General features: G+C 41.6%; 3 protein-coding genes and 1 pseudogene across 4 annotated transcripts; all 4 read left to right on the top strand.

Moving 5' to 3' along the window:
* Positions 1 to 36,841: 36,841 nt before the first annotated feature.
* On the top strand, positions 36,842 to 46,635 carry LOC131827936 (uncharacterized). The gene is made up of 4 exons (XM_059168872.1): positions 36,842 to 37,419; positions 37,545 to 37,590; positions 46,321 to 46,369; positions 46,595 to 46,635. The coding sequence occupies exons 1-4, from the start codon at positions 36,842 to 36,844 to the stop codon at positions 46,633 to 46,635; spliced, it is 714 nt and encodes a 237-aa protein (XP_059024855.1).
* Positions 46,636 to 50,817: 4,182 nt separating this feature from the next.
* LOC131827110 (glutamate-rich protein 2-like) lies at positions 50,818 to 75,772 on the top strand. Of its 2 annotated transcripts, XM_059167065.1 has the most exons (6): positions 50,818 to 50,955; positions 53,871 to 53,977; positions 54,502 to 54,689; positions 68,543 to 68,600; positions 74,837 to 74,908; positions 75,576 to 75,772. In XM_059167065.1, exons 2-6 carry the CDS (start codon positions 53,902 to 53,904, stop codon positions 75,695 to 75,697), a joined length of 516 nt encoding a protein of 171 aa, XP_059023048.1. In that variant the 5' UTR covers positions 50,818 to 50,955; positions 53,871 to 53,901; the 3' UTR covers positions 75,698 to 75,772. The 2 variants fall into 2 exon arrangements, with proteins under 2 accessions (XP_059023048.1, XP_059023049.1); XM_059167066.1 differs by lacking the exons at positions 50,818 to 50,955; positions 53,871 to 53,977 and adding an exon at positions 51,510 to 51,608.
* A 4,587-nt stretch (positions 75,773 to 80,359) lies between these two features.
* LOC131827935 (tigger transposable element-derived protein 1-like) lies at positions 80,360 to 90,637 on the top strand (annotated as a pseudogene).
* GAD1 (glutamate decarboxylase 1) lies at positions 89,900 to 130,061 on the top strand. Its single transcript, XM_059167064.1, has 17 exons — positions 89,900 to 90,184; positions 91,623 to 91,767; positions 95,047 to 95,109; positions 100,731 to 100,889; positions 102,220 to 102,462; positions 107,612 to 107,702; positions 114,874 to 114,986; positions 116,187 to 116,302; positions 116,387 to 116,466; positions 116,690 to 116,744; positions 118,028 to 118,144; positions 119,249 to 119,313; positions 122,944 to 123,022; positions 124,148 to 124,297; positions 126,599 to 126,706; positions 127,769 to 127,858; positions 128,629 to 130,061. Exons 2-17 carry the CDS (start codon positions 91,686 to 91,688, stop codon positions 128,800 to 128,802), a joined length of 1,785 nt encoding a protein of 594 aa, XP_059023047.1. The 5' UTR covers positions 89,900 to 90,184; positions 91,623 to 91,685; the 3' UTR covers positions 128,803 to 130,061.
* Positions 130,062 to 131,401: the final 1,340 nt, after the last annotated feature.

Genomic DNA, 131,401 nt, shown 5'->3' with positions numbered 1-131,401 from the left:
CACCCTGATTTGCACTGTTTCTCTTCTAATACTGCGGAGTTTTAAGAAATCCTTTTAAAGTTGCACCTTTAGTGTTTCCCATTTATTTGGGTTCTGCCATGAGAGTTTCACAGAATGTTATGATAGCAGCCGCAATGACTTTGACTTCATGTAAATGTCTAGTAAGCTGTTCAGGGCTCTAAAATTATAAACCACTTTTACTTGCCTTAGCTCTTCACATTAAATATTGATAAGTTGAAGTTAATTGAAGATGTCTCACTGGGAAATAATCTTGTGCTGTGGAATCAAATTCAGCCCTCAAGCTTTGTTTTTCTAGTAGATGGAATGATGGTTTGTTAATATCCCAAATTGAGGGCTACTCAAAACAAGTAATATCAATATCCTATCAGAAAACATTACCTACCTCTGGTTGCATGATAGAGGGGAACTTTAGAAGAGTAGGAAACCAAGAGAAGCTGTGAAATATGGATATATATTGGCATAGTTTGACACACCAGGAAAAAAAAATAAGGAAAAAATCTAGATAGAAATATGCATGATGGCAATGAAATCTATGTTTAGATTAATATACCAAATGGACACCGTAGTGGTAACCTAATTGATGTGGTATCCAATATACATAAACAATACATTTTTCTCTAGTGATGTTCAGACTCAACACATTTTTTTTTTTTTTTAAAGATTTTTTTTATTTATTTATTTTACAGAGAGAAATCACAAGTAGATGGAGAGGCAGGCAGAGAGGGAGAGAGAGGAGGAAGCAGGCTCCCTGCTGAGCAGAGAGCCCGATGCGGGACTCGATCCCAGGACCCTGAGATCATGACCTGAGCCGAAGGCAGCGGCTTAACCCACTGAGCCACCCAGGCGCCCCAGACTCAACACATTTTTGCATAAAGACCTTTGTGTCAATTGCTCCTCCCTTGATTGTTTTGAAAGAACCTACAGAGTTTCAAATTAGTTTACAGACATTGTAAAATGGCTTACATAATGTTCCTTACTATAACAAATTAGTCATACTGTTCAACAAAGATGTAATCAAACAGCTTATGGGCCATCACAACTTTTTCAATAGTTTCAATTTTACTATTACAGTTTACTACCAATTGTAGATTTGCATGTGATGATTGATACAGTGTATATTTCCATGCTGACATTTCGATGACTTCCCTTCCTATATACTTTCCTTCCAAGCCTTTAGTGATTATACTGAAGCATAATCCCCACTGGGGTATTTGACACTTAATTCTTAATTTAGTCCATGCATGTGAGCTGCAGTAGTTTCTGCACAACACATAATAAACTATATTAACTAATATATTTTGGTTGTGTACCTAATACAAGAATTCAAGTCAGGGTAAATAAATCAGGTTCCTAGTTTGATATATGGAAAATCTGCAGCTTTCTCTTTTCAAAAGTTGTTTCAGTGTTGTGAAGATTCAGGCTGCCTATTTATGAAGTGGAAGGGTTGTTGTTGTTTACCTCAAAACTATTCATCTAATTTTTTCATTACTTGTCAAAATTCTAACATCAAAAAATATACTAAAATCACCAAAGTCTAAAGCAGTAGCAGCTATATGTTACCTGACTTTTTAATAAAAAGTTAAACCATTTGGTCACACGGGCGCTCTCTAATGATTTTGTGTGTAGCGTATTCTGAGACACAGATGGGAAACATCTGGCCCTCAGCTTAATTTTATCCAATTCACAAGGCAAATATCAAAGCTGAATCCTTATTTATGCTTATGGTGGGGAAAATGTGTCCTAATTTAAAAAGTATTTGGTGGCAATTTCCTAAAGTCTGCATAAGGTACCATGAATGCTTATTTCTCTTATTTCTGCATTTGCAGTTTTATTCTTACATTCTGTATTCTGTTTTCTTTTTCCATTCTGTATGCCTCTTGACTTGTGGAGGTCATGTGTCTTCTATATATCCATGTTCATCTCTAGCATGGAAATTCAGTTTGTGTCATGTGTCTCTCTTCCTTTGCTCAAATGTACCCCCATTATCTGACTCTGCTCCCTATAATGCAGAACTTGACAGTATTCCAAACTGTAGTTCTTTCAAATCTGTTGTATTTTTAATAGACATTTACATGCCTTGGCCTAAATTTTACATGTAAGTGAATTAAATTTATAATTCTATTTGTAGATTCATGTTTTATTTATGTAGTACCTGTGTGATGTTTACCATGGCTTTGTGAACATCAGTGGGAAAAATATTTTCACCGCAATTGAAAGTGAAATTGTAAAATATGATGGTGGGTTATGGTTTGAAGTAATCCCAGGTTGAATAGATTTTAATTAGTAAAAAGCATACAAAAGAAATAGATTACCTAAATCTGTAAACATAGCCCTTGATTTATTGAGCTAAAATTTTAATGATCAGGATGTGAACTAAGACCTGTAAGCATTTAGCTATTTATATATTTATATTACTTACTGAGGTTATTATATTTGAGGGAGACTACTTTTTCTTTTGAAGCCTTTATTCTTTTGTGATCCTTGATAAAGTCCATATCATTTCGTGCTAGTACTGCAGTAACTACTGAGAGCGTCACTGTGGTAACAGGTTTTGTGCTGAGCCTGGGCTTGGAGTAGAAAGCCGTTAAGTTTTCTAAGGAGAAAGTCCTCTCTTCATCAGTCAGGATTCAGGCTTGTCAGTGGCAAGCCTGTGTGCCCTGAGCAGCTAGCAGCTGGAAGCAGTGGGGCTGTAGTTCCCTTCCCTTGCTTCGGAAGCAGGGAGAGCTAGAAATAGGGAACAGGGAAGCAGCCCTGGGGAATGACAGACAAGTGGACTACCTTTTTTAACAGGCTTTATTTCTAAAGGGGTTGAAATAGGGCAATTGCATAGAAGCTGAATGTTGCTTTATTTATTATTATTTTTTTTAAACCAAAGGTGAGTATAAGTAGGCTATAGGGAAGACGAGAGCCTTGACTGTGGACTTGGATGATCTTTATGGTCACTTCCAAAGCTGGAAAGCTTCAACTCTAAAATCTGTAAGTCTGAAAATTCAAATACATTTGATTATGGCTACAACGCAACAATAGTATGAATATTTCTGGCATCCTGACATCTGATTTCAGAAATCGAGTTTTTGAAGATGTAGTTTATTCTTAAATAGCTAAATATTAAAGGGAAGCAAAGGAGGTGATTTAGGGTAAATCAACTTCTATGTAAGTAATGTCAGAAGTCAGTCCCATGACCTTAGTGTTGGCTTTGTTTTGTTTTGTTTTGTTTTGAAGATATTATTTATTTGAGAGAGAGCATGAATGAGGGGAGAGGCAGAGGGGGAAGAGAAGAGAATTTCAGGTAGACTCTGCCCTGAGTGCAGACGCCAACGCTGGGCTTGTTGCAGGGGAGAGGTGGGGCTTGATCTCACAACCCCAAGGTCATGACCTGAGGTAAAATTAAGAGTGTGACGCTTGCTTAACCGACAGAGCTCCCCTGGCGCCCCTAGCATCGGCTCTTGAAGAGAACACTTATGGACACCTCAGTCTGTGTAAGTACTATATTATTATGCACATTCTCGAGTCCTATTTCTGTGTATGGAAATTTCACAGTAAAATTTCAGAATTCGAAAGTATAGGTAACTTTCCAATAATTAAGTAGATGTAAGTATTTAGATTTACAAATCTTGGTCTAGTTAAGTTCAAGGAAACTGTGCTTGCCCCACACCGTCCAAGTCAGTTAAGATAATATGTACAATTAAGAATACATGAGGGGAGGGGCGCCTGGGTGGCTCAGTGGGTTAAGCCGCTGCCTTCGGCTCAGGTCATGATCTCAGGGTCCTGGGGTCGAGTCCCGCATCGGGCTCTCTGCTTAGCAGGGAGCCTGCTTCCTCCTCTCTCTCTGCCTGCCTCTCTGCCTGCTTGTCATCTCTCTCTGTCAAATCAATAAATAAAATCTTTAAAAAAAAAAAAAAAAAAAAAAAAAAAAAAAAAAAAAAAAGAATACATGAGGGGAAAGAAAGAAAGAAAGAAAGAAAGAAAGAAAAGACAAGACATGAGGGGCACCCGTGTGGCTCAGCAGTTAAGCGTCTGACTCTTGATGTTCGGGGCTGTGAGGTCAAGTCCCATGTTGGGCTCCAGCTTGGCATGGAAACTGCTTAAGATTCTCTTTCCCCCTCTACCTCAGCCCCTCTCCCTCTCCCTCCCTCTCAAAAACAAAAAAACAAAAACAAAAACAAAACAATTATTTGATGTCTACAAGATAAGTTACAGTGAGTATTCAAAGATGAAAATAATCTTTCAAGGAGTTCAGAATAGTAAAAAAGATAAGATTTATACAAAGATGAATGTAATACAACGCCTAATTCATGCTCAAGGTGGCCAACCTACCAAATTTCTATTAAGATGCAAAGGAAAGAGAAATTACTTCAGGCAAAACAATGATAAAATATTTTATGCCATAAATGAGTAATCTGCTTTCAAAAACAATGCATAAATGGCATCAGCAGCATTTAGAATCCAGCTAGGTTTTAACAAAGGGGCTAAGAGTTCAAGTCAGCGTTCTTCCCAGACTGGCAACAAGATCACTAGGGAACTTGTTGGCAATGCAAATCCTTGGGCCTGATTCCAAGTTACTAAATCAGAAACTGGGAATGTGGCTCAGCAATTTGCGTTTTTCTAAGTCCAGGTGATTCTGGTCTACACCAAACTTTGAGAACCACTGGCTTAGAAAACTGCATATGTAATCATATGATTAACCTATGGAAAATAAATTCTAGCCAAAAGCATTTCTCACAAGATACTCTGGGGAAATGGAGAAGGGATAAACCACTTGGCTAAAATTCCTCACCCAACCAAGAAACTCCACTGAGAATCGTGTAGCTCCATGAGAAGACAGGAGTGATTCTTCCATGCATGTTGTATAGTTATATAGACAGTTTTCCTTTGATAGTATTTAATATAAATAGACTTACATTTTTTAATCATAAATGATATATATTTTTTAAAATAGTTTGCATTTTAAAGATTTTATGTATTTATTTGACAGAGAGAAATCACAAGTAGATGGAGAGGCAGGCAGAGAGAGAGAGGGAAGCAGGCTCCCTGCTGAGCAGAGAGCCCCATGTGGGACTCGATCCCAGGACCCTGAGATCATGACCTGAGCCCAAGGCAGCAGCTTGACCCACTGAGCCACCCAGGCGCCCCCATAAATGGTATATTTTATATGTTAGTGGTATTTTCCTCAAAGTGGAACAGTGACTTTCAGCAACGTCTGTTTTCTTAAAAGAAATACTCAGCTACCTGAGCAGTTTGGGTTTTTAGTGTCATTGGATGATTAACAACTAATTATCTTAGGGCACATAGAAACTTGCCAGTGCAGGTGAAAACCATGTGCACCCTCTATGCTGCAGAAATGCAGTGAGGGCACTTCCAGAACTCAAGTCCAGGTTGCTTCAAACTTATTTTCTGTCAAAATAGCTTTTAAAACTACAGACAGGGAAAGGCAGAACCCCAGGGATTCTCTGTAGAGCCAAAACTTCAGCAGCTGTAGGTAGGTATTTATCTAAACCCAAAGTCATTGCTTTCCGTGGCTGTCACTGCAGTCCTCATTAGCCCAGCCCTCTGCTCCATGAAGTCTTTCTTGCTCCTGGTGTATCTCAGGGCTGTTAATCAAACCAGACTATGATTTTATAAAATTTCCTTGAAAAACAGTTTATTTGTGACCTTTCAAATTATAGAAAGCTGGGAATTACTGGTACCAGGGAAGCTTGTAACATAAATGGGGAAACTCCATTATTGTTCCCAGTGAATGGCTATCTCTCAGCAACTCCAAGTCTAAGCAACACAAGCATCACAGATTTGGGTTCATGAGGAAGACCTTCGTGACTGACAAGAAGAAGCTAGTGTGATGCTTACTATGACATTTCCCCAAGGAGTTCCCCAGAACCCTGAATGATCAAGGGAGCTGTCCATAACCAGGCAAATCTCCCTAACTAGAACTCATAGAAATAGAATTTAACACGTTGAGTTGGAGGAGACTTTTAAAATGACCCAACCTGACCCTCTCATTTAACAGGAGAAAACAGAGGGCTTGCTTGGTCAATGAAACAGTCATTATCTATGACACATCAGATATTAAGAACACTCCAAAGAAACCCATCAGCCTAGAAATGAGAGAGACAGTTGGGGATCACAAAGAGTGGAAGAAGACTCAGGGAAATGACATCAAGCAGAACCTTTGGCCCTGAGCTGGCAAAGGACTGGCTTTCACCTTTTTGCGTGCATCAAGATTACCTAATTACTTATTTAAATGCAAATTCTCAGGGCTACATTCCTAGACCTTTAGATTGATTTGATCTAGGGATGAGGTCCAGTAAGTTTCATATAACCATTACCCCAGGAACTCTAAGAAGGAGGTTAGAAGGCCACCATTAGAGAAACACTTCTTGGCCAAAAAACTTCTAATGGGTGGGGCAAGTTCTGAGCATTTTGATAATGGCAAGTGATCAGATAATAAATCCATACCTTATTTTACTTTTTAAAAAAGTCAACAGCCCATGTGCTCAGACCTGAGACACAAACATCCCAGAATCTTAAAGAAAGGTGGTTTACAAGTTTTATCTTATTTACCCAGGTCTGTGCCAAATGCCATAGAAGTCATGATCTTTTCCCTGTCAAAATGTTTCTTATTGTTGGGGCACCTAGGTGGTTCAGTGGGTTAAAGCCTCTGCTTTTGGCTCAGGTCATGATCCCAGAGTCCTAGGATCGAGCCCCTCATCGGGCTCTCTGCCCAGCAGGGAGCCTGCTTCCTCCTCTCTCTGCCTGCCTCTCTGCCTACTTGTGATCTCTCTCTGTCAAATAAATAAATAAAATCTTTAAAAAAAAAAAAAAGTTTGTTGTTGTTGTTGTTTTATTTTTAGTAAATTCTACCCCCAGTGTGGGCTCAAACTCATAACCCTGAGATCAAGAGTCACATGCTCTACTGACTGAGCCAGCCAGGTGCTCCTTTCCCTGTCAAAATGTAAGTATGAAGATACTAAATGGTTTAGGTTTGGTAAATTCTTAACTAAAGTTGGTTAGATTCTAAACTGAAGTCAAGAAAATTGAAGTAAACAGATATGTTCTACATTTCTCATTCTGGGTTCATATCTTTTGGTGAAAATTCAGGATCAAGGAGTTACTGAGTTTTATGATTGAAATGATCTCAAGAGTTCACCAGCCAAAAGCTTATCATTGTACACATGAGGTAACCAAGCCATCAAAGGAAGAGAAATGCTCCTGGCCACAGTCAGCAGCCCAGGGCTCCCTGTATTCCCATTGGTCTCATAGCCTATAATAACTTACAACCAGGCTGTCTTATATATAAGATTAGAGAATTTTTCTACTATAATGTTTATAGGTAAATATCTAGTGAATAAATCAGATGTTTCCAATGACTTTTGTTTATTTTATTTAACAGCACAGGGCTCTTAAAAAGAGCCCTTTTTATATAAATATTTCAGATCACTTTTAGAAACAGACACTCTTTGAAAGTTATTTCTTCTTCAACAAAAATTTATGGAATGCCTCTTGTGTGCGAAGTACTATTTTGGACATTGAGGATGTAGTAGTGAACAATATTCTAGCCCTCATAAAGCTTGCATTCCAATGAAACTACAGTGTTATAATTCCTAGCCTCTTCCCTGATGTCTTCCCTCTGTATCATTCCATTCACATGCAGGTTCATTTATTCCAGAAATACTTACTAAACATTTGCAGATGCCAAAGACTATGCATATCCACTATGCAAAAGTCATACAAGGTCTTTGCCCTTGTGAAGTCTACAGTCTAGTAGGGGATGCAGAAAGTTAATAGGCAGTGTCTAGAAGAACCAGGGGAGCCGGAACAGTTCACTACTGCTTACCAGAGCCTGATATAGTGCTTTGCACATAATATATACTCAGTAAATATTTTTGTTGTTGAATATAATGTGGTATGATAAGTATAGTTAGTACAATGAGGATGCCGTAGGTTTAATATTCTATCCCTTCTCAACATTATCTATACGAAGTGTGTTAGGGGTACAGACTAGGGTTCCTTTCTGCCTTTAGCTGCTTGGGTGGGGGTGAGGTGATGGTCCTAGGAAGTTGTTAACTGACTGCCTCTTCTCCTGTCAGGAACCTGGAACCACTGGCTTCTCTGAGGCAATCTTAACCTCCCAATGTCTTAATAGTCATTCTCTTGCCTTCCCTAAGTCTCATTGCTCAACTTTCAAAGGCATTCTCCCTACCACAACCTTTCTGGATATTGTTATCAAAATTTAAGCTCATTTAGATTAAAAAAAAAAAAAAAGCCACAAAGGCAGGGGATGGTAGAAGCCAGAGCTGAGCAGAGAAGGAAAGCTTCTCAGATCGAAAAGGGTAGTGTGGGGTGCCTGGGTGGCTCAGTGGGTTAAGCCACTGCCTTCAGCTCAGGTCATGATCTCAGGGTCCTGGGATCGAGTCCCGCATCAGGCTCTCTGCTCAGCAGGGAGCCTGCTTCCTCCTCTCTCTGCCTGCCTGTCTGCTTACTTGTGATCTCTGTCTGTCAAATTAAATAAATAAAATCTTAAAAAAACAAACAAAAAAAGAATACACTCATCTTTTTTTTTTTTTTAAAGGGTAGTGTGTGTCTGTGTGTATATGTGTATGATATGGAGGATTCATGGACCTAGGGATGAAGAAAACCATACCTCAGAAAGAACATGTCTGGTGCTACTAAGACTAGATTCAGAGCATTTGGCAACAGTCTTGGCAAAGATTTCTATGTATTAGTTACCTTTAAAAAAGAAGATTTTATTTATTTATTTGATAGCTAAAGAGAGAGCACAAGTAAGCAAAGCAGCAGGCAGAGGGAGAAGGAGAAGCAGGCTTTCTGCTAAGCAGGGAGCCCAATGTGGGGCTTGATCCCTGGACCATGGAATCATGACCTAAGCTGAAGCTAACCGACTGAGCCACCCAGGCACCCCTAGTTACCTTTTTTTTTTTTTTTTTGCATAAAAAATACCACAAATTTAAAGGTTTAAAACAAGATACATTTATTATCTCACAGATTCTGTGTACCAGGAGTCTAGACAGTACTTAGCTGCAGCCTCTACTTCAGGGTCTCCGATAAGGCTGCAGTCAAAGTGTTGGCCAGGGCAGAGGTCTCATCCAAGGGTTTGACAGGTGAAAGATCTGCTTCCATTGTGCACAGATTCCATTCTCTGTAAGTTGTTGGACTGAAGACTTCAGTTCTTTTCTGGCTGTTGCCTGGGGACCACCTTCAGTTTCTTGATACATGGGTCTCTCCAGCATGGCCACTTGCTTCATCAAAACATGCAAGTGAGGAAGGCAATAGAGTCCACTAGCAAGATGAAAGTACATCTTTTGTGGGGTGCCGGCTTAGGCAGCTGCCTTCAGCTCAGGTCATGATTCCAGGGTCCTGGGATCGAGCCCCGCATCAGGCTCCCTGCTCAGCAGAGAGCCTGCTTCTCTCTCTCTGTCTGCCCGCCACTCTGCTTACTTGTGCTCTCTCTCTACCTCTCTGTCAAATGAATAAATAAAATCTTTTAAAAAGTAAAGTTAAATTAAAAAAAGAAAGTAAATCTTTTGTAATTTACTCATGGAACTGACAGCCTGTCAACATTCTATTCACTTGATGAAAGTAATCCAAGAGAAGTAATTCAGGGATTTTAACACCAGGAGGCAGGAATGATTGGGGGGCATTTTTGAGGATGCCTATCACAACCTTTGACATAGTTCTTCAAAAATAATAATGAAATCACATACACAGATCATAAATACTAAGACAAATTGTTCCTTAGCATCAGCCATGATGCTTCCTCACTGCTAAGAGACTGCCAATTGTCCCCTAGTATCTATCTTTCCTTTCTTCCCTTTGCTAATAGTAATCCCCAAGGTTTTTTTGTTTTTGTTTTAAAGATTTATTCTTTTTTGGGTGTAGATGCTGTGGCTGGTAGAGAGAACAGAGATTGGAATGAGGCTTTGGGATTTTTTTTTTTTTTTAAGTAAACTCTACCCCTGGCATGGGGCTCAAACTTATGACCCCAAGATTAAGAGTCACATGTGCTATCAAATAAGCCAGCCAGGCACCCCAATAATCCCCAAATTTTAAGGAGGCATATGGCTGCCCATCTAGAGACTACATTTCCTAACCTACCTTACAGTCAGCTTTAGCCATATAACTGTTTTCCTGTCAGTGGGATGTGAACCCAAGTGATATACACCACTTCTGGGTAACATCCTTAAAGTTGCATGCTTCCACTTTTTCTCCTTTCTGGGGCTTGAACGCAGACATAGAAGGAGACATCCAGCTCAATCATGTGGATGTGGGTAACACTCTGGAAGATGGCAAGAAAACAAAAACAAACAACAACAACAACAACAAAAAAAAACCCCAAACAAAAGGAATCAGGGTCTCAGGACCATCATCTAAAGCAGAGCAGCCCAAATTTCCCAGGCTGCCAGCCAGCTGGGTTTTTATATAAGAGGAAAATAACTCATCTTGTTTAAGCTATTGTTATTTGGTGAGTGTTACAGTAACTAAACCATTATTCAAACTGGTAGATCACACAATGCTTCTAGAGGCAGTTTTTAGCTGTGTTCCTGTTGAGTCTGCCTGTGGCAGCTGTGAATTACATTTCTTTAAAAGAGGTTACATGGTGTCACCTTTCCAGCTCCTTCTCATCTGTATCTGCTAGAGTCCTTAAAATGAGTACTCAACCCAGAAAAGGGACCCTCTTAGGATGCTGCTATGGAAAATTCCGTCACTTTGCCCATGCTCAGATACCCAGAGGACTTAATTCATTCAGTTTTTCTTTTATTTCACTGTTCAGGGACTCTTCTCATGTGGCAGTCACTGTTTTAGGCACTGGGGAGACCAGAGTGAACAGGACAGACAAACTATGCTTTCAGAAGGCCAGCATGCTAGCAGGTAGTATTTACACAATAAACAAAAAGGTAATTTCAGGGAATTTTAAAACAAAACAAGCTGATATTTATCTTTATTTGCTGTACAAGATCATACAGGTAAACTGAGTTTCAGCCGCATTGTGGGATAACCCATGGTTTCCATTGTAACCAGCCTCAAAGATGGCCCCTCAATGGCCCTTGTCTTACATGCCTCAGACTGAAGGAGACACATTATTTCCACCCACATGCCCTTCGTGAGAATTAGTCCCATGAACACAACTAGATGCATGGGGAATGGGAAATACAGAGACTCACGCATGGCTATTTGTTGAACAGTAACAATGTTCTGCCAACATACTCATCATAAAAATCATGTTAGTTAGAAAATAAAAGGGCTACTTTATCCCCACCCCATACACAAAACTACTATTAACATTTTGTTCATTCATTCAATCAACACATCTTTATTGATCTCCTGCAGTGTACTCAGCCCTGTACTAGATGCTGAATATGGTCCTTAACCTTAATGTGGCTTCGAGTTTGTGTGTGTGTGTGTGTCTTGGGTTTGTAAACCACCTCTACCATACCTACCTATGTGATTTCATGTAAACTACTTAATTCCTGAAGACTCAGTTTCCTCAGTTGCAAAATGGCTATGATAATAGTACCTTCTTTGGTACTATTGCAAATGAGTATAATAATAGTACCTTCTTTATAGGAATTAAAGTCAATGATATATGTTAAATAATTTAGAACAAGCGTGCAATGAAAAATCTGCTACTGGGGCACCTGAGTGGTTCAGTCAGTTAAGCATTCGCCTTCGGCTCAGGTCATGATCCCAGGGTCCTGGGATCGAGCCCCACAAGACCCCTTCCTTTTCAGTAGGGAGTCTGCCTCTCTCCCTCTGCTGCCACTCCCCCTGCTTGTGCGTTCTCTCAAATAAATAAATAAATTCTAAAAAAAAAAAATCTGCTACTATCGCTCTAGGCATAATATAAATATTTGCTTTTATGTAAATAGCACTGTACTACTTATATGCAACTATTCTAGTGTCTAATTCTTGAACCCTTTGAGTAATATTCATTTTTCCACTCCAAAACAGAAGATGAAGTTCATCTTTTTAACTGCCTAAAGGTATTCTGTTGTCTGTATTTATGCTAATATATTTGGTTGAGATATTGATGAACATGGGATCCAGGAATGGGCATTATTTTTTCAGTTTTTTTATTAAGTTTTTCATTTTAATTCCAGTATAGTTAACAAACAGTGTTATTTTAGTTTCAGGTGCGCAATGTAGTGATTCAATAATTCTATACACTAGGAGACCCATGCTCAAGTATTTCAGGGTGAAGTTTTACAAGGTCTGCAACTTACTTTCAAATGTTTGTGCCAGGGACACCTGGGTGGCTCAGTTGGTTAAGCGGCTGCCTTAGGCTCATGATCCCAGTGTCCTGGGATCAAGTCCGCACCGGGCTCTTTGCTCAGCAGGGAGCCTGCTTCTCCCTCTACCTCTGCTGCCACTTTGTCTGCCTGTGCTCACTCTCTCTGACAAATAAAGAAATAAAATCTTTTAAAAAAAGTTTGTGCCCAAAATATATATGTAGGCTATAGCTACATCTTATCTATCAAATGAGAGATATAAAGCAAATGTAGCATAATGTGAAGAAGCACTGAATCTAGGTTAAATGCATACATGTGTTTATTATAATATTTCCATTTTTTTTCTTTTTTCATCATAATAAGTGTATTCTTTAATCCATAATATTCCTTTGTGTATAAATATACTTTCTTCTTTGTTAATTCATCTATCAATGAACACTTGGGCTACATCCATAATTTGGCTATTGTAAGTAGTGCTGTAATAAACATAGGGGTGCATGTATCCTTTTGAATTAGTGTTTTTGTATTTTCAGGGTAAATAGCCAATAATGTGATTGCTGGATCATATGGCATTTCTACTTTTAACTTTTTGAGGAACCTCCATAATATCTCCTACAGTGGCAGTACCAGTTCACATTTCCACCAACAGTGCAAGAGGGTACCTTTTTCTCCACATCCTCACCAGCCCTTGTCTCTAGTGTTTTTTTATTTTAACCATTCTGACAGATAAAACGCGATCTCTCATTGTAGTTTTGATTTGCATTTCCCTGACGATGAGTGATATTGAGCATCTTTTCATGTGTCTGTTGGCCATCTGGATATCTTCTTTGCAGGAAAGTCTGTTCATGTCTTTTGTCCATTTTTTAATTGTGTTATTTGGGAGCTTGGGAGGGTGTTGAATTGTGTAAGTTCTTTATATATTTTATATACTAACCCTTTATCGTGCATGCCATTTGCAAATACCTTCTCCCATTCCGTAGGTTGTCTCTTAGTTTTGCTGATTGCTTCCTTTGCTGTACAGAAGCTTTTAATTTTGATGTAGTCCCAATAGTTTATTTTTGCTTTTGTTTCCCTTGCCTCAGGAGACATATCTAGAAAAGTGTTGCTATGGCTGATGTAGAGAAATAACTGCCTGTGTTCTCTTCTAGGATTTTATGATTTCAGGCCTTACATTCAGGTCCTTAACCCATGTTGAGTTTATTTTTCTGTGTGGTGTAAGAAAATCATCCAGTTTCATTCTTTTGTATGTAGCTGTCCAATTTTCCCAACACCATTTGTGAAGAGACTGTCTTTTCCCCTTTGGATATTCTTTCCTCATGAATGAGCATTTTATGCAAATTTATTAATGTACTCATTTTTCTGGAGAGTAAATCCAAAATTTAGTTAAATTTTGAAAGGATTAATAATCCAAAAAGAGGTCTGTGACTTAAATGGGCCAATCCTTAACTTGATCATGTGATTTCATCTTGTAGAGCTCCAGTCTCTCCATCTCTGTGTTCAATTAAATCACTCTGTCTCCCTAGAAATGTGAAAGCTATCTAGAAAACAGACAAAAATAGTAACATAGAACCAAAGCCAACAGTATTACTAGGTTTATTTTATTTTTTTTAAAAGATTTTATTTATTTGTTTGACAGAGAGAGATCACAAGCAGGCAGAGAGGCAGGCAGAGAGAGAGAGAGAAGGAAGCAGGCTCGAGGCTGAGCAGAGAGCCCGATACGGGGCTCGATCCCAGGACCCTGGGATCATGACCTGAGCCAAAGGCAGCGGCTTAATTCACTGAGCCACCCAGGCACCCCAGTATTACTAGGTTTAAACTTAATGGTTCCATTTTACTTCCAGCTCCTCAGTGGAACAGGACTAAATAACAGTGTCTGCACTTGAGTTTAGTTAAACAATCCCCAAGTACCTTCCCACCAGGCTTTCAAAATTTGAGTTTCTGTACTATTTCTTCATAAGTTTTATTTATTTTTCTCTTTAGAGTGTGTCCTTATTTATATTTTCCTTCCTTTACATCTTTCTAAAGCACTAGTTTTGAGAAGACACATATGCTCCATTAAATACTTGAAGAGCCCCCTTTAAATTTGCTTTCATCCTTACAATTTAATGCCATGGTCTAGATTGCCTAGAATTATGATTTGAAAATGTCTTTGAATACCAGTGATGTATTAAACTGCCACAGATAAGAGCTTTAAGGGGAAAATATACAACTGCCTGGTTTGTTTGTTTTTTTAAGATTTTATTTATTTGTCAGAGAGAGAGACAGAGAGAGCGAGCAAGTGCACAAGCAGGCAGAGTGGCAGGCAGAGGCAGAGAGAGAAGCAGGCTCCCCACTGAGCAAGGAGCCCAATGCAAGACTCGATCCCAGAACCCTGGGATCATGACCCAAACCTAAGGCAGCAGCTTAACCAACTGAGCCACCCAGGCATCCCTTACAACTGTCTGTTTTGATTTTGAGAGATTACAGTACTGAGACACACACAGAAGTGCAAAGACCATGGGTATTATAGGCAAATTGCTTCACTCTTGTGAGATTAGTTTTCCCATCTATAAATGGGAGGGAAATTAGGAGTTTCTAAATGTAATTCCTTAGAACTCCTGGTGACCGATGGGATACCTCAGGAGTCTCCTTGTAGATGGGGTGTTCAGTTTCTGTTTCCTATCCTGAGCTCTTTTGAGAACTACCAACCAGCTGGATGATCCTTTCTATTTAGGTCACGAGTCTGTATCCCATACCCTACAGGCATAATTTAGGTCTTCCTAAACCATTAGCTGATACACAGGGTTTCATTCAAACACAGTGTTGAAGAAAGGAAAATCAAAGAAATTTGTGGAGTGGAAGAAGCCGCAGGAAGGAGAGAGAGAGAGAGAGATCAAGGAAAACTGAGAAAGAAAGAAACAAGTTGGCCAGTCCAGTAACGTGATCCAAGCTGACTCTTCAGACAGGCCCCATAGGGAGCTTCAGCTTAGAGGTTTACACAAATTCAGGGCTTTATCCCTCAAGAGTGAGATCTTTAGTGAAGATCCTATCTCTGGAAAAGCAGCCTATACTGTTCCTGTTCACAGGAGACTGCCGTGTGGTAGACATGTCTGTACTGTAATAGAAAAGGAGTCTAGGCTCTTGGTCTGCTACTAACTAATGGCATGATTGTAGGTAAGCCGTGTAACTCTAGGAGGGTCAGGTTTTTTTAATCTAAAATCTGAGTCAGTAGGAGTGGGTGATCTCTTGAGGTCCCTTCCTGCTTGAACATGGCATGATTCTTAGGATAACTTGTGTATAATCAAGTGTTCAGGTTTATCTATTGCTAAATGAAACCACCCAACACTTATCACCATAAAATAGCAAATATTGTATTATTCTCACACATTCTGTGGGGCAGGAATTCATACAGAACACAGTGGGGGTGGATTGTGTTCCACAGTGTCTGAGGTCCCAACTGGGAATGACTCACTTGGGGGTGACTCAAGGGCATGGGGATCTTCTTCAGACTGCCTCACCAATATGTCTGGTGCCTGAGGGAGAAAGACAGTCTGAGCTCAGTAGTAAGTAGTCTGTCAAGCAGACCACCTATTCATGGCTCCCCATGTGACTTGGGCTTCACAAAATAGCGTGCGTGTGTGTGTGGAGGGTGCACCTGAGTGGGTCAGTCGGCTAAGCATCCAACTCTTGATTTCAGCTCAGGTCATCATCTCAGGGGTGTGAGATGGAGCTCCACATTGGGCTCCATGCTGGGTGTGGAGTCTGCTTAAGATTCTCAATCTCTCTCTCTCTCTCTACCCCCCCTCCCCCCCACCCCCAACACAAGTACACACACTCTCAAAAACAAAACAAAACAAAATCTAGCATGGCAAGTGGGTTCTCAGAGGGAATGTCTTGAGATTGAACATCCCAAAGTGAACATTGTAAAACAGGCAGAAGCTAATGGTCTTTTCAGACCTAGCCATAAAAGTCACTTCATGACACCTCTACCATATTTTATTGGCTACAAGCAAATCACTAAAGCTAGCCTAGATTTAAGGAAAGTGAAAGTAGACTCCAGATCTTTCTGGGGGGTTAGCAAGTTCACATTACAAAAGGGCCATCACTGCTACCACCTTTGGAAAAGTACAGCCTTCCACAATTTGCACTCTGACAGTAACAGTTCACATCCCCCCTGTATACAAAATATCCCATCTCTCTTTCAAAATCCCCAGAGGCTCATTCTCAAGATCTTTATCATCTGTACCAATCCAAAGTCCAAGATCTTGGATCTAGTCAGGACTTCGTGCTGATAAGGACTCTCAGGTACAGCCCCTTCTGTATGGTTCCTTGACATCTGAAGACTTGAACCAAAGAGACAAGTGGTGCCTTACCATCCTTAAATGGCCAATTATTTAAAAAAAAAAAAAGCCAATTATCTGTCTGAAATATTTCATAAGGCAGCACTTTAAATCTGTCCAAGATCTTAAGAAGTATTTAAAGTCACATCAGTGGCTTTATTTCAACCCTGGTACTATGTCTTCCTGATAGCACCTTGGACCTTTGCACTGAAGATCTTTCTTTGAGAATGCTTTATTGACTAGAAGACTGGGTTGAGTCCCCAATACTTCCTCTAAATTTTGCTGGAAAATTGAATGGTTCCTCTTTCTTCCACCATATTTTATCAGCAGTAACTAAAAGAAACCAGTTGGTACTTTCAACTTTCTGCCAGGAAATCTTAGCCAGATCTACCAGTTCATTCAGTGTATTTTCTATTTTTCATGTTACTAGAGGTGACAGTGTTGCTAAACCTTTTGCTACAAGATAGCAAGGTCACATTTTCTATCTTCCAACAATAATTTCCTCCCGTCCCTGTTGCCTTCACTGACAGTCTTCTCAAGGCCCATCCACATTTCACTAACAAACGTCCCAAGGTCATTTAACCTTGAGAGATTGAATATACAGATTATGGCCAGATAATATATAGAAATGGAACTCTGACTCACAATCTATGACAACCAGGCTAAAAAACTTACCCATAATCTACAGTAACAAGTCCAGGAAGTCAGCCTACTATAAGTCAAACTGGCAGGAAGTCAGAATGTCAATCACTAGCAAAATTCCAGAAAAGCAGACAGTAGCCCTTGTAACGATCAGCCTAAAGTAACCAGGACTTGATTAATAACTAATAGCTTCCCAAATTTTTGTCACTGCTTCCAACTTAGGACCAATCAGAAAAAGCTAGATATGTACCCTAACCGATCACACAGGATGTCCTGCTTCTAGCTGGCCCACCCACGGCAGCCCCATGCCAACAGCCTCTAATAGAACAAACTCAATGTTTTCCCTTTTTGCACTAAAACTATCCCACTCCTCTGTCTGCCTTTGAGTTTCTGCCAAAATTCAACTGATGGTGGCTGACTCCCTGTAACAAGTTCTGAATAAGGGTTCTTGCCTCTTCTTGTGTGGTTGGTTTTACTTTACTTCCACAAGCTTCTTCTTGCTGCTCAGTAAAAAACCAACGGCTTCTGCTTTTGTTTATGTTATTGTTGTGATGGAGTAATCCCACTTCCAGGTATGAAATTCTGTTCTGGTTATCTATTACTGCAGAAAAACCACTCCCACCTGGTGGCTCAGTAGGTTGTGTCCAATTCTTGATCTCAACTCAGGTCTTGATCTCAGGTCATAAGTTCAAGCCCAGCATGGAGCCTACTTGGAAAAAAAATAGTGACATAAAACAACCATTCTAAAACTTAGTGAAATAAAACAAGTCACAGATTCTGTGAATCAGGAATTCTTACAGGGCAAATAGGGATGGCTTATCTTTGCTCCACAATGTCTGAGCCCTCAGCTGGGAAAACTCCTATGGCTGGGGGCAGGAATCACCTGGAAGGCTGCCTCATTCACATGTCCAACGCTGGGGCTGGGGCAACTGAAAGCCTGGGCTCTCCTGGGCCTGGCAACCATTGGCTTGAAGACTTGCCAGCAAGGTGGCTGGGCTCTGTGAGGGAGTGTCCGGAGAGATACTGCCAGACCATGTTCTAAGACAGAAAGGCAAAAACTACACAGTCTTTCCTGAATTAGCCTAGGGAAGCAAGTCCCTAAAGCTCATGTAAATTCAAAGGGAGGGAATTAGACTCACCTCTTAATGGGAGAGTAACAAAGACCCTCTGCACAATTACGCAGAGGATGGGAGATGCTGCTGCAGCCATCTTTGGTAATTGGGATTCGCCACTCTGGGTCACCTTCTTCCTGACATCTGTCTACTCATTCATTCCTACCATCACTTACTTTTATCCTGCTTCCTCTCAAAAAGAATTTGAGGGCACTGGGTCATAGGTAGAAGGAAAGGGCTGGTGGGCATGGAAACAAAATAAATAAAGTTGATTGATCGCTGGTGAAAATCTCATACAGGTATTCATTTATTCATTCTATAAGCATTTTTTAAGCATTAACAGTGGGTTGGACACTGTGATCACCTCAGGAGATGGGAGGTGAGCAAAATTAACTCAGTTCCTGCTCTCATGATGTGTAAGCCCAACTGGGGAGGAAGACATTTAAAAATAATCCCACAAATATCAGGTGCCTGGGTGGCTCAGTGGGTTAAAGCCTCTGCCTTCGGCTCAGGTCATGGTCTCAGGGTCCTGGTATTGAGTCCCGCATCAGACTCTCTGCTCAGTGGGGAGCCTGCTTCCCCCTCTCTCTCTCCCTGCCTCTCTGCCTACTTGTGATCTCTGCCTGTCAAATAAATAAATAAAACCTTTTAAAAATAATGATAATCCCACAAATATATAGTGACAATCTCTCTCTCTCTCTTTTTTTTTTTAAAGATGATTTATTTATTTATTTATTTATTGAGAGAGACAGAGAAAACACAAGTTGGGGGAAGGGACAGAAGGAGAAGCAGACTCCCCACCAAGCCGGGATCCTGATGTGGGGCTTGATCTCCGGACTCTGGGATCATGACCCAAGCCAAAGGCAGACACCCAACCAACTGAGCCATCCAGGTGCCCCTGCAATTTCTGTAATCTCATGAGCGTTACACAACAATCGTAACAAGTGGACAACACAGAAGGTTGGTCCAACCCACAGAATGAGAGATTTCCCTGAAAAAAAAAAAAAAAAGCCGTTTAGGTTAGTAACTCAAAGATGAATCAAAAGGCAGGTCACTCAACTAGGAGGTTCTCAGGTATGTTACATGAACCACTGGTAGCCCCGAGGTGTGTTCTTGTTGTCATTATCATGCTTTTATTTTACAGCCTTGTGTGATTTGTAACAAGTGATACTGCTTTTCCGGATTTGTTAGCAGGTAAGGTTTATTGTAAGAATAAATATTTTTAAGTCTAACAAAGTTGTCAATTTAAAGAAATTTGGTAAGTTAAATACTAGGCTAAGCCTTACACAAGAAAGTCAAACATCACGTAGGTGATGGATAGCTACCTGAAGCTTAGGATATACTGAGTTTGATGTGTTGGGGGATGGAGTAGGGAGGGGAGTCGGGGGCAGGAAAGGGAACATCCTGGTGCCGAAGCACTGAGGTGGAAGCTGGGGGAAGGGCAGTCTGAGAAGCAGAAAGGTAGCTAATATGGCTTGAGCAAAAAGCAAGAGAAAGTAGCTCCTAGTGAGCTGGGGGAGGTTCAGGGACTTCAGCTCACAACTGAAACCTCCAAAACTAAAACTGAGCAATTGTACTTTTTTCCCACCTTAAATATTGTACCTGTGGTAGGTTTGTACAAAATCACTGCCATTTGATTAGTACCCTTGTAACAGAACAAATTTAGACTATAGATAGTCATACTGACATTTCAGAGGCTGGGAGCTAATATTCAGTGGAAATGGTGTCATTTAACTTGTTTTTATTATCCTAATAGCAATGGGAGATCACGGAAGAATTTGGGAAAGGAGAGTGATAAAATCTAACTTGCAAGGTCTTTAAAAAAAGAATTTTTATCAATATAATCCATGCTTTTGAAAAAATTCATACAGAAGAGCTAATAGTACCAATGCCTGGATGGCTCAGTCGGTTTAGCGTCTACCTTGGGATCAGGTCATGATCCCAGGGCCCTGGGATCGAGCCCCATATTGGGCTCCTTGTTCAGCAGGAAGTCTGCTTCTCCCTCTCCCTCTGTGATCATACTCTCTCACTCTCTCTCAAATAAATAAATTTAAATTAAAAAAAAAAAGAGGTAATAGAAAGTAGTATTTTTACTCTCCAACCTCTTCCCCACCCCCAGAAACAACCGCTTGAACTTTCGTTTTTATTCTTTCCGGACAGTTTTCTTATCTCTATATATGAACTATATATGCTTGTCTCTCTATTTCTTTTTTTTTTTTTTAATAAATCCTGATAACTGATAGGGCAAGTGTCCTCTTTTTTTTTTTAAGATTTTATTTATTCATTTGACAGACAGAGATCACAAGCAGGCAGAGAGGCAGGCAGAGAGAGGAAGGGAAGCAGCTCCCTGCCCAGCGGAGAGCCCGACTCGGGGCTCAATTCCAGGCCCCTGGGATCATGACCTGAGCCGAAGGTAGATGCTTAACCCACTGAGCGACCCAGGAGCCCCTCTCTATTTCTTGATTTATGGAGTTCGGGCTGTGCACAGCACACACCACATGTGCTTGCTGAGATGTCTTCGGGCTCACCTTCCTCCCAGTCTCACGGCTTGCCCTGCCTAGGCCAGCCCAGTTGTGACCACTAAGTCTGAGCTTCTGGTTCTGCTGCAGGAGGCCATCAGGCCCAGTACCCAGATCTGGCTTCCCCAGTGGGACCACCGTGCAAGCGATACAACCTGGAAGGGGGTGGGGGTGGGTAACGCTCCTGGCAGCACATTTTGACCGATGGAACGCAGAACACAAAGGGAGGTTACAGTTATACTTTCTCTTTTTTTCTCTCTCTGATGAATTCTTCTGGCACAGTATTTCCATACAGGTCCAAAGAGGTCCTTTGTGACTGAGCCATCACCTGCTAAGGAACCAGCTACGCTTATTGGCAGCCCTTTATGAAACCAGGCTAGCGCAGTAATTCAACGCCTTGGATTTGCTGCCAGTCCTTTCCCGATTCTCTTCTCTTCCTGTTTCCTTTAAGTCTCGAGGAGCTGGGACGGCACATCCTAATAAGGCATTAGCTCTTAAGCTTTGCCTCAGGCTATTTTCTAGGAAAATTCGGCTCAGACAGATATTGCCAATCTTATCTATTGATTTACAGCTATGACTTAACACCATCACTCACGTCGTTCTCCCGTGTTCTTCTAGTTAACTCCTTGTTCTTAGTTCTGTGAGCTATGCTTGTAGCTTCCAGCTTTGGGCTTATAACTTTACTTCTTTTTGGAACCACCAGAGACAGGATCTCTGGTCTCTGGTGTTTTGCAGGATGAAGACACTGGTATCCCTTTCCTTCCTTCACTGGCCCTCCTTTCATTCCAGACTTCTGCATCACACTTTCACATGCTTACACCGGACAGCATTTACATCCTGTTCTCTAATCATGGTCGCCATGAGCGCACTATGAAGGCGCACACTCGCGTTGTGTCTTTCCACGATGTCAGCTTTATTCCATCATAAAGCAGTGTTAAATCACAACGATAAAGCAGGTTTTGAATTCCAAACTCAATGGCAATTCACCATGTGATTAAACCTGGCTTCTCGCACAGCACACAAACCAGGACAGGAGACAAGCCACACAACGAACAAGACAATTAAGGAACCAAACTTAAAATCAGTCCTCGGGCACGTAGTTGAGATAAGGCCTCAGTCTGGTCCCAGTCAGCTCTCGGCCCTGACTGCTTCTGATGTTAAAGCGGTGAAGGATCTCGGTTCTGTCCAGAGATCCATCTGGCAAAGCCTTTGACGGCAGTTGCCTTTTTAAAGTGGTCAGACATAGAGGGGTCATGCCTGAAGAGTCTGACAGTTTGCTGCCAAAATCCTTTCCTTTGTAGGGGTGCCTGGGTGGCTCAGTCCATTAAGCATCTGCCTTTTGGCTCACGTCGTGATCTCAGGGTCCTGGGATGGAGCCCTGCCTCAACTCCCTGCTCAGCAGGAAGTCTGCTTCTCCCTCTCCCTTTCCCTCTGTCATCTCTTTTTCTCTTTCTCTCTCAAATAGATAAATAAAATATTTTTAAAATTAATTAATTACATTTAATTTTTTAAAAATCCTTCCCTTTTTAAATGGATGTAAATCAGTTTGGGGCCTCTGCAGACCTCCTCTGGTTCTGCTCATTATCAGTTCTGAGGTGTCAGCTGACATTGGTCCCGGCGATATCTCTTAGCTGTGGTACCTTAACTGCTTGTGTCATTACTTGACATAGGCTCGCGCTTGACATGAGAGACTCCATTTTGTTCTCTACCGCTGTCTTCTGTTATTTCCCTCAGTGCTGAGTCTAAATTTGAAGGTCAGCGTGCAATGCATATACTATGATGACTACCCGTTGAACAATAAGTGTTCACTGAGAGTTTACTGTACTTTAGGTGCTGTTCTCTAGGCTGCAGGGATAGAACCATGAACAAAACAGAAAGATCCTTGCCCTTGTGGAACTCTCACTTCAGTGGAGAGACAAAGAATAAACAAGATAAATATGTAAAATATATAGTTAATGGAGAAGAACTAAGAAGAAAATAAAGCAAAGAAGGAGAACAGGAAAGGTGCTGAAATTTTAGATAGGCTGGGCAGGGAAGGTAACCATACAGAAGTGAGGGAGAAAGACAAAGCGCCAACGGAGCAAAGGGAACAGCATTCAAAGTGAAAGGAACAGTAAGTATAGGGGCCCTAAGGCAGGAGTGTGCTTATCATGTTGGCATGACAGCAAGGAAGCCCATGTGGCTGGAGCAGATGCATCATGGGGGAGATGCAGAGGGGAACAAAGAGAAGAAATAGGGAGCAGATTGTCTGGGGCCAGTGCGGACACTGGCTTTTGCTGTAGGAGAGATGGGGCACCTTGAGAGGGTTTCAAGCAGCGGGATGACAGGATCTAGTATACATTTTGACGGGATCACTCTGGATATCGTGTTGAGCAGAGTTTGAAGGGGGCAAAGAGGAAGCAGGAAAACTAGTTAAGAGACTGTTGACATAATCTAAGCAAGAGAAAAAGGTGGCTTGAAATAGAGTGGAAACAGTGGGAAAAATGAGAAGTGGTCAGAATCTGGATACACGTTGAAGGTAGAACCAACATAATTGGTGAATGGTTAGATGTGGGAGAGTGGAGTTAATAATGACTATGGTTTTTGACTCGAGCAATGGGAAGAATAGAGTTTTATGCTGAGACGAGGAAGACAGTAAAAGCAGGCTTTGAGGGAAAATATCAGGGACCCAACTGTAGCTGGTTTGGGCTGCTATTTTGGTTATCTACTAGGGCATAATAAATCAACCCCAAAACTTAGTGGCTTAAAACAGCAATAATTAATTGCCATGGCTCATGGTTTCTTTGAGTCAAGATTTAGATAGGGTTCAGCTGAACAGTCTTTTTTTAAGGTTTCTCATTGAAACTATCCTCATTTTAGCACTGAAAGCCCTGGTTCACTGGGACACCCCTTCCAAGGATGCACAAAATCATGAGTTTCAGTGATGAGTGCCAAATTTGGTCAGGGAAGAGTATAAAACCCATATGGTGGCCAAAGAAATAGGGCGTGAAGGCAGCACTGTGTTTAGTGCCAATGAATATAGTATAAACTCTCAGCCCAAAGTAGTCACCACTGATTTCTTCCCTGACCACTGATGTTGGCAAACATGATTTTCAGTTCACAATAATGAATCACCTGTTGTTACCTCCTTTCAAGTGATAGGAGTTAAGTTTACAACTCAAGTGCATTGTGATCACATTATTAATAGTCCGTGTGTGACGGGGCTCGTGGATTCACTGTTGTACTTTGTATTAAGATTCTTGTGGCCCCCTTGAATAATCAGGCTCGAACCCCACCCAAAATTTGGTTCAGATGTTGAAATTGATGCACACATGAAGAGGCTATGGAAAAGTTAATTTATTACATCGTTGAAGTCTCTGAGGGAAAGCAGGACAGCCATCTCCCCTAGGCCCCAGGGAGGGCAGTGACAGGAGACAGACTGGCTTGGGGTTTCTGTGGTGAAGGGGTGAGCATGGGATGAGGGTTCCCAGTATGGGTACAGGTTGTGTGGTTTGAACCTCCCACCAGCACCAAAAGAGAGAGCAGACTTTCATAGGAGCTTGCCCAGATGGAGGGCGGAGGGGGAAAGGGAAGAGAGGAGGTTTAAAGCTATTGGCAGCCCAATATAAAAAATGGAGTCAGCCTTCTATTACAGAGAAAGTACTAGGTTAAATTTTTTTTTGCACTACGTTAATTTTTAACACTGAAAATATTGTGACAATATTTTTAAAGGTTCAGATTATAAAAATGGGAGCAACTGTAACATACAAGCATGATCCAGATATCCCTGAAAGAAGGAGGCTAAATGTATTGTTTTATGACAGAGGGAAAGACACATCCAGCTGGACCAGGGAAATAAATAGCCCAAATAGAGCACGAGGTACAATATGCAGAAAATAATTTTAGGTTGGGCACCGCAGAGGAGGAGACTGTGAAAACACACACGGAGACTGAATCTGCCAAGTCTGGTATTGGACAAGGAAGCATTAAGTTAGTCAAATGTTTGTCCCTCCTAGGTGGTGATGCTCATTTGAAAATAGTGACCACAGAGTCCTCGTGGGCATACCACCTGAATGGACCCACATTACTTTATTATGCCTGTTATGGCTCTGTGGACGTGAGTGCAGTTACATTTATTGAGTCACCGGCTGGAACTAAAATATCCTATGGGGAAATTTGAGAACAAATATGCTGGTCTCTGTATGAGGTTGTTAGGGCCACCATAACGAAGTCCCACACCCCAGGTGGCTTCAAACAACAACAAAAAAAATGTTAGTCCCTCTCAGTTCTGGAGACTGGAGGTCTGAAATCAATGGGTCAGCAGGGCTGTGCTCCCTCTGCGGTTCTAGGGAGGAATCTGCTCTGGCCCGCGTCAGTTTCCGGTGGCTCCTGGCAACCCTCGCCATTCCTTGACTTGTAGCTTCATCAGTCTGGTTTCTGCCTTCATCTTCCTGTGGCCGTTTTCCTCCTGTGTCCAAATTTCCCTCTCCTTAAAGGACACCTGTCATGTTAGATTCAGGGCATGCTAATCCAGTACGACTTTATCTTAACTTGATTATATCTGCAAAGACCCTATTTTCAAATAAGGTCACACTGAGAGGTTTCAGAAGGACATGACTTTTGGGGGGGAGGTTGTTCAGCCCAGAACAGCTCTACAGTGTAGAGCTCATTCTGTTGGATCATACCTGTGATTGCACTTTCTATAATATACTAAAAAATGCATTGGATTCCAGCAACAACAAAAAATGTTCACCCCCCACTTAGGTATTTTTTAAAAATTTTTTTATTTTTAAATTTCTTTCCAGTGTACCATAATTCACCGCTTATGTACCACACCCAGTGTTCCATGCAGCATGTGCGCTCCACAATACCCACCACCAGGCTCACTCAATCTCCCACCCCCTACTTAGGTATTTTAATTTGAAAAATGGAGTCTCAAAGGATTTTCTTGGTTTCTATGAAGATTTTAATAAAACTACAGAAGACAAAAGACAAAAGATTGTTGATATCTTGCTCAAATAAAAACTAGACTTTGCTCATCTATCTGCATATTCAGCAGAGAGTGCAAATGTAAAACCTGGTAAACTCTTTTCAGTCTATAAATTTCTATAAGGCAGACTCGATACTAGTAGTCAACATGGATTTACATTTGACTGTATTTAGTTTAACCACTACATAAAAGAAAAAAAAACCAACAACGATGTCTTAAAGACTGTAGTCAGTTCAGAGAAATATTATCAGAAAAGGAAACAGAGATTCAAAATAACCTACTTATAAGACAGAAAAAAAGCATGTTGTTCTTATTTTTTATTAAATATAGGGTATACCTGTTTAATTAATGCTACTGTATGTATGTTCTTTTAAAATATCTTACATTTGCATATCTTAAGATCTATGACTACATAGCCTATAAAATGTAAATATAAAGTTTCAAAAGAGATAAAATAAATTGCTATATCCAAGGACAAGAAGGAAATTGTTAAAATATTGTTGCTTTTCTCAAACATATTTGTTTAATTAGTCTGATTAATTACTTCTAAATGCCATTGTTGACTAGTCCTATTATTGTTTATTTATGTACTTATTTTAGCATTTATGTTTATGACCACATATTGATCTCTACCCTTCTGCTTTTGAGAGTAGTTTTCAAGTAAAAATTAGAAAGAACTCCATCAGTTTTAGACATCATAATCGCATTTTCCTATGTATTTAATGAAATAATCTATAGCCAGATGAAAAAACAAACTAATTTGAAGCTAGCAACCATTTTTTAATAGAAGATAGACATATTTAACATTTTACAAGGTGACGATTAATTGTAACTGAAATAAATATTTCATTATATGATTTAATAAAGTGGGTACTAACTACGTTATTTAATAATGTACAGCCAATCTGAAAGAAATCACATGAAAGCTTTATCTGTGGCTTTTATCTAAAGTGTCTTTTAAAACTCAGTAGTCCCAGGAATCCTGCCATTCACACTGAAAAGAATCCATGTTATTAATTTACAGTGATTTGCTGTTCAAAATTCTTTCCTTCTAGCTAATGACTTGGCCCTAAGGATGAATACTGAGAATAGCTAAAAAGATTTGCTAATGTTTAAATACTTTTAAAAAGCCAATTTGAGCCTTCATTGTTTTTCACCAATCTTCTGTGGACTCTTTCCCAAGAATACCCTTTTCTTGACGACAGCCTGGGGGTGAAGGAAGCCGGGTCTTTCCACAAAGACTGCCTTCATTGGCCTCATACCCACCGTCCCCCTCCGCAAGGTCTCATCTCATGGCTAAAAACATTTCAGCATTTCAAAATACCCTATTTCTTTTTTTAATGATTTTTAAATTTTATTATTATAAACTTTTTAAAATATTTTATTTATTTGAGAGAGAGAGCACAAGAAGTGGAGGGTCAGAGAGAGAAGCAGACTCCCGGTGAGCAGGGAGCCTGATGTTGGACTCAATCCAAGGCCCTCAGGATCATGACCTGAGCTGAAGGCACATTCGCTCAACCAAGCCACCCAGGCGCCCTAATTTTTTTTTTTTTTTTTTTTTTTTTACTTTTTGAGGAACAGCAAGAGAGAGCAGTCTCAGGGAGGAGAGAGAAGGAAGCTCCCAGCTGAGCAGGAAACCTGATAAGGGGCTCCATCTCAGGACCCTGGGATCATGACCTGAGCTGAAGGCAGACACTGAACTGACTGAACCACCCACGTGCCCCAAAATACCCTATTTCTGGGATTCCTTGGTGGCTCAGTCCATTAAGCATCTGACTTCAGCTCAGGTCATGATCCCATATCCTGGGATCAGGTCCGGAATCAGGCTTCTTGCTCCACAGAAAACCTGCTTCTTCTGCCTGTTCTGCCTCTCTCTTCTGCTTCTCTCTCTGACAAATAAATAATAAAATCTTTCAAAAAAAAAATACCCTATTTCTAACGCTGGTTCCATCTTAACTGAAATATACATAGAACAGAGAAAGACAGGAAATCCAACATGCTGATGATGTCTAGATCCATCATGAAAAGGAACTGTCCTTTGGCTTGGCCCAGGAGGTATTTGCCATGGGACCACCTCTGAGCTTCAGATGGGTGAGAAGTATGCCTTTCTTTTGTAAAGTGAGAGGAGAAGCAGAAATGTTTTAGGAAAGAGTGCATACATATGTTGAGGATCCGGTGGCTGATTCCCTTAAACTCTTCTCTTCTTGGAAAGCAACCACAGTTTGAAGACCACTGGTGTAGGAAAGGGAGAGCAGATGGACTAAGGACATGTGGCCTGATAGTGGGGTAGCACTGAGGGCCCCCTGGAGGTTAATGGTAATGAATTTAAAATGAAACTAGTCATGTGTTTTCCATTAGCCACAATCTGCTGGACTGATACAGGCATGAAGAAGGCAGAGAACTGGATTTAACCAGGGTTGTGGATTTCACCAAGCAAGTAGTTTTGGGAATCTAAAGATATAATACAGTGGCCAATATGAAAAAGAAAGAGAAAGGGAGAGAAAAAAAGAAAAGAAAGGAAATGGAATCACAGTGCACTATTAGATTCTGCAGTAATACATTTTTATATAGATTTTAACTCCTGTCACATCACACCATCTAGGACCAACCAGTCTAAGGGTCACCTCTCCAGCTCCATTCTCTTTGTTGTGGATCTAGAATTTTTTATTCTTATATTATCTTGGTAAATGTATTGAGGGAAAGAGGTAGGTGACAAACCTGAATGTAGTTTGTCATTTTGAACAAAATTTCTCAAATTACATTTTAAAAGGTCGCTCTGGCTCTCGAAGAATGGATGTGGTGGAAGAGACAAGACTGGATACAGTAACCTCAGGATAATCTTTGCAGCAATCCAAGTAAAGGGTGCTAATAACTTGGTCAGAGGTGGTAGACATGGAAATGGAAAAAAGAACATGATGTGGAGTTGTTCAGGATGTAAAATAGACATGACTGGGTTATGGAATGGAAATGAGGAATAAAAAAGAGGAATTTTCCCAGGCTTCTTGAGAAGGGCTATACTCACTAAAATAGGGAACACTGGGTGAATTTCTGGTGGAAGACAAATTCTATAGTAGAGTTATTGAGCTTGAAGTATCATTGATATATCCAAGTGAAGAGGTCGAGAAGGCACATGCTATAGGAGTTTAGAGCTGAGGTCTGAGAAGGAGACATATATTATGAAGTTACTGATGATGTATCCAAGGACAACAAGCCAAATGAATGGAGGAAATCTGTTAGGAAATGAACACAGAGTAAGAAGGGAAGGGGGTTGCAGTATACTGTAAAAAATGGCCATATGCTCTTCTCATCCTGGTTTGTGTGATTCTTTGTAATGTGATTTTGTTTCCCATTTGCTTTGACAAATAGGATATAGTGACAGTAACTTGGGAATCTGAGCCTAGATACCAACAGGCCTTGCAGCTTCTGCTCTTGCTTTTGAGTCTACCAGGTTAGGAAGCCAGACTAGCCTTTGTGAAGATAACTGACGATGAGAGGGAGACCCAGCCAACAGCCATCACGATCCACCGCACATGTGAGTAAGGTCATTTGAGGTTATTTGGGCCTCTGGTCACCATCAGATGACACAGCTTCATGAGTGACCATAGGTAAGAGGAGCAGAATGACATGAAGATCATGACTGCTTACTCAAACCAAGCCCAAATTGCTGACCCACAGAATCATGAGCAAATAAAATATTTGCTGTTTCGTTTTTTTTTAAATATATTCTACTTTTAAGTCATTGTGCTTTTTTTTTTATTATGTTCAATTAACATACAGTACATCACTAGTTTTTTATATAGTTTTGAGGTGGTTTGCTGTGTGGCAGTAGACCACCAATGCAGGAGTCCAGGAAAGAGTCTTGAGAAACTCCAATATTTAAATAAAAGGCAAAGAAACAATAGATGCCACCCTCAAAAGTGGTAGCCAAAAAGATGGAGAGAAAAATCAGGAACATATTGTGCCACAGCGACAGGCAAAAGACCCGCAGAAACCAAGGAGTGTTTTGTGAATGAGGGACTGTCAATGGTATCAAATATGGCTGACGGGTCAAATAAGAAGAGAGGAAAACAATCTTTTGGATTTAATGACATGAAAGTCATAAAAACTCAGAGACAGAGGCACCTGGGTGGCTCAGTGGGTTAAGCCTCTGCCTTCAGCTCAGGTCATGATCTCGGGGTCCTAGGATTGAGGCCCACATCCCTGCTGAGCAGAGAGCATGCTTCCCCGTCTCTCTCTGCCTGCCTCTCTGCCTACTTGTGATCTCTGTCTGTCATATAAACAAATAAAATCCTAAAACAAAACAAAGCAAAACAACTTAGAGACATGAGACATTTAGGGCAGAGGGAAAGTTGGTAAGTTCGGTTTTAGACAGGTACCGATATCTGAGGTGCTTAAGGTACGTCAAAGTGCGTAGGTAGAATATATGAGCTTGGAGCTCAGTGGAAGGTTTACCATTAGTCAGCATGTAGGTGATAAAGGAACTAGTCCACATGTGGGTAGATGAAATCCATAGAGAACCTGTGCAGCCTGGCATGGGGAGGGATTGTGGGGGGCACACCAAGATTGTGGAGGGTAGGCAGAGGCAGAAAGCACTATAAAGCAGCCCATGAATAAGGAGAACTGGGAATAAGAGGTGTGTGAAAGCTAGAATACTAGTATTTCAAAAAGGGTGAGAAGTAGCTGTGACAGACATAGCAGAGAGCTCTAGTAAGACAAGAACCAGGAAGGCACCCCCATTGAATCTGACCCCATTTCCAGGAGAATTTTCGGCAGCATGCTGAGCAAAGACTGATGTGCAAAGAGAATCTGAGAGAAAGAGGACACTGTTAAGAGTCAAGTGTTTTGGGTTTTGGCTCATTCTGTTTTAAGCTATTTGACTTAAGCTTGTTAACTGAAGGGGGGAAAAATGTAATTAAGAAAAAACAGTAGAAGGTTATAATCTAAAGGGATTTTTCCAACATTTGCTTTACTAGCTTTCATGAAAAATCGTATTTGTATTTAGTTTTTACAGTATCACTCTTCATTTCAGTATATAGTTGGCTAAAATTTGCAGATTTGTTTGCTTTTTCCATTACAATTTTAGGTTAGCTGATTCATGATTAAATTGCAGAGGGATAAGGGGTGCCTGATTGGCTCAGTTGGTAGAGTATGTAACTTTTGATCTCGGGGCTGTGAGTTCAAGCCTCATGTTTGGCAAAAAGTTTACTTAGAAAAATAAGAAATTTGGGAAGGGACAGGGGATTTTTCTCACTTGGAGCTATCCTCAAGTCACAGAGGAAGTGTCTGGTGTTCCAAGAGTTCCCAAATGATGCTAAGAAAAGATGTGAAATTCCCTGGTCAAATAAATTTGAGAAAGGCTGCACATTTAAAATCTCCCTCTGAAAGACTGACAAAGTACCTTAGCATATTAAAGCCTAGAGATGTCCTATGTTAAGCAAAACAAACAAACAAACAAACAAAACCTGTTTAACAGTTTAACAGACTAGTTTCCCCCAGCGAAAGGCTTTTTATTTTGTATGTTATTAGCGTGGCAGAAGAATTTCCCCTTAACACCTGTTTAGGAAACCCTCCCATAGCAAATTGATTCTAACTATGTTCTGTGGATTCCTGTTAGGTTTTAGAATACAGAAGTTCTTCTCCATCTTATCTCTATATTTAGGGATTCACATTACCTCAGGGACTTTCTACAGTGAATAGTGGTGACACCACCAATTACCTTGGGGGCTCCTTTATAACACCATGGTGAAGGGAATTAGCAAAAGACTGGACAGACATGAGGCATTTGGGTGGCTCAGTTGGTTGAGCATCTGACTCTTGATTTCGGCTCAGGTCATGATCTCAGGGTCCTGAGATCAGGCCCCATATCAAGCTCTGTGCTCAAAGAAGAGTCTGCTTGTTCCTCTCCCTCTGCTCCTCCCCCTCCCCCATGTGCTTCCCTCATGCATGCTCTCTCTCAAATAAATTTTTAAAATCTTAAAAAAAAAAAAAAAAAAGATTGGGCAGAGGATGAAGATGGTTGAGGAGAGATCAGCAAGAGACAACATTTTTTTTTAAAATTTATTTGACAGAGAGAGACACAGTGAGAGAGGGAACACAAGCAGGGGGAGAGGGAGAGGAAGCAGCAGACTCTCCGCGAAACAGGGAGCCAGATGTGGGGCTTGATCTCAGGACCCTGGGATCATGACCTGAGCCGAAGGCAGACACTTAGCGACTGTGCCATCCAGGCGCCCCAAGAGACAACATTTTTAATTAATGTTAATGAAATTTCCCATTCTGCAAAATGATTGGCAATTAGAAACTTTTTTTTCTAGAAGGGTACGATTGAGGACAGGATCAAAGTGCCTCCTTACATGTCTGGAGGAAGTGATCTGCTAAACTATAGTTACTTTAAATTAAGACCTACCACTGGAGATGCTAATGTATTTTGAGGTTCCAATGAAATAATCATGATAGAATCCTCACAGAAATGGGTGATCTAATTGCGGAGTGAAAGGGGAAAACTGTGGAGCCCAGATATGTCATCGTGGCATGTGCAGGCTCCAGCATCATGCGGAGAAGAGCAGAAAGCAATTGAATTCAGGGTGGTCCCAATGTGAACCCTGATGCGGTCTAGCCCGAACTGGCAGCCAACCTTACCCTACCCATCTTTTAAAGTAATTATTTAGGGTCGCCTGGGTGGCTCAGTGGGTTAAGTCTCTGCCTTTGGCTCAGGTCATGATTTCAGGGTTTTGGGATCAAGCCCTGCATTATTTAAGGGGCACCTGGGTGGCTCAGTCATTAAGCGTCTGCCTTCAGCTCAGGTCATGATCCCCGCGTCCTGTGATTGAGCCCTGCATCAGGTTCTCTGCTCCATGGGAAGCCTGCTTTTCCCTCTTCCACTTCCCTCTGCTTGTGTACCTGCTCTTGCTATCTCTCTCTCTGCCAAATAAATAAAATCTGGAAAAAAAAAAAGTGAATATTTAACTACAACTTTTTTTTTAAAGATTGCTTTTTCACATATATACTAGTATTTAAATTCATCCACACGTCAAGAATTGGAAGACCATCATCACTAATGTGAGGCTTAAAATAATGTTTTGGCTCCAGGCTCCCTCTACTGTCTTTGCAATAATAGACAAACATTTTATGGCCCTCTCCGGACTAGATTCCAATATTTGTGAATGTCGAATAAACATAATCCTTGAGCAATGATAAAGGATATTCTCAGTATGACAATCAGGAAGTTCAATATTTGGAGAGAGTTGAAAAATTATAAACCGGTGAATGAAATACTTACATAGATGGAACCATAAAAAGTCATAATTTGACTGTGTTTAATCCACAAGTGGTTATTTCATATAGATCCACCTTTAGATAAACATTGCAATTGTCAAAGATCAGGAAGTGGTGTGTATGTGTGTGTGTTGGGGAGTGGTTATCGCTTTTAATCTCTATTATGAAATCCCCTAAATACATTGGTTAATTTACATGATGCTTCTTGACCAAAATTAACTAAAGGATGTGTTAAATTCAGTGTCTTTTGCATACAATATAGTATATCCTGTAACTTGGGTTTAGAAGAAAGAAATCTGCTTTCAGGTTAAAAAATGTGAAGATACAAAATGTTTCACACGGGAAAGTAAATGAAACAGATGTTTTTAAAAAAAAAAAAGCCCTGTGTTTACAAGAGGAAAGCTGGAAATAAAATAGTTAACATTTTAACAGTGAAAGGAGGAAATAGGGCACTTTGCATATACTTCAAACAATCTCACACTATTGTGAAAACCTGCAAATCCTGGAAAGAATTAGAGGTAGAAGCCAAAGTCAATACACTTCAAATACCCTTGATGTTTCACAGTCACTAACAAGGAAGCATCTTCTGAGTAAGTTCACACTTGGCACAAAATAAATATTAATTCTATTTTTGGTAATTTTCCAAAAAGTTAATATTTTACAGTTCAGAATTTTATTTCTTAAGTCTGCCTTTGAAGCTGGGAAAATGCTTTTTGAAGTTCTGTTTTCATCGCCCTAGGAATTTAGTTTAAGAATGAAAGACGCTATCAAAGATTTATTTACAAAGATTTTCATCAAAACCTTCTTTTTATAGTTACTATCCATTACTTGAGTTTTATGCCTAGCACAGTGCCTAGTATATAGCAAGCACTCAATAAATGTTTTTAAAGAATTACCAGAGAAAAGTTGGGAATTTCCACATTGGGAACTGATTGAATAAATTATGGCTTATATGTATTATATAACATTACATGGCCATTAAAAAACGTTTTGAAGACTTTTTAAGACTTTTTTTTTAACTTGACAGAGAGATAGAACAGGTAGGCAGAGCAGCAGGCAGAGGGAGAGGGAAAGGGAGAAGCAGGCTCTCCACTGAGCAGGGAGCCCGATGTGGGCTTGATCCCAGGCCCCTGGGAACATGACCTGAGCCTAAGGCACTTGCTTAACCAACTGAGCCACCCAGGTGCCCCAGTTGAAGACTTTTTAAAGATATCAGGGAAATGTTAAGAAATTGGAGAGAATGATAAGCAAAGAGAAATGCTAACAACGTGTGCACAATACAAACTTTACAAATATATGCACATGAAATGGCTAGAAGGAAAAAAATGACTGACTGAAGTGGTTTTTATTTTTTTCTTTGTGCTTCTATGTTGCAAATTTTCTATCATGAACATGTATTACTTTTGTAATCAGAAAAACATCAAATGTTGAACATTTTATGATGTTCTGCTAACATTCAGATCTGTAATAAAAATTTATCCATTAAAAAACATGGAATGTAAAAAAAAATAAGTGAAAAACATAGAGTGTAATAAGAGATAGTTGTTATGGGGTGATTCAGTATTTGGATGGGTGTTTGACTTTGTTCCTTCGCTTTGTCAGAACAAATCCTTACTATATAGATACTTTGAGCAATTTATTCAGTGGCCTGAATGCAGGAGCCAGAACTAAACTATACTCTACTGCTGAGTATTACACCAGTGATAACTTACTTCTGCACAGAGGTTATAGAGGGAGGTGAGTTATTTCTAAAGTTATGCAAAGATGAAATGTGATATTTTTTCATCAGAGAGAAACAAAATAACCATCGTGGGTTCAAATAGGCACTTTATCTAAATGATCTTTAATCCTTACAGCTATCCTGGAAATAGGTACTTTTATTCATATACATAATATTATAGTGTAAGTAGTAATAGCTAAGTGCTATTGATCAATTGCCATGTGCCATGCTCTATCAGAGGCTTATTCTCTCTCATTTCATGTTCTAAGTTACCAGAGCGAATAGTGTTATTATCCTGCATTTTGTACTTGAAGACCCTGAGGCCCAAGGTGGAAGGCCAGATCTGTCTGGCCCGTCCTCCACATAATGTATTTATTTATTTATTAAAGGTTTTTATTTATCTATTTGACAGAGACACAGTGAGAGAGAGAACACAAGCATGGGGGAGTGGGAGAAGGAGAAGCAGGCTTCCCGCTGAGCAGCTGATGCTGGTTCCATTCCAGGACCCTGCACTCATGATGTGAGCCAAAGGCAGATGCTTAATGACTGAGCCACCCAGGCACCCCTTAAGTAATCATTTAAGAGATAATACATTTATTCTTCAAGGTCGTTAAACCATTTATGCCCCTTCTTTCAGAAACAATAAATAATGAAAACACTGCATTCTATAAATGGGCTTGAGCTCTTCTGTTGGGGGAAAGAGGGGTAGGAAGAGGAAGTTTGATCAGTTAAATATGAGGTTTCTTTACTTCTCTGTGAAGTAGGATAATGGGGATAGCCAGTCAGACATTACTCATTTATCAGTACTAAGCAAATTCATCAAAACTAATGTTTTAAGGGTATTGATAGAAAAATATAATCAATTTCCCTTTGTCTTGCTTGAACAAAAAGGCTTCAAACTTAATACATCAGTGATGTAATGGTGTTCCTGTAATAGTGGAGATAGTAGTTTTCTATGTCTTTATCAAACTGGGTATGTATTTGTCAGTAACTCATTGAGCTCTTAAAAAATTTCCATTCTGGGGGGGCCTGGGTGGCTCAGTGTGTTAAGGCCTCTGCCTTCGGCTCAGGTCATGGTCTCAGGGTCCTGGGATGGAGCCCCACATCAGGCTCTCTGCTCAGCGGGGAACCTGCTTCCTCCTTTCTCTCTGCCTGCCTCTCTGACTACTTGTAATATCTGTCTATCAAATAAATAAAATCTTTTTTTTTTAAAAGAAATCTTTAAAAATTTTCCATTCTGGCTTTTTTTTTCCTTTGCCTCCTTCCCTTCATCCAGGAATCCAAGGAGATTGAGTGAACATGGACAGATGATTAAGATAATTTAAAGATAACTAAGTCTCTATATACTTGGTTCCTGGAATGGTCCAAGCTGTTCAATTTTGATGAGGATGATGATAAAATTCACCATTTTTTGAAACATCTTCTATATGTCAGAGCTTTATATACTTTGTTATTTGAAGCACACAATCTACCAAAGTACGTATTCCCAAAAAGGTACCTAACCCCAGAGGCTAAATAGCTATTATACCTCAGATCATGTGGCTACTTAGTGATATTCGAATCCAGATTTGATTCCAACAAATGGGCATCCTTTAAAACCTATTGCTTAGCAACAAATGGACCCTAGGGACCTCCCCATCCCAAGTGGAGAAAAGCAGACAATTCTTTCCTAGAAGCCAACCTTGAGGGACAATTAGAATTTTCTAATAGAAGTGCTCCCCCACCCCCTTTTGTGACCCAAACAGTTATTTAGGGCGTAAAACCTCTCATTGGCTGAGGTCAATTTCACATCCTAGGACTTGCGCCCCCCCCGCTGGTGGAAGAAGAGGGTCCAAGACCCCCAGGAAATTCTTAATTTTCTTGGGGCGACCTCAAGTTGGGGACCAAGTCCTGCAAGCGACATTTGTTCATCCACATCTAGGGATAAACCTCTCTCCCAACTCAAGACTTCTTTTACTTCACAAGTTTAAAACAGGAACGAGGTCACCCCCCGCTTTTTCCCTCTCCCTGACAAGAAAAGGATCAGGTATGGACAACGACATTCCAATCCCTCTCCTTTCTTCATTTCTCAAAGTAACGTGTGCAAGTGCGGACGTGTGTCCGAGATTTTGTACACCTGATGCGCAGCGTGGCGGAACAGCTGGGCTCCCCCAAACCCGGGTTTCTCGCCCCGCCCCCTTCGTGATTCCCCGAGCTTGCTCCGCCCCCGCCCCGTCCCCGCCCTGCCCCTCAGCCCCGCCCCAGGCTCGCCCCGCCCCACCCCCTCTGCCCCGTTCCGGGCTTGCACCGCCTCGTCAGGCTAGCCCGGCCGGCCAGCGGGAGGCTCGTCCCGCCAGGCTTCTCCGGTGTCGCGCCCTCCCGCGCTACCCTGGCGCGTCCCGCCTCCTCCCCGCCCCTCAGCTGCGCTCCCAGCTTGCCCCGCCCCCGCCCGAGCGCTCCTTCCGCCTCTGCGCTCCGCTGCTCCCCCGGCTCCAGCAGCCGGCAGTCTCGTCTCCATGGCGACGCTGTGTCTCCGGCTCCCGGCACCGAACTTCGCGCGACCCGCGAGCTGGGCTGGCCTTCGGTGTCTGCCCTGCGGACCGGCGGTGTGAGAGGACCACGAGCGGGTAAGAGGCACTGCGGCGACGGAGGGTCGCCCTCTCCCCAGCTTCGCGTGCGGACAGACCCAGCCCTGGCCTCGGACTCCCCCAGGCCGCGCGCCTGAACGCGCAAACTTCTCTGCCCTCTCCAGGTTCGCGCTCCGGAGCTCCACGGCTGCCGAGGTGGCGCGCGAGAAGGTAGGCTCGGCGCCGCTGCTGGTGCACCTGGGACTTGGCTTCCTCCTTTGGCTGTAGTCAGGCACTCGGGAAGGGGGGTAGTCTTTGTGTGTACATGGGTGTGAGTGGTAACTGGGCATTTCTGACCGCCATTCTCGGACCAGCCAATTCGCGAGCGCAAACTGCTCCCCCCCACCCCCCGAACTGTGAAAATAGCCTTGTTGCATCTCAGAGCTTCCAGCTACTTCGCTCCATCCTTACCTCCCCAAGTCCCCACCTCCTTTTTTAAAAAACAACTTTTTTCCCGTTTTATCTGTTTTTTTCTTCTTACATTTTTGGGGAAACAGCTTAATGACCAGTAGAAGCCAGCATTCACTGACTGTAAAGATGTCATTACTTGCTAGACTTAACTTGCACGACCATAAATAAAAAATTCTTGTGGAATTTAGGTAAACCATTGAACCTCCCCGGGCCGTGCTTTTATATTCTGAAAAATGAGGGGCTAACAGTGGATCAGTCACTTCCAAGGTCCGGTCTTCAGCCTTCTGTGAGGTGACAAAATTGACTTGAGATTTCCAAAATCAAGATGTGTGGCCTTTGATTACTCAAACTGTGCTGCACTGCGCTGTTGTGGCACTTAAATTAGCACAGGGCAAAATTATAAATTTATCATTTTCCTTCCCAGAGGGCATAGGTGAATTGGGCCAGTTTGTTTTTACCCCAAGAGACCCCTGGAAGTGGCTTTTTAAAAATAAACCTGAAAAAGGCACTAAAAATGTCTTTTGAATTGTTTCCTTCTAATTATAATTGTAGTAGAAGATAGGTGCTGTTATTTATTATTAGATATTTATATTAATCTTCACAATAACCATGAAGTGGGTAGTATTTTGTCCTCATTTTACAGTTGAGGAAAGTGAAAAATAGATTAAGGAACTGGCTCAAGTCCACAATAATTTGCTGAGGTTTGGACGTAGATAGTCTGGCTCTGGAGTCTGGGCTTCCAGCTCTACATTATACTGTAAAGGAAATATCTAAAATTTATATGTCATCACTTTTGTTTATTTTTACAGATTTTATTTATTATTTGATAGAGAGGGATCACAAGCAGGGGGAGTGGGAGAGGGAGAAGCAGGCTTCCCACTGAACAGAGAGCCTGATACAGGGCTCCATCCCAGGACTTTTAGCCTAAGGCAGATACTTAACGACTGAGGTACCCAGGTGCCCCATGTCATCACTTTTATATAAGAATGAAAATGGTAGGGGGCGCCTGGGTGGCTCAGTGGGTTAAAGCCTCTGCCTTCGGCTCAGGTCGTGATCCCAGGGTTCTGGGATCGAGCCCCGCATCCGGCTCTCTGCTCAGCGTGGAGCCCGCTTCCTCCTCTCTCTCCCTGCCTCTCTGCCTACTTGTAGATCTCTGTCTGTCAAATAAATAAATAAAAATCTTTAAAGAATGAAAATGGTAGAAGATCATTGAAACCATTTTTATACATGTTCAAGACTATGCAATGAAGATTGCCCCCGAATCCTATTGTGTCCACAGTTGGCTCCCCTAGGATGGAGGATGGTGCTTAATCAGCTCTCTCATCACAGTTGCAGGACCTGAGCATGTGGCTATTTCTTAATTCATCCTTTGTCTATTAGAATACTAGGTGGCTTTTAAAAATAAATAGCCCAAAAGGATAAAATAATTGTACAAAAGGGATAGAGGAACATGAACGTATCTTCCAGTATTCCAAGAGAAACCTAAAATGAAAATTTTGTGAATCCTAAATTTTGAATGCTCTAATTCATTTTATGAAACCTAGAAAATCTAAATAAAACCTATGTGGCCTATTGACTACTGGTTAGTGAACATTTACCTAGAGGAGTAAGGGAATGAGATTTTTCTGTTCTTTTTTAAGAACTAAGTCCTTATAATCTGGTGTGTATATCTTAAATTGAACCCATCACAGCCACCTATGTCTAGGGGCTACCATATTGGATAGCAAAGATCTAGTTTAATACTTTATTTTGCTTTCTTGCTTTCTTCCTTCCTATTCAACAAATATGTATTGAGCACCAATTTATGTGGTATGTGGGTTTTTCTGTTCTTTGTTGCCAAAAACAAAAAACAAAAAAACCTAGCTGAACTAATTGGGCCTTTGACTGGTGTTTTTATTGAGAGAGTCAATTTTTCCAAAAGGCTACAACTATATCACATAAAAGTCTTGTTTTCTACCATGTGTAGAAAATCTGTCTGCAGTGAGAGAAGCATGAGGTCCACCTGCAGGGAGAAGCTGAGATGAACAGGGAAAACCCCCATGCTCCTCCTTGAATACAGCTGTATTCACTGTTCTAACTTGTGCACAATTTGGGTATTTAACTCTTGGATTCTGTGAGCCAACCCTTTTCTTCTTTTTCCTAAGCTAACTTGAGTATGGTTTCTGTAACTTGCAACCAAGAGTCCAGACTAACATAGCAAAGAAGTCAAGAACTAATCCTTTTCTTTTAGAAATGAGCCCATGATTGGGGCACCTGGTGGCTCAGTGGGTTAAATGTCTGCCTTCCACCCAGGTCATGATCCCAGGGTCCTGGAATAGAACACCACGTTGGGCTCCCTGCTCAGAGGCGAGTCTGCTTCTCCTTCTCTTTCTGCCCTTCTGCACCCCGCCTCCACTTGTACTCTCTTTTGCTCTCTCTCACATAAATAAATAAAATCTTCAAAAAAAAAAAAAATGAGCCCATAATGACCCCTACCCTGACCCCCAAAGTACATTTTAATTTACAAAATAAACAATATTTTCAAACACATATAATCACATAATTACACCTTTATAAATCACTTTGTCATGTACATTTTTAATATTTAATGGTATACATTTATCTTCTGATGAATACTACCCATTTTTCTATATTAGTCATTCAGAATTTTTTTCATAATAAAAATAAATCTATACCTGCTTTTCCCCAACTCTTTTCTCAGAATCATCCCTCCCAATTCTGTGGGCCTTTCTTTTTGATTATAAGAGTATTCTCAGCCAATTAAATTACTTATATCATTCCAGTGGTTTTATTCATTTAGTCAATATCTGAGTGCCTTTGAAATGATATGAGACCCATACTCATGAATAAGAACCAGGCTGTGCTCTCCAGAAACTTCTATCCTGGTGATATAATCATTCTACCACTCTGTAGTTATCCGTCAACATATTGCTTATGGGCATGTCCTTGACTGATTTTTTTACTCCACTTGCTTCTTAAATGTTGTTTCCCAGGATTCTCTCCTGGGCCTTGTCTTATTCTACATGGGCCATGCCATCCATTCACATTTTTTTCACAGCTATCCCACACATCATCTTTTCTCTTGAGTTCTAACTCTCTATAATAGAACTGGATAACATTTGATTTCAGATGACTTACAGACATCTCCCATCCAGAATTTCCCCAAAACAAACTCATTATCCACCCCTCAAGAATGTTCTTCCCCTGGTGTCCTCATCCTAGTCATCCACATGAGAACCATCAACTTCTTTTCTTCTCCCTCACTTCTATGTCTAGTGATCCTCAGTTTTACCTCTCTTTTGGTTCCAAAAGTACCTTCTTGGCTTTGTACACCACTTTTTCCCCTGGAGTAGGGTTTGGCAAAATTTTTCCATAAAGGGCCAGATAACATGTATTTTAGGCTTTGTAGGTCAGACAGTCTTTGTTGTAACTAACCATTCGACTCTGCTACTGTAGCCTGAAAGCTGCCCTTGACAATGTACAAACATTGTCTGTATTCCAACGTAATTTCACTTATTAAAGTAGGCAATGAGGGCGCCTGGTTGGCTCAGTTGGTTAAATGTCTGCCTTTGGCCTCAGGGCATGATCTCAGAGTCCTGGGACTGAGCCTCACAGAGCCCATGTTGGCAAGCTCCCCTGCTCAGCGGTGGTGGTGGGGGCGGGGGCTGCTTCCCCTCTCTCTCTGCCTGTGGCTCTGCCTGCTTGTACTCTCTCTCTGTCAAATAAATAAATAAAATCTTTTTTTTAAATGTAGGCAATGAGTCATATTTGGCTTATGAGCTTTAATTTTCCAGTCCCTGCTCTAGACTATTTCATTGGCCTTGTAACTGGTTTCCCCACCTCCCATTCTCTCTCAGGTTTACCCTCCACAGACTTTCTTTTCTAAGATAGATGTAATCATATGATTGGCTTCTTCAGAGCCTTGGTTTGCTTTCCATTGACTACTGGCTAAAACCCCACATTCCTTACACATGATAATTAATGACTTTCCAGGTTTGCTCCCACATATATATCCGACTCCATCTATTACTGTTTTTTAAGACACTGCTGTTCTTCTCCTCCTGTTGACTGCCTACTTGGCTAAATAAATAGCACCTCCATTATGAAGCCTGACTCTTGCTTCCCATAGCAGGTAGAATAATATCATATTCTAGGGATACTTGTAGAAATCATACCTGTGGGAATACAGCAAACCTGGAGGACAGTCCTCAGAACTGTATTCTAGAACTGCAGAGTTGTTCAGGGACAGCTCTATTGACTAGACTCTCTCTTCCTTTGTCTTTCCAGTTCTGTTTCCTTGGGCATCCCCAGTTCATGAGCTCAAAAGAAGGGATTTGACTGATCCTGTTTGGGCAGTATGGAAAATTATATTAGAGGGAAGCATTTAGTACAGTGCTTTGGAGCTTGATCTATCCTGTATATGGAAAGTTAATACTTGTTTCCCCTATAAAATTCTGAGTTTCTCTTGTATCCCCAAGAGCTTATCAAAGACATATCTGTGCTGAAGTACATGGTAGGTGCTCATCAAATATTTGTTGTAAGTAGACATTAAATTTCAGGACATGAAATAGACATGGAAATCAGGAACTGTCATAATTGTGTTGTTCCCATTACCACTGGGACTGTTGAAATACATCAGAAGAGTCTGTCGTGTCCAAAAACCAGCAGGTATACTTGGTAGAGACTCCAAAGGCTGATTAAATGGATGTAGTGATGTAAACATTAACCATATACAATAGTAATGAATATACAAGGTGTGCATCTCTATGCCATTCTTTCTGGATACCATGACCCCAGTTTGAATAGGGACCACTGGGTGGAGAAAAGAATTAAAGTAGCACAAGACCATCATACAGCTTACAAGCCTGTAAGAGATGAATAAACAGAGATAAAAACAGTGTTGCAAATTTTAAATGGTATTTGTTTTTTAATAGATAATAAATGTATTTTGTTCAAATATCAAGAGATACAAATGGACATAAAGTAAAAAAACTTCCACCTGCCCCAGTCCTGCAGCCATCCCGTTTTCCTACTCAGAGTCAACTATTATGTTTCTTTCCTGAAAGCATTTCCTTTCTGAGATATTTTTTGCATACTGATAGTTATTTGAAAAATATATATTACTTATACAACGGTTAGACCTTATTCTGCTCAACTTACCAGTCACTGCTTTAACTCTACCTTTGTTCTCAATTACTCTGTTTTTTCCCTGCAGTCAGTGATCTTTTTAAGCAAGTATCATTACTTTGGAGCAGATGTGGTTTTTTAATTAATTAATTAAAAGTCTTCAGAGCTAGTCTGCTTGTCTCAATCACAGTAAAACCTTCTTTTTGGTTCCCTAAGCAATCTTAACCAGCCCCCAAGGACATCTTGCTAGCTTTTCCTTTAGATAAAACATACGTTGTTTCTACAGCATCCCTCCTATATGCCAGGTGCTATGCTAAACACTTTACCAGATCATCCTATTTAATTCTTACAATGATCCAGTGAAGATGGCACTATTGTGATTCCTGTTTTACAGATGGAGGAACGTAAGCCTGAGGAAGTTAAGTAACCTACTGAAATTTACATGGGAAGTGGTAGAACTGGGCCATGAATCTAGTCTCTTTCACTAAAGAGCCCCAACTCTCGAGTGTCACACTGTACTGCCCCCCCACCCCATAGAATTCAGTTTTATAGAAGGAGATTAAATGGACATTTCCTAGGTAATGATAAATCCAGACTTAGCAGAGCTTGAGTTTCCATCAAGGGCTGGGATCTGCCCATCCTGGGTTTTTCTTTTGCCAGGTGAAAATGAGAGAATTATATGTACTGACGTTTCATCCAGGTAAAAGGTAGAATGTAGCAATTCATAAAGATCCTAGAGCTAGAAAGGAGAGAATATAAATATAAAGAGGATGTCCACTCAGACATATGGGTTACCATAGGATTGTGGAAATCTAGGAAGTACCTCTCACAACAGGTCATCTTGGATTTCTTTTGTTAGGGCCTTTATTGTTTCAGCCTTTGAGCTCTACTGCCCTAGAGAAGCATTTATCCTAGAGTATGGTCTAATGCAACTTTTTTTTTTTTTTTTAAGATTTTAAGTATTTATTTAGAGGGAAAGTGGGCTCCTTTGAGTCCCTGGGGTGGGGCTGCAGTGGGGTTTGGGGAGCAGAGCAGAGGGAGAGGGAGAATATGAAAGCAGATTCCGTGCTGAATGCTGAGCTGGCCACCACTGGGCTCCACATCAGGCAACCCTGAGATCATGACCTGAGCCAAAATCAAGAGTGCCTGAGCCACCCAGGCACCCTTGGTCTTCTGCAACTGTTTTTTCTGAAAAGATACCTTACTTTTATGATGGACTTTAGCTCTCTCTGAATTTCTCAGAGGGATAATCAGATTAATAACATATATAATGTCTGGCTTGATCAGGATTTCCCAGAAAACAAAGGCTGGGGCAAAAATTCATGTACCCATGCTTTATTCCAGAGTGCAAATCGGTACGAGGGAGAGAGATTTAAAAAGAGAAAAACTTAATACAAAATAGGAGCTTCTCTTTTATTGTCCTGGGTTTTGGCCCTGAATTTTGTATTCCAGAAATCCCTAGTATGTACTATTATCACCAATTTTTTTTTTAAGATTTTATTTATTTATTTATTTATTTGACAGAGAGAGAGATCACAAGTAGGCAGAGAGGCAGGTGGGCGGGGGGGGGGGGCGAGGAGAGCAGGCCCCCTGCTGAGCAGAGAGCCCAATGCGGGACTCGATCCCAGGACCCTGAGATCATGACCTGAGCCGAAGGCAGAGGCTTTAACCCACTAAGCCACCCAGGCGCCCCTATCACCAATTTTTTAAGTCTTGCTTGGGATATGGGGACAGCAAGTGTTGGTGAAGGAGAGGGCAAGTGAATTGTTATTTATGAAAAATTTAAGTGTGGTCTCTCTCATACTTAAAACAAAAACCACTAAAAGTTGATTTTTGTCTTTACAGTTAAAATTAAATTTACCCAAATATGTAAAGGGCTAATTATAGGAAAATCTGTTTAGGGTAACCTAAGAAAGGCAAACATTCACAAAGAAAATATTGTAATTTATGAGTATTAATAAATACATAGGGGAACTTACAAGGTAAGAATTGCATTTTTTTTTATTTTAATTTTTTATTTTTTATAAACATATATTTTTATCCCCAGGGGTACAGGTCTGTGAATCACCAGGTTTACACACTTCACAGCACTCACCAAAGCACATACCCTCCCCAATGTCCATAATCCCACCCCCTTCTCCCAACCCCCCTCCCCCCAGCAACCCTCAGTTTGTTTTGCGAGATTAAGAGTCACTTATGGTTTGTCTCCCTCCCAATCCCATCTTGTTTCATTGATTCTTCTCCTACCCACTTAAGCCCCCATGTTGCATTTTAAAATGTTTCTTTGGGGGGTGCCTGGGTGGTTCAGTCATTAAGCATCTGCCTTCCGCTCAGGTCTTGATGCCAGAGTCCTGGGATTGAGCCCCACATAGGGCTCCCTGCCCAGCAGGAAGCCAGCATTCCCTCTCCTACTCCCCCTGCTTATGTTTCTGCTCTCTCTGTGTTTCTGTCAAATAAATAAATAAAATCTTAAAATAAAATAAAATGTATCTCTAGATAAAATAAAAAACATTTCTAACTGTATTTATTGAAATAAAAATATTTTATTTAAAATATCTCATCTTGAAATACCATGAAAAAATTTCTTGTTCTGGCTTAAATACACTGTTTTTCATAACACAGATGAACTGGAATGTGGCAGTTTGATTTATGTTGTTTTATTTTGTTGAAGTAGGGGAGAAAAGTGGTGTTAGAAGGATGAGCCAAAATGAATTTATGATTTCTGGGGTCAGCTCAATAGGAAAGGGAGGGGAATCCTTAACCTGCTGTTGATTGTGTTTGGATCTGGATCTAGAGTCCAAATTATGTAAAAGCAAAACAGAAGCACAGAATTAGAGGCTTATTTAATACATCACTTTTCTAACACGCAAAAGCATTCCTACAGCTCTTTTTACATAAGCTCTGATGTGAAATGGGGAGAAGGGGAAGGGCTACTTTCTCTAGACTTTTTTTTTTTTTCAACCCAATTTCATAATCCAAAAGAATGAGGTTTTAGAGTTAGGATGGAAGTGATACTACTATATAAAAAAGCCAAAATATTTAATATCCTTCCGATAGACTCCTGCATTGTTTTATTTACAGTCTAAATTTATATAGTATTTAAAGACTTAGGAAGTTGGGGGTTTTTCTGCAAGAATTATCTAGACAAGACAGATGCTGTAAGATACGACTATATAAATTATTTTTAGGATGTTTTAAATCTCTTTTACTACCAATTTACATAGTTTCTACAAAATTGGCTTTAGTATAAAATTATATTTTAGCCTAGATAAAGAAATGTTTATTTAAAGGCTATGCATAAATTATTTCAAATACCTCAAACTAAAATAATAATGCTAGTTTTTATTTTTGCTTCTATTTTAGGTACAAAAATATAAACAGAATGGCAGATTGCTAGTGTTTGACTCAACGGGTAAATGATTCATTACTTAAAAAGAGCATGTTTCATCACCATTTGGTCCTAAATATTAAGAAGATAGTCTGCTGGAGTGACTAAATGTAGTTGAAGTCTTAGTAGTTAAATCCTTTATTATGTTGCTTGTCATTTAAAAAACGCTGAAATGTATTTGCAGATCAGGAATTTCTGTTAGGAACATCATGACAGATGAAATACTGAGTTGGTTTTCTTCTCTTTCAGGAAAAGTGATGATTGAACCAAATGAAGCAATGTCAGAGTAAGAAGATGTCTCTGGTTGTGCAGCTGATCTATCACATGCCTTTTAAGCAATTAGAACTAGATAATGCAATCATTTGTCATCCAATTAAATTTGAAAGGCCAGAAATGCATGGATTAGCACTTTAACTTTTGCTTCAGTGAAAGCAATTGTTACTTAGATAAAAGAACATTTAAAATGAAAAATGAATTTTGATAAAAATTTAGAGGTATACATAATAGTCATTTCTACTTTTTAAATGCTGAAATACCAAGTAGTCTGTATTTTACTTATATTACTTTCATTGTTCATTCCTATTTCCTTTTGATACTTTCCCATTTCTTTCAGAATTTCCCTTTAAATGAATATTTACTTTAAAATTAAAGATTCTTTATTTACTATGAGATGAATTGTTACTACTAAATAAGGGAAACTGATCACCCCAATTAGTTGAAGGGGCTAGTGTTAAAAAGAATCATAGTCCAGTTTCAGTGTAGTAGCTAAATATTAAGTACCTGCTTTGTTCAAGGCACTAATTCTGATAATTCATCAAAACCCTTCCTGATATGATCATCTCCTACCTCCTGGGGAAAAAATTCTATTAATTCCATGAAAAATTATACTTTGAAAGTTGATCATAAAACACATTCATAGAGATCAATTATTGACAGATTGGTAGAATGGTGCCAAACTGATATTATTTTGGTTTATTCTGAATAAAATTGACTGGGAAATTTTTCACATTATGCAATATACATTTTAATTTTCATGCTGTCAAAGCTAAAAATTAAAATTAGAGTCACCTTGGCCTTTGTTGTAAATTATATTTAATTACATATTTTTGTATTAAAGAGAATGTATAACAGATCAAAGACAGAGAACCTATGTTTATTACAGATTATTATAGATAATCAGAAAAAATAAATGCCTCATTAAGTATATTAATCTATATGTGAATATGTATATCCAATTACATGGTTGAAAAATATTTAAATTTTTTAAATGTAAGAAAATTTTAGTCTTTGAAGGAAGTATGATATAATTTTCAATAATAATAGGTCATTAATGAAAATATATTACTATTGTGTCTGTGAATACTGATGTTCATAGATGGTTGATAAGCAGTGTTGGAACTAAAGCAAGGGGAAATCCACATACTGAGTTAAACCCCAGGGATAAATCAAATGTAGCCTGGGCCAAAATAGAAAAGCAGAGTGATTACTTGTTCTCTTGATCTCATTAATAATCGCATCTGCTTATCAAATTAATTTGTACAAGGACAAAAATCATCTTCCCTTCAGTTCACTTGCAGAGAATATTTTGGGTTTGGTTTGATTGTTGTTTGGAGGGAGGAGGAGGAATGGTTAGTGTAGCCAGTAAGTTTCACAGGTGTGTGACTTTGTCACCTGGGTACCTTACCCAGAGTTCAACGTAAACAGGGCCAGGCCTGGGAAAAAAATGATCAAGTAGGAAAATAGAAAATCATGGAAGATCTTTGCTTGAAGAGCACTGTGACCTGGAAAGGTGATGCATTTTCTCAGTATAGCTTTCTTTCCACTCTCCACCTCCTCTGGCGGCACCTCCTCCTATGTCCTCCCAACCCCCCCACCTTCTTTGTCAAGTGAAGCAGTGGCAGTAGATTTGCCTTAATCTTCTGACAACTACTTTATTCTACTCTGAGGCATAAGGAGTGTATGGACTTATAAACAAAGGGTTTCAAATTTTTGTGCTGCAAAGCCCACATTTATTATTTCCTCTTTTCCCATGGATCCCATGTGTGAAAGAGTTTGTCTACCCAACAAATTGCATGTAATTAACAATTTTCAGCGATAAAAGTAAAATATGTCTTTCATGCTAGATGAAGTTTTATAGATCTTGGACCCTTGATCTGTTGGGTTTGGGGTCAAGCTTTCAAGCATACTTAAAGATGTAGGGGGTGGGGAATGCCTGAAGTAAATCCACAGCATTCAATTGAAAAAATGTATCTATAGGTTTTCCATAATCGTATGTTTTATCTCTTCTAAGATGAATGACAAGTCTGTTTTTTTATTTCTATTTTTATACTTTAAGTAAATGCCTCTTTGGACGTAGACCAGGATTGGCAAGCAAACTTTGTACCTTACCAACACAAGTCTCTCTAAATGTAGCTAGGATATTCTCAGAAAAGTAAGTTTTAATCAATTTCAGTTTTAAGCCTATGTTTGACAAGTTTAAATTATTTTTAAGACAAAGTTTGAAATCTAAACTTACTGAAAAAATTATCCCAATAGAAATTTGGGGCCATTTCATAAATATGCCCAAAACTCTTAATAGATTTTTAGGAACAGTCCAAAATCTAGGTTATCTATGTTCTAACATAAATATGTTTCAGTAGGATATCTAATTTGACTGACTCTTTAACCTAAGTAGAAACTAAAATAAACATCTTCCATTTCCAAAGGATATTATATAAAGTAAAAATTTGAATCTTTCCTTAACTGTAACTATTTGAATTAAAGAAAACAAATCTTTTAGAGTATACCAGTTCAGTTATCTATTTTTCTTAAATGCTAGAAGCATTACCATAAATAATGTCACTTTCTCAAATGGAAATCAAAAGATTGTAGTTGAAGAGGAGGTTAGACCTCGGGCCTTTGATTCTTTAAAACTAGATATGAGAAAGACTACAGAAAGTGAGCAGAAAAGGAATTCGTATTTTACTGTTAAAATGATTTTGTTGATTCTCATATGTATTTTTATGACATGTTCACTACTTCCAAATAGTAATATCCCATTTAATTTGGGCATTGGTTTCCTCCATGTTGTATCATTAAGGTTTATTAGAGGCATTTCTAATTATTTAAATACTCAAAACTAGACCAGATAAATTCCCTCTTTTAGGGATATAATTAGTGAATATCTAAGTACCATATCTCATAGACTCTAAGCACACATATTTTCTTCATATTTTAACATCTCTTACAATTGATGGCATCTTACACTTAAACTTCTTTCTTAAATAACAGTATATCTTATAATAAATACATGGTATCTTGGATTCAACTAAACATTAATTTGTTGGGGGGAAGACAGCAAAGTTATTTTATTTAGATTAGATGTTAGAGCATATAAATTCTAGTAATCACTTGTGGCAAACTGTAACATAACAGGAATCTCACTAGAAATTAAATAGTTAACTGATTTCTCAACTTTTTAGATGTAGAGTTTCATCTTGGATGCTTTTTTTTTTTCTCCACAATTAGAAAAACGAGGAGGGCAGAGGCAGAACAAATGTAAATCAACTTTGCATTTTTCATACTAGAGAGGGGTTTTACTTTAGGTGTATATATTGAGGAAATGAGATTCCGTTCCCTCCCGTGATAGGCTGTTCAGCCTGTTGGCTAAGTCACTGTACAAGATCACTGACTTAACTGTACTCATGTTCTGGATTCATATGTCAGTCAGAAGAAGAGCCACCATAACTGGGGCAAGAAAAATGCTTCACATCTTTTTATGTCTTGACATGCAAAGTAGAAGTTGAATTTTTTTTTTTTTTTTTTTTTTTGGTGAAGGAGACATATTCAAAGAATCTTAAAAACACAGAAAAGAGACTTGGGATGATTTTTCAAGGGGCAGGAGTATCTTTCTCTGTAAACAGAGTGTGCCACACAAAAAATCTTCTGTCTTAATGCATTATTAGTGACATAAAGTTTCAGGCTTAAAGGCTAAAAGAGAAAATTAACTCACCTTTATTTCGGCTGCTTAATGAAAAAGCAGGCTACTTTATGTCATGACCAAGGTTTGATATTAGTGTTAGACTCTCAATAAGTGTAGCATTTAGCAATAGTGAGAACTGGTTTATAAATCTATAAAAACCTCAAGGCTAGTATCCCTAGTTTTATTCCAACATATTATAATGATGTGCCAAAGACATTCATGTTAATTGATTGCTTGTATTCTCTATGTTAAAGAACCCTGAGAAGATTTTAAGGATCATTACATGATAATGACAAATGCTAAGTAGAAATTGAATTTTAATCATCAGTAAAAATTATTTTTAATACTTTTCCACAAAAAAGATATTACATTTTAGCTATCCAGTTTATTGTTGATATATTTTGTATTTATATTAAGTGTGTATGTATGAATGCGTGTGAAGGTTTAAATAGAACTGTGATCTAGGAAAGTATTTTTTCACTATTTACGTTAACATTTAGGAAGGAAGTCTCTTCAAAAAATATTGAAAATACAGCTCCTTTAAAGAACACTGAAAATAGAGCATCTTCAAAGAGTATTGAAAATAAAGATACAGAAATGAACCTACAGTCTAAGCTACGGTCATCTTCCTGTTTAAAGGAAAGCACAGGTGATAACATTTGTTTTGTGTGAGTAAATGTAGCTTTTTATTGAGGCCTCCTCCGTGACCTTTGGGATATTGATATTCTATAGGTCTGGAGCAGGTCATAGGAACCAGTAATTTTTGAAATTCATGTACCACATGATTCTGATATGCAGTTGGGTGTGGAATCCATGGTATACATTATAAAAAATGATAATGATGAAGTATTAAATTTTCAAATGAACTAAAACACTTGTGAAAGCATTAAGTTCCATTCATCCAACATGGTTTATTGAGTCCCAGGACTGTTTTAGAAGCTGTGGATACAATAGTTCACAATAGGCAACTTTATGAAGTTCACATTCTAGTGGGAGGTAGTCAACTATTAAAAATAAATAATACTAAAAAATAAGACAATGACACATTGTGGTAGGTGCTATAATATAAATAATTGGCACCTGGGGGAGGACTATCTTAACTCTAGGGATCCGGAAATTTCCCTTGATGCTCAGCATTTGTGAATTGAAGGAGACCCTGTTATGTCACATAAAGTCCTTAATTCCTTATTATGACCTTCCCCTGATGACATCAGTGTGATGAGTCTGTGAGCAGGCTGGGTACCCACCAGAAGATCAGGGTGGCTGTGAGCTGAATGGAGACTGTAAATGAAACAGAAGCAGGTAGATGTCCTAAAGAGCCTAGCCATTCTAGGAAGGACTGGTGACCCTTTCCAGGGTAGCATATTTTGGTTTAGTCAGGAGTTTGCTTTAGAGTGGGGAATTTTTATCAGCTTTTCCTTTCCTCCTTTCTTTTTCTTTGTTTCTTTCTTTTCTTTTCTTTTCCTTTTTTTTTTTTTTTTTTTGGCCTGCATTTTCTTAACATTGTCCTCTCTCAAGCTCTCCTGGATTTCTTCATTTTCTTTCTAACAAGTGTCTCTACATGATTTGGAGTAGCCAATGGCCAAACTCCCATGTCACAAGACTTGTGTACACTCAAAATCTTACATGAAAGCAAGGTATCATGCAAGTTCTGTTTGAAACTGAAAGACATCGGGAGAGCCAGAGGAATTGACAAGCTCACTCAGTAGTCTTTCCCAAAGAGAGAATTTTAGGAAACACACACATTTTTTTCCTATTAATTCGTTTAATGGAACTGTATATCCTTATGCATCAGGAAAAGGTAAGACACGGTTAGGAATATGAACTCAAGCCAAACCGACTGCCAGATCTGCCACTTAATTAGTGTGTGAAGTCAGGTAGGTTATTTAACCGCTCTGTCCCTCAGTTTCATCTGTGAACAGAGTGACAATAGTATATACCTCATTGAGATGCTGAGAGAATTAAATGAGTTGATATATGTAATGTTCAGAAGAGTAATGGTATATAATGTTTGTTAGGATTATTGTATGTTATTTTTATTCATACATGTATCAGTTTCATGGATGGTAATATTATGACCTGATAAAATTTGTATGTTAAAGTAGATTCAAGGAAAAATATTGAGTAAATAGTTTAGGTGATACTCATATGGCAAAGTGAATGAAGATAGTGTAAGAATTATACTATTGGAAAATGTTCTAATAGATTGTATCATGGAGATTTTACTTTTTTTTTAAGGATTTTATTTATTTATTTGACAGAGATCACAAGTAGGCAGAGAGACAAATGGGGTTTGGGGCCGGGGGAAGGGGGGGGGAGGCAAACAGGCTCCCTGCTGAGCAGAGAGCCCAATGCGGGCTCCATCCCAGGACCCTGAGATCATGACCAGAGCCGAAGGCAGAGGCTTAAACCCACTGAGCTACCCAAGCGCCCTGAGATTTTACTTCTTAAATATTTCTCTAAGTTCCCCCTCCTCTCCATCCCTATTTTACCAGTGCCCTATCATTAATCATCTCTCTCACCTGGACTTTTTAAAGAAACCTCTGACTTCTCTTCTTGCTCTTTTTTTTTTTTTTTTGGTCTCCCCTCAACTATACTTTCCACCCTGCTAGCCAAGTGTTCCTTCAGAAATGCAGAATTGAGGATGCCTGGGTGGCTCAGTGGGTTAAGCCTCTGCCTTCAGCTCAGGTCATGATCTCAGGGTCCTGGGATTGAGCCCCGCAGAGCAGGGAGCCTGCTTGCCCCTCTCTCTCTGCCTCTCTGCCTACTTGTGGTCTCTGTCTGTCAAATAAATAAATAAAATCTTAAAAAAAAAATGCAGAATTGGGGGCACCTGGGTGGCTCAGTTGTTAAGCATCTGCCTTCACCTCAGGTCATGATCCCATGATCCTGGGATCAAGCCCCACATCGGGCTCCTTGCTCAGCAGGAAGCCTGCTTCTTCCTCTTCCACTCCTGCCTGTTGTTCCCTCTCTCTCTCGCTGTATCTCTCTGTCAAATAAGTAAATAAAACCTATTAAAAAAAATAGAAAAAATACTTTAATAAAAAAAAGAAATGTGGAATTGATCATACTTGTTTTCCTACTCAAAATTCTTTATTAGTAACCCCTTTATTCTTAGAATATGGTCCTAACTCCAGGGTTCCTGGTCTACAAAACCCCATGATCTACCTACCTTTCCAGACACATCTGTCACCATTGCAGTTTCAACCTTGACCCCTAAGTAGCGTCAAAGTGCTTTGTCAATGCCACACACATTCTTGTTTCTGTGTTGCCTCGTGTTGTCCTCTCCCCTTGGAAAAACTGATCTGCTCGGACTGGACGATTCTTGACCACTGTCCAGAGTGGCATGGGGTCCTCCTTTCTGCTATCATTTACCTAGTACATGTCTGTCACTGTACTTCTATACTGTTTTATACTTATCCTTTATGTTTCTGACTCCCCAGTTAGAGTATGAATGAGTACCTGAGGTCAAGAACTGTTCATTTTTGAGTTCTTGTGACTCCACCTAGTGTAGAGCACTGGATGGGTAGTCATTGGTGCTTATTTTTATTTTTCGGTATCCAGGTGTCTGAGCAGTGACCTGACCTGCCTAAGAATGATTTACTCTTCAGCCTCTCCAGTCTTATTTTATTCTCCAAGGCTTTATTTCATATTTACCTTCCTATGTGAAGGTAATGTATTTCTGGAACTATGTTATAATATTATGTATTATATATATTATAATGTACATCATACTATATATTATATTATATATAATGGGCTTTGTATTATTATATAATAATAACGTATAATGTACATTATAATATATAATAATTTATAAAGTAAATTATAATATATATAACATATAATACAAATGTATTTCTGGAGATAGAATAGCATTAATTTATTTTTCCTTGAAATCATCATTTTTTATAAACAAATTGTTTTCTGTATATTAAAATTTTAAGCACCAAAAAACACTCAGATTAATTCAGCATTATTGGTTTGGGTTTTTTCCTCATGGCAGTTTTACTGCCTTTTTTGGAAATGGAAATCACATAAGATCATTGTGGTACCATTTAGTCATGAAAAATATAAACTACAGGAGACCATATAGTTAACATGTACATTTGTTACATTTTAATTTAGGAGTAACCATTTTTAATTTTTGAACTTTTCAATATTTATTGATTAAATTATGTATATTCTATCTTAGGTCAATTGGTTAAAGATACAGTCCTTGCAGAGCAGGAGAAAAATAATGAACATTGCCTTCAGGATATTGATGATAAGTTGTCTGAATCAACGGACGATGATGGTGAAGGTGATACCAATGATGAAGATAATGATGAAGACGGTAACCCTAGTAAGGATACTCATGCCCCATTAGAATTAATGGCAGAAGTAAGTTTAACTTGTGCATTGTAATTTAAGAAACTTAATATTAAAATTACTAAATAGTATATAGCCTTGAAGATTTAAAAAATAATAGAGATCCTTGCCCATATACAGATGCTTACCTAGCTTCTCATCTCTCTTACTGCCTTCATGAAGTTAGAGGTGAGAGAAGATTCTGTAAGTGGCTTACAGTATTCTGGTAAAGGCAGAAACAGGAATAAAAGAAGTTTTGGTATAAAACTCTGCAAGGACTGCTTTGAGGAATGCTTGCTACATTAACTAGGAACCATGCTAGTTTGGAGGGATATTTAGAGATAAATAAGAAAGATAAGTCTTTACCCTTGAGAACTAACAAGTATATATTATGTATATAGTACAATTTTATAAACAATGAAATGTGTGCTAGCAGAAGTATTTATGAGGTTCCCTGGGCATAGGGAGGGTTAAATGACTAATTGAGAATAGAAGTAGGAGAAACGGAATAAAGGAAGGATTTTTAGAAGAGACGTGGAGTCTCTTCCTCCTGAAGGAAGAGGGAAGCTTAGGAATTCATCTGGTAGAATGGAGAAGGCCTTCCTGGCATAGGAAACAATATTTACAAAGACACTGAAGCCTGAAACATCATGTGCAAAAGCTGTACATAAACATTTCCTGATAATTCTATGGAGAACAAAACAGTTTTACCCCACTTGTATCACAGTCTAATTAACATTATAGAACTTCACGTATATTGTAAGAACTTTATAACTCCCCCTTCTTATCCTTTATATTATTGTCATACATTTTACTTCCATGTATATTATAAGCCCTATAATACATTGTTATTATTTTTAGTTTTAGTTGTCACTATTTCTAGTTTTAGTTGTCAATATTTTAAAAAGTTTTTTTAATTGGAAAATATCTTTTTTGGAACACATTTCTGGTTTCTCCATAGCTTTCTGTTGATCTGAATTTTCACCTGATATTATTTTCCTTTTACCTGAAAAACTTGCTATAGTATTTTTTTATAATGCAGTTCTTCCAGCAGTGAATACTGTTAGCTTTTTGTTTGTCTGAAAAAGTCTTAATTTTATCTTCATTTTTAAAGCATGCATGAGCTAGAGATTTATAAGTTACCAGGTAGTTTTCAGTACAGATGGTCCCTGACTTATAATGGTTCAACTTAGAATTTTTTCACAATTATGTGAAAATGATACGTATTCAGTAAAAGTTTTAAATTTGAATTTTCATTTCTTTCTCAGCTAGTGATGTGTGGTGTGATTACTCTCTCATGATGCTGGGCAGCTGCAACTCCCTGCCAGCCAATCCATCATGAGGATATGTTTATATCCTGATACACTACAATCATTATGTTTTTCACTTTTAGTACAGTATTCAGTAAGTTACATGAAATACTCAATACTTTAGTATAAAATAGGTTTTGATAGATGATTTTGCCCTATGATTTTGCCTAGGCTAATATAAGTGGTCTGAGCATGTTTAAGGTAAGCTAGGCTAAGCTATAATGTTTGGTGGATTAAGTGTATTAAATGCATTTTTTTTTAAGATTTCATTTACTCATTTGACAGTGAGACACAGCAAGAGAAGGAACACAAGCAGGGGAAGTGGGAGAGGGAGACACAGGCCCCCCACAGAGACCCCCCCCTTGATGCGGGGCTTGATCCCAGGACCCTGGGATCATGATCTGAGCTAAAGGCAGACACTTAATGACTGAGCCACCCAGGTGCACCTTAAATGCATTTTCAACTTATTTCAATTTATGAGCGTTTATTGGGCTATAACCCCATTGTAAATTGAGGAAGATCTGTACTTTGAAAGACTGCTTCATTTGTCAGTTTGTGTCATTTCAAACAAGATGTCTGCTTTACTGCTTTTGTCCAACTGTATATATCTTTTTCTCAGACTTTAATAAAATTTTTTTTCTTTTGTATTGTTATTTTTGGCAATTTATGATGTACCTTGATGTGGTATTCTTCATGTTGTTTCTGTTCATTGAGATCCTTGTATCAATGAGTTTATAGTTTACACCAGATTAGGAAAATGTTCAGTTATTAAGTCTTTAAATAATTTTTTTGAACTCTTCTCTCCCTTTCTTCTTCTGAGCTACAAGTTACATGTATGTTAGATCACCCAGTGTTGCCCCAAACGTCACTGATGTCACTTTTTTGTTTGTTTTATCTATATATTTCATTTTAGAAATTTCTCTAAATTTCTTTGGAAAGTTCCAATCTTTTCTTTGTAATTATAATCTGCCATTTAATCCCAACCTCCCAGCCTTTCTCTCTCCCTTTTTCTCTCTCCATGTGTATATATAAAATGCACATATTTTATCATCTCTACAAGTTTTATTTAAATATTTTATATCTATTTTCATCATGTTCATATTTTACTTTTGAGTATATGACATATTTGTAATGACATATTTTTAAGACATTAATAATGACATATATTAACATGCTTCTCAGCTGTGCTATCATTTTTGTAATTTTTAATCCTGGGTCAGTTTCTATCGATTAAGTTTTCTCCAGTATATGGGTCATATTTTTCTGCATCTTTGCATGTCTGGTAATTTTTTTACTGAACCCTAGACATTATAAATTTTATGCTCTTTGATATAAGTTTTGTTGTTTTCCTTCAAATAGTTTTGGATTCTTGAACTGGGTCATAGTTGAGTTTCTTGGAATCAGGTTTCTTTTAGAGTCTTGCTTTTTATGCTTTGTTGGGAGGGTTCAGAGCAGCCTTTACATTATAAGGGAGACTACTAAGGCAATGCCCTAATGAGGACTCTGCCCATTGATCTGTGTATTAAAATGACCTTCCACTCTGGCTGGAGAAAACATGACCTCTGTTCAGCCCTGTGTGAGATTCTTTGGTTGTTCTACCTGCTCATCCAGCAGTTCTTTTTCTAGCCTCAGATCATTTCTGCATACTCATATGCAGATGAATTCCAGCCAAAGCCTCAAAAAGATACCTCTGCAGATTGTTGGAGCTGCTTAAAATATAATATTGGCCTTTCTGAACTTCAGACTGTCTTATTTCAACTCAGATCACTGGTCTCTGGAATGCTGCCTGCCTGTGCTGTTACCTGAAGACAGCCCACAGCTGTAAACTGAGGCAATCATAGGACCCATCTGTTTCCCTTCTCGCAGATCACTCTCCTGTGACAGCTGCTGTCAATTACTGAAAACTCTTGTTTCATATATTTTGTACAATTTTCTGGTTGTTTTAGGAAGGAAAGTAAATCTGGTCTCCGTTAACTTCATCATGGCTAGGTGCCTCAATTAGGGTTTTAGCATAAAGAAAAATACTGATGTGCTTGGTGCTTTTTTTTTTTTTTTAAAGATTTTGTATTTATTTGACAGAAGGGGAGCAGGAGCACATAAAGGGGGAACAGTAGACGGAGAGGGAGAAGCAGCCTCCCTGCTGAGTAGGGAGCCTGATGCGGGGCTCTATCCCAGGACTCTGGGATCATGACCTGAGCCCAAGGCAGTTGATTAACCAACCAACTGGGCCTTCCAGGTGCCCCTGTGCTTGCCTTTTTATATAATTTAACCCAAATGCTAGCCATGGAATCATATAAAGAAATCAGATACATTTGTTATATTTTCCTCCTAAAATAAAGCATATAGAGAGAATAAAGAATAAGGCATAAAGAATAAAGCATATAGAGAGAGTTTTGAAACTTCCTTAATATTATAAGTTGCTTTTAACAAGGGAGAAAAAAGTTGATGCCAGGTATTGGAAAGATTTTACTTAAGCACATTTCCTTTGAATGAACATCTAAATCATTCATGAATCATAGAGCATTCAAATTCTATTTGCCATCACCAAACAACTCTTTGGAGTTGTTCATTTTATTTCTATTTTCTTTTTGACATTTAATTATAAAAGTAATCCATGACTTCATTTCAGACAAATATCCAGACAATATGAGATTGCTCATTGTCATATCTTGGGCTATACCTGTGCTTAAGCTCTTCTCTTTTCAGAATGCATCCCTTTTTAATTTTCTCAACTTATAATTTTTTATTTTTTTTATAAAGATTTATTTATTTGAGAGTGAGAGAGTTGGGGGAAGGGCAGAGGGGGAGACAGAGAGAATCTCATGCAGACTCTGCTGACCGTGGAGCCTGACACAGGACTCGGTTTCAGGACCCATGAAATCTTGACCTGAGCTGAAATCAAGAGATGGACCCATAACAGACTGAGCCACCCAAGCACCCCTCAATTTTTTATTTTGAAAATTATCAAGCCTATAGAAAACTTGAAAAATTAGACACAAACCAAGAAACAAACTGTTAACTATAGAGAATAAACTGAAGATTACAGAGGGGCGGTTGGAGGGGTATGGGTGAAAGAGATGATGGGGATTAAGGAGTGCACTTGTGATGAGCAGTAGGTGATGTATGGAATTGGTGAATCACTATGTTATATACCTGAAACTAATTAAACACTGTATATTGTCTATACCAGAATTAAAAAAAAATAAAAGTGGTTAACAACTAAAAACATGAATTTTCGTGGAATCCTGATTGGAAAAAAAAATCTAGCTATAGAACCATTTTAAAGACAAATTGGGAATTCCCAATTTAAATGTAATATTTTATTACAAAATTATGGTTAATTTTCTTAGATGTGGTAAGGATATGATGTTACAGTGAAGCATAAACTTAGGACACCCATGCTGGAATATTTAAGGGCAAAGTTTTATGGTGTTTGCAACTTACTTTCTAATGTTTCTTTGAAAAATATATATATATGTAGGCTATATCTATACCTTATCTATCAAAAGAGAGATAAAGCAAATGCAGCACAGTGTTAAGCAGCACTGAATCTAGGTAAGATGTGTACATATATTCATTGTTACAATCTTTCAATTTTTTTTTGTCATGGTAAGTGTATTCTTTAATCCATAATATTCCATCATATATATAATATGTTATATTATTATATATGATAACATATAGTATTATAGATTATATTTTATTATTACATTATAATATAATATATTATTATATATATTCCATTCTTTAGCCATTTTTCTATCAATGAACACTTGGGGCTGCATCTGTAATTTGGCTATTGTAAATAATGCTGCAATAAACATAGGGGTGCATGCATCCCTTTGAATTAGTGTTTTTGTGCTTTGCGGGCAAATACCCAGTAGTGCAATTCCTGGATCATAGGGTAGTTCTTTTTTTAACTTTTTGAGGAACCTCTGTACTGTTTTCCAGTGGCGGCATCAGTTTGCATTCCCACCAACAGTGCAGGAGGATTCCTTTCTCTACATATACTTGCTGTTTCTTGTGTTTTTATTTTATCATTCCAACAGGTCTGAGGTGATATCTTATTATAGTTTTGATTTGCAGTTTGTATTATCAGGGGATGATGAGTGATATTGAGCATCTTTTCGTGTATCTCTTGGTCATCTAAAGGTCTCCTTGGGAGAAATGTTTGTTCATGTCCTACCCATTTTTAATTGGATTATTTGTTTTTTGGGTGTTGAGTTGTGTAAGTTCTTTATAGATTTTGGATACTAACCCTTGATCAGATTTGTCATTTGCATATATCTTCTTCTAATCAGCAGATTACCTTTTAATTTTGTTGATTGCTTCCTTTTCTGCACAGAAGCTTTTTATTTGGATGTAGTCCCAGTAGTTTATTTTTGCTTTTGTTTCCCTTTCTTCACGAGACGTATCTAGAAAAATGTTGCTATGGCTGATGTTAGAGACATTATTGCTTGTGTTCTGTTCTAGGATTTTTATGGTTTCAGGCCTCATATTTAGGTCTTTAATCTATTTTGAGTTTATTTTTGTGTATGGTGTAAGAAAGTGGTCCAGTTTCATTCTTTTGCATGTTTCTGACCAGTTTTCCCAGTGCCATTTGTTGAAGACTGTCTTTTTCCCGTTGGCTATTCTTTCCCGCTTTGTTGAGGATTCATTGAACATATAATTGTGGACTTAGTTCCTGGCTTTGTATTCTATTCTGTTAATCTATTTGTCTATTTTTGTGCCAGTTCCATACTGTTTTGATTTCTATAGCTTTGTAATATAATTTGAAGTCTGGAATTGTGATACCTCCAGCTCTGTTTTTCTTTTTCAAGATTGCTTTGGCTATTTGGGATATTTTGTGGTTCCATACAACTTTTAGGATTGTTTGTTCTAGTTCTGTGAAAAGTGTTTTTGATATGTTGATACATATCATTAAATGTGATTGCATTACATTAGATTGCATTAAATGTGTAGATTGCTTTGGGTAGTATGGACAGTTTAATAGTATTTTTTCTTCCAATCCATGACCATGGAATGTCTTTCCACTTCTTTGCATTGTCTTCAATTTCTTTCATCAGTGTTTTGTAGTTTTCCGAGTATATGTCTTTTACCTCTTGGGTTAGGTTTATTGCTATTATCTTATTATTTTTGGTGCAATTATAAAAGAGATTGTTCTCTTAATTTCTCTTTCTGCTGCCTCATTGTTAGTGTATAGAAGGGCAACAGATTTCTGCACATTGGTTTTGTATCCTGTGACTTTACTAAATTCATTTATCAGTCCTAGCAGTTTTTTTGGTGGAGCCTTTTGGGTTTTCTACATCTAGTATAATGTCATCTGCGAGTAAAGTTTTACTTCTTCCTTAACTGATTTGGATGCCTTTTATTTCTTTTTGTTGTCTGATTGCTGTGGCTAGGACTTCCAGTACTATGTTGAATAAAAGTGGAAAGAGCTGACATTTTTGTCTTGTTCTTGTCCTTAAGGGAAAAGCTTTCAATTTTTCCCCATTGAGGATGATGTTAGCTGTGGATTTTCATATATAGCCTTTATTATGTTGAGGTATATTCTCTCTAAACCTAGTTTGTTTGGGGGGCTTTTATCATGAATGGATGTTATACTTTATCAAATGCTTTTTCTGCATCCATTGAAATGGTCATATAGTTTTTATCCTTTCTCTTTTTGATGTATCACATTGATTTACAAATATTAGACCACATCCTGGGAATAAATACCACTTGATAGTGGTGATAGCTTTGTTAATGCCTTCTTGGATTTGGTTTGCTAGTATTTTATTAAGGATTTTTGCATCTATGTTCATCAGAGGTATTGGTGCTTGCTCGCCCATGTACTCTCTCTCTCTCTCTCTCTCTCTCTCTTTTTGTGGTGTCTTTTTCTGGTTTGGGTATCAGAGTAATGCTGGCTTCCTAGAGTGAATTTGAAAGTTTTCCTTCTTCTTGTACTTTTTAGAATAGTTTGAGAAGAACAGGTGTTAACTCTAAATGTTTGGTAGAATTAGCCAGCAAAGCCTCTCATCTTGGATTTTTGTTTGTTTGGAGTTTTTTGATTACTGATTCAATTTCATTGCTGGCACTCAGTCTATTCAGATTTTCTATTTCTTCCTGCTTCAGTTTTGGTAGGTTATATGTTTCCAGAAATTTATCCATTTCTTCTTGGTTGTCTGATTTGTTGACATAAAATGTTTTATAACATTCATTATAATACTTTGTATTTCTGTGGTATTGGTTGTTATTTCTCTTTTCTCATTTCTGATTTGTTTATTTGAGCACTCTCTCTTTCTTTTTTTATGACTCTGGCTAGAGGTTTATAAATTTTGTTACTCTTTTCAAAGAACCAGCTCCTGGTTTCATTGATCTCTGTTCTATTGGGTTTTTTGCTTTGTTTTGTTTTAGTTTCTATATCATTTGTGCTCAGTCTTTATCATTTCCTTCCTCCTGCTACTTTTGGGTTTTGTTTGTTGTTCTTTTTCTAGCTCCTTTACATGTAAGTTTAGGTTGTGTATTTGAGATTTTTCTTGCTTCTTGAGGTAGACCTCTATTGTATAAACTTGCCTCTTAGAACTGCTTCTGCTGCATCACAAAAGTTTTGGATTGTTGTGTTTTCATTCTTGTTTGTTTCTATGTACTTTTTGATTTCTTTGATTTCTTGTTTGACCTGTTCATTATTTAGCAGCATGTTGTCTGACTTCCATGTATCTGTGGATTTTCCAGATTTTATCTTATGGTTGATTTCTAGACATAGAGTTGTGGTCAGAAAAGATTCATGGTATGATTTGATATTTTTGTTAAAGCTTGTTTTGGCATAATATGTGATCTATTCTGGAGAATGTTCCATGTGTACTTGAAAAGAATGTATAGTCTGTTGTTTAGGATGGAATGTTATGAATATATCCATTAAATCCATCTGGCCCAGTGTGTCTTTCAAAGCCACTGTTTCCAGGTGAACCATGAGAGACTATGGACTCTGAAAAACAATCTGAGGGTTTTGAAGGGGAGGGGGTGGGAGGTTGGGGAAACCAGGTGGTAGGTATTAGAGAGGGCATGGATTGCATGGAATACTGGGTGTGGTGCAAAAACAATGAATACTGTTACACTGAAAAAAATAAATAAATTTTTTTAAAAAGAGTAACAACTACAAAAGAAAAAAAAAACAAAGCCACTGTTTCCTTGTTGATTTTCTGTTTGGATGATCTGTACATTGATGTAAGTGGGGTGTTAAAGTCTCCTACGTCCCCTACTATAATTGTATTACTGTTGATTAGTTTCTTTATATTTGTTATTAACTGTTTTATATATTTGGGTACTCCACGTTGGGTACATAAACATTTACAATTGTTATTATCTTCTTGTTGGATTGTCCCCTTTTTATTAAAAAGTGTCTGTCTTTGTCTCTTGTTTGTCTGATAAGGTCTAGTTGTCCAATATAAGTATTGCTACCCTGGCCTTTTGTTGTTACTGTTGTTGACATCCATTTACATGATGAATCTTTCTCCATCCCTTCACTTTCAATTTGAGGGTGTCTTTAGGTCTGAAATGAGTCTCTTGTAGGCAGCATATAGATGAGTTTGTTTTTTAATCTACTCTGTCACCCTGTGTCTTTTTATTGGAGTGCTTTGTCCATTTCCATTCAAAGTAATTATTGATATGTATTTATTGCCATTTTGTTACTAGTTTTATGGTTGTTTTTATAGTTTTTGCTGATCCTTCTCTTGCTCTCTTTCTTTATTGACTTTCTTTAATGATATACTTACACTCCTTTTCCTTTATTCTTTGCCTATCTATTAGTGATTTTTGATTTATGGTAACTATTAGATTTATTTATAACATCTTCTGAATATAGCAGTCTATATTAAGTTGATGGTCACTTAAGTTTGAATCCATTATTTACTCCTCTCCTCACCATGTTTTAGGTATATGGTGTCATATTTTACATCCTTCCGTTTTGTGAATCCCTGGACTGATTTTTTATAGAAATATTTAATTTTACTGCTTCTGTGTTTCCTACTTTCATACTCTCACTTATGATCTTTCCACTCAAAGAGTTCCTCTTAATATTTCTTGTAGGGCTGATTTAGTGGTCTTGAACTCCTTCAGTTTTTGTTTGTCTTAGAAACTCTTCTCTCATTCTATTCTTCATGATAGCCTTGCTCTGGATAAAGTATTCTTTGCAGTGAGTTTTCCCCATTCGGCACTTTGAGTATATCGTGCCACTTTCTTCTGGCCTACCTAAATTTCTGCTGAAAAATCTATGGATAGCCTTACGGGGTTTCCCTATGTAACTGTCTTCTTTTCTCTTGCTGCTTCAAAAAAAACCTTTTTATCACTACTTTTTGCCATTTTGACTACTTTGTGTCTTGGTGTGGCTCTCCTTTGGTTGATTTTAATAGGGGAGGTCTCTGTGCCTCCTGGATCTAGGTATCTGTTTTCTTCTCTAGATTAGGGAAATTTTTTAGCTATTATTTCTTCAAGTAAAATTTCTGCCCCTTTTCTCTTTCTTCTTCTGGGATCCCTGTAATGTGAATGTCATTATACTTGATCGAGTGACTGATTTCTCTAAGTCTATTTTCATTTTACACGGTCCTTTTTTTTCCTCATTTGTTCAGCTTAATTACTTTCCATTACTCTGTCTTCTGGTTCATTAATTCATTCCTCTGCTTAGTCCAGCATGCTATTTATTCCACCAAGTGTATTTTTTTTTAAGATTTTATTTATTTATTTGACAGACAGAGATCACAAGTAGGCAGAGAGAGAGAGAGGAGGAAGCAGGCTCTCTGCTCAGCAATGTGGGGCTCGATTCCAGGACCCTGGGATCATGACTGGAGCCGAAGGCAGAGGCTTTAACCCATTGAGCCACCCAGGTGCCCAGACCAAGTATATTTTTAATTTCATTTATTATGTTCTTTATCTCTGATTCATTCGTTATTATCTCTGTGTTAAAGATCTCACTGATGTCTTCCACTCTTTTCTCAAGTCCAGTATCTTTATGATAATTCTTTATATTCTCTATCAGACATATTACTTATATCTGTTTCACTGAGGTCTTTTGCCGTGATTTTGTCCTATTCTTTCATTTGTTACATATTCCTCTGTCTCCTCATTTTGCGTAACTCTCTGTGTCTTTCTTTGTGTTAGGAACATCAGCTACAGTCCCTTGCTCTTGAAAGTAGTGGGCGGGATGTGCACTTTTAACTAGGTGGCACTGGCCCTCCTCCATGGGGGATGAACAGCCACCGTGGATATAGGGCTGGCTGGCTGCTCCACAAAGCACACATGGGCAGGGGGTGCTGTTTTAACAAAGGTGCACAGGTCCTCCATGAGAGGTCAGGAGAGGCAGTGTTGGCAAGGTTTGCAGAGGTTTTCTGGAGGAGGGCATCTGCAGCACCAGCACTAAGTGCAAGCCTGGCTGCAGGGGGGATGTGGTGTAAGTTAGGTAGAGAATGCCACTGCTGTGCCAGTTCCCACAGGTGGTTGTGTGTTCATGATGGGGTTGGGAGGTAATGGAGCCTGCCAGCTCCTTTGTTCCTGGAGACGTTCCTCAGCAAACTCTCAGCTCCTTAACTCACTCTCCCTCCCATAAGCCCCAGGTGCCTTTCAAACTGCTATTTCCAAGCTGTATTTCTGCAGGCTCTTTGCTCTGCTCTCTCTTTAATGGTAAGGGCTCAACTTCCTCTTGCCCTCTGGGCCCTCCCAGAGTCAAGCCTGCTGATTTTTAAAGTTCCAGGCTTTAAGTCCCAATGGTTGTAAGCACTCACAGAACTCAACCTCTCCGTCAAAGCTAAATGCTGTGGGGATTCCTCTTCCCCTTCCAGGCTCCCCCATGTGATAATCTGTTTCTCATCCCTCTTCATACCCATATCTCCCTTGGCTACCTCCCTCCAGTGTTCAGATCCATTGAGTTTAGGTTCCCACTGAGTCCTTGCCCTCTCTATCCTGGTCGATGTGGCCTCTTCTCTACATCTAATTGTGGAGTTTTTTTTTGCCAGTCTTTGGGTCATTATATGTGTTTTTGCAGGTATGAGTGTTATCTAGTTGTATCTGTGGGATGAAGTAGTTTAGGGTCCTCCTACTCTGCCATCTTCCCTGAAATTCCTAACTCTTTATTTTAAATGTCACAAATAATTTCAAACCAATTTTTTTAAACCTTTCTTCTCATTTTAGCTTGACTTTGAAGTTTTAAGCAATTCTCATGAAAGTCTTCAGACAAATATCCATTGCATGAATTTAATTTCACTGCATTTTGACTGTTAAGAGGAATTTTATGTATATTTTTGTTAACACAACAACAACAAAATAGGTCAATGCAAAAGACACTTTGAAAATGATTCCATTTTCCTTATCATTTTCTGAGGCTAGTACTGTTAATATAATGTTTCATTAAATAGACTAGATCTTAGCTGATATTGAGAAATTCTTGTTAACTTTGTTAGGTGTAATAGCCATAGTGTCATTGGGTTTTTAATTTAAAGTGAAATGAGATGATATCTGTAAAAGGCTTTGAAATAATTTGGCAAAATAATAATAAATAATCTAGGCAAAGTGGGAAAAAGAGTATGTAGTGATATTGATAAAATCAGATTGACAAAATATTAATTTTTGAAGGTGAGAATTGGGGCCACGTACTACTTTTACTATTTTTTCTAATTCTGTGTATATTTAAGTTTTCTGTAAAGATTTAAACATAAACAAAATGATTTAAACATAAACAAGATAAAATAAGCATAAGCACAAACAAAATAAGGACATAAACATAAACACAACATAAACATAAAAAAATAAAAACATAAACCATAGCTGTATATTATGCTGGTCACATTCTCTGATTATGATCAATTAAACTACACATTGAAAACAAAAATAACTACAATAACAAAGCAAAACTACTTAAAACTAAAAGATATTCTTCCAGATGATACTTGAATTAAAAAATCAAAACTAAACACACAAACTATTTAGAAAACAGTTGGGGTGCCTGGGTGGCTCAGTCATTAAGTGTCTGCCTTTGACTCCTGTTGTGACCCCAGGGTCCTGAGATTGAGTCCCGCATCAGGTTTCCTGGTCAGCAGGGAGACTGCTTCTCCCTTCCCCTAACCCCTGCTTCTGCTCTCTCGCTCACTCACTCTGACAAATAAATAAAAATTTTAAAATAAAATACTATTAAAAAGGTAAAATAAAGGAGAAATGATAACAAATGAACTAAATATTAATGCCAGAAATGGCATTAATGCCATTAATGCCAGAAATATTAAAGCTAAAAAAGGAACAAAATAAACATAATGTAAATAAGATAAATAATTAAAATTCAAAGTAAAAACCAAATTAATGTATCTGTTTAAGAGCAGGATATTTGAAAAAAGAAGAATATAGATAAACCACAAGGTATCATAATTAAAATGGAAGGAAATCACAAATAGGAGTAAAAATGGACAGATCTTAACCTTAGACAAAAAGAGATTTAAAAATGTAGAATTCTGTATAATGAGTTTAATGGAGCACTAATTAATATGACAATAAGTGGGGATTGTGGTGAAGTAATGGCTTGTAGAAAAATCTTCAGAAGAATTCTGTTTACATTAGAAAAATGTAAATAATCTAATACTCAAGGAAGAAATCAAGAAAACTGGTAAAGAACTTCTTAAAATGGTGCCTGGGTAAATATTACATGTCTGGAAATGTGTGGGAAGTGTCCTTTCTCATACTTCATGCCCCTGTCTCTTGCCCAGTAAGTCTACCATACCTGCCAGTGTTCAGAATAAATCTCACAAAAGCAACCACTATCATCCAAGTATAGGGTCATTTTTTTTAATGGAAGCAGTCTAAAAAAGTTAAACTAGATTAATAACCTATAGCCTAAGTTAAAAAAAAATGTAAGAGTGTTTAATTTTATGGGGAGAAAATTAGCATGATATGTGGTTTATTTTTAAAAGTTACCTAATAATGCTAATTTTTGTAAATATGTGTTCATTGATGGAAAAATACTAAAACGATACATATGAAGATGGTAAAAATAAACATCTCTGGATGGTAGAAATATAAATGTTTTTTAATTGGGGACAGAATGTGTTTATTTAGTTTTTAAATTTCCTACATACAAAAATACGTACTACTTTGTAACAATAAAAATAGTAAAACAAAAATCGGACAGTAAAAGAGCTGCAAAATATTAAATATACATCACTGTAAATTTTTTTTCTTTTACTAAATACTGTCATGTAATTATGGATGAAGTTGACAAATAAAAGTTGTGTCTGAACCAAAGGGATATTTAAGTGATAGATGTCTTTACTATCTCTGCCAGTTGAATCAACCTATGTATTCTCAAATTGTTAAGTAGTATATATGTAGTATGACTGCAGCAACATGGAGGTATCGTACTTGTTCCCTGTGGCCTTGCCATGGGAAATCCTTAAATATTCTTGGATTGATTGATTGATTATAGATTCACTCCTGGAAAAACCTATAAATGTTAAAAGCCAAATAGTTCATCATTAATGGAATATTTTTTAGGGAGTTTATAATTGACATTTAAATTCTCTCTGGAAGTACTTATCTGAAGAATTTCTTAATGTTTTCTAGTTCCTGAGAGCAGAAATGGGCCAAGACTACCATTTGGCAAAAAAATTATGTCAGATGAGTAAGTACAAAATACTTGTGTTTTCTAATGCTTTTTGTTTCTAAATGCATTCCATAATGTGTAAGATGGCCTGATTATTGTAGCCTGGTGAATTCCTTGATAGTGTCTCAGTGATTCCTTATTAGTAAGTTGATTGGTATAAAGACTAATTTAGACTTCTAGAATAACTTTGAGTGGAATAAACTAACAAAAACTAATCATCACTGGAAAATAAGTCAAAATCTTTACCTTCATGATACTAGGTTAGTATCTTTATGCCTTTAGTTTCAAAGAAGTGTCAGAGAGTGCAGCAAACCTTACTTAACATGCATTTAGTCCACAAATATTTGAGTGCCTACATGTGCCAGGCACTGTTTTAGGCACCGGAAATATAGCAGTCAATAAGATAATCTCATGTTTATATCTAGTCCAGCAGATAACAAATTCATACATAATTAACATGTCATAAATGAGAGGTACCATGGGAAAAAATAAAGTAGGGAAGAAAAGTACTAGAAAGAGGCAAAGCAGTTTTGAGTAAGATGGTCCGGGAAGACAGGACACATAGTAAATATGCTGAGATGTGAGTGTGCTTGAGGAGGAACAGCAAGGAGGACTATGTAACCAGCATAGAATATGCAAGGGGAAGTGTGACAGGAGATGAGGTCAGAGAGGTAATAGTTTGGAGGTTCTGTAGGTTGCATAGTACCTTTTCACAAGTTAAGGACTTTGGCTTTTTCTCCGAGCAAGGTGGGAAATCACTAGACACTTTTCAAGTAGAGGAATGATCTGCTCTACCTTATTTTTCCTTCTTTCATTGGTTTTTAGTGATTTGACTGATGTATCTTACACTTAGCTCTTGTTTTTCCATTTCTTTTTATTTCTATACTTCATTTTGGGATTTTTCTGTTGACCTACCTGTTTTTGAGTTAACCTATCCTGTCTTCTGCTGTGTTCAGTCTGCTGTTTAAACTATCCAGTAGTAATCGGTTAAGCGGCTGCATTTGGCTCAGGTCATGATCCCAGCGTCCACAGATGGAGCCCCGTGTCAGGCTCTCTGCTCAGCAGGGAGCCTGCTTTTCCCTCTGCCTCTGTTGCTCCCCTTGCTTGTGCTCTCTCTCACTCTTTATCTCTCTCTCAAATAAATAAATAAATAAATAAATGGTTTTTTTAAAGTAATAAACTACCCAGTAAGTTCTTAATTTCAAAGTTTTTAATTTCCAATTTTAGAAAGTCCACTTAATGATTTTGAAAGATTCCTGCTCTTTTGAAATCCAGTCTTTTTAACTATTTTACCCATTTTTCTATATTAGTCAAATGACTTTGAAAGAACAAATGGCAACTCTACAATTAAACTTCATTGATAATAGGACTCAAAATATTAACTAGTGTTAGACCTAAGCCTTACAGTAAAAAGTCCTTGAGTGAAAACTCAGTATTAGGATTGTGAGGACCTGCTCTCCCTTGCCTCACGCAGACTCTCCACTGTGGATACAGTACTTCTTAAATCATTGGCTAATTTTTAAAAGGGGTTTCTTGAATGCTTTAACATGAATTTTTTTTTATCCAAAATAATTTGCCTTGTATAATCCTTTCAAGCACTTTGACCCTTAGAGCCATCAAATAGATATCCTGATTAAAACTATTTTGGGGTGGTACATAAGCATAGAATTTCTGATCAGAAGGAATCCTTCAAGAGAATAGTGTCCAGTTGTCTATTTTTATAAATAATGAAGCAGAAGCAGAGAGAGGATAAGCAGCTTGTTCAACTCTTCAGGGAACTAGTGGCACAGCCAGAATCAGAACTCAAGCTGCTGCCTCCCATAGCACCTTTCCTCTCTGAGGACTGCAGTAGAAGTGGGTGAGTCTGTAGCTTTCCCCCTCAGTTCTCAGAGTCTCTTGTGGAGTCTAGTGATGGAAAAATTTATATATATTTCCATATCCACCAATCACTTTAGAAAGCCTCTAGTTGAAGCTTACAAAATATATGCCCTGATATCACCACATTGGTTTTGGTTGTTGGCCTGCAGTACGCTACAGGAAATAGTAGTTGCTCAATAAAATGCTTATTGACTGGACTCGAATCCATGAACACACATTAAGTGCCAGGTCAGTGGGGATGAAAAAGTTCAAGTTGATCTATCCTAGTGGGTTTATGTCCCTGTAAAACATGTCTCTTCCTTCTTCCCTTCCTTCCTTCCAACAACTATCCATCAAGCACCAGCTCTGTACCAGACATTATGCTGGGAGCTGGAGAGGAAACAGGAATCATAGCACACATGCTCTAAACCATTTTGCGGTTGACATTAACTATGGTTTGCTTTGGTATTTTACTCCTACTGGTTCATCCAGAAACACTAGTCACTCTTTTCTGTCAGTATCAAATAGCAGTGCCTCAGACTAAGGATCAGACTACAGGAAAGGAGGTGTGGAGAGCCCTAAGACAGACCCCATGATCCAGGGAGCCAGTTGGAAAAGAACACTGTTCCCTAGAGGAAGAGGGAATTACTAGAAACTTGGGCAGAGAGGCCCAGAGATGGGAGTAGGGGGTGGGTGCATGAAAAATAGAATTGACTACCCCTGAGGCAGATTCTAGCCAGTGGTATGAAATTAGGGAGACCCCGGATTAACAATGTCAAACAAGTTCAAGAAAGAACAGAGAATTGGGGCTCCTGAGTGGCTTTCTCCTTGATCATCTCCTTTCGGCTCAGGTCATGGTCCCAGAATCCTGGGATTAAGCCCGGCTCCTCCTCAGGCTCCCTGCTCAGCGTGGAGCCTGCTTCTCCCTCTCCCTCTGCCTGCAGCTCCCCCTGCTTATGCACTCTTTCTGTCTGTCAAATAAGACCTTAAAAAAAGAAAAAAAAGAAAGAAAAAAGAAAAAGAACAGAGAGATGGAGACATTCTAGAAAGTACTAGTTTGATGCTAAAAGGAAACACTTGGCTGAGGACTGCCCGAAGTTGTTCTCTATATTCAGAACAATAGACAAAATTAATTTTTTTGTCTAGGATGGACCCCAGAATATTGTATATGTAAGTGACTACAGTATATTGTTTTGTCTTCTTTTTCCATCTCCTAGCTCTTTTACCAGACATTTCCCTTTTTCTCTATATTTATGTATATAAACAAATTATTTACATATTTATGTATTTGTATATGTATGTATTGAGCACCTACTAATAATGGGAGCATTCTTAAATACCTTGTTTAATTCTTAAAACAGTTCTATGAGGCAGATACTTATGAACCCCACTTTACAGATGAGAAAACTGAGTCTTAGTGAGGAGTACTAATTCACAAGTCACAACTACTAAGAGATAGAGTTAGGATTAGATCCTCGGTCTGGCTTTGAAAGCCTCTGATATCCTACTATATTTCCATTTCCTCATTTGGTTAATAAACTTATATTTCTGGTAGAGGAGGCAGGGATTTGGAAAGGGGGTACTTTTTTGGGTCACTCAGGCTTAAAATGGCTCCTGTGGTCAACTAATATATTTTCTTTATATCTAAGGGAATTGATTTATATAAAATAATGCATCCTTGTCCCTTCTGAAATGTTTTATAAACTCATTTTCTGAATAAAGCCACTGGTTGCTAGTATGTTTTCCAATCACAGTAAAGTCATGTATATCTCCATTGGTCCATTGGGCTTCAGGGCTTCTCTCCTGGCATTCCACGTGCTTGTGGTTTTTTTCCTTTGTCCTGATTTAAAAAAACAAAAAGCAAAAAACAAAACAAACATACTGCATCCCTCCAAGAAATTTTTTTGTCAGTGAAGGCTTGAATTTTATCTGTTTTCCACACACAATATTTCCTCAGCCGTTTTCCTGCTGTGTGGTGCAGAACTGATACCCAAGCCATATGCCATTTCTTGCCAGGCATTGGAGGCATCCTGGAAAAGTGGTTTTTAAATTATACTGAAAGTCAAGTGTCCCAAGTACTTTTCTTAGTTCAGCTCATGATTGACTATGAGATTTTGTGCCAATTTTGTTTATTGGTCTCTTTACCTGAAAGAAGGGAACCTGAAGCTCACTTTCCTCAGGGCACAGCAGTACTGCTCACAGACAGCCCAACGTTTCACACACAAAAATCGTTTAGGCCTGGAAGACCTACTTCATTAATTATATTGTAAGTATATAAAATAATGGCCTCAAAGCCAAAATGTTTCTCATCACTTTGGTCTAACACAAATACAGATAGATGTATCTTCAGAAGGATAAATACAATGAAGTTTGTTTTCTTTCTTTCTTTATCTCTCTCTTTTCCTTCCTACCTTTCAAGATTTTATTTATCCATTTGTCAGAGAGAGCACAGGCAGAGGGAGAAGCAGGCTCCCTCCTGAGCAAGGAGCTGGATGCAGGACCTGATCCCAGGACCCTAGGATCATGACCTGAGCTGTAGGCAAAGGCTTAACCCAATGAGCCACCCAGACATCTCATCTTTCTTTTTTTGAGTAAAATAAATCATTTTTTCCTATTAACCTAGAGTATAATTTTATCTAGGCATGAAAGGACTGCTTTCTACTATGCACTATTCCATTTTTTAATGTTTTAAGGGCTCCAGCTCTGTGTCATGCACTCTCATAGGCATGCCACGGTGAACAAGACCAATGTTCTGTCTAGCCTAGAAGAGCCTCCAATCTGAGGGACTTAGACCCCTATGAACAGCAGAATCCCCCAGCTCCTGCCCGGGCTCTTTAGCCAGAAGGAAACATTCACTGAATGTTTAGGAAGGAGCCAAGCCTTTATCTAGATCCAAAACCATTTCCAGAAAACTTATGATAACCAGCAGTATCTGGGCACACACAGATGAACCAAGGACTGGACTAAGTACTTTATCTACATTATCTCATTGATTCATCAAACAGCCTTAAGTTGTCAAGGAGAGCCAACTAGACAGTGGCAGCACTAGGATTCACATCTGACAGTCTTTCTGCAGGGCCCATACTGGGATCTGCTTATGGGCTCAGGATGGGAACAGCTCCTAGGACACTACCTGAATATGCTAGAGGCTTTTCTTACCCTTTTCTTACCCTTTTCTTACCCTTTTACAAACCCTACTAGCTTGTGAAAGACTAAGAATTTTTTATTCATCACCTAGAATACATACACTTCTGGGCTGTTTCAAAGCAGATACCTTTCCCTCACTTTGAAAATTGACATTTGCCAGTGGTTTTTGTTAAACCATAAGAGTAGCTGATCTCATACTCCAGTTTCATGGAATAATCCTAATTCCAACATGAAATTTTCTAAACTAAATAAGATTTCTTATTAAGTGTTCCATCAAAAAGGATTCCATGGGAATAATAAGTTGGGGAAACCACATTCTCCACTTTATAAGATTCATAATAGTTATGAACATATTAATGGTTCTGTAAAATCCTGCCGTTGCTCCTACTGTAAACTTTCCATGATTAACCTCCTTTGACCTAGTTTCCCAAATATGTATTAATATCTTAAGAACCTAGTATCTCAAGGGGCGAGTTGGAGAAACTGCTCTGAAAAAAGGCTCGGAGCAAGATTTAGACTGCTAATGATAAGCATATTTTAGTCCAACTTAAAATGAACTGAAAGATACTTTTATTAGAAACCTTAAAAGGTGTCTAAATACCTACAGGATCTTAAAAGCAGTTTCTGAGCAGGCGCACAGTCATGCTAACCTAGATCAATGGTAAAGTTATGTAGGTAGATTAAGAGAGAACCTGGTTTGGTGTGTCAGAATGAAAGCCATATGGGATGATGTCCTAGGAGCACCAGAGCCTAGATGAACCATCCACGTTTGTCTTACTGTTAGCCAGGTGAATGGCACACTTGATGTTTCAGTGCCCCCTGGGGGCCATTAAGATATTACATGGGAGTCACAACATTAAGTGGATAAAGCAGAATTATGAATACTCTTCAAGGCGTACAGTCATCTTATTAGTGAAGTCTCCACATTTTGCCTGATATGTCCCTTCTTTGGCTATAGTCAAAAAACACTTTGTCTACAAGGCATGTGAGGAAAGCCTCATGTGATGGAGATTGCATTTTTGAGACAGGAGGTAGAAAATATAATGAGAATTCTTTCTCTTACAATGCAGCTATGATAAGTAGAGCATTTCCTCTATTTGCACTTAGGTATTCCTGCGGAATAATTGTTGGTATTTAATGCTTTGTGCATGTTCACTTACTCTGATTGACAGCTCCAGTCTCACTCTGAGGAGCCTGTTTGCTGAAATACTTTGAAGATTATTAACAAATGTTCTGTTGTTTATTTTCAGTCCTAATCTATGAACCAGAAAATCCTGAGGCCAAGGAGTTTTTCTCACTTATTGAAGAAATGTTGCTGATGGGTAAATTTTAAAAACTGAAGTTCCTTCTTTCTCAGAGAGCTATGAGCAGTCACTATTTAAAAACCCATCATCCCAGGGAATTGGTGAAGCACACCCTCAGGAAGTGGTTAAGAAAAGGCTAACTATTGTCTTGGGATAGTTTAATGAACCTTTGTGAGTGGTCCTTTGTGAGTGGTCCTTTGTGAGTGGTCCAGGTAACTTCCCTTCCCCCCTTGTGGGGTAGAACTGCCCAAGTCAAGCGGGCTCCCTGGTCACCAGGCATCAGGCACTGGCAGAGTCCTCACAAGCAACAGCACATGCGAACTGCTGCACAAGTTAGAGGAGCTATCCCACAATTCCAAGGAAAACCAATACCCTCTAAATTACCCTACATCTCACTCCTATTCTATTTAATTAAGAATTATGGTGACAATAGTAAAAAAAAATCGTATAGACCTATGTTTTAAATTTATTCTAAATCCATAAACATCTTTATACCAGTAAGACTATATTCTTCTTCGTACCACTACCTACTTTGACCCTACATCCAGTCAGCAAAGTTCATCTCAGTCCTCATGCTCCAAAGACAGATATTTCTTAGTAGAGGGAGAAGCAAGGAGAGTTAAGATTTTTCAAAGAGTAGTAATGTCAGGAACATTTTAAGCAATTCTCTTCCTTTCCATGGCAGAGAAATCTCAGAATCCTGAGGAAGATGATGAAGATAGTGAAGAAGACAGCAGCGGTGAGAGTGAAGGAGAAAGCAGTGAGGAGCTAAGTGAAGAAAGCTCCAACGAATGTGAAGACGGGTGATGAAAGTTGCTGCTGTGGTTCAGTCTTCATGTATTTTCGTTACCGACTACCAAACAAATATAAAGGACAAAGCTGCGTTTCAGTCTGATCCTTATTTGTCACACAGTTCTTATAATTGTTTCCATATTGGTTTGAGCTCCTTCCTAATATTTAGGTTCTTCCTCTAGGTGAGTTACTCAGAGAGGAAATTAATAATTGAAAATGCTTATATAGCAGAGCACTCACTGTGTGCCAGGTACTGTTCTGCACACATTAGTGCACTTAATCCATTCAGCTTAAAACAACACAAATTTATTCTCTTGCAGTTTTGGAGGTCAGAAATCCAAAATGAGCCTCACTCAGCCAAAATCAGGGTGTCAGCAAGGTTGCACTCTCTGGAGGCTCTAGGAGACCATCTCTTTGCTTGCTTTTTCCAACTTCTAGAGCTTATGCACAGTCTTGGCTCAAGGCCCTTTCCCGCATCTTCAAAACCAGCAACATCTTGCTGAGACCTCCTTCTCTTTAATCCTCGCTCCCTTGTGTTGTCATTTTTGCTAAATTAACATCTGTTAAGGAGAGCCCTGGTGTGTCAAATGATGCTTCCAGAAAGACCACAGGGGAAAAGAGAAGTTTATGACAAGTCCTAGGGGAAGGACACAGCATGCATCAGAGGGGCTACATAGGGAAGTCAAGTTGCAGACCAGAAGTGGACAGCAGGACCTGGGGCATGCCTTTAGTAGGGCCTTGAGTGGGGTGATTTTGGGGTTCCCAAGCTAAGGTTGGATTGACCAAACAAAAAAAATCAGGGTTTTGGTAAGCTCCATGGGAGTCTTATCTAAGGGGGTGCACAGGGGAAGCAGTTGAGAGGTATGACGGACTATCACCGGGGCATTGGGGAAGTTGTATCAGTTTACACTTGTGATTCTGCAGGCTAGTATCTAGTGCATGGGTGGTTATGTGCTTGAGAGAGGGCTAGTGTGCTTCAGAATGGATATGATGGCAGCAATAATATGGAATAGTTTAGTTAAACTCTCAACACTCTGCTTCCTCCTTCCACTTTTAAAGATTTATTTGGGGGCACCTGGATGACTCAGTTGGTTAATCGTCTGCCTTCAGCTCAGGTCATGGTCTCAGGGTCCTGGGATTGAGCCCCACATCTGGCTCCATGCTCAATGGGGAGTCTGCTTATCCCTCTCCCTCTGTCCCAACCCCCTGCTCAAGCTCTCTCTCTCTCTCAAATAAAAATCTTAAAAAAAAAAATTATGGGGGAGGGGTAGAGGGAGAGAAACAGACTCACTGCTAAGGGACGAGCCAGACTAGGGGCTTGACATGGGGCTTGATCTTACGATCCTGAGATCATAACCTGAGCTGAAATCAAGAGACAGATGCTCAGCTGACTGAGTCACCCAGGTGCTCCATCTTCTTCCATTTTCAAAGACACTTGTAATTCCATTGGTCACATCTAAATAATCCAGGATAATCTGTAATCTTCCCTATTTTACAGTCAGCTGATTAGCAACTTTAATCCAATCTGTAATCTTAATTGCCCTTTGCCATGTAACCTCGTATACATAGGAGTTCTGGGGATTTGGACATACACATCTTTGAGAGTTCTGGGTGGCATTATTCTGCCTACCACAGGAAGCATTGGGTAAGTATTCATTTTTTGGAATTCATGGTATGGAGTTGTAAGAAACACTTTGGTTTGAAATAGGTGCCTTAATTAGGTGTCATCAGTTTAGACTCTATTAGATAACACAAAACAGAAGTATCTCTTTGATTAGAGAGAGTAATGAAAGATAAGGAAGTGATGGCTCATAGAGAAAGTATAGTCTGACTAGAAGAGGACTGAAAATACAATTATCGTCAATGATAAACATTAAAGTGGTAGTCCAAGAAAGAGAAGTGCACAAAGGAGAGAGAAGAACCAGCAGGAAAATCAAGAAAGTGAATATAGTGGGTGCTACGGTTGCCCGCTCAGCATCTCTCCCTCCCTGCATCTTTGCTGAGAGAGCCCTGACTCTGTTAGGGTCTTCACTCCACACACACATAGCCGTGGGACTCAGGAAGGATGGTCTCAGCCTGTCAGTACATGGCATTTCTTTGGTAACTGTTACTGTTCCAAAGGGGGACACATGACCTACATTACATGACTTTATTTCATGATTGAGAGGAGAGATTCCTCCATCCCTCTGGTTAGGAACCAGGAAGCATGCCGCCCTGCTTACTGCTGGCAGCGACTTGATGATGATGAGGGGACTGAATTATAGGATGAAGCTGATTCTGTGGACGGTAGAGCAAGAACCTAGACTTCCGGGGATGTTCAGCCACGCAATTAACTGCTCTAGAAGCCCTCTCTCTGTTAGATGAGAGAGATTTCTTCTTATTTAAACTGGTTTGGATTGAGGCTTTTTAATTTGCTGCCCAAAACATCCTAACTGCTTATGAGTACTGCCACAGAAATGCAGCAGAACGTCTAGGTCCAGAAAGATCTGCTTGGCCAAACGTCGTAAAGAGGACAAGTAAGATAAAAACTAAACAGGGTGTTGGAGAGCAACAAAGAGGCGGTTGGGGACATTGGGGAGAGTAGTGTCAGTGGAGCAGGGTCGGGGAGAGCCATGTTTCAGGGAGTTTGCCCTGGAGTTGTTGGAAAGGAAAGCAAGGAATCGATTATGAAGGAAATGATGAAGAATTGTTGGAAGACACAAGGGAAAAAAATTTTTTTTATGTTTAAGATGAGCAGGTTTAGTAGGAAGGATGATTACATGTACTGATTAACCATTATGCACTAGGCACTGCACTAAGCATTCCATACGTTAATGTTTTTCATCTTTATAATACCTGTACAGGTGGGCATTATTATCTTCCCTTTACATTTGAAGTAACTGGGGTTTAGAGAAATTAAGAATAACTCAAGATCATATACCTGGGAATTAACAGATTCAAATCTAGGGGATCTTTTTGGGGTATATGTGGTGGTCATAATGGTTTGACCATCTGGTCACTTCTTATCCACACTGACTGACTAGGTTTTTGAAAGTGGTGATAGGTACATAAGTAACTGATGTATATAGAGTTTATGTGGCAATCTTCATCCTCATTCCATTTTCTGGCAGACTGCATGTAAATACAATATATTCCTTTATAGGGCATTCCCTATTTTCTTTGTTGAGCCTCGTGTCCATGAGTACATCAGAAATTCCCATCTCCTCCATGCCAGATTTCCAGATCGCTATGAAGGTCTGAAGAACATACCTCTTAAAGCTTATTACGTGGATGAAGCACTTGTGAACGTTGATGGTGTGTTCTTTGGTCTGGTCACTAGCTCACTGGTGGCAGAGGGGCCCTTCTCACTGCCTCACTGCTCTTCTTTGTGAGAGAGCCATTCTGCTGGGTCCAGGTTGGAAAGGGAGAGTGCAAGGTGTTCCAAGACCAGGTTATATTAATCTAACACTGCCCTGCCCTTCACGCCTGTGCTTCCCTCCCTAAAAGGTCAGTAGGGAGAAACAGTTTGAAGAAAGGGAGATAATTTGTGAAGTAAAGCCTATCTAATATCTCCAAAAATGCATGTAACAACCTTATTGTGTGGTGGTTGGTTCTGTTGCCCCAGCAGTCCAAGCATGGAACCAGAGATGCCTCTCCTTCTTTCTCCAGTATTGGTCCTTATAAACCCTTCAGTTATCCTATATTATTTATATATTAAACAAGGTGACAACTTGCATTCCTTTCACTGAAGTGTGGGGGGGTTTTTTCCCTTTAATTTTACCCTAGTTGATCTGTAAGGTTTATATCATTTTGGTATTTGCCTAAAATACTGATGTTCAATAAGATTGAATGCTTGAATATAACTCATAGTGCCAGATGTAAAGGAAAGCCTAGATCTACTGGGAATGTTTTGGGTTTCTGGACAAGTGTCTTATATCATGAGGTACTAAGAGTTCACAGGTAGGATGAGGCTGCCCAGACTAAGGAGAGAACATTCTCTCTGATTGGCTTTCCTAATGAACTCCCCAGCTGCCATGGGATATGAGTTGTAATGGGGCTAACTTTGGTTTAACACCTGCCGTATCTCTGAATATCTTATGTAAGACATCTTACCATGCAAGCCTATTTGTTTCAGATTTTCTATTACAGTCAAGAGAGTCCTACCCAATGCCCATGCCACAGCATAACAAGCATGAAAACAATAAAATCCTTTTAAGACTATAAGCCAAACTGGGCTCTTGAGTTTCCAAGGAATCATGGCTACTCAAAGCCAAGAAAGGGGAATTGGTGGATCCTTGGGCCAGTTCATAGTATGTGTAAAATAGAAATATAGACATACCTCATTTTAGCGTGTTTTGCTTTATTGCACTGTGTAGATACTGCAGTTTTTTACAAATTGTAGGTTTGTGGGGACGTGCATTGAACAGGTCTCTTGGTGCCATTTTGGTAATTCCCACAATATTTAAAACATTTTCATTATTATGTTTGTTAATGGTGATCTGTGTGTGATTCGGTGTCACTATTGTAATCATTTTGGGGTGCCATAAACTATGCCCATATAAGACAGTGAACTTAATCGATAAATGTGTATGTTTTGACTCCTCTACTGACCTACCCTCCTCTTTCTCTCCCTGTCCTCCGGCCCCCCTATTCCTTGAGACACAATAATGTTGAAACTAAACCAATTAATAACTCACGATGGCCTCTAAGTGTCCAAGTGAAAAGAAGAGTCACATAGCCTGCACTTTAAGCCAAAAGCTAGAAATGATTGGGCTTACTGAGGAAGGCATGTTGAAGGCTGAGATGGGCTGAAAGCTAAGCCTCTTGCACCGGTTAGGCCAAGTTGTGAATACAAAGGAAAAGTCCTTAAAGGAAATTGAAAGTGCTAATTCAGTGAACATACAAATGATAAGAAAGTGCAACAGCCCTCTTGCTGATATGGAGAAGGTTTTAGTGGTCTGGATAAAAGATCAAACCAGCCACAACATTCCCCTAAGTCAAAGCCTAATCCAGAGTGAGGCCATAACTCTCTTCAAGTCTGTGAAAGCTGAGAGAGGTGAGGGGCTGCAGAAGAAGACTTGGCTAGCAGAGGTTGGTTCACAAGTTTAAGGAAAAAGTCATCTCCCCAGCATAAAAGTGCAAAATGAAGCAGCAAGTACTTGTGTAGAAGCTACAGCAAGTTATCCAAGATCTGGCTAAGATAATGAATGAAGATGGCTACACTAAACAGAAGATTTTCAATGTAGACAAAGCAGCCTTCTATAGGAAGATGCCATCTAGCACTTCCATAGCTAGAGAGAAGTCAATGCCTTGCTTCAAAGCTTCAAAGAAAAGGCTGACCCTCTTGTCAGGGACTAATGAAGCTAGTGGTTTGAAGCTGAAGCCCATGCTTACTCACCATTCTGAAAACCTAAGGGGCCTTAGTTGGCGAGGATACTGAGAAAGGGGAATCCTCTTACACTGTTAGTAGGAAGGCAAACTGATGTAGCCATTTGGAAATTAGTATGGAATTGTGTCAGAAAGTTAAAAGTAGAACCTTACGACCCATCAATTACACTACTAAGTATTTACCCGAAGGATACAAAACTAATAATTCAAAGGGATACATGCACACCTATGTTTATAGCAGCATTAGCAACAATAGTCAAATTATGGAAAGTATGCAAATGTCCATTGACTGATGAGTGGATAAATACGTACACACACATACTGGAATATTACTCAGCCATCAAAAAGAATGAAATCTTGCCATGTGCAACAATGTGTGTGGAGCTAGAGAATATAAAACTAAGCAAAATTAGAGAAAGACAAACACCCTATGATCGCACTCATATGTGAAACTTAAGAAACAAAACAGACAAACATAGGGGGAAATAAAGAGAGGAAAACCAAGAACAGACTCTTAATGATAGAGAAGAAACAGCTGGTTACCAAAGGGGAGGTAGGTGGAGGGATGGGTCAACTAGGTGCTGGGGATTAAGGTGTGCACTTGCTGTGATGAGCATTGGGTGACATATGGAACTATTGAATCACTAAATTCTACACCTAAACTAATATTACACTGTATGTTAATAAACATGAATTTAAATTAAAACCTGAAAAAAATAAGGGCCTTTAAGAATTATGCTAAATCCACTCTGCCTATGCTCTATAAATGGAACAACAAAGCCTGAATGACAGCATATCTGTTTATAATATTGCTTACTGAATATTTTAAGCCTACTGTTGAGACCTACTGCTCAGAAAAAAAAATCCTTTCAAAATATTAGAGCTAATTGACAATGCACCGGGTTCCCCAAGAGCTCTGATGGAGATATATAATGAGATTAATGTTGCTTTCATGCCTACTACACATCCATTTTGCAGTCCAAGGATAAAAGAGGAACTTTTAACTTTCAAGTCTTATTGTATAACAAATACATTTTATGGACTGTAGTTGCCTGCCATTGATAGTGATTCATCTGATGGATCTGGGCAAAGTAAATTGAAAACCTTCTGGTAAGGATTCACCATTGTAGATGTCATTAAGAACATGTGTGATTCATATTCATGAAAAGAAGTAAAAATACCAACATTAACGGGAGTTTGAAAGAAGTTGATTCCAACCCTCGTGGATGACTTTGAGGGGTTCGAGACTCAGTGGAGGAAGTAATTGCAGATGTGATAGAAATAGCAAGAGGACTAAAAGTGAAGCCTAAAAATGTGACTTAATTGCTGCAATTTCATGATAAAACTTGAACAGATGAGGAGTTCCTTCTTCTTCTTTTTTTTTTTTTTTTTTTAAGATTTTGTATTTGAGAGAACGAAACTGAGAGCACAAGCAGGGAGGAGGGCCAGAGAAAAGAGGGAAAAGCAGACTCCCCACTGAGCAGGCAGCCTGATGCAGGATCCCAGGGTCCTGGGATCATGACCTGAACTAAAGGCACATGTCGAACCAACTGAGCTACCCAGGCGCCCCTGAGGAGTTGCTCCTTTGGCTAAGCAACCAAAGTGGTCTCTTGGGATGGTATCTATTCCTGGTAAAGATGGTATGAGGATTGTTCAAATGACAAACAAAGATTTAGAATATTACATAAACTTAGTTGATGAAGCAGTGGCCGGGCTTGATAGATTGACTCCAGTTTTGAAAGAAGTTCTGCTTTGGGTAAAATGCCATGGAACAACATTGCATGCTACAGAGAAGTTGTTCGTGAAAGGAAGAGTCAATCAATGCAGCAAATTTCATTATTGTTTTATTTTAAGAAATTGCCATTGTCACCTTAACCTTCACCAACTACAACTGATTGGTTAGCAGCTGTCAACATCTAGGAAGGAATCTTCACCAGCAAAAAGATTATGACTCCCTGAAAGCACAGATGATGGTTAGCATTTTTTAACAAAGTATTTTTGAGCTAAAGTTTGTATGTTAGATTTTTTAGACATAATGCTAACACTTAACAGACTACAGTATAATGTAAACATAACTTTTATATGTACTGGGAAGCCAAAAAATTCATTTGACTTGCTTATTGTGATATTTGCTATATTGCAGTGGTCTGAACCTGAACCCTCAATATCTCCAAGGTATACCTAGTGAAACTGGTTTCAATAGTTATCCCCGGGTTAGGTAGTTGAGGAGGGGAGGTAGGTAAAAGAGTTTATTTTTAAATTTATACTTTTTATTTATCCTTTTTTTTTTCATGGGCATGCATCACTTTTTTATTGTGGTAAAATATTCATAACATACATTTTACCATGTTAACCATTTTTAAGTGTATAGTTAAGTAGCATTTAGTATTTTCATATTGTTGTAATATCACCACTATCCATATCAAGAACTTCTTCATTTTCTCAGACTGAAACTCTATGCCCAATAAATAATAACTTCTATTCCCCCTCCCTCCAGCCAAGACAACTACTGTTCTACTTTCTATCAGTATGAATTTGACCATTGTGGGAACCACACACAGAAAGATTCTTTTGAGTTAAAAAGCAATTAAAAAAAAAAAAAACAGCAGATTCAGAAAAAGCTCTTTACTTCCTCATCAGCTGCCTAAAAAGAATTTAGATATTCTCTAAATTCCAAGAAGAGAGCTGTCACCATACATAACTACAGTATAATATGAAATAGGTGTGGTAGACAAGGAGGAACCTAACAAAGCCTATTTGATCAAATTTTCTATGTCACATTTTCCTAAGTGGCTCAGTAAGCATTTGTTGGTAAACAATGTTTACTCTTTTTCACCTTCCTGTGAATTGCATTCCTTCCCTTTGAGGTCCCAGACTCCTAATCTCTTCTCCTTAGTTCATGATGATATATATTCCTCATTTTGCCTGCCTATCTTTGGAATTTCATGTCTGTGTGGATTTCCTTTAAGAACAGAACAAAATTTAATTTTCTCCTGTTCATCTGTCTTGTATCAGTTTGATTCTTTGTCCAACTAGAAAGACCTTGAAAAGCAGAGAAAATTATTTCTCCCCAACAAATAGTTGATTAATTTCATGGGCCCCTTTCCTCCTTTTTTATATTTTAACTGGCCTCCTTTTCTACTCTGAAATGAAGTTTTTTCTGTTTCATACTCTCAGGTCCCTAAGTGTATCTTCACCTTTAATAAAAATTTTTTAAACGTCTTTCCATAAAAAGGATTATTTGAAAATGATAACTCTTGATAAATTTCATAGTACCCTGTCTACCACTGGACAGTGTATTATAAGGAAATCTCTTTCTCATCATAACAGTCACCAAATTCAATTTCTTCCTATTGGTGTCAGAAGAACTTATCCAAAGGTGAGGCAGAATACACAAATCAGCAGGCAGCAGCATCATCCTAAAGCTACCTTCTCTTAGTTTGTAACCCACCAGTGAAAGAAAATAAGAAGAAAAATATTTAAAAATAATGTACCAAACAGAATTAAAAGAACACTTTGAGAAAGCGGTCTCAAAGCAAAACTTGCTAAATTGAGATCTTTTATAATCATTAGAGCGATGGCTTAAATACTAATGTAACTGGTGGCTCTTTGTAGGCTATTTGAGGTCCAGTAGATGGCTCTGACTTTTTGAGACTTCTTCCTTCTCTACATTTTCTGTTCAACTCATCTGAATCCAGATATAACAAGAAAAACAACAGATGCAAAATGACTGCACACTCATTCCTCAGTTGCTCGGTGCCTTCCAGAAGGCCACCTGAAGATTTTATGAATATATTGTCTATTCAGCTGCTTGTTTATGACTTGTCCCTGGCTTTGAAGTTGAGATAATGTGCCTATAGCCTTGGTGAGAAGATGTTGATTATCATTCAACCCACATATTTAGGCATTGCTTGATATTTCAGGTTATTCAGATCTAAAGGGTCCCCGCCTTACCCAAAGACAAAAAAAACAGGACTTCAGTCTTGGAACTGAGGGTAAGATAGAAAGAATGAGCTCCAGGTGACTGACTGCTTTGGAGAAACCCATGGTACTGATTTGCAGATGATACAGGTGAGAACTTTGGCTATGCATACTTTCCAGTGAGCTCTTACTTGTAAGTTCTTGACATAAAAGGAACTAAATTTCCAGTTTTCTTCCATGAACAACTGGCCAGAATTAGGGAATGAACCCAATCTGAAGCAGAAATTTAAGTTCTCAGATTTTCCATGACTGAGTCAGAACCTTCCAGAACCTGCTCATAAACAATGGTCTCCAGTCACTTACATCTAAAAACAAAGGTTAACTTCTTATGTTAAACAGTTACAAGCTTTTGCACTGAAAGAAATGAATAAAATATTACTGTAGCCATTCTCCCATTCTATACCATTTCACCAAATCATCTTATTTTTTAAAAAGATTTTATTTATTTACTTGTCAGAGAGAGAGAGGAGCAAGAGCGAGCACAGGCAGACAGAGGCAGAGGGAGAAGCAGGCTCCCTGCCAAGCAAGGAGCTTGATGTGGGACTCGATCCCAGGACGCTGGGATCATGACCTGAGCTGAAGGCAGCTGCTTAACCAACTGAACCACCCAGGCGTCCCTCACCAAATCATCTTATGTGGGAAATCAACTTTTTTTCATCCCACTCTCTTGAGAAAAGACTGATTTTGCCTTAAAGTTTTTTTGCTGAGAGAAGAGCAGAAAACTTAGATACATCTTAAAAGCTCTCTGTCAGAATTGCAGTCCAGATCTGTTACTTCTTTGGTCTCCACTTTTGCAGTGAAATATCTTGCCTCTATCAAAGAGCTCCTATCCTAAGCCCACCTTTGGGGTAAAGCTCTGTGGAAAGAAATGGATATTCACATTCCCTTCTCTTTCACCAAAGGGGCAGAGACCCTGGGTGCCTCAGGCCACTTCCAGCAGCATCTCTCAGCATTTTAATCAAACAGGGCTGCTTTGTGAAATATGGCAGGGTAGGAAAGTGAACGGGAAGGGCCTGCAGTTTTCCTTGAAGAACTGCTCCCTTGTGGGGGCTGTAGTTTCCTCTCAGAAATTGTAATCTATCGCCACCTGCTGGTCCCTCTGCGTGTCTGGAAGAGCAGGAATCGGGTTTAAGATTGACCCAAGATTTGCCCAAATACAAATCATTGTGTCCTCCTTGATTAATTTCTTTAATATTAGAATATTTTCATCTTTTGAATACCAAGGAGGAAGGGACCATTGGACGATTATCTGAGGAACTCAGCTCTCTTCATTCAAAGAAAAGATTGTAATTTCCGGAGTCCTTTCCAGCGTTCTGGCTGAAATCCTGACTTCCCCACCACCCTTTTAACCCTTTCTTGCCTCTCAGGAGTGAGTATGGTGTGATCTGTTGAGGTAGGGGTGTCGATTTAGCGATGGTCCTAAAAGAAAGTCCAGAATAATTTGGAAACTATCTTTAAAGTACACAACACACTGAATAGGCTTTAGCCTCGACTTAAGAAAAGCTGAGCGTGAGGTTAACAACGCTTTCCACAGCCCTCATTTCAGAGACAGACGTTTAAACGGTGAGCACTGCCATTTTTTCCCCTCTTTTTTGGTCATAAATTAGGTACTTAAAATAGACCTTAAAGAGCCAGCTGAAATGAACCGACGCCGTGGCTCCAAATTACCTTTCTTGAAAGCTAAAAACGCCATATGCGTCAAAAAAAAAAAAAAAAAGTGACATTTCTTATTTACTCACCTTGACGTGGACCATATTTTACGCATAAAAATCTCCCCCGCAGCCTGTACGGGCCCCCTTCCACCACTCACTCTCTTCCCACCCATTCCCTTTTTTCTTTTGCTGAAAGGCTCAGCTCCAAATCCGATTGGAATATCTTTAAACATCTCTGGGAAAGGGCATTGTGGGCGGAGGTTCATGTTCCCAAGTCCCAGCCGTCGCTGACCTAAAGGAAGGTTGTTCTGGGTGGACCTGATCCAGTAGCCAGGGCTGCAGGCTCGGAAACCCCTAACACCCGGGAGAGACCGGAGGGCTCATGCTCGCCCACTTCTTCCGCCTCTGGGCTCCGCTTTCCCGTTTCTTCAAAGCTCTAAACCTTACATCAAACGCAAACGAAACAGCTGGGCGGACACCACTCCCTTCCGGACCACCCCTTGCCACCCGTTGGAGTCCCCGTAGAGGATATCTATTTTCCACCCCCATTGTCCACAGCATCTCCTCCCCCACACACCCAGGAGTAATAACAGACAAAAAGAATAGTGAAAACCAACAAAAATATGAATTCCAAATGTTCTAAAGAGCCAAAAGACAACCACAACCACCCTCACTACAAACTCTTACCGAAAAGGAGAGGACGAAATACTCTATTCTCCCAGCCCCCACTCCAACAGGGGAAAAACACAGCAGTTACAGTCGAGAGGGAGGCGGGGAAGGGTGTCTGGGGCGGGTTGGCTGAGAGCTGGTGAGTGAGACCGACTAAGGGGAGGCCTAAGGGACCGGACGGCGGGTGCTGTCCGTGGTACTGACAAAGCCTTGCCCTGTCTCCCAACTCAGTGTGCTGGAACTGACTCTTAACTCCAGGCCCTTAGTTCCTTAACATCTCGCTGAGCCAAGGAGTCTAGATTGGAATGGGAGAGAATTGGAGATTAAACCAAAACCGTAAGACCCCAAGTCTGTTACTTTCCCTGACTAACTGGAATGTTAACTCCACTGGTGCAGAGATAATATAACTTGCTGGAACAGTGTAAAACTCCCTGAGAACAGAGCCTGTCACATAATAAGTGATTAATAAATATTCGTTTAATTACCTAATTTCTAATATTTAGTTAAACATTTTTAAATTAAGGACGAGACTTCACTCCCTCCCCCTCCATAGAGAAAGGGAGGGATGTTCTCGCAGCTGGACAGACTCAACTTTCATTTGTAATACCTGCTTTTTGTAGATTTCTTTTACCAACGGGATCATTTTCTCGGCTAAAACTTTGGGGTGAACATTTTGGACACTGGAGTCAGAAGAGGGAGTGGCTTGAAATTTCTCAGTCTCAAGCCACAGGTGAAAGTAAACGAATCTTTCTCTCCGGGGAATCTCAGGTCTCGGGAGAGGGTTGAAGAGACAGCGAGCAGGCATCTTTCTGGAACAACGGACCCTGAGGGGCATCGAGATTTGTTGCCTTCTCCCGTCAGTCTCCTTGCTCCCTGCGTCTTCCATGATTTAGCACGGGCACTGGGATCTCTGATTGGTGCAACCATCTCATTTAGGGAGGCTTGAGGAGGGGGCGTGGGTGGAATTCGGAGTAAACCGCACATTTCAAGCCTAGCGGTGCAAGGTTTTGAAGGGATCTTTCCTTCTCGTGGAGTGGGCACGCCCACCTTGCCCAGCCTGGAGCTCCGGCGCCCAGAGCTGCTGCGACTACCTGCCGGCCATTCAGGATGCTTTTGTGTCCTTAAAAAGTGCCCGAGCTTTTATTGTGAGGTGGAAAGAGGACGACAGTATTTTCTTTAGGATCAAGGGCAACGCGGTTATTTCGAACCTCAGAGCTCGAGTCCTCTTCCTAATGGGACTGTATCTTCTCCGGGAGGAATCTTCGATCTTATTAGGGAATTTTCTGTTATTTGTAAGATTTTCTGCATCCCCTCAGTCGTGGTGAAAGGAGATAAGACCTTCAGAAAGAAGGGCCGGGCTTGGGTTGGACCAGCAAGGCCGCAGACGTGTCCATAAATAACCCCTGCCTGCTGCATCACAACAGGGGGAAAATCACTGTGAAACGACCGAAGGAATCACTGGTTACACATTATCACCCAGCACACACAAAGATCAACTCCCCCCCGCCTAAAGAAAAAGAAACAGAGGTAGAGGAAAGGGGAGAACATTAGCGAGGAGGCTGGCTAAGGGATGGCTTGAAGAGGCGGGAGAGTAAGAGTCCAGACATCCCTTCCAGGTGTTAGCTCCGGCGGGGAAGACCCCGCCCGCACAGGGCCTCGCGGTCTCTGGGTGCCTGGCGCCCCCTGGTGGAAGTTTTCCGGTGAACGCCTTCTTATTGTGAGGGGCAATTCATTAAATATGATTAAATAACGCAAAGGGAGAATCCTTAAAAGAGCAAAATCGTCGGGAGAGCGAGGAGAGAAGGCAGAGCAGGAAAGGACGGTCCGCTGCCCACCCTCCCCCCCCCCCGCGCCCCCTGGGGCCGCCTCTGTGCTCGGGTTTCCCGTTGGTTTGGAGCAGCACTCGTGCGTGTTATTAACCTTCAGCTGTGATCAATCAGGAGGACTTCTTCCCCCATTACCTAGGGGACCAAAGCTAGCAGGGAGTGCATAGTGGGCGGGAAACGGGACCTTTTCTCTGCGGGCGGCAGTGGGTAGCGGTACTCAAGTGAAGTACTTCGGGGAGGCTCTGAGCTGGATGAAGAAACTGACGTGAAGGGAGATGGGGTCTCCACCGTGCCAACCTCCTCTCGTTCTCCCTTGCTTTTACAACAATCCTGGCTCAGCAGAGAGCCAGCGAGGACCCAACGCCAGAGCTCGATTTTACTCGGGAAAGAGTCGCGGGGTGGTAGATTTGGGGGAATCACAAAGAAAGGAATTGAGGCAAAGCCACTGTTCTAGTCTTCTCGAAGATATGGGAGGGGGAGGGGAAGGTGGAGAGAGATGAAGAAGAAGCAGTCAACGAGGCAGAACTCCTCATAGGAATTATCTTTTCCCTCGTCTTATCCGCACCCTCTATTAAAAAAAAAAAAAAAGAGCACGTTGAGTACGTTCTGGATTACTCATAGGGCCCCCCCTTTTTTTCCGGGCCCCAAAGCGTGATCTGGATTTATAATCGCCCTTTAAAGCTCCAGAGGCTATCAGGCACCTGGAAAGGAGCCCCACCGCTCTGCCGACGAGCTGCCCCCGCGAGAAACGGCCTCGTGATTCCCCGGCCGAGCCGTCCCCGCCTCCCCACTCCGCCCCCGCCTCCCCCGAAGCCTACCAGCTGCCTCTCCCCACCGCTCTCTTCTCCTCTCGGCGCTCGCGTGCGGGACGGTGCTGGCGAGGGCCGGGCGGCAGCTGGAGGTGACGCCGGGAAGATTACGCCTGTGGCAGGGCCCCGGCCGAGCGGATCTCTGCGCGCTGCGCAGAGGAGCAGCAGGAGCGCCGGGATTGCTGTTGCCTAGCCCAGGTGGGTAATCGCGCGGCCGCCTGGACTTCCAGTGCCCGGCTTCAGCTGTTCAGCTGGATCCTCCTCTTCACCCGCGGTTTCCTGGCCAAGCCCCACTCCCAGCGACCGCCATCTACCCTCCCTAACAGAACGCGTCCCATCTGCCCGACTCCCAGCTCTCCCTTGGTGCGCGGCGCAGCGACCCCCGACCTCGCCGCCATCCTACCCCCACCAGCGAAATTCACGCCTGGGGATGCCCAGAGGCTGACACCCGCGCTGAAGTTGCGAGAGATTTTCCCCATCCCTTCCCGACTAAGAGCCCTGTCTCACCAGAGGGCTCCTGAACAGCAGAAGCCAAAGGCGCGACTCCGAGCAGTAACCTGTTACTTCCCCAGAAGCTGCGGTCTACCGTGGCCCGCGTTACAGCGGAAGCGCGCGTGCAGGGCTAGGTGTCGGATCCCAGGATGCTTGTGAAGGTGGTGGCAAGCAGGTGCTACTCTGCGGGGTCTTAGATCTACCTAGATTGGCCGGCACCTCAGTCCTGGGGCCTTCGGTAGCCATCGCGCCAGCGCCGAGCGCAGTACAGCGGCGTCGCGCACCGATCCTAGTCTGCCGCCTTCAGAGAGCAGAGGCCAAGTTCGTTTCCCCCAGTAATGTTTCCCTTTCTTGCCTCACTCAACCTCTTCGGCTTTGTACAGCGAAAAATCTGGGACCTCGGAGAGTTGGGTGGAGAGGGAACACAAACCCGGACTGAGACTCGTCCTAGGCTTCCAGACAGCTCAAAACAGGGTGGGACAAGAGGGAGACAAGGTTCCGACCCGCTGCTTTCTGGATGTCTAGAGTGCAAGGTGACTGTGGTTCTTCCCCGACCAAATCCGAGAGAGAACGTAAAAATATGGACCCTTTTTTCCTCTCACCTTGTCTCACCAAAGTCCCCGGTCCTCGGAGCAGTTAGCCTCCTTCTTTCCAGGGAATTAACCAGACACAACAACGGGAACCAGACACCGAACCAGACGTGCCCGCCCCGTGCGCACTCCCCCCCCCCCCCGCCCGCCCGCCCTCCGGCTGCTGAGAGCCCAATGGGGCTTGTCGTGGCTCGGCTGGAAAATCGCGCACTGAGCCTCCCTTGCCCTGCTAGCCCTATCCCGCGTACCCCTGCGTCCTGAACTGGCCTTGGGCTCCCCTAGTCTCTGCGCTGCACTTCAGGTCACCCCGCTCGGCCGCCAGACTGGAGAGCAGCCCGGGGCTACGTTCCCCGCCGCCGGAGTCCCAGAGCTCGTGCGCACGTCTCCTCCTCCCCTCGGCGCACCCCGACTCAGCTTGTTAGGTGCCCTTCCTTCTGCCTCTCTGTCCCAAGCCCAGACTTCTGAGGGGAGCGTCGGTGCCCCCCGACCGCTCTGTCGCCTCCCGCGCGGGACCCCGGAAGCTCTCCCCGCACTGCTCTGGCTTCTCTTTGCAGCCTGTTCCTGCGCCCGACTTGCGGAGGACCCCGGACAGCAGAGGCCCCGGGACAACCAAGCTGATGGCGTCTTCGACCCCTTCTTCGTCCGCAACCTCCTCGAATGCGGGAGCGGACCCCAATACTACCAACCTGCGCCCTACAAGTAGGTTCTGCCCCAGTTTCCTATCAAACGGGCTGCGGGGAAGATGGGGGCGCTGGGACGTGAGGAGGCTGCGCTGGTGAAAAGGGAAGGGGGAGCGCGGAGACGATGGAGGCTGAAAAGAAATGGGGCCCTGACCTGGGTCTCGGCCAGAGGTCGTTTGACTGACAGAAATGCCAGGCGATTCTGGGGCGCTGGAAAGTGGGAGCCACGCAAGGTTCGAGCAGCGGCGATCCTTGGGGGCTTCGCTTCGGGGGAGGGACGAGAGGGGAGAGTGTTTTTTTGTTGTGTGTGATTTCTTTGGCTTGTGGAACGACAGGGGTCAGGGCAGAGGGCGGTGTGAGGAGACTGTAGTCTCGGCGGGAATAGTTTTCTGTCTCTTGCTCTCGTTGAGCCGAGCTCTGACCCCCTCCTTTACCCCTGAGCTGTGCTCGAAGTCTATAATCAGCGGAAATTGCGACGTTAATTGCAGCTTTTAGAAAACTCGGGGTCCCTAATTGCTCCAAATTTGCGTCGAGCTATTGATGGTTGAGGGAGAAGCCAGGGGCGAGAAAGGTGCATAAAACGGTTTGAGACTGAGCCTCGACATTTCAGACAATTAATTACATCTCAGACAAAAAGAAAAAGAAAAAAGAAAAGAAAGAAAAAGGAGCGGGCAGCAACCTGAGTGGAGAGAGGTTGGGAGCCAGGAAGCGACAAGAAGCTTCGCCGGGCGGGAGGAGAGAGCGCCCTTCTCTTTTCTCCAGGGTAGGAGATCTGTCAGCAATTGACAGGTCGGCAAAAGAGAAGAAAAGGGGAACCAGATAAAAGGAGGGAAGAGGGCTCTATGCTTCCCCACCTCTAGCTCAGTGTGCTCTTCAGCCCATTTCCAGAACCTGTCTTTAATTCAGATTTATTTCCTAGCCTTCCTGTAGAAGCCTGGCAATGAAGGAATTATTTTTCTTTTTTTCCACCTTGGATTGAAATGAGTCCCCTCCCCTCAATCTATCAGCTCCAGTAGTAACAGCCCCAGATTTTCTGTATAAGAGGGGCTTAGGAATGGCAGTGTGGTTAGAAGGGCTTATTGCTATGCTTTTATGGTACTTTCTGTGGGCTTGAGAAAATGTCAATTGTTCCCATCAACGAAGATGGGAGAATGTCATCCCGCGAGTCCCCTCTCCTTGGCGCTGCCACTGGATCCCCTGTCCCGGAGGCCTTGTCTTAAATCCTGAGGTTGCGTTTCAGTTCCCTTTGCAGCTCCCTCTCCCCACCCCCCAGGCGAGCTACAATTACCCACACAACAAAGAAGGGCTCGGGAGAGCAGCCAGCTCTGGTGGCACGCGAGCGGGGCACTGGCTGCTGAGGTGGCCTAACCAGGCCGGGAGGAATGAGGCCTGCCCGCCTTTGTCTGTTGCTCTGGCCTTGATGGATTTCTTTTCCAGACCTCCCGACATTACCCGCCCCCTTTTTGCCCCGAGAGGGCAGAGCGACCGCTGTGTTCACCCACCTCAGAGTCCTGCCCCCATACCACCCCACCCAGGTTAACCTTACCTCCCCACCGCAGCGGGCGGTAGAGCACAGACGCCTAACCTCTGTTCTGAGAACCAGTGGAGGCGCTGACCTGAGTTCGCACATGGCCTGGTGCGCACGGAGGGCACCGAGGCAGAGGTTGAGGACCCTGCCTGGGAAGAGCATGCAGTACCCGTCCCGAGAACGCCGCGGTCTGCCCCAGCAGCCCAGCTGTAGGTGGGGACTCCAACCTGTAAGCACACGCCGGGCTTTTTACTGCTCTGGTCCTCCCTTGCAGACACACCCTCGCCCGCCCAGCGGGCTCCGCTTTCTCACCCTTCAAGGTCTCCTGGGCGGTGGCCTTGATCAATACGCACAATCTTAATTAGCCTCTTGCTCCAGCAACCCCTTCTCCCTGCCCTTTTGTAACCCCCAACTCCGAAAGGCGGTGCATTGGGTCTGAACCCCAATGCCCCGGCTGAGTAACCTTGGAAAGATCGCATAACCTCTCTGAATCTGTTTTATTTGTAAAATAAGTCTTAGGTGAATACTCTTCTTGTTTCATAGGGTTGCTCTGTGGATTAGCTGAGATGGCGTTTAAGGCGAAAGCACTTTATTGAGTGGAAATAACTCTTTACCCGCCAGTTATTATTACAAGGATTTTGCTTTCGCACCGATTTCCTGTCTGTGGCAGGAACTCCATCTGTGACACGCTGTCTCGCTTACGTCGGTCTATTTCTTCTCCCCGCTGGGGCTCTGTTGTGCCTCGAGTTTAATGGATGTCACTCTCCTTATCGCCGCCAACAGTCGCGCGGAGCTGAAAGCTCGGACCCGGGCGGGGTGGGGGATGGGAGGGATTGGAAGCGCCTTGCTTTGAGAGATACGAAGGGAATTTCACGCTGGTCCCACAGCACCGGCGCGCGCGGGCCCCACGGACACCCCCGTGATCCTTCTTGCAAGCCGAATCCCGAGGGTAGGATAGACCCCGAGGAGTCTGAGAACAGTCTGGTAAAGAAGGAAAACACAACGGCTCCTAGGTCTGCCATTCGGACCCAGAGGAAAGGCTACTGATTCCCTTTGCCTTCGCCAGCTCCAGACCCGAGATGTCGGAGGGAAGGGTTAATGAGGGGCAGGTTGGGAAGAGGGGATCCCGGATGAGGACCGGAGGCGCACTATTGTTTCCCAGCTCTGGGTACGACTGAAGAGCAGCCATGCGAGCCCGATCATCTAGTCAAATACTATTTTTCACCCAATTAATTCCTGAACTCTTCCGCGACCCCATTTCATGCCAGTTTATTTTAAGCTGCCACTGGGCTGGAGACCCGCCAAGAAATTATGAGACGTTTTGGTCCCAGATGCCTCTGTGTTCCCTTTCCGGGCTGCTGTGGTCGCCGTTCGAGGCTGCAGAGCGGAGATCAGGGGACGGGGCGGGCGGATGGGTGCTGGGTAACATGAACGGCCTGGCCTGGTCTTTGGTACTTGGTCCACTAGAATCTCGCTTCTCCAGCTCCCCCGCCCGGGTTGCTTGGAGGCCTGGGGGCCGCGTGAGTGCTTGACCTTTCAGAGACACCATTCTATACCTCAAAGTGGGAGCAGGAAGGGAGTGTCATGGGCACTGGAAGGGCACTAATCTGCCCGTCGGCCCACGCATCTGGCTTCTTGCTCTTTTTAGGAAGGAGTTTTTCTCGAGGAGCACTGGCGAAAGACCTGCCTTCTCCTCCCCAGACTACCTTTGCCCTCGACCCAGTCCCCCACGCTCCGAACCTCACTGATAGCACCTCTTTTGCTTTCCAGCATATGACACCTGGTGCGGCGTGGCCCATGGATGCACCAGAAAGCTGGGGCTCAAGATCTGCGGTGAGTGCAAGGGCCCGCTGGGGCCCAGCAGGGCGGCGCAGCTCTGGGGCTTTGAGGGTTTGGGACAGTGGGGTGCCAGAGGAAGGTGATCCCGGCTCTTGGGCTTGGCTTTCTAAAGTACCTACAGCCCCGACGCCTGGAGAGACGCCCCTTTACAAGTCTTAACCTCCTGCGCCTTCCCTTGACCCGGCTGGGGGGTGCATTTTCGCTCGAGTCCGGGACTACCAGGAGACTGCGGGGCTTCCCGGATCTAGGCGCGAGAGCGCGAGCATAGCGCCCCCGCGCGGCAGCCCCGCTCTTCTTGCCGGCTTCGGGGCGATCCTAAGCCGCGCTCTACCTGCGTGGGGAAGGTCGGGTTAAGACCAGCGCTGGTCTGGTTTTCCTGGAGAGCAGGCCTAAGGCATGGGTTCCGCCTGAGGCGCGGGCTGGTTCGTCGCCTCCACCCTACCCGCCAGCGTAGGTGGCCTCCCCAGCTCGAGAATGTGCCCCGAGATGTCATGACGGATTCAGATTTCCTTCTTTCATTCTTGGCCTGCAGCCCACAGTGGCCTGCCTGGGGGAGGTGTGGCGCCCGGGCCAGAGGGTTTGCCGAGCTTGCCCTTGAAGGAGGAGGAAGGAAAAGGGGGCAGGCGGGGGCGTGGGGCCGCCAGAGGAGGAAGGGGGTGTCGGGCACGATTTGCAGCGGAGAGGAAGACAAATAGATCTGGGAGCTAGAGAGGAAAAAGAACCGTTCTCCGGAGACGCGAGGGTCTGAAATGAAAACGCCCAAGGGATGTCATTTTTTTTTTAAAGCAAAAAAGGAGATTTGTTCGAAGGGACACAGCTGAGTGACTCCGGCTGAACAATGAGCACTTGCTTTCCTTGCTACATTTCACCGTCTAAAATCTCTAGCCTTATCGGGCCAGAAAATACGGACGTCCCCGGGCAGGGGGTGGAGGGGCGGGGGAAGATTAACGAGGGGCTTATTAAAGACCCATCCGTCAGCAGCTGCTCGCGGGAGATAGCGGCCGAGCGGGCGCGGGGCTCCCTTGCCCCCGCCCCGAGCGCCCCGGCGCGAGCCGGCCGCTCCGCGTTCCCGGTCCTGCTCTTCCAGCTTCTCTGCGTCCGGGGACTCGAGGAAGGCGGCGGCCGGGGCCGGAGCGGACAGGGGAGATTTAGCGTCTCCTGGGAACCAGCCTCCCTTCCCCGCTTTGCCGCGAGGCGCCCTTGGTACGCTTCTAGGGCTCTGTCCCCTTGATCCACGGCGAGGAATCGCTGCTCAGCTCCTCGACGCAGCCATCCCCCGGGGAGAGCCCAGCCCGGCCGCGGGGTGGCCCCGGGTTTGGCCCTTTCCCCAGCACACGAGGCCCTCGGGGCTAGGCCGGGGCCGCAGCGGCGTTTGCCCGCGTTTGCCCGCAGCTGGCCGTGGCGGAGCTTTGTTCTATAAATAGCCCCCTCCCCCAGCCGCCATTCCCGGCTTAATGGCCCGTTCTGCGCCCGGTCCCTTCGGCGGCCACGGCGCTCCGCTTCTGCAGCCGTCATTGTCATGCGGGCGGGCAAGCAGAACTGAGCGAGCCCAAGGCGCCCACCGCGGTCGCCAGCCGGGTGGGGGAGACTTGGGGTGAGGGCTGCCTTCCCCGCGGTGCTGGGCCTGCCAGGCGGGCAACCTTCGTCTGCCCCGCACTCCCGGGGCCCCGCCTCGTGCCGTGGGCCGTGTCCCCCAAGGCCCCCTTCCAAGTTAGGGGAAGAAAAGATCTACTGCCCCCTCCGAAAACACGCCCTAAGTGCCCTCACAAGGTAAACGGGCAAGAAAGAGTTGAGCTTCGTTGGGTCTGGAAATAGGGGTCCCCGAGTTTGCATTAATTTATTATGAGGGGGAGCTCTTGAACCTCTGGGGGCTGCCATCCTCAGAGTTTCTTCCCTGTTCGTAAACACCTCCTCCCCACCCCCACCCCAATTTCAGGGGTTTCAGGAAAACTTCGACCCGTTTGACCGGAGGAAGGGCTGGTAGTCTGTTGAGGGGGAAATTGCCTTCCACTAAAATGCAAGATTTGGGGGCCACAGGTTCGGAGGCTTCACATTAGGCTTGATTCTGAAAGGTAACAAAAACACCAGGCGGATTTACTTTCCACCCTGGACCTTGGGGGAACTCTGGATTTCCAAAGTGCAGTCTTTGGATTAGACCTGAATCCACCGGCAACCCCTCACCTCCACACATGGACATCCCAACTCCCTTCATCCCAGACATTCAGGAGCCTGGATGATGCCTTCTACACACTCTCCAGGTTGGTTTGAGCTTTCGCATTAAGACAGCAATGGAATTAATTGTCCTCTTCTCCCCTCCAAATCCATTGCCCTGGGTGACCCTCATAAACACCTTCAGTACCTTGCCACGATTCAATTCCCAGCCCCTCTCCTACCTCCCTTTTCTGGAAGCCAGGGAAGAAAGCTGCAAAGAAGGCTCTGGTTCTCACGAGTGGTACTCTTTGCTTGGGAGGCAGAATCCCCTGGGAAAATAATCAGGTAGAAGAAACCCAGGGTTTGCCAAGAGGTAGAGTGGGGTAGCTACAAGCATGGCGCATGACAAATAGAAGGAAATGCAGGGGCCCTGGGTTCTGCTAACTTCCCAGTGTATCCTTGGTCCTCCATCACTTATACATGCAGAGGTCCCAAACTGGCTGCCAGCCCCAGCCTATGAGCTGTTTTATTTAGCCCATGCAGTGTGTATGTGCGTGTGTGTGTGTTTAATGATGTGTCAGTTGCGGTATAACTTTCAAACAGAGAAAGACTTCAAATATTCTGTATTTCTGGCTTCTCTTGAAATAAGAAGTTGGGGTGGGTATGGGGGAGATCTGGCAAGGTATTTTCAGCACATAAAAATCAGAAAAAAGAGTTCCTTCCTTTAAGAAGATGCAATTCCATTCTACATCTTGCTGAGCAAGAGCAGGGGTGATGAGCTTCAGCCCCAATCTCCCCCCTTGGCCATGTGCCCCTCTGCCACGCACAGCTCATAGACCTGCTCAAGAGAAGTGTTCCCGAGTTCCCTACACTCCTACCCACTCAATGGGACCCCAGGCCTTTGAGTTTGGGAGCAGGGATGAGGAACCAGCCTCAGGATCTCCCCTCTGCCCAGAGGAGCAGTCATGACAGGGGTTGCCTCCTGTTCTCCCCTTAAAGCTAACTGGGGTGCGACAAGCTGACCAAAGTCAGGTGCAGCTTTGGCTTCCCTCTGCTTTTCCTTTTGCCTCTTGGGAATGTTGAGTTATGCTCAACATATGCTGGGTTACCAGTCACTCGTTGTTGAAACTAGGTCCTCACAGGTGGCATGCAGAGCAGGAGAAAATACAGTCTGCTTCAGTCTCAGAGAGCTGTGCTTCCAGGACCCCTGGCTAGCCAGGGAAGTTGTTCAAAGCACGGACTTCAATATCATCCACCACCTGGTCACCCTTGGAGAAGCATACGTTTCTTTCCAGAGCCTCTCAGAGCCTGGAGAGAACTCGGTCATTTACCTTTTCTTGAGGGGTCTGATATTTTAGAAAACAAATACCTTCCAAGATATGGTTATTCTGATAATAATATGCATTAAGTGTTCATATTAGCAAATTAGTGGTTTTGAACACAATTTATAATGCAACGTAAGTATGCTTTTCAAAAGGTAAATATAGGATTTATAGGAAATACAGATTCCTAGTGCACCCCAAACAGTGTGGTCCAGGGATGAGATGCAGATTTAAAGTTGGGTCATAATTGTTATCTCTCAATCCTATCAGGACAGCTCTGGGACTGCCTGTGTCAGACTGGAAGCTAATATCCAAAGTCAGGTCATAGGTCATAGGTCCTGCCGCTGCCCAGGAAGGCATTCTAAGGGGTTTCACTCTAGAGACTGAAGGCTTTCCCAAGGAATGAGACAGAGCCAACCAGAGGTCAGACACCTGAAGAGTAGGAGTTCAGTGGGCAGGACCCCACCTCCATTAGGCCCATGGATTTGGTCTTTTCAGCCTGGCAAATTCCATAGCTCACTGTTCCAGGTGCCGGGGAGCAGTCCTGGAATTCAGGAGCCGAGTGCTCCTAACACACTTCTGGTAAATGAGGGTTGGCTCCTGGTTTGGGACTCTGGGCTTTGTATGGGGAATTCAGAAAGCAAGGGGGAAGGTGAGGACCAGGATACAAGCCCCCACCTTTACCGCCAAGTGTAGACTCTATTACAGTGTCTTACCCCCTCCCGCTGTCCTTGGGGGCTTCAGCGATAAGTTTACAAGGCGCTTGGAACAATGAAAGGCCTGGTGCCTCTACCTTTCTTCCTTCCAAAAATAGACCCTGCTCCTGTGCGTGGGCGGAGTCCAATCACTGCAGCCTTCCCCTGCATCCCTCCTTCCTCCACCCCTTGCCGCTGAATTGCAGTCCTGGGGAAGTAAAGCTGAATTCCCCAGATTAACTTGCCTCTCCTTGAACCTCCTGGGACTTTCCTCCAAGCCTGTCTTGTGATGTGCATGACTCCCCAAGGATCTTGGTATCTACAAAGACAGCTTTGGGGTCACTAAGAAGCTTAGAACTTTCTTCTTCTTTTCAGTGTGTTGCATTTTGGGCTAAGCTTGAGGCATAATTGGAAGAGATGCTGAGGGAAGGAGGGGGTCAGCAGGTCCTGAGCCCCAGATGGAATGGGTGTAGGTACTAGGGGAAGGAGTGTGCTCCTCATTGGCAGAGTCTCCAGCTTTTTTGCCTCAACCTGCTTCTCCATTTGCCACCAGTGGTGTTTGTGTTGCTCACCTCAGGCAGCAGAGATTTCTACTCCTTCTGAGGGGCAGAGGTGAGGTGCTTTGTACCCTGCCCTGGGCTCCAAGTTCAGTTCTGTGGGGTTCTGGAAGGCTTTCTGGCTTTGTTACAACACTGGTTCCCATCTGCCAAACTGTTAAGTTCCTGGAGGGTAGAAGATCTGTCTCATTTATCTTCATCTGTCCCCTGTCCTAGATGTTTAGCAAAGTGCTTTTCCACCCTAGGTGCTCAGTAAGTATTTCCAGGATGAAATGTCATCACACATGAGGTTGTACGCTTCCTTATCTCTTTCCCCAAGACCTTTATTCAAGGAGAGGGGGGTGGTGGGGAGACAACTTCACTTCAGGCATGGGTCAGAGAAATCACACTTATATTCAACCCCATGAGTGTTACCTGGTACCCGAGGAAAGCATCTTCCCTAACCCCCAGTGCTGGTCCTCACAGCCTCCTCCCTCTGCTGGTCCTCGCCCCCTCCTTCCTCCGGCTGCACAGCCCATAAACCCAGTGCCAGCAGCATCCTCTCCAATTGTGTCTTTCCCCTTAAAGCCCCATCCTGGAGCTGGTTACTGGAGTGGAAGCTGTCCAATTGACTTAATTCTGAGTTCAGAGTCATGGTCAGAGAGGGGAATGGGCTTTGCTTTCTGTTTTTCTCTCTTGCATGACTGGGTCTGTGCCACTGATGACACTTGGCACTGCCCCTTCCCCGCCTGAAGGCCAGCAGTGCCAAAGCCCTTATGTATAAAATGCAGACACTCAGTTTCTTCTCAGGAAGCAAGAACGCTGCTTGAACAGTGGACCTGGGCTGGCAGCTGACCCTCTGAGGCTGGGAATTCAGTGCATTCTTTCTGACCTAGCTTCTTGTGCTCTAGGCTTCTTGCAAAGGACCAATAGCCTGGAAGAGAAGAGCCGGCTTGTGAGCGCCTTCAAGGAGAGGCAGTCCTCCAAGAACCTGCTTTCCTGTGAAAACAGTGACAGGGATGGCCGTTTCCGGCGCACGGAGACCGACTTCTCCAACCTGTTTGCTCGAGGTAGTCCCCACCTCCTACTCTCCCCACTCCCCAACCTTCCCCTGTCCTGTCCAGTACTATCCAGTAGGTTTCTTGACTTTTTCCTGAAATTTACTTCTTTGACCAAAACTATCATGACTCCTTCTGAACTGTCATAAAACGGTTTTCCTAGTATTTAAATAAAATATCCTCCTTTCTTCCGTATGGCCCAGGACTTCATCATTTTGGAAGCTGGATGAGGGCAGTCGGTAAAAACAGTCAACTCGGGACACTTGCAGGGAAAAATATGGTTTTGTAGACTCTCAGAATCCGAAAGAATCTCACATATAAGGAAAGCCCAGTGATTCCCATAATAGCATTTATCTTCCAAGGTCAGCAACAATGACAAAATCACTCTGGGGGAAGCTGTGTGCCTGGGCCCAATGACCACGTGTTGTTCTGAAACTCGTTTTCCTTTTGGAGATCTTTCATTATTCCTGCTGCCCCCACAACTCTGATCTGAGGAGAGCTTTCTTTCCTCATCTCTCCTGAACAGCTTGAAAATAAATCCCTTTTTGCCCCCTTCCATTAACTCCCTGTAGGCCAGGTCCAAACAGTCAGTCAGACTTCATTAATCCTCAGAGATAATCCAGGGAAGCTACACAGAGCATCATGTAAAGCCAATCTGCTCTTGAATTAGGGCCGAAAACTTCTGTCGTGCCCCCTCTGGTTCTCCTCCCAGGTTAACCCAACCTGACTATGTCTACCAGAGGCTGGTACCCAAAATCACCCCTGGACATTCCAGTGCCCAAGCCCAAAGGATGAGGTCAAGAGAGAGAGAGAGATGTGGGAGTTCCCTCTCCCACCTCTCTGAGGCCCACCTTTGAGCTCTTCTTTTCTAAGGACACTACAGAGGACTACTCTGCAAGGGGGATCTCAGCCTCTACCATCAACAATCAAGTGTATTATAATGGTCAACCAGAAGGCCAGTGCATGAATCAGATGTAGTGAGACACACCTGGTCGCAGGGCAGCAGGGCAGAGGCCTCCATCACGCTCCTGACAGGTGCCCAGTCATTCTGAAGTGGACAACAGCTGTGACTGGCCACTCATGGCTTCTCAAAGCTCTCCATCTATGAGCAGCCTAACTACCAGAAAGTCTTTCAACCTTCAGAAAGTGTATGCAAAACCTCTGTGTGCCGGCATGTGTGTATTTTTTGGGGGAGATGGTATGTCACATTACCCATGCGTATACATAACCTGGAGTAAATTAGGTCTGTAGAGATACCAGGCCTGGTATTTGGGATTTCTGGGCTGAGGAAACCTAGACAGGAGCCCAGCGATAACCACTTGTTGGCTTACCCCCCGCTCAGATCTGCTTCCGGCTAAGAACGGGGAGGAGCAAACTGTGCAGTTCCTACTGGAAGTGGTAGACATACTCCTCAACTATGTCCGTAAGACATTCGACCGCTCCACCAAGGTGCTGGACTTCCATCACCCACACCAGCTGCTGGAAGGCATGGAGGGCTTCAACTTGGAGCTGTCGGACCACCCCGAGTCCCTGGAGCAGATCTTGGTTGACTGCAGAGACACCCTGAAGTATGGGGTCCGTACAGGTAAGGGTGAGAGCCAGAGGGACATGTGGGAGGAGCCTTGCACTCCATCACATCCTTGCCGGTCAACTAGGGGAAACCCGGCAGTGAGGGAAGGTAGTGGTGAGTTCAGTGACCACAGAACAACCTTGGGCAGTGCCCGGGGATGGAGGGTCCTACCTAGGCAAGAGCTCATCATCATTTTTTGTTGAAAACATACATTTAAAAATACAACCACATGAGGCTGTGTCAAGTTCTGTATAAAGAGTTTTCATTCTTTGGATTTATTCACAATCTGAAAAGAGCAGAATGACCTGCCCCCTATTTCTTTTCTCTTCTCTGTTTCATGCCCATTTCATTCTGATAAATCCTACACTTGCCTGTCCCTAACACTGGGGAGGATTGGACCCAGTGCCTTCCCTTTCTATGTTAGTTTTTTAGGGCTGCTGCCACAAATGACCACACACTAGGGGACTCAAAACAACAGAAATGTATTCTCTCACGGTTCTGGAGGCTGGAATTTTGAAATTTAGGTACGCCAGGCCATGCTGTCTCTGAATACTCTTGGGGAAGGTCTGTCCTTGCCTGTCCCTGTGTCTGGTGGTTGAGGTCATTCCTTGGCTTGCACATGCATCACTCTAATCCCTACCTTCATCTTCCCTTGGTGTCCTGTGATTGTATCCAAAGTGTTCTCTTCCCATGAGTACACCAATCTTTGGATTAGGCCTGCTGCATTCAGTTATGGCCTCACCCTAACTTGATGACATCTGCAAAAGCCCTCTTTCCAAATAAGGTCACACTCACAGGAATCAGGGGTTAGGACTTGAACATATCTTTCTGAGAGACACAGTGCAACCCACAGTGCCTTCTGCTGGCTAGGCAAAAGTATCACATACACATACACCATTTGCATCTTACTCCAGTTTCTGGAGTTCAGACTCTCCAAGTCATATCTTTAACAGGGGGCCCTTGAGGAAGCCCTCTTGCCTCCTTTTCATGTTATAGGAACTCTCTCTTATCAGTGGTCCTGACCAAAGTGCTTACTTCCCAGGTGCCTCAGGTGAAGTGGCTCAAGTTCAAGGACTTTCTGGATCCCTATCCGGCTATTTCTAAGCCTAGGAGGGAAACAATGCTTTCTTCTCACTGCTGTCTTTCCCCAGAAGCAGCCTGGTTTCCCTGAGCCCTTGGGCACACAGTGCTGCAGGAACTGGCAGGGCCTGGCCAAGTTGCCCCCACAGGGGAGCCCCTGGTAGCCCCTCATTCTTTTTTCTTCTCTCTCTCTCACTCTCCTCTGTGATCCCTTTCACGTGAAGATTTAAGGCCAAGACTAGGGAGCTTGGTGGTGACAGAGCTGGGTAAGACTCTCGGGTGTCAAATACAGAGTGTTGTAATGAAATAATGAGGTCACTCAAAGAGGCATTTTTAAATAAGGAATCCCAGACTGCTTATGAGGTCTGCCAAGGCCACGGAAATAAGTGTAGCTTCCTCGATTAACTGCAGAATGGACAAGGCTTAATTATGTTATAAGGTCTGTGTTTGATTTTTAAAGAAAAGCACACGCATCAATTTAGTTACGGCTCACCTTGGCCTGATGGCTAACCTATTCCTGATGGAGATCGAGTAGTATTACACAGCTAGATCAAAGAAGGATCCCGATTCTCCCTGGATGTCTTAGCTGGGCTTGCTTTAGCCCAGTGGCTTTTGTTTTGTTTTGTTTTGTTTTGTCAGGCCTCTCTGTGCGCACTTTCTCAGAGAGATGAGACCATGTACTTGGATCATTAAAGCGAAAAGCATGGGGGTTTGTCATAACTAGTAGCTCCTATTGCCTACAAAACAGAAGCATCACATGGCCATAGGAGCATGGGCCCTGTGGGTCCCACGTGGGACTTCACTTAGTTAGCCTGCAGCCGATCATCCCTGCCCTTCAGCATGGCTGGGAGCAGGTACTTCCATTCAGAGTTCATGACCTCCCAGGCCCTGTGAAACCTTCTGCTGCATCTCAGGGCGTTGACCCCGGGAAGGCAGACCCTTGCCGCCACAGGAGAACACACCTCCTGCTTGCAGAGACAGAATTTAGATGTAGATCATGGCAATCAGGTAAACCCCGCAGAGAGTTACACAAAGTGGAAGGTAGGTTGTTTTGTTTTGTTTCTTAAAGGATATTACTACTCAGCCAAAATAATAAATTGGGCTTTAATAGTGAAAACATACTGAGCAGGGCACAGTTTGTGAAGAGAGGATGATGGTATTTGGAAATTTCTTTACAAATGAATAAAGTATTTCCAAACAAAGGAACCAGAATTGTATAGATTCTTCATGACCTGACACAGACACTGGTCAGCCCTCCATCACAGTAGCTGTACAAACTTCCTTAGTTTTTCTTCTTTTTCACCTTTTTTTAATAGAAAAATTTAAACTTGTAGAGAAGTAGAATAGTATAATGAACCCTTCTGGAACCAACACTCAGCTTCGACTCTTACCAGCTCCCGACAAATTTGTTTCACTTCGACCCCTCCCCCTCCCTCTCTTCTCTATTATGTGGAAGCAAATCTCAGATATACTATTTCATCCATAAATATTCTTCATTCTCAAAAACTCTTTTCTTTTAGAGGGGGCCAGGGGCAGAGGCAGAGGGAGAGAGAGAATCTCAAGCAGACTCCCCACTGAGTGTGGAGCTTGCCTCAGACTCGATCTCATGACTCTGAGATCATGATCTGAGCTGAAATCAGGAGTTGATCCACCCAGATGCCTCCTCAAGAACTCTTTAAAAAATAAATAACCATTTGGGGCATCCGGATGACTTAGTTAGTCAGTCAGCTCTTGGCTTCGGCTCAGATCATGATCTCAGGGTCATGAGATGGAGCCTGGAGCAAGCTCAGCACTCAGTGGGGAATCTGCTTGAGATTCTCTCTCTCCCTCTGCCTCTGCCCCTTCCCCCACCACTCATGCATGTGCTCTCTCTCTCAAGTAAAAAATATATCTTTAAAAATAAATAAATAACCACAATATCATTGTTTGATTAAAAAAAATCCAAAATTTACTGTTCCTTAATATCAAATATCCAGTCGGTGCTCAAATTCCCAGTGGTCTCATGAATGTTACAATTCGTCTGAGTCAGGATCCAAGCAAGTTCTCTTCATTGTAATTGCTTAGTATCTCTTCACAGATTCCCCCTCCATTTTTTTCCTTGAAGTTTATTTGTTGAAAAAGTTAACTTTGAACAGTAACTCTTTCTCTCCCTACCTGACTTACTAGCACATCTATCATCTGTTATTCCATCAAATATAGCAAATTGAAATTTAAATTTAAAAGAGGTTATTTTGTTACTTGATAGAAATTCTGGTATAAGGTTTTGGGGGCATAATGCTGTAGTCGTAAGATAAAAGCAAGGTTTTAGACAACTTCATTTCCTTTATGTATTCAATGGACAAAGAGATACTGTTTCATATTTATTTGAGGGCATTTTTGTCAGTCTGTCTGTCTGTCTTTGTCCATCATTTGTCTCTGCCATATTGAGTGGCTTTGATACATTGTCAAATAGTGTGATTCCTTTTATTTATGATAAATATATACATATATATTTGGTCTTGTCTAGAGATGTTTATTGTTAAGGGGTGCCTGGGTGGCTCAGTCAGTTGAACATCTGCCTTTAGCTCAGGTCATGATCCCAGGGTCCTGGGATTGAGTCCCACATTGGGCTCTTGCTCACCAGGGAGCCTGCTTCTCCCTCTCTTCTCTCTCCCTCCCCAACAACTTGTGCTCTCTTTACCAACAACTTGTGCTCTCTTCGGCTCTCTCTGTCTTTATCTCTGTCTATCTCAAATAAATAAATAAAATATTCTAAAAATATATTTATTGTTAAAATTTTTCAAAAGGATATTGTGTATTTTTTAACAGACAGCAACAAAATTTGTCATGGTGCAGGATATCTCATAGATTCTGTTGGCACTGAGCAAAATAGAATAAAGGGAATTAGTCTAAGCTATTGAGAGTAATCTACACGAATGTCTGGAATCTGGGCCCATAATTACACTAATCTTACTGTTTATGTTTCTTTCACTTTTTTCCCTGAAGATCAGTATTATGTTTTGAGTACTCTTGAGATATGGTGATTAGTATATTCTGATATAAGAAGTCATAGTCTGGATGCTCTAAATGAGTCTCCATTATGTATGAGGAAAAGCAGACATTTTCAGAAAGCAGGCTCAGACCAGGACCAGTCAAAGAGTAGCTCTCGGACAGTCATTTCAGAGGCAAAAGCAATTTCTACTGGAAACAGAGCAGTCAGCATATCTCTCTAACACCAGTTCTCTGTCACACACCCCTAGATAATCTATTGCATTGACACCTTCATGACAGCCTAGCCAAGCCTGCTGATGTGGGATCGAGTTTTCCTGTGAACGCCAAGTTGGCCAAAACTTGGCAATAATCCTGAATTTGCTGAGAACAAAGCCCATTAAAGCATACTCTGTGTTGCACAGGTTTTTAGAGTTATAAAGTAGTAACAATTATTGTACCAACAACTTGATGTGTAAAGGAGACTATATTTGCCTCTGTTTCACAGAGGAAGTGCCGGGTCATCTCAGCAATAAATTTAGTTTAATGGTCACCTGACTGTAGGGGCAAAAGATGCCAATGCCTGACATCATATTTGAGTGACACGGAGATCCAGAGACGGCATGCCCCCAGAATCAGCAATAGTCTGGCACTTTCCGCAGGCTTGGTTTGTTCCACAGAGCCACAGGCCCTCTCTGAGGCCTGCAGGCTCTCCTCCATCAGTTAATGTTGACCCACTTGATCTTGAATCCTTGAAATGTTAAATTACAAGTTGAAATATTTATAGATAAAAGTAGGAACACCACATCCTGATTTGTAATTTCAAAAATTATTATGACAGAGAAGTTCATCTGAAAATCAACAAATTAGATACCGGAAAGATTATTAGTGTCATGACATAGGATTTTTTTTTTTAACTTAAAAAACATTCTGCTTCAGAAGCATAAGTTGGGGACCCTCAGTAATGCTAAAGGTTAGTATAGCTTGGGTCAACCTGCCCTTCCTTCCATTAGACTCCTGGGATGGAGGCACGATCTATATGGCCAGACTTTTGCTTTGGAGACAGCTTGAAAAATTTGGGTTTGCCTTGATGCTTACCTCTTATTCATCTCCCCAGGTCATCCTCGATTTTTCAACCAGCTCTCCACTGGATTGGATATAATTGGTTTAGCTGGCGAATGGCTGACATCAACTGCTAATACCAATATGTAAGTTCCACATATTATCTTCATATAAGCACCCATGATATGTGATTATGGCTTGTTGCTTTAAAAGTCCACTTCCAATGGTTCTATGATAATTTTATTACAATTGTCTTAGTCCTCTTTTCTCTTACAGTCTTTCGGTTTATCACAGTTCTGATTTAATAGTAAACACTCAATAAGCTATTTTTAATGAATAATAGAGCACAGTTGTAAGAAAGAATAATCCTAGCTTTCAGAATTTAGTGTGAAATTTCATGTTAAAAGATACCATGTATCTTAATGATGGATCTTAAAGAGGTCACGTTTTGGAATATGATCTTTTTCCTTCTAAGCACATTTGTCTTCATCATTTAGAGCATATTTCCTTCACAGTGAAAGCTGCCAGAGAGCCACAAACTAATTTGATCAACCTATTGCCTACTTAAAAATTCTAAAACAAAATTCAGCTGGTAGTGATACATATTCCTTTCAAGGGAACTCACTGTTTTTCTGAATTTAAAATTTTTTCCATACTTGTTTGAGTCAGCAAAGCCTTCATTTGTTTCCAATTTCTTATAAATTTATATGAAAGTGATTCTAAGGCCCTGGGGTACAAGTACTTCTTGGGTAGTCTTGTGATAGCCCCACAGTTTCCTCTACACACACATGCCCTATTTGGAGACAAGGACAGGTTACAAGTTGATGGAGGGTTGTTATAGCCTACTGAGTACTGTCTTTTCTCTCAACACTGCGATGTTTTAGCACTACCTACACACCCAGCTCATGGAACCACATTCTACTCAAGTATCCAGGGGAAAATAATTGAACAAGTTTCTAACAATAATTTTTTAAATAGCTACATAAGAATTATATGGGTTGTAGTTACTGTGGAAATACTTAGAAAATAATCATCCACTTTTTAAGTTCATGATAAAGTAGATTTGAAAAATGAATTTAGGTGAAAGGGGGTATTGCTGAAAATGAGAAATTCCATTTGACACCAAGATTGAATGTAAGTTATTAAAGTTCCAGGTATTCTATGTTTCTTAAACAAACTGCTACCAGCCACAAAACCTGAAAAGTCACTTTAATGTTATATATTGGGTTGCCTGGGTCGCACATTTGAGGAAGCATCCAACTCTTGGTGTCGACTCAGGTTGTGATCTCAGGGTCGTGAGATCAAGCCCCAAGGCTCTCTCTCCCTCTCTCTCTACCCTCTACCTCCCCCTCCTGTGCTCTCCTTCCCTCTCTCAAATAAATAAATATACATCTTTTTTAAAAATTATACATTGATACGTGTGTGTACCAAAGCTATTTAATGCTGTGACTCAAAATACCTAACTCCACTCAGAAAAGTTTCTATTGGGGCATCTGGGTGGCTCAGTTGGTTAAGCATCTGCCTTTGGCTGAGGTCCTGATCCGAGGGTCCTGGGACTGAGCCCTGCCTCCTGGAATTGAGCTGGTGTCCAGCTCCCTGCTCAGTGAAGTGCCTCCCTCTCCCTCTCCCTTTGTGCCCCCGGCTTGTGCTCCCACTTTCTCTCTCACTCTCTCTCTCTCTCTACCTGAAATAAATACATAAAATCTTAGAAAGAAAGATAGGTAGGCTGGTTTCTAGTAACTAAGGATTCCTGCTTTGTTTGCTAATTTAAAACAACAGTGACAAATTTTTAAAAAGCAAATGTGACAAGTGAAGCCTTTAGTGCTAAAAGACATGAAAGATTAAATTGATGGAAAACAAAAATGATTTTCATGCTCCCTGTTTGCTAGTCATGGTTAACTTCACAGAGTGTCTGTGTTGGAGCACTGAGGTTATGAAGAGCCAAGAGGAATTGGGGTCAAAGAAGCAGTTGCTTATATGGCCTCCTCTAACAAAAACAAACAAACAAACAAACAAAAAACCTTGCCTTTACAACCTTCACTCTGGCATGATTTGTGAGATAAAAATATATCAGCAAGCCCAGACTCATAATGTACTAATTATAACTTGAAAAAAGACATTAATGCTTAATTGGAACATCTCACACTAAGGAACAATTTTAAATTGGGAAGTACAACTTTTGAAAAACTTAACTGTTTGGAAAGTAAATGAGAAAAATAGAGTGAAAGGTATATATCCATTAAAGCCCAAGTACTCCTATTAACATAGGCTCTGAATTCACCCCGCGTCTGTAAGTGTGTTTTCTTTGGGATTTTCAGCTGTAATTCCCTAGTACATGTAGCCCAATCTCAAGGTAAATAAAAGGAACCCACTCTTTCGAACCGTTCCTGACCAGATATTCTCCTAAAAGATTTTTCTTCAATCAGAGAGATCTCACAAATTCTCCTTTGTGTGTATGTTCATAAAATCAAGTCCCTTACTCTTTCCTTACCTCAGCTCAGCCATGAAACACTAAAATATGTCCCAGCCATCTGAGGTCAAGGCCAGTCCAACTAAATGGCACATAGTAATTGCAGCTGTACTGAACACAGTGGATATTTATAAAATATGACCCGATTCCCGCAGATCGATAGAGAAGGTTATTTAAAACAGTGAAATAGTTTCTGTCGGTTCTAGAGACAAGGCACTGTCTGAAGAAGTAATAACTATTATCTAGAAATTGTTCTAAGTCTGTTCTCCTGGAACATCATGAAATGTGGCGGCACCGTCAGAAGCTGATGCAGAAATTTGCTCCCCTGGGAAAGTTCCCTCTCCCACTGGGTTGGTGTTAAAAATAAACCTGGGAAAGAATGACAAAAGGAGAAGGAGTTAATTAGTAATATACTCCTGTTGATGACTTGTACTGTTGTTGCATTTCGGTGCACTGGTAATAGTAAGAACTATAGTCCTCAGTATAGTCTTTCAAGAAAGAATAACCCAGTCTCCCAATTCAAGTGGCAAAGTTATAAGGGATGGGACTGCTAACAGAAAATAGAAAGACCAGTGGTGTTCATGCTTTCATACCTGCCTGTGCATATAGCTTTGAGGTCTGTTCTTCTGGGCAAGGACCCAGTGAAGAGACCCAAAGAAGACCTCAAAGATCTGTAGCTTCCTGCGGCATGCCCAGCTCTTCTCTTCCAAAACTTGGCTCCTGAGCACAACCGTGCAGGCTGAACAGCACCCAAGTGCAAACAACAGCCTTCCCTCCAGCACCTGATGACAATACATAATCATAATGGCAAGATCTAGCCACAGCCCTTTGTTATGAGGTTACGGTTTCAAGTATCCCGTGCTTTATTTTTATAGAAATTACACAGGAGAAATTTTCTGTGGGAGTCATCAGTCACTTTGTACTGGTAGGCAGGTTGTTAGAGAGGAATCTGGAGCAAGCCGGTCTCGTTTGTCACAGAGAAGCAGCTGGGAGGTAAAAAGGCTTGGAATTCTGACTCTGAAACATACTGAGATCTTAAAGCTGATTGCTGGATTCCTTTGAGCCTCAGTTCCTTCTTCAGAAAGTGGGAGATAATAATATCCATCCTACAGAGTGGCTCTGGAGGAAGTGCCACTTCTGGAAGAAGACTGGAGGAGGTGCCAGTCTTAAGTGCCCAGTGTCTGCAAGGAGCAGCGAACACACCTAAGAGCGGCAGCCACTGCATAGGTCACTGTCACTGTTTGAGATGGCTCCCAGCTCTTTTGTTTCTGTCTCTCATCATCTCTGGACACCAGAGGGGCTCACTAAGTTTCCCCTTAGATATGTTATCTTTTAAGGTGAAGATGGGCCATCTGCCACATCTGTAAGAAGGAGAAATCTAGGAGGAGTGTGAAGTTAGAGAGTCCACATAGAAAATCGTTTATTTCTCTCATTAAAGAAGCTCCCAGTTTGACAGTCACCAGCGACCCAGGTTCCTTGTGACTTTCTAATCCATACTGTAGCACATGGCTCTCTCATATTCAGAATCACCTCATGGCGCAGACTGGCTGCTAGAGCTCTAGCCATTACTTATGTGTTCCCGAATTAGGATTGAGAGAGAGAGGAAGGGAGAGAGCGAGGGAGGGGAGAGAGGGAGATGGAGGAAAGAAAGAGGAGGAGGGAGGGCAAGCAGTCAAAAGGGGAACACACTCTTGCCTTCTAAGAAACCTTTTCAGAAGCTCCACATAACATTTCCCATAACATTTCTCTGGCCAGAACTTAGTCCCATGGCCATACCTAGGGAGGCTAGAAAATGTAGTCTTTGAGCTAGGTGAATTGCAACCCTGAATGAAATTGAATGAAGTAAGGGAACATTGATACTGGTTAGCAACAAGCAGACTCTGCCACAAGAGAAATAGAGCTTCTCAGCAGTTTGCTTCAGTTTGAAGTGAATCCCACTAAGAAGTGGAATTGAACCACTACAAAGGGGCTACTCAGTACCCTACTCAGAATAAAGTCTCGGAACTCTCCTTTAGTGTCCCTCATGATCTTCACCATCCTGTTTTGAATGCTTACTTCCAATCCCATGTTCTTAATTTCACCCCACAGCCTTTTGCAGTTTTAGCTTCTTGTTCTCTGATTCTGAAATGTCATCTTGTACTCTGACTTTAGCATCTAACCCGCTTCTTTTGAATCCATATTTGACCTTTGATCTCTTGGCTTTATTTGCTTTTATCTGTCATTTAGGGAAGGGGTACCTAACTTGGAGTCCATGCTGCAAGGGGAGAATCTCCTATAATACAAAAATGATATATTATCCTCATTTTCTTCCTGGAGAGAGGGGCAGTAGCTTTCCTAGGATTTCTAGAGGCCTCCAAGACCCCAGTTAAGAACCACTGCTCTAGGGTAAACTTCACACATTGGGTATAGGCAGAATCCCTGTTGTCAAACATAGCCCAGGATGGTAAGGCACGATCAGAGAAGTGTCAGGAACAGGGAACACTATGTTAGTTCATTTGTCAGGCTTGGCTGAGGATCAGCAGACTTAGACCATTCTATCAGCTTCAGGAAGAGGATGTTAGGACTAGAGTCGTGAATCAGGATAAGCTTGGTGTTAGCTGTGGGATAACTGGTCCTTCACATCCCGGGAAGGACTGTCAAAAAAGGATGCAGCAAGGCCAAGAAACAGGTGCTGGATTCATCCTAGTAAGCTTCCTCCTCTAGGTTGTGAATGATGTCTTATAACATCTTTGTCTCCTCAGTGTGTAAGATGCTACCCAGCAGAGAAAAACTACTCAATATGTATTTATTGAATAAAACTGAAAGACAAGTTTAGGAACTGGGTACCTGGCACAGAAAAGGAAACTGGAACAGATGAGATCAAATGGCCTCATGATCAAACTCTCTGGACTCTTCCTTCTAATCCTGAGAGTAATGGCCATGTTCTCGGTCCTTAGGTAGAATCACTAATTCATATAAACGTGGGACCCAAATTAATTTAAATCACGAAGTGGACCAACCCCTGGCCTTCAGTGCCATCATTTCTCCTTTCTCCATGTGGTTCCTGCCTGGCCATCTAACACTGATTTGACTCCAGCTCAGTTTTCATCTAATCCTGGATAAGGTTCTGATGTTATGGTGTGTGATTCCATTTGTTCCTTGACTTTTGCCAGAAAGCCTTCTCACTTGGTGTCATGAAATTCCAGCACACATACTGCTGCCAGTACCTCTCCACCATGCAAACATTTTTGCCATTCCAACATTTCCAAAAACCAGTGGCACTATTGATACCACATTTGTTCAAGAATGGTTGGAAGCACATCATGAGTTTTCCTCTTGGGTACACTCAACAGCACAGGCTAAACCAGGAATCCTTCTCTTCTTCTTCCTTTATCAGGCCATCAGACATGAGGGAGTGTTGGTTGCTACGGTGATGGGGCTCAGAGCAGAACCAAAGCATGATTGTGACCTCCAGAGGTGATGGTAACTGAACACATGATTTCCAAGGGTCTTCCTCCTAAATTTCAAGGGTCCTCCCAAGGAAAATGGACATATTCTTTTTGGAAACAAAATTCTTCTACCGACAGATATATCCTGAGGGTCCTCCAGGATCTCTTTGTCCTCTTTTACTACCAAGTGATTAATTTGTTGCTTCCCCCCCATGATTAAAACTTAGTAGCTTCACCTGTGTCTTATTGTACAATTGTTATCTCATCCTTGCAAATAGCTTTTCTAAATCATTAAACGAGCAAGAATTCCCATTAGTCCTCAGGATTGGCATTCTGCCCAAACCCCCTAATCAATGATAAAGTCTCCACATATCACTTGGCTGAGTCAATCTAGGAGTCTCTCTTCAGCAAGCATGGTCTGAGCTGAGCCCACAGGCTCTAATGCTTAAGGAGACCAAGCAAAAAGCAGAAAGACAAAGAGCCTCAGGTTCAGTAAAAATCTTTTTGTTTTCTGACTTAATTTTCTATGGATGGACCGTCTCTGATTTCTCTTAATCCCTATCCTCGGTACCACAATCTTGTTTCAGTGACTACTTGTTTCAGTCTACTTGACTGTGCTTCCATTCTTAATTGCATTGAGAAGAGTATGGCTTGCTACTTCCAAATCAGTTTGTTAGAAGACAGAGAAAGCTAGCCTACCAGGATATCTGAGAGCCTACAGTTAGCTGTGGATGCCAGTTGACTATCTTTTTATTATTTATAATTGGTAATTAGAAAATCATCACTTATAATTATTCTTGACGGATATTGACTTCAGAGAAATATAGAAACATAGCTGTCCTTGGGGATTATCAGTAGAAAAACCATGTAGATAATTATATTGAGATCTTTAAAACCTGGGTCAATATTTCCAATTAGATTCACAGTTAGATTTCCGATGTTTACATTGTTTTTAAAAGATAGATTTTGGCTCTGAGTTTTATAGATTCTACAAGTATGAAACTGACCATCAGTTTCGGTCAGTGGCAAACCAATTTTAAGTAGAACTTAGAATACATTTTTTTCAATTAGTATTTGCATCTTCTTAGATCTTAGGCGTGAAGGAGACCCAGGAAAGTCATTTTCTTTCCTTCTATTTCTCTGGGTGGACCACATCTAAGACATTCCATTCAGATAAAAATCTATTTTGTTGATAAGAAAGCACAGAGCAGGAACTTCCACCACCTCTCTAGGTAATCCAGGCTGGTTTCTGATATTTTATGATTGGTGCCTTACTGAATTTCCAGGAAATAAATGTTTGAGAGGTTTTGAATACACCTTTTTTTAGAACCCAAGTACAAATACTAAACCAATCATCTGTGTTCTCCAAACAAGTGGTTTGACTTCTGTATGTTCATTTTTTTCCCACCACCTATCCAGGTTTACATATGAAATTGCACCAGTATTTGTCCTGATGGAGCAAATAACACTTAAGAAGATGAGAGAGATAATTGGGTGGTCAAGTAAAGACGGTGATGGGATATTTTCTCCTGGTATGTTTCTCTTCTCCTTCCCTAACTCTCCTCAAGATTTGTAGTATAGACCCTTGGGATCCTCGAGAACACTAAACGTAAAGTGAGTTCGTGGAAGACCAATGACCTTAAAAAATATTTTTTTTCAATTTTCCTGCCTTCTCTTTGTCAGGGTGAAGTCTAGCAAGAATGCTGCATTCTATGTATGTTACCTAACATAGCCTGTGCCTCACCTATAAAAACTGACAGAGGATGTGTTCAAATCATGCTAAACAACTCTCGTCTGTCAACAGCAATTTGCTTATTCTGGGAAATCAGTGAATCACCATTATCAGTTGACTAATTGATTTCAGTCAAAACAGTATATCTACTTTGAGTTTTTAGTTTAATGTAGATACAGTAAGAATCTTTAAAACAAGGACAAATATTCTTGGAGGTTAAGCAGCACTGTGGGATGGTGTCAGGGACAGCATGATTATATACAAGGGGAAGAGAAGAATAAGAATGACAATTGTCCGGGCAATTCAAGTTGGCCATAAATTTGCATGTTTAACTGTCAAGGAATTGATACAAAAGTGATTAGTTTGTATTGGCCAGACATACCTAGAGAGTTACCTCCATTCTCCTTGTTTAAGTAACCTTTGTGTCTAAGTAATCTCCTTGTTTAAATAATCTTTATTTAAGTAAACACAAGTTTAGTTTTATTTTAATAAACTTAGAGCTCTCCCAAATGACTCAATAACTCAGTTGAGCTATTCTTTGAGGAGAGTATCCAGGCAATGTCACTGTTTCCTTCTGTAGGCCCCATTACTCTTGCTTTTTCTGTCTTTCTAATTCAGAGAATAGATTCATCTTTGTTCAGGAAATAGATGGAGCAGAAAGTGAAAGCAGATAAGTTGTAACTCACCTGTTTCTTTGCAGCCACTGCCGTTGCCACCTCTTATATTTCTGTCTAGGCTTCAGGTGGAATGGGCATTGGAGTACATGAATCACCTCCAGCCAAATTGCCTAGATGGCTCTGGTAATGAGAGTGACTACTCGTATTCCCAAGGCAAAGGGACCAAAGGGAAGTCCTGGCAATAGGGAAGCCAGGAAAACCTAACAGGATATTGTCCCTCCCCTTTCTGCCTCTGTTGCCTCTTAAGATACTAGCTCAGTCTTTATTATTAGAAACAATAATAATGGAGCTTCATACCTCCCAATGTATCTGCTTGCTTCTAGGGGGCGCTATCTCCAACATGTACAGCATCATGGCTGCTCGCTACAAGTTCTTCCCGGAAGTTAAGACAAAGGGCATGGCAGCCGTTCCCAGACTGGTCCTCTTCACCTCAGAACATGTGAGTTGGATGATCTTGATTGTGGCTTATGGTGTTTTACAAGGGACTGTCTCATCTCTAACCCCAGCCCTCTGTTTGTTGCAGAGTCACTATTCCATCAAGAAGGCTGGAGCTGCACTTGGCTTTGGAACTGACAACGTGATTTTGATAAAATGCAATGAAAGGTAGGGAGGAGAGAGTAAGCATTAGGTTCTTGACGTATTGAATGTGTTCATCTGTTAAATCTGCTTTATTGTGCTTAAGCACTGACTCAGTACAGTATGCCAAGCTGCTAATGGTCTGTTGAAAATATCCGATTAAATTACTTTTTGCTGCTGCTAAAGTTTTTTTCATGTGCAATCTCATTGATTCTTCATTTTAATTTCTCTTCCCTTTTAATAATTACAGGGGGAAGATAATTCCAGCTGATCTAGAGGCAAAAATTCTTGATGCCAAGCAAAAGGTATGTACTCTGTGGTGCACCTAAACTCTGGTGGATACAAATTTTTAAAAACATCTTTCTGTCCTAGATAATAAAAGTCTCTGATAATATGAGAGGGAATTTTAATTGTGTTTCTTAAAATTATAATCTCAGTTATTTGCTTATTTCCAATTTGAAATGATTTCACTTTAAAGCTGTGTCTATACATTGTCATTTTTTTAAAAAATGAGGAATTCAGTCTTAATTAAGCCACTTGTCCTGTCTTTACTTTGCCAAGTGATTAGTTTGATGTACTTCAATAAATCCACTACCCAAGCATCAAGAAAATGCAGCCTAATTGAGCTTTTTATTTGCTGCTTGTTAGGTATAATCTCATTTTAACAAATACCATTTTAGCTTGGGCTTCTATTTAGCAGAGTGCTTCTATGCCTTGGCAGATGGCCCATGGTACTCGGTGAATCCAGCCTCAATAAATTCTATTAAACAAAACAAAAAAACCTCACAGATGAGATGTATCCACGAGGCAGTCCCAGGTAGCTATCCAGCATTTACCAACTCGTTGTTTTGGTTACATCCTCAAACCTCATTCTCTAGCTTAAGTGTTTGCTGGTCAGTAGAGGAGATGGATGGAAATGTCACTAGGACCGACAAGGGGCTTGGGAGGAAATGAGCTTGAAAAAAAACCTAGGACTCCTAGATTCCCCCAAGCCTGTCTTCGCCCTATTACTCTACTTCCTCATGTGTTTCTTCTTCACATGAACATTTTACTGTGTTCACTATTCGTGAACGTTCCAGCTTCCATTGTGTTTTAAATAAGCAAACAATGCTTCAGGATCATTGTTACATCTATACACTTAGAGTAACACAGCTTCTAAAATGTATCATACCCGGACAATGTTCAGAGCTCCCTGCCCATCACTCCACACACTTAGGATTCCTCTTTCCTGCTTGCTATAGAACTTACCGCCATAGAACATACTGTGTATTTTGCTTCTCGAATTTTGTTTGTTGTCTGTCACTCCCCACTAGGATGTTAACTCCATGAGAACAGAAGTCTCCATCTGTTGCTCTCACTGCTGTATTCCTCCACAGCTCTGAAATAGGGCCTGGCACGTAAATGTCACTCAAAAACTTATTTGTTGAATGAATGAGCCGATGGACCAACAAAGAATTCTCCCAGATATCATACCTGACAGCACAGCCACCTTGCTGATCTCTGGTACAGAGGAAGACTCCTGCAGTTCTACTGCATGTGGATGGGGGAGGATGGAAAGTCTCATCTCCCCGTCTCTCTTCCCTTGTAGGGGTTTATTCCTCTTTATGTCAACGCAACTGCCGGCACGACAGTGTACGGTGCTTTTGACCCCATACAGGAGATTGCGGATATATGTGAGAAATACAACCTGTGGCTCCATGTCGACGTAAGTGCTGTAACTCACAGAGCGGCCAGTGTGTTGGGGGGTGGAAACACTCTGCTTTACCATTTGCTGCCAGCTCCTCCCCACGCCCCAGCCGGCCCTTTGCCCCCATCCCGGTCAGCTCGCCCTCCTGTGGCCTCCAGCCCACCATTCATGACGGCACACACTACAGGCCTGGACATCTTCTAGGACTCATCCCTTGCCTGCCACTGTCTTCTGTGGTCCTCGTGAGATTTCAGTCCCCCTCACCCTTCCAGAAAGCTTTTGTCTAGACAAATGTTTACAGAAGGGAGTATAGCTGGTTTCAGAGGGGAAAATGTATATGCTCCAATGTGTGGAGAGTAGACATGAATCTAGACACTCAGCTACCTGCTTTCCGTCCAGCCATCTATGACAATTTTCAAAAAACCTGTGCATCTGGTACATGTAGGAAAAATAGACCCTATAAAGAAGGGGTTATCAATGGAGAGATTTAGTCCCCAAATTTCCCAGGAACATAAATGGTACATGTTCCACAGGGGAGATTGGGTGTATTTTCTCCTTTTTCTCTCTCCATTCTCTTATGGATATAAGTTCTCACAACCGGACAGGTGGGTAATGTGCCTGACTGTTGAGCCCATGACCAACAAAAGCTGTTGTGTCATGTGGTGTCCCAAGCTGTTCTGTAAACAGGCATCAAGGTACCCACCAAAATGTCTCGCTGTTGGGGGACCTCCAAACCCGACAGAGCTGTTGTTTTCCAAGTTTTTTCCAGGAGCCCTTAGAACTCTATCCCAGGGAGAATCAGATGGTAGGCTCCAGAGCCATGGTGGCTCCCTTAACACAGGACTCTGGCCTTTGGGTCTCAGCACCAGAGGCTCAGACCCAATTTACCTAAATCATTCACACAGCCCCTGTGAGGTTAACCTGGAAGGAGTTTTGAAGAAGAGACAAATGATAATTACAATGGCCACTGGCTGTACAATCAATGTAGGTTCCTTTTGTCAAACAAACTCATGCTTGTCACCATTTACGTTCTCTCTCATAGTTGCTTAGCCGTGTGGAGTGATTGGTTTGCGATTCTTCAGTGTCACTGTCCCCCTCCCCCTCCTGTCTCTGTCCTCACAGGCTGCCTGGGGCGGCGGGCTGCTCATGTCCAGGAAGCACCGCCACAAACTCAGCGGCATAGAAAGGTAAGGGCCCGAGCTCAGGGCCGCCCTCCGTCCAGGCCTTTCATCCGCGGCCACCCAGGCTGTGCCACCCCATCCGCGGATGGTCCCTCCCTGAGTCCCAGGGTCTTACATCCACTGGACTACATCCACCTGTTCAGTAGGCAGTTACTGAGGAATTATCGAATGCTAGGCCCTGGGAAATCAAAAATGATTCCCAGTCAGATGAGTCCTCAGTGAGTTCACCATTGAGAAAGAGAGAAAGACAAGTGAACGGTGACAACACAACGTGGTGAACACAATGGCAGACGTGACTGCTGCGTGGTCGGCTGGTCAAGAAGAGAATGTAAGCTGTGCAGAGATCTCAAGGTTAAAGGAGGGTACTTTATTCCCTTAACTTACTCATTCCATAACTGGAGGGTATTTGCCAAGAGCACAGAAAGGGGCTTGGATTCAGCACGCTCTTCTCTGTCATTAAATTGACTGCTGAGAATGGAGTAGTTCTAATTTCGTTGATCTAACTCAGTTGATTGGTTGACCTAACTAACTTATTTTCTGGCTCACCGTTGAAGTTCAGCGGCGGGGGAAAGGGGTCCTACTTTTTATTTTTTCTTCCCCAGGAACTGAGCCATTTCTGCACAGGCTCCCAAACTGACCCCCTGCCCCTACCACCTTGTTCCCTGTTCTTCTCAGTCACTGAGTTTACTTGGTGGGTGGTCAAAGCCTTTGGCATGTTTGGATCTTGCACCCATTGCAGATGGCGGTCCCTTCTCCTGTCACCTACAGTGGCTGAAGAGGCAAAGATGATTACCCAGAGGAGCACTGAGGCATCAAAGCTCATCTGGCCTTTTCCCAATTCACTCATTGTTGCCAGGACATCCCCCCTCGGCCTAGGAGAACCAGGCCCCTTACCCTGCCAGCTAGAATTAGAACCATTTCTTGTGTTCACTTGCTAACCTGGCACGTTTTGTGTCAGGAACAGAAGCTTCTAATCTGAGACAGTGTAGTCATGAGCAAAACATGATCTTAACCTGACTCCAACAATTTGATCCAAACTCACCTCAATTTATGTATTCATTCAGCAAATATTTACTGAGCACCTGTCATGAACCAGGCAGGCATGATGTGAATACTCAGTCACCCACCTTCAGTCCAGTCATCTGTGGCACTTTTCTTTAAAAATGGGTATCTGGTACACATAGGAAAAATAAGTCTGGATCTAGAAGGCATTACCAACTGGGGGATTTACCTTCCTGAAGCTTATTGTCCAGTGAGCTAGATGTTCACAAATAAGGAGATATTTAGTCTGCCTCGTAGAAAAGAAAAATGAAGCAGGGTTGGGTAACTGTGAAGACAAAGGCATGCCATTGGAGATGGGGTAGTCAGAGGCCTTTTTTTTTCCCCTTAAGATTCTATATATTTATTTGAGAGAGACAGAGAGAGAGAGAGCATGACACAGGGATGGTCAGAGGGAGAAACAGTCTCCCCGTTGAGCAGAGAGCCCCTGCGTGGGACTCGATCCTGGGACTCCGGGATCACCACCTGAGCCGAATGCAGTTGCTCACCAGATGGAGCCACACAGATGCCCGGTCAGAGGCCTTCCTGAGAATGTGACATTTCAATGGATATAGGGATAAAGGGAGAGAGGAAGCGAGGATACTTAAAAGAGTATTCCAGATAGTGGAAGGGTAAGTACGAAGGCCCTGGGGTAGGTCTGTTCTTGGCTTCCATCCAAGAAGCCAGTGTGGTTGGAGCAAAGTAGAAAGAGGTGAGAGCACACTGAGGCGGAGAGGTGAATGGGGAGAGGGGAAAACCACACAGCAGCTTCTCTCACAATGAGGACTCTGGCATGAGTTTCAGCTATCTCTACTGGGCCTCTTTCCTTCTGGTTCAGTTCTGAAGGCCAGTGTCAAGGTGAATGGGACTGACTTTAGTGGGACTGACTCTTGGAAGCATAATTACATGACCCTATGACTTAGAGAATAATATGCTAAATGTAGATGAACCAATCCAACTGTACTTTAGATTTATCAGGCAATTTCCATCTTCTGCCTTTGAATCCAGGAAAACCTGAAACATTTTGCACAGATTTTTCTAACATTTTAAAGCACATATGTCTTCTAAAAGAAACTGAATCCATATCATGTCTTGTTACTTTACCTTTGGAACAGCAAAGAACCCTTCACTTCAGACCTCTAAGGCATTCAAAAAACCATTTAAGACATTTTATGAGATCTAAATAAAGTTTCTTAATGACTCAGTGAATGATAGCTATGAGAAAATGGATTAAATCCACTACCTTTTAAAGATGGCCTGACACTGATGACCAAACCTTTAGTCACCTTTTTAAAGAGTTCCTCACGAGTCTCTTTCACAAAGGTTATTGTACTATGTCCAAAGGGGAAAAGTACTTCAGGACTTACTTCTCCTTGAAACACAGTACTCACCCTATCACCACCTAGACACTAAATTATTCTTATCTAATAGACATCAGCAAAATGAAGAGGTTCAACATTCACAGCAAGGATTTAGCTCTAGGGAGAACAGAGGCAGTATAATTCAGAGCCAGTTGCTGGGTCTGGGGAAAGCCTCCTTCTCGGGTATGAAAGTGCAGAGCCCAGTGCTGGGCCAGGCTGTTGGGAAGGGGTCTGTAAACCACTGAAGATTACCCCATTTCAGTCCTCGGGCACTCGACTCAGTGGTCTCTGTGATGGCTCAGCCAGTATGCTGCTTAACCCGTCATTGTGTCTGAACGACTGATATGGTTGCTAGGAAACCATGCTTGTTCAGCCATCATGGCAGCCTACACTGGCAACATTGTGTTCATTTGGCTCATAAATAATGTTGCTAAGGAGTCAAAATCTAGAGTTATCCAAATGAGCCCTGCTTTTAGGGGTCCCTCTTCACACTACCTCATAAGCAGGTAGGTCAGCATTGCCAGTCCATTTTATTAATAAGAACAGGAAGGCAGAGGGAGGCCAGGGTCTGTTGCCTAGAGGGAGGCAGGCTGGCGGAAGGGTTATGAGCACCGGCTCTGTAGTCTGGCTCCTGGACTTGACTCCGCCGGACTTGACTCTCCTCTTGGCTCAGGCACTCAGGCCAGCTGTTTGACTTTGGGTGACGCATTTAACCCTTTCATGCCTCAGTTTCTCCATGTTAAAGAGAGGGAGTGAGAGTCCCTACATCAGAGCATTGTTGTGAGAATTAGATATTCCAGGAATACCTGTGAGCCTTTCGTATATATCTACTCATTTGCCCTTTGTTAACCTCTGGGAAGTAGACACTATTGTCCCATTTCACCGATGGGAACACTGAGGCGCAGGGGAGTTAGGTTCCTTGCCCAAACTGGCAAATGTCAGAGCCAGGATTCAGTAAAGCTCTTGGAATAGTAGGACATACAATAAACACTCTTCATAAATGAGAGCTGTTCTTAACAGCAATTATTTAGAAGAGCCAGTCAGCAACATAAGGCCCTGAGACTGCCCACAAAATATTAGTTTGCTATTTGGTTAGCCTACCCGGGGTAGGAGGGTGGGGAGGCCGCGGCAGCACATACCACTGCAGTTGCAATGGGTGGCGTTTTCCTCAAGAGGACGGGTGCCTCCTGCTGACTCCTGCACCTTCTCCTCCGAGTGTATCATGTGCTTCTTTCAGGGCCAACTCAGTCACCTGGAACCCTCACAAGATGATGGGCGTGCTCTTGCAGTGCTCTGCCATTCTTGTCAAGGAAAAGGTCTGTACCGCCTCCAAAGAGGAGCTGGCAGCCTCGGTGTCCTTTACGAGGTGCAAGAAGAGAAAAGTGTGGTTTTGTTCGGTTTGGGTTTTGTTTTGTTGTTTTGTTTTTTAACTGTACTTGACAAACACACAAGATTGCCAGCCCTGTTGAAACGACAGGGCCATTCTTCCCTGCCCTGTGCCTCCGTGAGAGCCAGCGCGTGCCTCCTCCTGGCTTTGCCCTCTATTGCCCTTCCTACTGCTCAGCGCTCAGGGCCCTGTCAACGGTGGAAACTATAAGGGCATCATTTCATTGCCCATTTCCTCCATGTTTTTACGAGCAAACGTGAGAGCCATCAGGTGGGCGAACCCCTCTCACCCTAGTGAATAGAAGTGCTCCCTGGAACATACCACAAGTTCTTTGCGTGAATCTGAGGTCCCAAGAGCTGAAGTAAATTAGGCAGAACAGCATCTGCAAATGTCAACTTAGGACAACAAGGAATGTTGACTAAAAAGCGTCTGGAAATAAGTTAGTTCTTGAAGTGTCTAATAATAGGACCCTGCTTTCCAAAGCATTGTTGCACCAGTAAAATGTGGGTACACTGAGGCATTCCAAAAGTTGATCTCCAGCTTGTAGGAACCAGAACCTGCCCAGGCTCTTTACTACGTTCCTAGTAACGTCTGTTAACATTACAGGAGATCCTGGAAAAGACTAGACTTTGGGGAGGGGGTCACTTGGGGGAGGAAAATTCTTCACAACATGAGACCATTCCACCCACTGCAGGGAATTCATATCCCCAACCCTTGTCCACCGAACACCACAGTACGTCCCAGTCTTGGAAACAAGCCGAAACACCCCACACATTTCTAAGTGTCCCCTAGAGGAGACGGTGGGTTCCTTCTTGTAAGCATCAGAGACTAAAAAAATCATTTTCTAATCAGAGGGACAGAGAGAAGGGGGAAAAGTTTTTCCAAGGGTGGTTTTCGAGAAAGATACCAGAACAAACGCAAGGCCTTATAAAGACATTAGAAGAAAGGTTGCATGGGATCCCAAGTCCCTCCTTCCCTACCAGCCCCGTTTCAAAGCCATTCCCATCTCTGACCTACGAATACAGATGCAAGCTTCTCTTGATTTTCATGATAGGGTATACTCCAAGGATGCAACCAGATGTGTGCCGGCTACCTTTTCCAGCCAGACAAGCAGTATGATGTCTCCTATGATACCGGGGACAAGGCAATCCAGTGTGGCCGCCACGTGGACATTTTTAAGTTCTGGCTGATGTGGAAAGCAAAGGTACGAAGGAGAGAATTCAGACATAGGACAGAAATGCAGTGTGCACAGGCTGGCTGGCAGAAGGGAGACAAAGATATATCACAGATAATTTAATATGTGTGTAATCAATATCTAGGTAATTGAGTTAACTGTATGTTCTTTGTTTGCAAACGAGATCACTTTATCCCTTATGTCAAAATCTCCCTTCTTTTCATTCAGTCTTCTCAGTTGGAATTAACATGAAGTTTCCTTGTAACTTTCTCTTACAACAACTAAAAATTTTGCCAAGATGAGGCCTTTCTCCGTCGTCCTTAGGGATGCTGAAACTATTTAGTGCAGATGTGAAGAAATTGCTGCATTATTCTATGCAGAACCCTGAAGTTCTTTATGAGGCCTCGAATCATGGGCTCTATTGGACAATTTTTAGTTCTTTTTAAATAATGGCTTTCCCATCATTTGTATTTTATATGCTATTCTGGAAAACTGCATACTTTATTCTGAGAAATCATACTGTTAGACTAAATCATGCTGCTGTGCATTCATCAACCTTTTGGGTTGCATTTCTGTGTTTAGGAAAAAAACAACAACTAGTAGAATCTCCCCCTAAATATGGGTGAGGGAAAGGATTGCCTTTTCAATTATTTGTTTCAAAAGTATGTAATCAACTAAGGCAATTTGATTTCATAGCTTTATAGTGCAACCATTGTTTTTATTTACTGACTATAAATTAATTTTAATAATTTCCACACTTAAGATTGTATCTACTAATACCAAAATGACAAAGTTTTCCAGCAAGACATCTAGTCAAGTGTTTTTCTGTAGGATGGATTTGATAGATTATTAGTTTTTTCCTTCATTAAGTCATTTTTGTCTTAATATAGAAATAGTCTGATTTCTACCACAAAGTAATCATAGGTATTTTAAGCATATAAGTAGCCATGAATTGTAACAAGAGAAAGAGCCCTATCTTTTAGAAATATAATGCCCACGTGGCCTACGTCAGTAATTTACGTCTTCATTTTGCCCAACAATAAACTCTTGAACCATCTGCCAGGAGTTTGGCTCATAGTGAATTAGTGCTGAGGTGGGATCCCAGGGCAGGCTTCTTTCTCAAGTGGAAAGTAGACTGACCAAGGGATGCCTGGGTGGCTCAGTCGGTTGAGCATCTGCCTTCTGCTCAAGTCATGATCCCAGGGTCCTGAGATCCAGCCCCTTGCTCAGCAAGGGGTCTGCTTCTCCTTCTCCCCTTCCCCGCTGCTCCCCCTACTTGTGCACATGCACACTCCTCTCTCTCTTTCTTTTTCTCTCTCTCTCTGTCTGACAAATAAATAAAATCTTTAAAAATAAGAATAATAGAAAGTGGACTGGCGAAGGTATCACACTCAGCAGTGACTACTTGGGGAGGCTCATGCTTTGCCTGTGCTGGGCCCTGCCCAGGCCTACTGACGATCCACAGGCCAGCCTTGCACATCTGTTCGCCTTGTTGACACCAACCCACTCGACAGCCCCCATGCTGCTGTTATTAATCAGCCTTGCTGGCTTTTAAAACTCGTGCTCAACCAGTTTGCCAAGAGCTAGAGCTATTGCACTCTCAGGGCATGTACTGAGACCAGTGGCTTCCCCACCTGCCTGCCTCGCTGGCCCCAGAAAGCAATGATACTGTGTTCTGAGGAAGGTAGCTTGCCAGGGAGTAGAGACATGCTTAGCCAGGAGTTAGGGCCAGGGAAGGTGGGTTCTAAAGTAGTATTTCACCAGCTCCGCCGTGAAGAACCAGTTGTTATTGTTTTTTAACCTACCATGGACCAATACAATAAATTATGAATTGGTAGAAAAAATGAAATAAAAAACTGTGTAAAGCCTAGACATCAATTTTTCAAATTAGAGTCAGTAGACATAAAATTACTGTCAAAATGCTGTTAGAATTTCTTACTGCTGAATCTCAATTTCTGTTCTCGTATTTGTATGCACCAGTTACAGCTTGTGGACAGCTAGCTAAACTTTTGAGTACCGCTATCCTAAGGCAAATGAACAACAGGCTTCAGGTCCAGGCTGTGAGTAACTGGAAGGGAGCTAAGAGCCCTAGAGAGACCAAGTGCCCAGAGACTAGAGTGTCTTCAAAAGAGAGTAGACATGCTTCCTTTTATTGTTTGTGACGCCGTGAAGAAACTGTACTCATTTAATTAGGTTGTTCTTCCTAACCCTCTCCAAGAATACTCTTATGGGGATTTCCAAAAGACAAGGTCAGTACAGCTTCCTCAAATGCTCATCCCAGGAGCAGTCAACCCATTGCTAACCAACATGACTTTTCTTTTTCTAAACCAGGGCACAGTGGGATTTGAAAATCAGATCAACAAATGCTTAGAACTGGCTGAATACCTCTATGCCAAGATTAAAAACAGAGAAGAATTTGAGATGGTTTTTGATGGCGAGGTAAGTTGTCATCATGGACTTGATGCATAGCATTTCCAGAAAACCTACTGAGGGATGTTCCTGAAACCATATTTTCCCACATTGCCAGAAAACCTACTGAGGGATGTTCCTGAAACCATATTTTCCCACATTGCCAGAAGGTGCTTCTGAATTTTTATTTTTATGTACTCTTCATTTAATTCCCTCTGTATCTAGGAACTTCTCTTTTGATAGCACTGGGAAGACTTCTGCCCTTTTCCTTTTCTAAAATGGTACAACTCTTGACCAGCCCTTTGTAGATAAGAGGATTTTACTTGGCACGCTCCTGAGTTGGTTAAGCATCCTATTCTTGATTTCCGTTCAGGTCATGACCTCAGGATTGTGAGTTTGAGCCCTGCTTTGGGCTCATGCACTGGGCATGGAGCCTGCTTAACATTCTCTCTCTCCCTCTCCCGTTCCCCTCCCCCACTCTTAAAAAAAGATTTTTTGTTTGTTTGTTTCTGCCCTGAGTTCGTATGTACATTGCGTACAAGAAGGTACTTGTCATACTAGTATTGACTGAATGCTTGCTGTGGGTACATCCCATGTCATGAACTGAGTTGTATAGTAGTGACCAAAAGAATAGGAGCCCGTGTTCGGTAAAATAAAGTCCACTCATAAACCGTGTAACACCACCTACATCATCTAGAAAATTGGTTAGAAGAAGCAATTCTCTGGCCAGATATGGCTGGATAAACTAGGCATTGCTCCCCCTGGTATAGAAGTAACATGGTCTTCAAGATGGACTTGGAGCCCCCCATTTTTAAATGATTTTATTCATTTATTTGACAGAGAGAGGAAGAGAGCACAAGCAGGGGGGAGGAGCAACAGAGGGAAAGGGAGATCCCAGGACTCTGGGGTCATGACCTAAGCAGACACTTAATTGACTGAGTCAATTAGGTGCCTCTTGAAGCCCTTTTTAGAAAAAAAAAAAAAATTTCTTTGGTCTGGGAGCCTTCTGCCAATGTACATAGAGCTTTGGGAACAACTTTCTTTCAAGTACTCATAATTTTCTGGTTTGTTTGTTTGTGAAAATTTCTGCAGCCTGAGCATACAAACGTCTGTTTCTGGTATATTCCACAAAGCCTCAGGGGCATTCCGGATAGCCCTGAACGACGGGAAAAACTACACAGGGTACGGAATCTCTCCTTGTCTCATCTAACTCTATGCAATTTCTCTAACTGGTCAGAACATCCACACTTTAATGTGTCTTTCTAATGGGGAAGAAATAAAAAATAAAGACTTGGGGTACTAGGAAGCCATCTTGTTACATTCTTTTTGTATCTGGATTGTCCCTTTGTAAGGGGTGGGGGGGGCAGGATGCAGCCCTGTCGTAGGTTGCTGTATGCAGGGCAGTTGAATGATATACATATTTCTAGGAACTTCCATATTAAACTGTGTCTATTAAAATGTCTTTTACAAAGTTCAAGTCCACTCTAATGCTGATTCATTCTAGTTGTTGATTTCTGCATCCATTATAGTATTTGTAATTGTTGGTATTTGTATTGAATTTTTATAATATTTCATTCATCTAACAAATACTCATTGACCATAGTCTATGTGCTAGGTGGATCCTGGGCTCTGGATTGTTCAGGAGCCTTAATTTGTGTTGCAGTGTATAAGAGTTTTTTGGTTTTTTTTTATTTTATCATTGTTCCAGGACTGACTTTCAAAAGTCAGCCACACAGTAGTTTCTGAGGGAATTTATGATCGGGTGGCCTCAGTCATTGGAGAGTAACCACTGAAGAGACTCAGATACAAAGTGTTTGCCTTTATGCCAGTAAAGAAGCAGATAGTGAAAAGCAAATGGCTCTATTTTTTCAACTAAGAAGTGGGTCGCATTGTTTAAAAGAGAGCGGTGTTAATACTGGTCTTGAGTTTTGTTTTGTGTTTTCCATCACAAGGTTGCTCCCAAAATCAAAGCACTGATGATGGAGTCTGGCACGACCATGGTTGGCTATCAGCCTCAGGGGGACAAGGCCAACTTTTTCCGGATGGTCATCTCGAACCCAGCTGCAACGCAGTCTGATATTGACTTCCTCATTGAGGAGATAGAAAGACTGGGCCAGGATCTGTAACTGCCCTCCACGAACACGAGTTTATGGGCATTCCCTTTCCTTCTGGCTCTCTAGAACCACCTTTGTAAATTGCTAAACCACATAGGATATTTCACTGAAGGAAAAACATAATATCTCGAAAAATATTGTTTAAAACTTACTTAAGCTTGTTAGAGTTCATAGGAAATACTGTTCTTTTTAAAAAGTTGCCCACTAGGAACACAGTATATATGTACAGTTATATATACCTCTCTCTATATATGTATATGTATGTGTCGTGAGTGTGGCTTGTGACAGATCACAGCATGTCTCCCACTCCCAGAGAATTAACTTTCCCTTCAGCAGTTACCGATGGGCCAAACATGCTGCAAACCAGCTTGCCCAAGAATCCCAGGAAAGATGTTTTTCAAGATGTTGTGTCATAGGAACCAAGGGACATACTGTTGGTGAGAGTTGACCCCGTTATCAGTGTTTCTCCTACCTGAGGTGATGATGAATGAGACAAGGTACCAGTAGATGACAAGAATCACACCCTCTCCATTAGTATCCTGGTTGGGGAAAATCATAGCCGAGTCATTGTTACAGATGTGCTGTTGTTGTATTTTTAAGGACTAATTTGTGTAGATTGTGTATATTTCTGTTGTCTGACCTTTGGCGGGTAGGGGAAGAACACATGTAATGATTTCAATGAAGTGTTTAAATTGTAGTAAATGAGATAATTGCTTATTTATATTCAGAGATTTACCATGCTAAAGAGACGTCTTGTATTTTCTTCCCATTTGTAATGTATCTTATTTATATATCAATGCAGGAAACTGTTTATGGTATTTTCGTGTATTTGTGAGCCAAAGAAAAAAGATTAAAATTAGTGAGACTTGTATTTATATTAGAGTGCTCTTCAAATAATGATCGAAGCATAAGTTTGCTGCCTGTAAGAGAATTCTGATACTGTACATAGAATCATCTATATGGAAATTCCATGACTTCAATAACATCTGCTCTTCTATTATGCTCTCTGTCTGGCTATATGTCTGGTGTTCTCAATGCTTTTCTAGTAACTGTTGGATAGTAACTAGATCTCCTATAATTTTGTAGTAGTTCATGACCAATCTCTGTGACTCGCTTAGCTTAAACCTAAGGCAACGTTTCCGAAGACCTTCTTAAGAGCTCCAATGAACTGACCAGGCTCACAACTGTTTCTGAAGAAAGAAAAATTCACACTGTGCGTTTTAGAGTATGCAAGAAGAATATAAATAAATAAAAATATTCTCCATGGAGAATTTGAGCAAAATATTCTTTTAGATTCTGTATCATACACAGAGCTTTCCAGCAACCGTTACATATCACCACCCAGCCAATCCCCTTTCCATTAGCTGCCTTTAGGTGATGGTCACTACCATTCTGAAGCTGGGACTCAATGCACTATCATAGGTGCCCAAACCCCTGATCTGTAAAATCATTCTGACTGCAGTTAAATAAAATTTGCAACTCAAGCCCAGAGAAAGAGAAGCCATCCCTGTTTTTCATTTTCCTATTTGCATCTTGGCGTTCCGTTCGTGCAGCCATTCAAAACCTGTTTTCTTCCTCTGTCACAGGCACCGTTCTGGGCACTGGGATTACAGTGACATGCATGGCAGACAAATATTCCTTCTAATGGGGATCTTACAGCATTTGGTATATGTAGTATCTGAATACCTCTAAGATCACAGACTTGTGCTTGCTGCTGCTCATGCTTGTACGGTGGGCCCGGTTCACTTTTTCAGGAAACATGTCTTGGTGCTGGATCATTAGGAAATAGGTCCTACTTTCTAGATTCTATTAAGCTATAATAATACTATTTCACTCATTTGGGATACAAGGAGCTCTCTTATTGAGCACATGGAGGGATTAGATAAGAGTCCTTTGTAATTAGCATACTGACTGCACGCATGACTTGTGGTAAGACCAGGTGCCCCAGGGAGATGCTCGTAAAGTCACTTGATTCTTTCTGCCCCTGTTCCTTCCAGTCTCCTCTGTGGTATGATTCTATCCACGCCCTTGTTTGAATTCAGGTCAATCCTATAGATTTCTGGCCTCTCAGTTACAAGAATGGTTTCATTTTAGCAATCAAATGTCCAGGTCAATGTAATAAGGGAAGACTTCAAATTTTTATACACCAGAGTTTCTCCCTTCCCTGGTTCTGGCACTGTCTTAGGCTGCAATCCTATAGTGGTAGGGGGAGAGAGACTGGTGGTGGGACAAGTTCAGCTTCCTTTTTTACTCTTCAGCTCATCTCTACTCCCTAGCCACCGCATTTCCCCTAGGGGCAGAGGGGTTAAAGTAAGAAAGGCACAGTTTCAGGTAACTGATAAATTCTCATCTAGCATGAGGGCCTCTGGTCCATGAGATTTTTTTTCTCATGGGACCATTTGGGAGTGGGGGTGGGGTGGGGATTTTTCTTTTATCAAGGTAAAGTCCAAGATACAACATAATTCATTCTTTATAATATACTGTATACAGTATTCTATGAGTTTTGATGAACCCATTCAGTCCTGTAACCACCACCACAGTCAAGATCTAGAACAGTCCGCCACACCAATAAATGCCCCCTGCCCCCTTATATGCAGCACCTTTCCCAGTC

This window comes from Mustela lutreola, chromosome 3, assembly GCF_030435805.1.
Source record: "Mustela lutreola isolate mMusLut2 chromosome 3, mMusLut2.pri, whole genome shotgun sequence".
In the NCBI taxonomy this organism is placed as follows: domain Eukaryota; kingdom Metazoa; phylum Chordata; class Mammalia; order Carnivora; family Mustelidae; genus Mustela; species Mustela lutreola.
Note: the sequence above shows the minus strand (reverse complement) of the source record. Positions and strands in the feature narration are given on the sequence as shown.

Bases quoted from the DNA above. Each gene is read 5' to 3' on its own strand.
- LOC131827936 (XM_059168872.1), top strand. From the start codon at position 36,842: ATGGACAACGACATTCCAATCCCTCTCCTTTCTTCATTTCTCAAAGTA. The intron at 37,591-46,320 runs GTAGGCTCGGCG...CTTCTATTTTAG, and splicing joins CCGAGGTGGCGCGCGAGAAG to GTACAAAAATATAAACAGAA. The intron at 46,370-46,594 runs GTAAATGATTCA...CTTCTCTTTCAG, and splicing joins GCTAGTGTTTGACTCAACGG to GAAAAGTGATGATTGAACCA.
- LOC131827110 (XM_059167065.1), top strand. From the start codon at position 53,902: ATGATTTACTCTTCAGCCTCTCCAGTCTTATTTTATTCTCCAAGGCTT. The intron at 54,690-68,542 runs GTAAGTTTAACT...AATGTTTTCTAG, and splicing joins CATTAGAATTAATGGCAGAA to TTCCTGAGAGCAGAAATGGG. The intron at 68,601-74,836 runs GTAAGTACAAAA...GTTTATTTTCAG, and splicing joins AAAAAAATTATGTCAGATGA to TCCTAATCTATGAACCAGAA.
- GAD1 (XM_059167064.1), top strand. From the start codon at position 91,686: ATGGCGTCTTCGACCCCTTCTTCGTCCGCAACCTCCTCGAATGCGGGA. The intron at 95,110-100,730 runs GTGAGTGCAAGG...CTTGTGCTCTAG, and splicing joins GCTGGGGCTCAAGATCTGCG to GCTTCTTGCAAAGGACCAAT. The intron at 100,890-102,219 runs GTAGTCCCCACC...CCCCCCGCTCAG, and splicing joins CTCCAACCTGTTTGCTCGAG to ATCTGCTTCCGGCTAAGAAC.